Source organism: Trachypithecus francoisi, unplaced genomic scaffold (genome assembly GCF_009764315.1).
Source record: "Trachypithecus francoisi isolate TF-2019V2 unplaced genomic scaffold, Tfra_2.0 Lachesis_group11, whole genome shotgun sequence".
In the NCBI taxonomy this organism is placed as follows: domain Eukaryota; kingdom Metazoa; phylum Chordata; class Mammalia; order Primates; family Cercopithecidae; genus Trachypithecus; species Trachypithecus francoisi.
The window spans coordinates 86173278-86308119 of record NW_022681456.1 but is presented as its reverse complement, the minus strand read 5'-3'; the positions used below and the strand labels follow the sequence as shown (position 1 = coordinate 86308119).

Sequence of the window (134842 nt, the reverse complement as noted above, 5' to 3'; positions counted from 1 at the left end):
AAATAAATAGAAGAGGATAGTAAAGACCTTCTAGGATACCAGTCATATAACAATTATTGAAGAGCGGTGATTAAACATCAGATGGTTAAGGTGTTTTCTTAAACTATAATTACCATGCATTTTAGAGGTTGATATCCTCTACAGAGCTAGAAGTGGTAGCTGCTTTTAACATAGAATGTAAGTAAAAATCTCTCCATGTAATTATTATAACCCAGGTATGAAGAAAGGCTCACAGGATTTAAAAACCACTCCTGTAGCCAGGCACAGTGGCTCACACCTCTAATCCCAGTACTTTGAGAACCCAAGGCAGGTGGATCACTTGAGCTTGGGAATTCAAGACCAGCCCGGGCAACACGATGAAACCCCATCTCTACAAAAATTAAAAAAAAAAAAAAAAAAAATTAGCTGGACATGGGTGGCATGTGCCTGTAGTCTCAGCTACTTGAGGGAGCTGAGGTGGGAGGATCGCTTAAGCCCAGGAGGTCAAGGCTGCAGTCAGGCATGTTTACGCCACTGCACTCCAGCCTGGGTGACAAAAGTGAAGCCCTGTCTCAAAAAATAAATATAAAAACCACCTCTGCTTTGCTCACCTCCTCTCTTAATAAAACATGTATAGAAGACTTTGAGCTCAATGGATTACATATGCATCATACTTAGATATTTTACAAAGAACATGAGACTAGGGTTATTGAGAACATATTCCATGAAGAAAAATGTCAGATACACAAAGTGAAAGGGAGAAGGGAAGCGAAGCAAACATAGGGGAAATACATTTTAATGATCAAGTTAATGCAGTTAGCAAAATATAAAAACTCCCTGTGGCCGGGCGCGGTGGCTCAAGCCTGTAATCCCAGCACTTTGGGAGGCCGAGACGGGTGGATCACGAGGTCAGGAGATCGAGACCATCCTGGCTAACACAGTGAAACCCCGTCTCTACAAAAAATACAAAAAACTAGCCGGGCGAGGTGGCGGGCGCCTGTAGTCCCAGCTACTCCGGAGGCTGAGGCGGGAGAATGGCGTGAACCCGGGAGGCGGAGCTTGCAGTGAGCTGAGATCCGGCCACTGCACTCCAATCCAGCCTGGGTGACAGAGCAAGACTCCGTCTCAAAAAAAAAAAAAAACTCCCTGTGATCTTGGGTTGAGACAAAGCTGCAAATCTGTGATCCATGAGGATTTACAGAGCTTTCCCACTTCACATCGCAAGGACTCTCCTGTCAATACCAGCACACTCACCCCTCTGATGAGGTCCTCTACATTATCATGTGGGAAGGAACGGATGGCAGCAATTGTTCGGATTAAGCGCTCTGAGAGAGAGTATTTGCTCTGAATGCTTTGCATAATATACCACATACTGGAACTCATCAAGGCTCGAGGTGTTCACATGCTCCAAACTGCCTGAAACAAAGAAGTTTTTGGCATATACAATATCACTGAGCATGCCTGTCTTTAGGGTTAGGTGTTCTCTGAGGCCTTCCCTTCCCAATACTAAAAGCAGATTTCAAGGAATGATCAATACTATTTTCATAATCATAAGGAATTGGATAATAGTTGCCTAGGGAGTTCGATAAACTTGGACACAAGATTTCCCCAAGAGGTACTAAGCCCCCATGGAGCTCTGTGTGGTTTACAAACAAGACTAGGCAAGGAATAGGATTTTTAAAAGGCTGAGGAGGTCACAAAACATTATTTTCCTTCTTTGAATTTTTGTGGTTTTTATGATCAGCACCACCATTAAGTTATTTATAACACTGGGCCTTGCAATATAGTTATGTACATATTGTTTCTCCAACTATACTGTAATCAACTGGAAGGCAAGGACTTTGTCTTCTACTCTTTCATCCATGTAAGGCCAGCCACAGAATCTCACAAAAGGTAGGTATTTAACAAACTGGTTGGATACGACCAAACAGTATAGAAGTGATTGTCATCTGTGACAAGATAGGAAGAAGGCTATGGAGCAAATATATCTATCTTAATAATGAAAAGGTATCTGAAATATTTTCAAATGTCTTCAGAAGAGAAAAAAGAAATATTTGAGGTAATATTCTAAAATAAGAAAGGAAAGCACAAGTACCCTAGAGTCATTTACATAAAACTAGGAAAAAAAGTTCACAATAATAAAATATACTTTCAGTTTTAGGAAAATTTGAAGATTTTAAAATGAGTTAAAGGCGGAGCATGGTGGCTCACACCTGTAATCCCAGCACTTTGGAAGGCTGAGGTGGGTGGATCACCTGAGGTTTTAATCTCTCCAGTAGCCACAAAACTGCTCTGAGACAAGTGTCTGTATCTTATAACTTTTTTGTTTCAAGGAAAAAAAAAAAACAGAGGTGCCTTTGAGTTGGTAATTCCAAGAACAGCAGCAGAAGACAGAGCATCTAAAGCAGAAGGCTTGGACCAAAGTGGTTCTGTTGCCTGTAATCCCAGTACTCTGGGAGGCCAAGGCAGGAGGAGCTCTTGAACCCGGAAGTTCAAGACCAGCCTGGTCAACATGGCGAGACGACCCCAAAACCCAATCGTCTCTACAAAAAAATTCAAAAATTAAAATAAATAAATAAAGTGGTTTTGTTAACCATTTCTGGGCCATGATAATCTGATGAAACTAAACTCTGCACTCATTTTCCGGGCGCTCTTGGACTCCGGGCTAAGAACTCCTGAGAGTATGGTCAGCGGTCTGCTACTGCCTGGAAGCTCCCGGTAAAGGAATGAAACTTCAGGGCAGATTGACAGCATTCACTGTGAGGAAGGGTCAAGGAAATCTAAATTCAATTTCACCAGACAGCAGCCCGTGTACGGTTTGATTCCCTTGGAAGGCCCTTTCCTCTGCTAGAGCTGAAAGCCCTGTCTCCCTCGTTTTCTTTTGCTACGGGATCCAGAGAAAACACCAAAGGGCATTTACTGCGAAGCTGGAGAAAAAAAAAAAAAAAAAAAAAAAAGCAAAGTGGAAAAGAAGACACAATAGCTCTGATGCGAGGGAGGCCTCGGCCCCGCCCCCTCCCGCCCCGGGAAAACCTTGGCCGAGCCCGCACCGCCCCTAATCCCACCGCACCTGCTGCGGGAGGGGTCGCGGCAGCTGTCTAGCTGAGGCTAGGGGGCGGGGGGCAAGGGTACGAAATGCAAGGACGTGCGGTGTCACTTTCCGCACGGGCTCCCGGCAGATCGCAGCAATCCCGGCAGGTCTGGTACTGAAAGAGAATCACGCAAATTGGCGCTGGAGGTCCTCAGACGCGGACCAACCCCTCCTGGATCTGCCCCCTAAGGCCCGGAACTAAGTCTCAGCCTCGAGAGCTAGAGCACTTCGATCGGGGAGTAGAGGAAGCGTTATTGGGCGTGGTACCCTGGGTTAGGACACCTGGCTGTAGACCCGCACCAAGGACCGCACTCACCGAATTGCCGGGCTGAGATGGGTGTTGAAAGCCGCAGTCAAGGCGTGACCCGGAAGCAGAAGCTGTCGGGGGCAGGCCCATCTGTTTACATGACAAGACCAACTAAGATGGGCGCCTGCGTACTGATGAGTGTTCGTCACTGGGGTGCGCCTGCGCAGACTTGTGCAGCAGCTTCCGTCCTCACTAGGCCTAGTTACGGGGTTACTTTCTCCTTTTACACAGAGGCTTTGTGCGCAGTCTCAATGCAGCGTTCTCGGCCACAGCGGCAGGGTTCGAGTCTTGGTCCTGCAGTGGGGGAAAAAAAGCTCAGGAACCCTGGGCGTTGGGCCGATTCTATGGTTGCACCTGCGTGGACCAGGCCAGCAGGGGGTCCATCCACAATGGTTCAGTTACTTAGGAGACTAAACTCCTAATAAGAAGTGTCTGTGACAAATAAAAATTACTTCCAGCATTATTCATAATGGTGGAACGAATCTATGCTCCTTAGAACCCTCCTGTACATTGTCCACTCTCCTTCAAGTAAACCATATCAAAGACAAACTTAACCACCCAGGAGGTATAGTATTCTGAATGTAGAGGAATAAATGACCTTTATTTATAACTCTTATTAGGGTTAATGAACCTTCCTGTGCAAAGACATGATGACACCTCTGAGTGGCAGACTTTCTGTGCAAAGCATAAACATTTTAAAGTCAGCAGCACTTGGTGGTGGTGCATGGAAGGAGTGAAGCAGCCCATTCAGGCAGACTGCAAGAATTGTGGTCTGCCCAGCAGCCTGTTTAACCAGAGTGCCCCACACCTACTCCCCAAAGCTTGTTCTAAGCAACCAAATCTAACCAATTAAGAGATTTAAAGCAGGCCCAGACAGTTCATTGTACATCAGTGAGAGGATGGTGAACTGAAAGTTCATGACCTGGTCTGAGGAGTGAGCCTCCTTTGAGCTCCAGACTCAAAGGAATTTTGCCAGGTAGGAATATGCCCTCCACTTCCTGCCACTGCACCATGGTGAGATTGTCCATTTTTTCAAAAGAAGCTGAAATACAGATTTTTTTAAAAAGTGAATTCTTGCAAGTTGCAAATGTTGGCAGTGTTTTGTTTGTTTGTTTGTTTTAATTTTTGAGACGTAGTTTCACTCTTGTCACCCAGGCTGGAGTGCAATGGCGCGATCTCGGTTGGCTGCAACCTCAGCCTTCTGAGTTCAAGTGATTCTCCTGCCGAAGTAACTGAGACTATAGGCACCTGCCACCACATCCGACTAATTTTTTTTTTTTTTGTATTTTTAGTAGAGATGAGGTTTTACTATGTTGGCCAGGCTGGTCTCAAACTCCTGACCTCAGGTGATCCACCCTCCTCGGCCTCCCAAAGTGCTGGGATTACAGGCGTGAGTCACCATGCTAGACCACATCTCTCAAATTTCTTGGTTGGGAAATGCTGAAGTATATAAATTCTGGGAAACCATCAGCATCTTACAAATGTAAGAATGAGTGGAGTCTCCCAGGGAGTGATAAAATAGGCTCTCAATACAGGTTATTTTACTTATTTATTGAAACACTGAATACACTTTTATTTTACGTGGCGTGCAACTCAGTATATGCAGAAAAGTACTCTATGTCACACTCATGATCAATATCCTCTTATTTCCATTTGGCATGTCATTGAAAACCTAGCACATCACTTAACTAAAAATCACATGAAAGACCCCTAGAGAAATCAAACTAACTTTTTCCCCCCCGAACAATAGATCTCATCTTTATTAGTCAAATCAGCATCTGCTGATAGTGCAGTGGAGCAAAGCTGACAGTGATATTCATTAACAAAGAAGACAAAACTTAACGCTTTCAGGTATAAAGATCAACTCTGAATGGCAGAGAGCCTAATCTGACTATCATCAGCCACTAAGAACTCAGAAGAGCAAATAACTCAAGAAGAGAGAAGCCAAAGCACTATGAAAATTATTCTTTTCTGTGAAATTCAGTTCCACAGCCTGTATGAGCAAGGGTCGGAAACACTGGAGAGCCAACAAAGGTGCTGGGAGGGCCCATTCATAACGGGAGATGTACTGGCTGTGCCTCCCTATACCGTGTCCTTCCATGAGCTTCCTCCACTCTTTACTGACTTCATTTTGACTTGGTCCTCTGGTCTCACCACAGCTGCTTGGGAGACTTTGAGTTTTTTTTTTGTTTGTTTGTTTGTTTGTTTGTTTGTTTTTTGAGACGGAGTCTTGCTCTGCTGCCCAAACTGGAGTGCAGTGGCCAGATCTCAGCTGACTGCAAGCTCCGCCTTTCGGGATCACGCCATTCTCCTGCCTAGTAGCTGGGATTATAGGCACCCACCACCTCGCCCGGCTAGTTTTTTGTATTTTTTAGTAGAGACGGGGTTTCACCGGGTTAGCCAGGATGGTCTCGATCTCCTGACCTCGTGATCCGCGCGTCTCGGCCTCCCAAAGTGCTGGGATTACAGGCTTGAGCCACCGCGCCCGGCGACTTTGAGTTGTTATCTTACAGTTCCAAGAGTCTATTTTGACTGAACCCAAGAGTAACATGGCAATCCACAATAGAAGCGTTCTCATGGTACAATGGTACAAAGGTCATTCTGTAGGTTGCATATATATATATATATATATATATATATAATTCTGGCGTGATCTCGGCTCACTGCAACCTCCACCTCCCAGGTTCAAGCGATTCTGCTGCCTCGGCCTCCCGAGTAGCTGGGATTACAGGCGGGCACCACCACGCCTGGCTAATTTTTTTTTTTTTGAGACGGAGTCTCGCTCTGTCGCCCAGGCTGGAGTGCAGTGGCGCAATCTTGGCTCACTGCAAGCTCCGCCTCCCGGGTTCACGCCATTCTCCTGCCTCAGCCTCCCGAGGAGCTGGGACTACAGGCACCCGCCACCATGCCCAGCTTATTTTTTTGTATTTTTTAGTAGAGATGGGGTTTCACTGTGTTAGCCAGGATGGTCTTGATCTCCTGACTTCGTGATCCTCCCGCCTCGGCCTCCCAAAGTGCTGGGATTACAGGGGTGAGCCACCGCGCCCGGCCTCAATTTTTGTATGTTTGTAGAGACGGGGTTTCACCATGATGGCCAGGCTGGTCTCGATCTCCTGACCTCAGATGATCCACCCACCTCGGCCTCCGAAAGTGTTGGGATTACAGGCATGAGCTTCCTTCCTCTTTAACAAGAGAATGTTGCACCTAGCATCACTGCTTTGGCTAGCTCTTTTTTCCTGTGTGCCCTCATGTGTGCAGCAATTGAACTGGCTAACAATTTCTGCATTCTTCCTGGTCTAGCCAAAATAATCTGGAAACTCACCATCTAGCCCAATCAAAGACATTATTATTGTATGATTCACTAACATAGTCTTCATCTTCATCCTTGGGGCTAGAGCTATAATTACTCTGTATGCTCTGGCCACATGACTGATCTCTTCTTTTGTGCCAATCAAGCCAACTAGTTTGGGAGAAAATTCTTTCACATAATTTGCGATGGCCTTTTTTGTGTCCCTCTCTGGGTCAATGGTGATGAAAAGTTAAATTTGGCAGAGTTGGAATACTATCTCATCCACAACTTGAATCATTTTTTCTGGTTCTTCTGCAAAGATATCAGTAATGACTGAAACCAGAATAAATCAACAGCCACTGACCCAGGCAGTATTTGTCAGTTTTAGGCTCTCCAAATATGTTGTGAGGGAAAATGGTCCCCCAGTAAAGGCTTGTTGATGCTTCACTGCTGTTTCTTCTCTAGCTTCTGTCTTTTCTATTTTGAATACTTCACTCCAGCCAGTAAACCTCCTCCAATAGCAAATGTGAATGCTAAAGACTTCCAAGAAATAGACCTGGGCTTCAAGGGGCATGTGCAGTCTCTGCAGTCCTTCTGCTCAGGCCCTGACCACCTCAAGGGTGGTTGGTGGCATCACTGCCTGAGGGGCCGGCTTCCCAGGCAGCTACCAGCGAGCCCCCAGTCATGCCACACTTCCTCTTGCATGCAGAATTGCCTTGGCAACACTCTCACAGTCTACTTGGCTGGGCCCCAAAGCTCATATCAGCCAGGCAAGAGGTGCCAAAGTTGGCCCGTACTGGTTACTTTGAAGTGTCTCTGAGAAATCAGTGCACAATGAAAGTTAGTTTCAGATACATTCAACCATCCTTTCATCAAACATTTACTGAGCACCTACTTTGTTCCAGGCTTTGTGCTCAACTCTCCAGGGAAGACAGAAATGGAGAGAGACAGTCTCTTATTATCAAGGGTTGGGAGACAGATATGAACATCCTCAGTTGCAATTAAAGATGATTATTTCAACAACATTGTTATGTCCAAAGTTACTGTTGACAAATGGTTCTACCTTATGGTGAGCTCAAGAGAGTGAAGGAAGGGTTTGTGAAGAGACTTCTTGGGGAGAAATTTGTATGTGCTGAGTCCCCACTCTCCTCCTACCCAGAGGGAAAGGAAGTACTGATGTTGCCTGAAGAGGGGCTTCTATGGGACCAGAGAGCTTGAAGATTGTTCCCCATAATTGTAAAACAAAAACTGCACCAATGCTTACTTATAAATTAAAGAGGGCTATAGCCACAAAGTACAGGTGGCTGCATTGGGATCTGTCTGGACACCCAGATTCAGCAGGGATGACAAATGTATAAATGTTTACCTGGACCAGATGTGGGCCACATGAAGACAGCCAACTTGGGGTTGCCTTTGGTCCATCCAAATGGGCTGTCTAGAGGTATGGGGGGACCCAGTGGCCAGAAGCCAGAAATGAACACAGGGGTGCTACAATCCACAGTTTGTCACAGTCAACGTACTTGCACTGGTTTTGGCCAAAGAACTCAAGTAAGATATCTCTGGTGATGGGAATCTGCAAAGAACCTTTAAAAGCATGCTTTGAGAAAAAGAGTCAGCTTTAACCGTGTGCAAGACCCAGGTAGTACAGACCTACCCTACCAAGAAAGAAAAACCTGCCCTATCTCCTTAGCTGTTTTTGTTTTTTGTTTTTTGAGATGAAGTCTGACTCTGTCACTAGGCTAGAGTACAATGGCGTGATCTCGGCTCACTGTAACCTCCACTTCCCAGGTTCAAGTGATTCCCCTGCCTAAGCCCCCCAAGTAGCTGGGATTACAGGCAGGCACCACCATGCCTGCCTAATTTTTGTATTTTTAGTAGAGAAGAGGTTTCACCATGTTGGCCAGGATGACCTCAATCTCTTGACCTCATGATCCTCAAGGCCCACCTTGGCCTCCCAAAGTGCTGGGATTACAGGCCTGAGCCACCATGCCCGGCCGAGACTATTTGGTTTAAAGTGACTGTTACTTAAAGGATTGCCAGTTATCAAAGAGTTAACCAAAAAGTCAGGGAATCTTCCCAGTTTTCTATTCAGGAGCAGGAGAAGATTATTATCCTCCAATAAAAAATGTTTTTGTTTGTTTGTTTGAGATGGAGTCTGGCTCTGTCACCTAGGTTGGAGTGCAGTGGTGCCATCTTGGCTCACTGCAACCTCTACCTCTTAGGTTCAAGCAATTCTCGAGCCTCTGCCTCCTGAGAAGCTGGGATTACAGGTGACCGCCACCATGCCCAGCTAATTTTTTGTATTTTTAGTAGAGACAGGGTTTCACCATGTTGGCCAGGTTGGTCTTGAACTCCTGACCTCAAGTGATCCACCTGCCTTGGCCTCCCAAAGTGCTAAGGTTACAGGCATGAGCCACCATGCCTAGCCAGACAAAAACATTTTTAAAGTGGAAAAAGACAAAAAATAAACTTGTATTTTGATCACATCCCGTGAATCTTGCATTCACTATTCAGATTCCATCTCTGCATATTTTAGTTGATTATTTCTGTTCTTGATGTTTTGATTACAAGTGATTCCATGAATTTTGTGTTTTAGTGTGCTGTGTCTCCCATAAGACTTTTAGGTCATTATTTTTTTCTTCCCTTCCCTCCAGATTCCAATTCTGCTCTCAAGAAGTTCTCATTGGATAATGTTGATCAACAGTATGACTAATGTTCCTATTTTCAGACCTTGGCATAAACTTGATCTGGAAATTTGATAATGATGTTTTGCCTGTAATGATAGCTGCTATCACTGTTCAACGGTATTAGTACCCAGGCTCTGTGGGTACAGGGTATCCCAGGTTGCAGACCTGGGTATCTTGCCCTTTGAGTCTTGCCAGTACTAAATGGCCACAGGCTTTTGAGCAACTCCGAATTGGAGTACAAACTCCTTTATTCACTTGGCTGCCTCCATACCCTTTCCTGATTTTGAGTGGATCTTTCAGAGTGACAGTGTGCTGGGGGAGAGTAATTCTGCGTTACAAGCTTCTGAGTGGTAACATGAAGCCTTTCACAACAGCTTTTAAAATCTCTGGCCAGAAATTATCAAATACTCCCCTGTCTTAAAGGCCTCATCCTTCTCCATCAGGGGCTGCCTGGCTAATGATGGCAGCGTTTCCCTGACACCCTTCCTAGATAAAAGCAAGTTAAGGAAGAAGAAGGGACCCCTTTCAAATAAATTCTCCATCACCAAAGAAAAAGAAACAAACCGAAAGGGAGTTCAAGATACCCTAAGAGTGAAGGAAAGAGAGGGAATCAGTCAATGTTTACAAAATAGGGTAAAAAAATAAGATCCAAGTGTCAGACTAGTTGGCTAGTTGGGAAACAATAGCTTTCTCTCAATAATGGAATATTTTACTTTACTTTGAATTTGTTCGATTTTTAGGACTATCCCTTATAGTATATTCGTCATATTTAGAAATAATGTAATATTATGCAAACTTCATAAAGACCAAGATTCCAGTTCTGATAGTAGCTCTAGTTACTTTACTTGTAAAAGTAAGTACTTTTATAAGTAAAAGTAAAATTACTGACTAAAGTAAGTAGTACTTTACCTGAGTCTCAGTTGTACAATGGGATGAGAGTATTAACACCTACTCCAAAAGTTAATTTCATAAAACCTAGTCCACATTTGTGAAAAGTGGTTTTGTAAACTACATAAATGTTTACACATCATCTTTATAGGATTTTATATTTGTTCAAGGAGGTTACCAAATATCTCATCCTTCCAGTTACATTGTGGCACCTTTGAAAGAGCAGAGATTTAGATTTCTTATACTCATCTCTTTTGTCATAGCACGGTTCTAAACACACAATAGTTATTTAATAAATACAATGGAATTGAACTAAAGTGAACAGATCTCCCAAAAATGTGAATAGTGGAGTGCCTCTATGTCCTAGTCCCTGACATAGAAAAATTGAAAAGGAAGTTTTGGAACTAGAGCAAAGAAAAAGAAAATTCAGAGGAAACATAATGTAAGTCTCATTAAACCTTTCATATGCTTAAACCTTGTACTAGAGAAAGTAATTCAGCAAAGAAAAGAACAGTATTAATGTGCAGCAGGGATACTCTCCCAAGACATGCCATCAGGATTAAACAAGGATTTCTTTCAGAAACTGCTCAGAGGCTGACATGCGCTCAATAGCCAAACCCTACTCTCTCTTTTTTTTTTCCTTTTAACTTTCCCCAGGGCTTGGGACATTTTATGAATTTTCTATTTTTAGAAAATTAGCTTTTAATCAATATTTTATTATTATTTTTGGTCACATAGTTCTACCAATATTTTCCACTATCAGAGCAATTATAAAACATTTTTAGTCTTCATAGAGAAAAATTGCCTGAAGGATTTTGAAAAAAAAGTACAGTAAAAATACATATAACAATTTTAATAATACTGAAATTATATATACATGATACTATTTTTCCAAGAATGTAGGCATTTATAGCTAAATTACCTAGCAAACCAGACTGAAGTGGACAAACTCTGGCAGGACAGTTAACGTCGTCCAGGGGAGGGAAATTACAGAGGAAATGACTACTTGCTTGGTACAATTGGGTGGTCCAGACTAATCTGGAGAGTCCTACAAGCAAGACAAAGAGAAAGGAAAGGAAAAGAAAAAAGATCTGGTTCTCTGAATCCATTTGAGAAGCAAATTACAGTCGATGGCAGAATTTTCTGCTCACCTGGGCCTATGCTATTTCTAATGGGAGTGTGTCTCCCCCTGGAGGGCAAGTAGAGCATTTGCTCCTTCTTGCTTCTTGCCCAAAGTTGAATGATTCGTTTTTGGTTCATCCATTGAGTCTTTGATTATATCATTAATTGGTTGACTGATTCATTCATCCATTAATCCAACAAATACTTATTAAATTTTGTCACTGTGCTGTTTGTTGTGATAGACACTAAAGATCCAGCCAGCTGAGATCAACAGAAATATTGTCCTAATCACCAGAAAAATTACAGTTTGATGTGAGAAACAAATATTAGATAGTCACCTGAATGCCTAAATAGTCACAATAGTGATGACTTCTATAAAGGAAAAGTGCAATGAACTGGATATTTATGTCATCTCAAAATTCATATGTTGAGATCCTAACCCCCCCAACGTGATAGTATTAAGATGTGGGACCTTCAGGAGGTTATGAGGTCATAGGGGCACAGCCCTCGTGATGAGACTAGTGCCTTTCTAAAAGAGGGACCTTTGCCCCTTCCACCATATGAGGACACAGTAAGAAAGAGCAAATGGGGCCTCGTCAGACACCAACATCGGGATTTCTTGGACTTCCCAGCCTCCAGAGCTGTGAGAAATTAATTTCTGTTGTTCACAAGGCACCCAGTTTACAGAACTTTTATTATAGTACCCAAATAAACAAAGATAAATAGTAGGGAGGGTAATAGGACGATTCAATAGGGGACCTAATTCAGGCTGGGAGGTCAAGAAAAGCTTCCCTAAGCATAGACCTGGAAGATGGGTAGAAACAACCAGGTCAAAGGTGTGGAGGAAGTGTGGGGAGTGGGAGGGGGCTGGCCAATGGAGCAGGGTCAGGGTATTCAAAGACCCTGAGGAGGAAAGAGTTTAGGAAGCTGGAAGACAAGGAAGAGGCGAGAATGAGAAAGAGATAAGAAGCCAGAAAGGTAGGGAGGCTCAAGATCAGTTGTGGTCTTGGGGGACATGTTAAGGATTCTGAACTGTATCCCAAAAGAACAAGAAGTCTATCAACAGGTTTTATTCAAGTGACATGACCCCATGTGTGTTTTTAAAGGACCACTTTGACTTTTAGAAGAAGAATGGATTATAGTGGATCCATGGCAAGGATTAAAATAGAGAAAACAGCAGCCTAAGTGATCTGGACAAAAAGTCAAGCAGGCTTAGATTTGAGCGGTGGCCATAGAAAGGGAGAGAAGGGGGTGAATTTGAAATATTTTAATGTTAGAATTGATAGAACTTGGTGATTGGTTACAAGCTGGAGATGAGGGGTACTGTGGTCAAGAAAGACTCCTAGGCTGGGCATGGTGGCTCACACCTGTAATCCCACCACATTGTGAGGCTGAGGTGGGTGGATCATTTGAGGTCAGGAGTTCAAGACCAGCCTGGCCAATATGGTGAAACTCCACCTCTATTAAAAATACAAACATTAGCCAGAGGTGGTGATGGGTGCCTGTAATCCCAGCTACTCAGGAGGCTGAGGAAGGAGAATCACTTGTACCCAGGAGGCGGAGGTTGTAGTGAGCTGAGATGGTGCCACTGCACTTCAGCCTGGGTGACAGAGAGAGAGAAGAGAGACTCTGACTCAAAAAGCCAGCAAGCGAACAAACAAACAACCTATCTCTCTCTCTCTCTCCTTTTTTTTTTTTTTGTTTTGAGATGGAGTCTTGCTCTGTTACCCAGGCTGGAGTGCAGTGGCGCCATCTCAGTTTACTGCAATGTCTGCCTCCTGGGTTCAAGCAATTCTCCTGCCTCAGCCTCCCTAGTATCTGGGATTACAGGTGCATGCCATCTTGCCCTGCTAATTTTTGTAGTTTTAGTAGAGACAGGGTTTTGCCATGTTGGCCAGGCTGGTCTTGAACATCTGACCTCAGGTGATCCACCCACCTCAGCCTCCCAAAGTGCTGAAATTACAGGCATGAACCACCATGCCCAGCCTATATATATATATATATATGTATATCTTTCTAAAAGTATCCAAGATTGTTTAAAATTATGTTCTTTGAAGACCTCTTATCCCAACTCAAAAATTTTTAATGACATAAATATAACATTGAAACCAAAACCTGATACAGATTATACAAAAGAGATAATTACAAACCAATATCATTTATGAATATCATAGGCAGAAATGCTAAAAAATTAGCAGATTGAATCAGACAGCACAGTATGTCATGACAAAGTAGAAACTGTTTTGGGAATGTAAAGATTGAGGAAATTCATTAATATAACTAATATTATTATATCTAAGAAGGAAAATCATGTAATTTTCTTCCTAGGGTTGAAAAAGCATTTGAAAAATTAAAGTTCCATTTCCTATAAAAGTAAATTACAAAAGAGGGGTGGAAGATAATTTTCTTAACATCATAAACCATCTTGTTTATCATCACCTTACTATTTTCATAGGAAAACACTGGAGGCATTCCTGGTAATGTCTGAAACAAGGCAAGGATACCCACCATCACTATAACATTAACATAATGTTGGAGGTATTTGTCAATGCATTTTTACAAAAGAAACCTATTGGATGTGTGAAAACTGTAGATGATATAGCTATATCTAGATAACAAAAGCAAATCAATGAATAAACTACACAAACAAAAAATTGAATTTACATGGTAGCACAATATAAAAGCAATATACAGAAGACAACAGGCTTCATACATAAGATACAAGGACGAATCAGTTAGAAAATAATATGGAATCAAGAGCCAATTGGTAATAGCAACCATAATTACAAAACTCCTAGGTATAAAGGTAAAAAGAAATTGTAAAGCCTATGAGGAAAACTGTTAATATAATAGCTTCAAAGACATAAAATAGATTTGAAAAAATGAAAGACCTTCTAAGTGAATTTGTAAATATAACATCATTCCAACAAAAAAGTCAAGGATGTTTTTGTTTCACTTTGCTTTTTAGTTATACAAATTGATTCTTAAGTTCATATGGAAGAAATAAACAAGAATATCCAAGAAAGTCCTGAAAGGAAGAGCAATGAGGAGGGGCCAGTCTTATCAGACATTTGAGATATTATAAAACCTTCATAATCAAACTAGTATAAAGCTGGTGCATATAGACAGACACACTAATGGAACATAGTAGAAAGTCTAGGCATCAATCCAAGTACATATAAAAATTTAATGTATGTTAGACATTATCAAACAATGTGAAAAATGGACTTTAAAAATATATGCTGTTGAGACAACTGGGTACCATGTGGGAAAAGGTAACATTGGATGCATTGCTTATACTGCACATCCAAGAAAAACTTCACATGACTTGGTTAGCTAAACATGACTACATGGAAACTCTACAAGTTCTAGAAGAAGGCATGTGTAGATTTCTGTGTAATCTACCTATGCACCCCTGGGAATAGCGGGCAAAGCATTTCTATGTCTCAAAACTCAGAATCAATAAAAGACTAGTCAATTCTATTACATATACATGTATGTATTTTTTAAAGTTGTTTTACAAAATTTCGCAGTGATTTCTGGGATGGAGGGTGGCGGGGAAGGCGGTGTTAAGAATCATCAGGGCTGTGGCCCAGTTGGCCCGCGGAGGTGCAGGCAGGGTGAGCGGGCCCTCACTGGGGCAGCTGGAGGGGCACAGTCTGCTCCACCGGCAGGTAGATCATGCACGTTCCCAGAGCGTGAGAGCTGTTACGCTCCGCAGCTTCCAACTTGCGCAGCTCAGGCCGTCTCCTGCGGTGGCCAGTGAGTTGGCAATCAGCTCGGCTGTCTTGGAATCGCCCTCAGCAGAGATGATGGCTGCCTTTTTCTGCTGCTCGGCCTTTTCCACCACAAATCTGGTCCTCTCTGCTTCCTGCTGAGCCACCTGTTTGGCTTCCAACCCTTCTGTGAATTCCTTCCCGAAGGTCAGATGTGTCAAGGACACGTCGTCCAGGATGAGCCCAAAGGTGGCTGCTCGCTCTGTAAGGTAGTTACTCACCTGCCTGGAGACCAACTCTCTCTGGGTGATTACTTCTCCAGCATCAAAGCTAGCCACCACTGACTTGAGGATCTCTGTCGTGATGGACAGCAGCACACTCTCATCATAGTCCTCTTCCATGCTGGTGAAGATGCAGGAAGCTGGCTAGCGACGGGCCGGAAGAGGATATGCAATGTGATGTTGACATTCTGTAAATCTTTGCTACCAGTGATGTCTGGTACATGACGTGGTGGAGAAAGGCAGTCAAAGATAATTGGTTTCTGTACCCATGGGATGAGAAAGTGAGTCCCTTCCCCTACCACAATGTCCTGTACTCCACGGAATCAGTCAAAGATGACAGCTGTGTGTCCAGCATCCATATTATGTAAGGCAGAGTTCACTACACCTCCTGCAACAGCTAAGGCCAGGCCATACTTGCTGATGGACTCAAACACTTTGGCTGCCATGTTTTCTGCTGCTGGACCCTCTCATACCTGCTTCCACTCTGATCTACACATGAATTCCCCAGCCACCCAATTCTACTACATATTTTTTTTTTTAAATGTATGGCCCAAATACCATAAACAAAGCCAAAGACAAATGAGTCACTGGACAAAACAATTGCAATTTTTACCACAGAATAAAATGTAATCTCTCTAACATGCAAGAACTCTGAGAAATAAAATGACACAGATCCAGTAGAAAAATGAGCCCAAGACATGAACAGATAGAAATAATTTATGCAAGTGGCCCTTAAAATAGTAAAACATGCACAACTCACTCAAAAAAGAAAGGCAAATTACATTACATTGAAACAGCATTTCTTATTGTGTTGGCAAAAATTCAAAAACTTGAGAGTACATTTTATTGCTAGAGCTATAGGGAAAAGAGACACAGTGATATGCTACTGGTAGAAGTATAGAGTGATACAGTTCTTAAGGAGGGAAATTTAGTATGATCTAGCAAAATTACAAATGGATTAATTTGTCCTTTAACCCAGCAATGATATTTTTGGGGACTCTACACTAATGTACAAATTTGAAATATTATATACACAAGGTTAGTATTCATTGTGGTATTCTGAGTGACAAAAGTCTAGAAACTCCCCAAATATCCATCAATAGGGGAACAGTTGAGTATTTAACTATAGTATATAGTGGAGTATTACGAACCCATAAACATGAGGTATATCTGTATGTGTTGCTCTAGAATGATAGCCACAATATTTTATGAGAAGCTACTTTAGTGCAAAATGAAGCATTGGAAAGATAAAAGCAATAAAAGACTAGTGAATATAAAACTAATAAAAGTGGTTATCTACACAGAGTAGGGAAGGAAAATGGATGAAAATGGAAGGGAGAGGCCAGCACGGTGGCTCATGCCTGTAATCCCAACACTTTGGGAGGCCGAAGTGAGTGGATCACCTGAAGTCAGGAGTTCGAGACCAACCTGGCCAACGTGGTGAAATCCCACCTTTACTAAAAATACAAAATTAGCTGAACATGTTGGTGCACGCCTGTAATCCCGGATACTCGGGAGGCTGAGGCAGGAGAATCACTTGATCCTGGGAGGTGGAGGTTGCAGTGAGCTGAGATTGCACCACTGCACTGTAGCCTGGGCAACAAAGTGAGATTCCATCACAAAAAAAAAAAAAAAAAAAAAAAAAGGAATGGAAAGGAGATACGGCTGACTATACCTTTTTATGTAGTTTCAACTTTAGAATCATATAATCATTTAATATATTCAAAAATTAAGTTAAACCAAAAATAGAAAAAAGAACAATCCCTAAAACTGAAACAAGTGAAATAAAGCTGTTTACAAGGTTGATAACATAACCAAAAAGAAAGATTTATTTCAAATAACTTTTAAACACAAGACTTTGTCTTTTCTTAGTGAAATATATTCTAGGATCAAAACAAACTACAAAGAACTCTTAAGCTTCATTCTGTAATTTTATTGTTACTTCTAATAGTGGTATTGTAAAACTATTTTGTGTATTTTATAAGATAAAGCAAGTTTAGTGTAAGAAGCAATAAAAATGTGAAATCAAATAAGTAAACATCTAGTGTTTAAACTGTAAGCTACAAGTGTTCCGAAGATGCCAATAATCTCACTGAAGACTATGGACAAGCTGAACAACTTGGATCTGTGGATGAATCTCTGAGCTGGAAAACACAAAAGACTATTCTTCAGTGGACCAAGCAAGATGACTCCTCAGACAAAGTCTGTGAAGCTGATGTCATACGGCACACCCTGACGCTGAATATATAAGGCCTTAATTTTAATCTAAAATGCAACCACTCTCTGAGCATCCAGATGTTCAGCTATTCAAGATTCAGAAAATAAAAAGTTATTTCTGGAAATATTTTAGGAAGTCAAATAATTTCTTTTGTATTTTGATGGAATTCTTTTTTTTTTTTTTTCTTTTTTTGACATAGAGTCTCGCTTTGTTGCCCAGGCTAGAGTGCAGTGGCGTGATCTTGGCTCACTGCAAGCTCTGCCTCCCGGATTCATGCCATTCTCCTGCCTCAGCCTCCCGAGTAGCTGGGACTACAGGCACCCGCCACCACGCCCGGCTAATTTTTTGTATTTTTTAGTAGAGATGGTGTTTCACCATGTTAGTCAGGATAGTCTCGATCTCCTGACCTCGTGATCTGCCCGCCTTGGCCTCCCAAAGTGCTGGGATTACAGGCGTGAGCCGCCGTGCCCGGCCAATGGAATTCTTTTAAAAATATTTTTGGCTTGAGATGGAAAAAGCAGCAAAGTAACTAAAGACAGATTTTAGGCTGCATTACAGAAGTGTTTCAAAAAATAGGGATTGCATTGGTTGGTTTAAATGTCAACCGTGGGGAAAGCTTTAGGCTCAGGATTTGGCACTGCTCTCAAGATCTTGTTTTCAGAGAAATTGATAACACACGTGCCAGAAAGTGGGCCCAGTTAAGAATTCCATCTAACCAGACAAAAAGTAGTATTGCTTAATGCATTTGGAAGAATTTCCACAAGTGTGAAAGAATTGTAAAACATCAGGAACTTGTTGCAAATTATTAATTTAAATGTGATTTGAAATATGCCTGTTTCTGGAGAATGAAGGCCAAAGAGAGGAATTTCATCCAGCAATAAACAGCAATGACAGTTTGAAGCCAAACTCTTTATATAAAGCTACTTTTACTAAAGGAGAATTATATTATTTTAAGTAAATTGTTTTATTTTAAAATTATGTTTAGTTTAACTATACAATTCTTGTAGGTCAAAGTAAGTAATACTTCAATAATGTGGCACAAATTTTAAAGTTTAATATTGAATAAAATTAGGAGTATCCATTTTTTTTTAAATTTTTTGAGACAGAGTCTTGCTCTGTCGCCCAGGCTGGAGCTCACTGTGAGAGAAGGAAAAGCCAGAAAGAACTCCTCAAAGGATTTTTAACTCTGAGACAAACTAGCATTATTCCCACTTCCACTGTGAGGTCAACATGCAGGATGAGGCATTTAGGTTAGATTTCTTAAAAAGCTTGAGAGTGATGGATGTGTGAGAGAGGAAGGAGCCTGCATCTCCTCTCCAGGAAGCCTTAAAAACCAGAAGAGAGTCTTACTTGTCTGAGTTTAGCTTGGGAAGAAACAGATTTACATATCCCTGAGACCAGCTCAGTGCTATTTCAGCAATTCTACCACCCACATTTTACCTCCAAACCAAAAGTTGAATGAATCCTGAAATGATTGCATGTTTTTCACAATAGGAAGATTACCACAGTCTCTTAATACCCACAGATGCTTCTCTAATCCTTTTCTTTCTCCCTATTTCCCCAAGTAATGCCATACTCAGGCCCTTGCAATCTCCTGCCTGGAAGACTATTCCTCTGCTATCTGTGTCTAGAGGCTAGCAGATTGGACACTGCGGCTCTAGGAGTTACAATACACACCTGTAACATATCATAGTCTACTTTCAAATAGTGTAAAAATCTTATAGCAATTTACTTTCAGTTTCTCCCTTATGTTTTTTGTTGTTTTTGTCATACATACTGCTTCTATGTATGCTAAAACCCAACTGGATATTTATTATTTCTACTTTAAATAGTCATTTATTTTTTCAAGAGATTAAAAAGTGAGAGATTGCGTGCAGTGGCTTACGTCTGTAATCCCAGCACTTTGGGAGGCCAAGGTGGGAGAATCACTGGAGCCCAGGAGTTCAAGACCAGCCTGGGCAACATGGTGAAACCCCGTTCTTACAAAAAAAAAAAAATACAAAATTTAGCCGGGCATGGTGGCACACACCTGTAGTGCCAGCTACCAGGGAGGCTGAGGGAGGAGGATCGTTTGAGCCTGGGAGGTTGAGGCTGAAGTGAACCGTGATTGCACCATTGTACGTTAGCCTGGATGACAGAGCAAGACTCTTTTTTAAATAAATAAATAAATAAATAGTGAGAAAATGTTTTAACTATTTTGCTTATATTTATCACTTCTCACACTCTTTATCTTTTTATATTGGTCAAATTTTTGTTATTATTTTTCTTTCACCTGAAGAACTTCCTTTAACACTTCACCTTTGTTGGTATTTTTAAAAGTCTTTATTTCACCTTTATTTTTGAAAGACATTTTTGCGAGGTAGAAAAAATTCTGGCTCAATCTTGTCTTTCACTTTACATAGCTTTTATAAGAAATCTGCTGGCCTTATTTTTTTATTCCTCTACATCACGGATGACGCACTTTTCTGTAAACGTCCATACAGTAAATCTTTTAGGTTTTGCAAGCCGTATAGTCTCTGTTGCAACTACCAGCTCTGCCATTGTAACACAGAAACAGCCATAGCAAATACATAAATGAGTGTATATGGCTGTGTTCCACTAAAACTTCTTTTTGCAGAAATAAGAAGTGATCTAGATTTGACCCAGGGGTCATAGTTTGCCAACCCCTGCTGTGTATGTAATATGTCTCTCTCTCTCTCTTTCTCTCTCTTTTTCCCTCCCTTCCTCCCTTCCTTCCTTCCTTCCTTCCTTCCCTCCTTCCCTCCCTCCCTCCCTCTTTCTTTTCTTTTCTTCTTTTCTTTTCTTTCTTTTCTTTTCTTTTCTTTTCTTTTCTTTTCTTTCCTTTTCTTTGTGACAGAGTTTCGCTCTTGTTGCCCAGGCTGGAGTGCAATGGCATGATCTCGGCTCACTGCAACCTCTGCTTCCCAAGTTCAGGCAACTGTCCTGCCTCAGACTCCTGAGTAGCTGGAATTATAGGCATGCATCACCACGCCCACTAATTTTTTATTTTTAGTAGAGACAGGGTTTCTCCATGTGGGTCAGGCTGGTCTCACACTCCCGACCTCAGGTGATCCACCTGCCTCGGCCTCCCAAAGTGCCGGGATTATAGGCATAAGCAACCGCAACTAGCCTATAATGTATCTTTTTCATCTGGTTGCTTTTAGAATTTTTTTCTTTATCCTTGGTTTGCAGCAACTTGGTTATGATGTGCATGGGAATGGGTTTATTTGTTTATTCTGCCTGGATTTTATTGAGCTTTCAAATTTGGAAAAATGTTAGCTTTTTTTTATTATTATTATTATTTTTTGAGATGGAGCCTCACTCTCTCTCCCTGCCTGGAGTGCAGTGGCACAATCTTGGCTCACTGCAATCTCCACTTCCAGGTTTAAGCGATTCTCCTGACTCAGCCTCCTTAGTAGCTGAGATTACAGGCACCCACAACCATACCTGGCTAATTCTTGTATTTTTAGTAGACACTGGGTTTCACCATGTTGGCCAGGTCGGTCTCCAACTCCTGACCTCGTGATCCACCCATCTCAGCCTCCCACAGTGCTGGGGTTACAAGCATGAACCACCTTGCCCAGGCTTAGCCTTTATTTAAAAATATACTTTCTTTCTTTCTTTTGAGAAGGAGTTTTGGTCTTGTCGCCCAGGCTGGAGTGCAGTGGCCTTATCTCCGCTCACTGCAAGCTCTGCCTCCCAGGTTCACGCCATTCTCCTGCCTCAGCCTCCCAAGTAGCTAGGACTACAGGCGCCTGCCACCATGCCTGGCCAATTTTTTGTGTTTTTAGTAGAGACGGGGTTTCACCATGTTAGCCAGGATGGTCACAAACTCCTGACCTCAGGTGATCCACCCGACTCGGCCTCCCAAAGTGCTGGGATTACAGGCGTGAGCCACCGCACCCGGCCATATTTTTAAATATACATTCTTAGCCCATGGCTTTTCTGAAATGTCAGTTGCATTACATTAAAATACTTGATGTGCCGCCCAGGCTGGAGTTTGTTGACTATTTGCTTTCTTCCTTTAGGTCTTAGATCTCAAATTACAGCAGTAAGTTTCAAATTACATTATCTCCATCTCTTAGAATCTTTCTCCACAATCTCTCCTTTCTAGGAAGAGAATCTCCCCTAACACACTAGTTTTTTTTTTTTTTTTTTGAGACGGAGTCTCGCTCTGTCGCCCAGGCTGGAGTGCAGTGGCTGGATCTCAGCTCACTGCAAGCTCCACCTCCGGGGTTTACGCCATTCTCCTGCCTCAGCCTCCCTAGTAGCTGGGACTACAGGCGCCCGCCACCTCGCCCGGCTAGTTTTTTGTATTTTTTTTAGTAGAGACGGGGTTTCACCGTGTTCGCCAGGATGGTCTCGATCTCCTGACCTCGTGATCCGCCCGTCTCGGCCTCCCAAAGTGCTGGGATTACAGGCTTGAGCCACCGCGCCCGGCCTAACACACTAGTTTAAGTCCACAAGTATGAACCAGAGAAGCTTATGTCCCACAGATCTCCCTGCAATTTAAACATCAGTGATTTCAATGTGAATAATGTGAAATTGTGAACAGTTTATTATTTAATATACCTGGAGGTGTCTTGGATGATACTCATTGTTCTAATGAGGAGCAAAAGCTTCTAATGCCTTTGGTAAGAGGGAATTGGTTTTTAATAGTATAAGAAGCAGCTGGAAGCCAGTGTGTGATATGGCGATGGATGAACTGGGATGAATGGGAGATTGGATATGTGACTCGGGATCATCCTCTGAGGAGAATCTATCCCGGTTTAATTCATTTGATCCAGGCAATTACCAGTAAATCTCACATACTGTTCCCTTCTGTGTCTTAGAGACCCAGACAACACTGTGGAGAATAACAAGACCTTACTAAAAATGTCTCACTTAGGTTGTTTAGAGACTAACCTCAATTTCTGGAATATTATTTTTCTGATCCATGTTTGCTGTTTGGTTTTAATTTAGTTTTACTCTCCTGGGAAGGCTGATCTTTATATATCTTTTGTTATATATTTGATCAATGTGGGGAGTTTTTATTTGGTTTGGTTTTAGAACAGAAGCAAGGAAAGCAGGCAGCAAGGGACAAAAAGGACTCAATTTTATTACAGTAAAACGTGTAACTCGGTGCTAACACTACCCTAAATCACCATAGTCTACCAGTTTAGGAATATGAAGAGAAGAGGTACACTAGATTTAAAGCATAGTAATCTCTATGCTCATAATGTCCCTTTCTCAGTTGGCTACTACTCTTATAACCAGAAACAGGGTACTTTTTTTTGAGGCTGCCTCCAGCAGAATAAGAATATAAATCAGGAGTTCTCCTTAATATGCAGTATGAAGATACAGGCTTGACTTCATCCCATTCCCTGATAATGCTGAGGGGAGCAGAGAACGTGCATTTCTTTGACCCTGAGTTCTGACAAAACTTGGCCTGGTATCTTTGAGACTTTGATGGGGATAGTGGTGGAATATGCCAAGGGAGGTTAGAGGGGTGGGTAGGTGACAGCTGTCATTTCAAAGCTGCAAGCACTTTTCTATTTTGTAAGAAATGGAGACTTCCATTTGTCTCTGAAGTAAGCATTCCTTTGCTCAAGAAAGGCCACCAACAGGGCCACTTAATAGTGTGACCATAAGCCGTAGATTACCAAAGTAGATGGCTGCAACTGAAAAAGCTAAAATGTTCTTGAAGAAAAAGCAGAGTTGGAGATTCATCTATTCAACACATATTTATTGAGCATCTACCATGTGCCAGGCACTATTCAAGGTGCTAGACATGGCAGTGAAGAAAACAAATCTCGGCCGGACGCGGTGGCTCAAGCCTGTAATCCCAGCACTTTGGGAGGCCGAGACGGGCGGATCACGAGGTCAGGAGATCGAGACCATCCTGGCTAATACGGTGAAACCCTGTCTCTACTTAAAAATACAAAAAACTAGCCAGGCGACGAGGCGGGCGCCTGTAGTCCCAGCTACTCAGGAGGCTGAGGCAGGAGAATGGCGTAAAAAACCCGGGAGGCGGAGCTTGCAGTGAGCTGAGATCCGGCCACTGCACTCCAGCCTGGGTGGCAGAGCAAGACTCCGTCTCAAAAAAAAAAAAAAAAAGAGAAAACAAATCTCTTGCCCTAATGGATCTTACACCCTAGTTGGGAGTAAAATATAAATAAATAATACATAAAATAAATAAGCAAAAATACAGGATAACAGATATTGATAACTGGTGTGGAGAAGAATAAAGCAAAGAAAAGGATTAGAGATCCAGGATGAAAGTGATCCTGGTGCCTTAAAACAAACAAAAGAGCAGGCATTGTGCCTATGAACTGTGGTCAACCATAGAAGATGGAGCTATTTTCATGCAAGACTTCTTAAAATAGGGGCTCAGGGTTCTAGGTGGAAAAGTTGGGAGAAAGGGTCTTTCTCCTCACTTTTGCCTAAGATCTAGCACTTCTACAGTTCTTTGAAGACATGGATTACATTTTGGGGCCCCTGTCCATGGTATCTTCACAAATACTAGTATAGTCTCCATTTGTGTCTGGGCAATGGAAACAGAATGCACCCTTGTAGTGGTTGCTAAACTGTAACTGATAGTGCCTTGCTGACCCTTGAGAATATGTTAGAAATAACTTTTGACACTATTTGGGGGGCCTCTGAGAGAGATGGACTTACTATAACTAGATGTATTAGTAAGAGTGAGACCTACAAAGTTTTGTAGAATTACGTAGGATAGATAGCATGGGCTTCCTCAAGATATGACAGGCAAGGAAGGGCCTGAAAGTTTGCATAAGTCAGTTATGAGGGACATTAAATTCCTAAAAATACCTTTAATGACAGGGAAGTTTATGGCACACATACCATAGTCTCTAGCCTACCATAAATATTTGGACATGATTTCCTTCAAATTGGACTGATACTCTGGGAGAGGCAATTGATCAAACAAAATTGCCCCCATTGAACAGGAATTGCTTTTTTGGGTGGTGCAGCACTATCAGTGCCTGACTTGGGGCCAAACCAGGCTCTGAGCTGTTGCAAAAATGGCAACTTTCTAGGGGCAAAATAATTTATGGAGAAGATGGAAGGTGCTTGAGGCCATGCACCAGGGATCATTGGTGGCTCTGGAGTTCCAAATGCTTCTGTGTCCATGGCCAGTAACCTAGAGACTTGGGTTGGAACTGGTGACATCACAGTGACACTGAATACATGTTTGAATATGCACCGAGAGGGGGAAAAGCCTCTGCAAGTGTTGATCTAAGAGAAGCTGCTGCAGGGGGCAGTGCAGAAAGGGGAGATGGGATGACACCGGCAAAACAGGTTTAATTGGAATGGAGGGTTATTGTCAGTGGAGATTCATATTGCATGAGAAGTTGGAATGTCCCCTGGAATTCTTGCTCTGAGTAAAGTTAATATGGAAGAGAAATAAGGGGTTAGGGGTAGCCTTAAAGACTCCTAAAAACAGTTTGAGGTCACAGAGCAAGCAACTGGAAGTGTAGTTCAGACCTTACATGAGGTGTGAGTAGGTGGCTCACCACATGACCATGTCTATGACGCTAAATAATCTTGAGGTTGTGGACAGTTGGATCACCTCTCCAGTTAGAGGCTCATACAGGCCTAGGGTCTTTGCAAACCACCATGTCCATTTTGCTGTGCGAACGTCGGGGAGATAACAAAGCAGATTGGCTGTAATGCCAGGTAAACCACTCTCTGGTGCTGAGAAAAACTAGTCTATGTGACAGGCAAAACCCACAACAATGCGAATATTCTCAGCCTCTCCATCTTTTCTATGCTCTGAGAAGACCTCTGTAATTGATAGCTGGAGTTCTCAGTACTCATGCAGATTGGAGGAATAAAGGATAGAATCAAAAGAGCTAAAATAAGCTTGGCCTGATTTACGTGAGAAGGACAGGAAGCTGCTGCTTGGAGAAGAGAATAAGAATACATCCAAGAAGTGAGGAGAGCCAGGGAGTGAAAAAGCAAGGGTCAGGCTTGAGAGAAAGTTTGAGGGTGTTTGGGGAGAAAGGAGAGAGACCGGCAGCAACAGCTGTGCCATAATTTGTGGAACAAATAGAGAAGGAAGGAAGACAAGTTTCAGATGTTTTGCTGTGCACTAAGAATGTAAACACCTTTAGAGTTTGCCCAGAGACTGTAATAAAAATCTAAATTGCTTTTTAATGCTTTTGGCGATTGAATATGTTTCTTTTGAATGTGATATCACGCTGCCATGGGCCACAAAGCAGCTCAGCTTCATAAAAGTTATACTTGGGGGATATTGTCTGGGATTTGGGGCCTAAGGTACAGCAGTCAACTGTATCTTGTTTTAGATCATTGCTCTAGAACTGAGTCTAGCCAACATTATCGGATTTATAGTGCAAAAAATACACCAGCTATATAAAGTATAAACTAGAGATACACTAGATACTAGACAGAGGTAAATGGCAGAGCCTCTTCTGAATCCCAATTTTAGTGAGAATATGATGTTTGAAACTAGGTGTACCTGATGGAAACCTGTATGTAGGCAGCATGACGGTCTCTCCCCACCACAGATCGATGACAGTGGGATGAAGGAAGAGAACAGCTAAGGTGATTCCCAGAGGATAATAGAAAAGCAGGAAGCAGAAGCTGTGTAGGGGTTATATTCTCTTATTATGTGGCAGTTCCTCTGAATATTCTAGTAGGATAGCTGGGGTACACATCTGGCCCCCTTTTGCTTAGAAATGGACCCATGCAACTAACTATAGGGCACAGGGATCCAGAGGGCCCAGGCCTGTAACCCAGCTAGCTGACTGAGGCTCTGCCTCTGTTCTCCTTATTTTCCTGAGACTAGACCTTTCTACCTTGTCTCATTTTCACACAGAGTTCCTGAAATGATCTGGTTTTCTATCAGACGCACCAATGTCTCCTTCCTATATTTTCTTTTTCTTTTATCTTTCTTTTTTTTTCTTTTTTCTTTTCTTTTCTTTTTTTTTTGAGACGAAGTTTCGCTCTGTCACTCAGGCTGGAGTGCAATGGTGCAATCTTGGCTCACTGCAACCTCTGCCTCCCAGGTTTGAGCAATTCTCCTGCCTCAGCCGCTGGAGTAGCTGGGATTACAGGTGTCCACCACCATGCCCAGCTAATTTTCGTGTTTTTAGTAGAGACAGATTTCACCATGTTGACCAGGCTGGTCTCAAGCTACTGATCTCAAGTGATCTACCCACCTCAGCCTCCCACAATGCTGGGATTACAGGCATGAGCCACTGCACCTGGTCACCTTCCTAATTTTCAAATCCTGCTACTAGTCCACTCCCCCAGTTACCACCTACCCTTGGCTCTCAAATGTTTGACCTGGAACTTGACTGGACCAGCCACACTGCTTGATCTCTGCATATGTTTCCCATGGTCTTTTGTGCTTCTCCAATAATTTCCCCTCCCTCTGGGCTCAGATCCCTTGTACTCTCAGTGGACTTCACAGCCAGCACCTCTGGACAGCATGATGTAATCTTATGCTGAAAGCCTTGACATAAATGGTATCCTCAACAATTGTGGCAAAAGGCCTTATATGATGACATACCACAGCTCCTTCTGTATGGGGGCTATGCTTAATGTAAGCTTATGGGATTTCAAAGATGAGAGGTCCCCCACTGGGACAGAGTCACTCTTTGTAGGTAGAAGGCAGGGATATGCCTGAACTGGCAAGATGAAATCTTCCATGTGAAGTGCTTGTCAAGAGATGTAAAGTAACAGACCCAGACAGAAAGCCTGAAAGCCATGACAGTCTTTTCTGGCTATAGCAGAGCTCTCCTGGGAAGGATGAAAGCAGGGCTGAACCCATAAGCCCTGAGAACATGCTTGCTGTAGTATAATCAGAAACTAATGCTGTGTAAGCTCAGTTGTTTTCATGTGTCCTGTCTATTTCTAGCTTTCCTATAGTTGTTAATAAAGTCTCTCTGTAAATACCAGCCCACTTCAGCTGTGCCTATGGAAACCAAGGAAAAACATTTCTGTCCTCTCCTGAGCCAGAGTTTCAGGAGTAACTAAGGTGTCATTACCACTTATTGGGTATATAGCAGAGGTAGCAGTCCTAACCAAGATGAGAGTGCTAGAAATCTGTAGAATGAAGGAAGAAATGAGCAAGCAAATAGGACTGAATCATTAGTTTCAGAAAATACAACACCGTGTTTTTAAAATTTGTTCATGTATTTGTTTTGGGAAATCAAATTTCTAATGGCTGCATAATACTTTATATAGGAGCAATTTTGCCTTAGTTTATTTAAACATTCTGCTCCTGGTCATTTAGGATAGTCCCCACTTGTTTCTATTTTAATAGCAGTAAGATTGGTATAGGCCAAACAGTCCTCTAGTGTCACAAAAGTTTCCCTGGGCCAGTCTCACTCTTCATCACCAACCACATAATCAGGGAAACCCAAAGGTAACACATTTGCTGTAACTGAACCGCCAGTCTACAAACACCTTTCCCTAGTTCTTCTCTATCTTGAAGTGACATGGTTTGTTTCTCTTCCCCAGATTTATTCTTGTGAACTTCATTTTTGGTTTCTGATCACTTGGCTTCCCTAATTTCCTAGGGTCATTATTAATGTGCTCTGCCCAGGTGCTGATTCCTTCTCAATCTGGAATCATATACATATATTAAAGACAATGTTTTTCTTCCTCTGCCTTTCCTTCTCCACACCTTAAATAGGGAAAGGGGTTGTCACAAAGGTTGTGGATATTCAGTGTATGTCTGAACTTGGGCACTGAAAGAGAGAGCGGGAATTACTCTAACACACAGCCATCCCATCCATCCCCTCCATGCAACCGTCAACAGTTTACCTTTTCACCTGTGAGATGATGCAGAGTGTTATTCGGAATTAGAAATAATATTATAGACTATCCAGTTCAATTCCCTAACAGATGAGGAAAATGATGTGGCCAAGGTCTCTGAATGAATAAGAGGCAGAAACGAAACTGAATTCGGGTCTCCTAAAACCCACTACGTTTGGCTTGGAGAGTTCCGGATGAGAGCATGGGACTTGGTGGTTTTTGTTATTCATTCAATAACTATATTAAACGTCTACATACTAGGTGCCAGGCACTATTTTAGGAGCTGGGGATTCCGTGATGGAGGATGCAGGGGAGACAAAAATCTCTGCCCTTATGGAGCTTTCATTGTCAAAACTTAAGTACTTGGCCTGCCCATCCAGGACAAACTCCCAGGGACCTGGGTAGGAGCGGTACGGTCTCATAAAGGAGGGAGTCCCATCCTTTCCCAGCTCCGGTGATTTCTATAGAGAGAGGGCTGATTTACTGCAGAAACCTCCGTAGTGCCCTCCTCCTCCTGCCTCTGCACCGCCAGGCCCGGTGGGGCCGGCTCCAGAGCGCCACCGTGCCCCAGCTCAACTCTGGGATGATTAGCATCAGCCTCTCTACCCTCTCCACTTCCCTGCGCACCGCTGGAGGACAGGGAGGCAGGTCTCGACTTTAGCGCCATCCTCTGAGAAAGGAATGCGGGCTGGAAAAATCCTTCCAGGGCAGTCGCGCTGGGTCTCATACCCCGGCTAGCGGAGGGACGATCTCTCCCGGACTTGGAGGTTTATGCAGCAAACGGCTCTCTCATGCTTCCCTATTAAACATTGCAACCACACACTTTCCAGCCTCGGCCGAAGCCACTGCAGCGTCCCCTCTCCTCCCCCCACCTCGCTAGTCCAGACTCCACAGCCCCACTGCAGCTTCCAGCCATCCTCCCTTTTTCTTCTCCACTTCCTGGTTACCATGGAGACACACGTCATTTACGTGCCGTGCGTCGCCTTGGAAACAGAGGAGCAGCCGCCGCGCCGCCGGGAGACCAGCCCCAGCTGCTGCTGCCACACTCGCGGGCGCTGCCCGTTAATGGCCTGGGGGAGTCCCGAGCGCTACGCGCCGCTGGCCTCAGCCTGGACCCGGACCCCTCCGCGAGAGCGTCTGTGACCCAGGGAACCGGCAGGCGCTCTCTGCTTGTGGCGCCCAGAGGGCGGCGCTGACACGGGCGCAATCCGGGAGGTGAGGCAGGGCAGGGCACTTTCGTCCCGGGGCGAGCCCAAGAGACGCCGGCTCTGGGACCCTCTCCGGGTTCTCGTCCCGCCGCCTCTTCTCGGCCTCCCGCGACCCAGCCCGCGCCCTCTGCCCAGGACTAGTCTCTCACGTCCGCTCCCAGCCAGTCTCGGGAGCCTCCGCTTCCCTCCGCTCCTCCCCACCCCTCCCAAGACCTCCCCCCTCCACCCCCTCCCCCACCCCGAAGGCCGGGCTGGACGCGACCCAGAGCCGCCGCCACCCGCTTCTGCCACTCAATGGAGGACGGTCTGCTGGAGATCATGACCAAGGACGGCGGCGACATACCGGCGCCCCTGGAGGTGTCCACCGTGCCGGCCGTGGGGGACGTGATCTCCGGGGAGTACAACGGCGGCATGAAGGAACTGATGGAGCACCTGAAAGCCCAGCTGCAAGCCCTGTTTGAGGACGTGAGGGCCATGAGGGGGGCCCTGGACGAGCAGGCCTCGCACATCCAGGTGCTCTCGGACGACGTGTGCGCCAACCAGCGAGCCATCGTCTCCATGTGCCAGATTATGACCACTGCGCCCCGCCAGGGCGGCTTGGGCGTGGTCAGCGGCAAGGGGAGCTTCCCGAGCGACCCCCAAGAGCCGGAGACTCCTTCACCTGGAATTGGGGACAGCGGCTTACTGGGTCGCGATCCCGAGGACGAGGAGGACGAGGAAGAAGAGAAGGAGATGCCCAGCCCCGCCACACCCACCAGTCACTGTGAGCGCCCCGAAAGTCCCTGTGCTGGTCTCCTTGCGGGGGACGGGCCACCTATGGAGCCCCTCGACATGCCCGACATTACCCTGCTGCAACTGGAGGGCGAGGCCTCCCTGTGAGGGGACTCCGTGGGGCACTACCTTCTCGGGCTGTCTTTGGGTTTCCGAGTGCATGACGCGAGGGGACTGAACGGCGCGGTGCGGCATGCTTCCCTTGGACAGCTGCTCTTGTGGGTCAGGCAGAGAGAGAGACTCCCTCGAGGAAGGATTTGTAGGGTGAAGGACTTTGGGAGCATCAAGAATTCTTTCTGCCCAACTAAGCGAATTATAGCAAACTGCGGAAAGGTGAGGCTCCGGGAGAGGAAGCGCCCATCTCTGGACTCCCATCCAAACCTATCCTGTCCTTTCCCCCTCCCCAGACAACAGGAGAACCCCGGAAATGTGTAAATAAAATTCTGCTTTTTCTATTCTGAAAAAGGACTTATCTAGGACCATGGCAAATAATCTCTAACAATTTGCCTAGAAATTAAGGAATTGGGGGTATTCTGTTCTGGCAACAGGAAATTTACCCTTCTGCTGAAATCCAAGATATTCAGTGCTCTGCAGAAGCCTCTCCCCCTCACAGATCTCTGCGGCTGCTGATTGGTAAAGGAAGCTTGAGGAGGGAACTGCAGCCCTAGGAATCTGGGTGAATGGGGTTCCAAGGGCCCCTAGGCTGGGAGGAGCTGGCTATGAATGTGCATGAAGACATAATAGCTCAACCTCTAGGATTCTGCATGCAGAGCGGATCCGCCTTGTCACTGACTTCATCTGGGATTGCTTTTCCACTCACTGGGGCTTAGAGAACAAAGAGCCCAGTTCACAGGCAGAGACTCGGGGGTGCTCAGCAGCAGCCCAGATTTAGGGGACATTTGAGGGACTCTTGGGGCCGCAGCCAAAAACTGTCTCTCCTGGCTACACCTGCTTAACTTCAGTTCCTTTTTCTGTCAATATGTCCCTGCCCGCTGCCTCTCGGTGTTGCCTTCATAATGTCTTGTGTGTGTTATGTGTGTCTACTTGTGTAGTAGTGTGTGAGCCCTTAGGGGCAGGGCTTGTGGCTCTGATGTTAGGTTCAGGGGGCTTCAGACCCTTCTATGAGCTCCAAGCTATCATGGCGCTTTTCCCTCCCTCTTCTCCCAACCAGGGCATGGAGCATGTGGCTGTCCTGAGGTTCTTTTACTGATGTGCCGCCCTCCCACCTCCTCAAGTGGTGACTTTGTGTGCCCTCCCCCTCCTTTGTGTATTCCTTCTCAATACTTTCCTTGGTGTTAACCTTAATAAAAAGGCGTCATCTCCCCTCCTTGCTGACTGGTACTAGAGGGATATCAGGGTTGGGCTTAGTGGGAACTGCAGGGACCATACCTTCCCTCCTCTCTCCTTGCCTCCAGTTCAAGGAGTTGACTGTTCCTGTCCTGGTTGGGACAGACAGGCATTGCCAGCTCCGCCTGCTTTCCCTTCTGTCCTGGACCTTGACCTCAAGCTGCCCTGGGGAAGGAGGTGGTAAGTGTTGAGATTCCCTTGCTAACATGAGTTTTTAGTAGCCAGAACTCCAAATGTGCAGGAGACTTCTTTTTCAGTGAAGCATCTGGCCCCTGGGAGATGATTTCCAAATCTGCGTCCTGGAATGGCAGGTACTGCACCTGTTCCGTGGAGGAAGTGGGGTGGGGGTATTGTTCTGGAGGGATTACCTGGGATCTCTGGAAATACAGTGACACATCACAAAGGGAAACCACAATAACTGCCTCAGGCCTCTAGTGGAGAACCCGGGGAAGGTGTTCCCCAGAGGGCTTGACTGACAGCTCTAGTCTACTCCCTTGGGCAATGGAGACCCTGAACAAAATTTGAGAGCAGAATGAGCTAGGGTGCTGTGTGTGTGTGTGTGTGTGGTGTGTGTGTGTGTGTGTGTGTGTGTATGTGTGTGTGTGTTTTCTTGCTGCTGGTAGCTGCGGAGTGGTGGAAAGAGAGAGCACTAAAGACACAGATCTGGACTTAAATCTCAGTTCCAACACTGAATTGAGTGCTCAAGGCTTAGTTTCTGGATATGTAAAATGGGAACAAAAAGTTGTTGGGGAGAAAAATATACAGGACTCCTAAGAAGTCTTGTGCAAATGTTAGTTTCCTTATAGTTTTATTGGAGTAGGGGGGTGGTGGTGACTGGCTCCTCTGGGAAAACAAAGCTACCCAGGGAAGGCTCTAGAAACTTTCTTTTTATATAATCTTTTCCTATCTAAAGAATCCTTGAGGCTGGGCGCAGTGGCTCACAACTGTAATCCCAGCACTTTGGGAGGCCAAGGCGGGTGGATCACCTGTGGTCAGGAGTTCGAGACCAGCCTGACCAACATGGAGAAGCCACGTCTCTACTAAAAATACAAAATTAGTCAGGCGTGGTGGCACATGCCTGTAATCCCAGCTACTCGGGAGGCTAAGGCAGGAGAATCATTTGAACCGGGGAGGCGGAGGCTGTGGTGAGCCAAGATTGTGCCATTGCACTCCAGCCTGGGCATCAAGAGCCTTTGTCTCAAAAACAAAACAAAAAAAAAAAAACAAAAAAAAAACCCTTATCCTTCTTTAGAATTAGATATTAGGTATTCTATCTAATTCTACTTATCTGATTCTATCTACAGAATTCTAGTTATTTAGAATTAGATGGAGCTAAGGAAAGGGGAATGGTAAGATTCCTAAGCTAGCTTTTCATCATAAATGAAAGGGACATGATGAATGTCATGTAACTACGGGCCAAAAACGTCTTGGGGCAGTCAGCCCTAAACACAGAGGCTGGCCAGAGGAATCTTGAGTTATGCAGTGACTGGGGAATGTGTATTGGGGGCCCTAGAGAGAGCTGCTAAAGTATGTAAGTGGGAAAGTGTCTCTGAGGACTGGGAGATAGGTTCCTATTATAGTTCCAGCAGTAGGCACTAAGAAAAACAATAATAACTGTCATTTATTAAGCATCTACTATGTGCCAGAAACTGCACCCAATTTTATCTCCCAACAGCCCTATGAAATAGGTACTATTATTATTTTCTTTTTTTTTTTTTTTTTTTTTTGAGATGGAGTCTCGCTCTGTCGCCCAGGCTGGAGTGCAGTGGCCGGATCTCAGCTCACTGCAAGCTCCGCCTCCCGGGTTTACGCCATTCTCCTGCCTCAGCCTCCCGAGTAGCTGGGACTACAGGCGCCCGCCACCTCGCCCGGCTAGTTTTTTGTATTTTTTTTAGTAGAGACGGGGTTTCACCATGTTAGCCAGGATGGTCTCGATCTCCTGACCTCGTGATCCACCCGTCTCGGCCTCCCAAAGTGCTGGGATTACAGGCTTGAGCCACCGCACCCGGCCTATTATTTTCATATAACAGTTCAGAAACAGACTCTAAGACACTCAGGGTCACAGGCTAGTACTTGGCAGAGCCAGGACTTAAACCCAGGTCTGTCTGATCTAAAAAGCCCTAGATGGAACCACTTTGCTAATTGCTCTTTCATTTGGATCTTCAGAGAGGAATCTTCATATTGGAGAAATAAGGGTATTTCTCCAATCGAGCCTAAACGAATCCTGAAAAGGAAACAACCTTAGTTTTGGTTACTTTTCATCTTCTTAGTTGGAAAAAGAAATTGCAGTTCAGATTTTGGTTAGCGACCCTTCCCAGAGTCCAGTGGGTGGTAATATAATAATAGCACCAAGAAGACGGCCTCCTGGACCTGTTCCAGGAGGAAGAAGCTGATGCTCCCAAGTGTTCTCTCACACAGCTCCATTCTTGTGCCTCTTTCCCACTCCCTATATTTCAGATTCTCCAGAGTCTGACATGAATCCCAAGGGCAACTTAGGGTGGGCATGGTGGCTCACACCTGTCATCCCAGCTACTTGGGAGACTGACATAGGAGGATCACTTGAGCCTAGGAGATTGAGGTTGCAGTGAGCCATGATTGTGTCACTGCACTCCAGCCTGGGCAACAGAGTGAGACCATGTCTCAAAAAAAACCCAAGGGCAGTTTAGCTCGTTAGCCTCTGTAGAACATTCTGGCAGAGTCTTTTAGTCTTTGACTCCAGTTCCCCTTCTTATGCCCACTGTCCTCAGTCCCTTAAGGCCTCTTTGAAGTTCTTTAACCATTGCCCCTCAAGTCCCAGATGACAAAAATCTCTCCAGAAAAAGCGATCCTTCAACCTTATTCAGTCACCTGCACCCAGCATCTCACAAGGATCCAGCAGAGGTAGGAGGTCCTTGTTTCTTCCTATTCCCCACTCTTCTCTTGCATTTCTCCTTTGTAATGCCTCCCGGCCTCTTCTCTGATGAGTGAGTGTCAGCTGGGATTCCTAAGCGCAGACTCATGGGCAAGGGTCACAGTTGAACTGCAGAGGGCCACAACCCCTTGAAATTGAATGCAAAGTCATTTAAGTATGTACATTCTCTAGAGAAAGGTACATTGTTTCAACTTTATTCTTAAAAAATAAGAATTAAGTTAAAAAAAATAAGAATCACTGAGATAAAGGGTAATGAGACTTTTTAACTTGAGAAATACCCTAGGGGAAATGACTTTTCCTGAACCTGGTACCCTTGGCACCTTTTCCTAATTTTTACAGAAATCTGATTACTCACCATCTAATCAACACATTCAAATTTTGTTGACACCCATGGTGTGCTAAAAATCCTGTCTCCCAATACTTCCAAGTCTGCTAGTACTTGGAGTTTGCTGGAGCACTGCTGATGTGGAGGTGAGGAAATGGCCCTCGCCATGGCTTCATACCGTTTTATGTCTGGGGCCAACACATGCTGTGCTGCATGTAACTCATCACAACTCTTTCAGTTTCTGGCACTCCCGTCTCACACTGGTTTAAGGGGCTTCTCTGAGGGTTTAGCTCCTATTCTCAAGATGAAAACATGTATAGCTTCATAGAAGTAAGCTACAGTTTTATCCTGGTACGGCTAAAATCTGCTCTTAGAGAAACTGTTATTTCCCTAAGAGATGTAAGCTGACCTCCAACATGAACACTTAGTTTTACATGATCTCAGGATCACCATAAATGATAGTCTGTGTTTGATACGTATGATGAAATGGCTCACCTAGTAGTTTTCCCTGAACTAAGGAATAGTCCTTACCCAAATATATTTAGATGTATACTTCTTGCAGGACATAAAATTGCTTGCATCTTTGAAAAGGCAAGTTTTCAAAAGCATCTTCCTCATTTATATGCCTTGAAGAATAAATTCAGCCAGGATACTTTGCTATGGTAAGAAATGTTTTTGAACAAAAGACATGTTTTTGAATCCTTTATTCCAGCTACCATTTCCCCCTCACATTTAGACTGTCCCCAGAAAGTGAATTCTCTTTCTGCTTGGAAGCACTGTGCTTGCAGAAGGAATCCTGCTCTGTAAATAATGCTGTAATGGTGCCACCTGTCGGGGAATAGGGACATTACAAGGGGAGCCTCTAAGGGAATTTATGGCTTTCACTTCAGCAAGCACTTTCAGATACCTGCTAAAGGCCTGGTTCTCTGCCAAATGGTGGGTGGCGAGGAGAGAAGGGAAAGTAAATAAATAGAATGTATTTGAAGAATGTAAAAGAGCAACTGCAATAAACTCTTGACTGGTCTTCCCTGGCCTTGCTCACATACCATTCATCCGAAGGTTAATCTTCCTAAACCAGAGCTCTGACATTCATTCTTCTCAGAAATCTGTGTGTCCCTAGTGCTTCCTAAGCTAAGTTTAAAATCCAGTGGGCGTGGGAGTCAAGGTACTCCCTAATTAGGCCCGGAATATTTTTTAACCTGTATATTTCATTTCCCAACTACATCTTCTAGACACCATCCCACCAGGTGAGAAGCCCATATCATCCAAGTCAAAGCTGGAAATGATTCCCAAGGGTATCCCAGTTTCTTTAATCCCTGAGTGAGCTGTCTAAATGAGCATCCTCTGGCCTCAATTCCATATCTCTCAGTCATTCTTTCCAAGTGCAGTCGGATGCACATCTCCTCCAGAAAAAGGACTTCTGCAGCCTGGGCCACCTGCACCATCCTCTCAGAGGTGTTCCCCACCTCCCCTTGCCCCTTTTCCCTCTCCCGTGCTACCTGTGAATGGGAAAGCCACAGAAATAGCATGCAAACCTTTGACTATGAATTTGTGCATTTATTTCAAGGAGTAGGGTTCATAATTTTCATCAAATTATTAAAGAAGCCTGTAAAGTCAGAAAGGGTAACTCTAGTCAAAATGTGCTACTCACCATTTCCCAGAAATGCCCCTCATTTTCCTGCATCTGGTTCTCTGGTCATTCTCTTTACTTACCTGCTCCATCATGTCTGTTAGTTAGAATTCTATTGGTTCTCTAAAGCCCTTCTCTAATGCTACTTACCTCGTGGAGCCTTTCCTGATGTGCTCTCTTCCTCCTCAAAATGTCTAAATCTTTTTCTTTGTACCTATTTGGGGGATGGTAACTGCATTTTGCCTTACTTCTATTATTCCTTATGTGCTTTTACGTTCTCCCTTCTGGATTATCAGTTATCTTGAGAGCTGGAACTGCTTTCTCATTTTTATAGTCTCTGAAGTATCTACTTTATTGACTTTAAGGCACCATTGACTGTATGGCATCCTATTTTAGGTACCATTAAGAAAGGAAAAAATACTGTCAAACTATCACTATGATTTATCATTTATATTTTAAAGTTTCATTCTTATTTAAATAACTCTTTTAGAGTTGTTTAGGAATAGAACTTAAAAAAAATCACTACTATGCACTGAAATAACTAAGTCCTTATGGTATTATTTAATTTTTTTCACATTGAGTCTGACACTTGAATCACTTTTTGACTCAGAATTGTTGATGCATTTTCCCATGCATTTCTATTCTCTGGGCCATTTTGAATAATCATGAAGTGGCATTTCTTAAAGAAAAAAATAAAGTCCTCTACTACTGGCTATGGGAATTTCTTCCAGGCTACAATACCTAGTATGCAAGTTTTAATGCTGGCACATTTTTTGATCTTGCTAGAACATGTTCAGGGAAGGTGTTCAGACAACAACTAGGACTAGTATTCCTTCAAATGGTCATTAAATGGTTGATTAACCGAAACATCAAGGGATTATAGATTTGCAGTCATGCCACTTAGGATAACAACTAGGATCAGGCATGTATATGCAATGACAACTGTGTCATGACTGCTGCGTGGCCAACAGTAATTGAAGGCTGCCATCAATTATAAGACACATTCCATTTCAGAGATGTTACAATGTGGGGTCTGGGAAAGTCTGTCTGGAATTAGTAGTAAGGGACCTTTCTTATAATAGGCAGAAAATGTGTATAATTGAAACTTAAGTATATAACATCTAAAGAATTACAAGATTTTAGAGCTGGGCATAAAAAAACACACGTTACCACCCCTTAGAATCTTAGAAAATGTTATTGGTGAAATAAACTTTAGTGATGATCACACAGCAATTTTAGTTTTATTTATTTATTTATTTATTTTGGATACAGTCTTACTCTATTGCCCAGGATGGAGTGTAGTGGCACAATCTCAGTTCACTGCACCTCTGACTCCTGGGTTCAAGTAATTCTCCTGCCTCAGCTACCCGAGTAGCTGAGATTACAGGCATGTGTAACCACACCTGGCTAATTTTCGTATTTTTAGTAGAGATGGGGTTTCACCATGTTGCACAGGCTGGTTTCGAACTCCTGACCTCAAGCTATCTGCCCACCTTGGCCTCCCAAAGTGCTGGGATTATAAGTGTGAGCCACTGCGCCAGGCCTCACACAGCCATTTTGTATGTAACTCAGACGTCTGAAGGGAGTACCCATGTCTGTTAAGAATCTGATTAAATTTGACCCGAATTTCAGTTCCAAACCTGGGAAGTCCAAAGCATTCCATACAATTTCTGTAATGTCCCATAGTTTATTTTCCTCTTGATTCTCCACATGTCTCAGGCCTTACCTAATTGTAAAGCTAGGCAAGTTGTACAGTAAGAGTCATAGTGGCATTTTATGAAGGATTTAGGAGGTCTAACAACCTTTGAATTTTACAACTTTTCTTGCATAAATTCCCTTTCACAAGTCCTTTCATGACTTACACAGATCACCTACCACATGCTTGGACTATCTTACTTGCCCTAAACATCCCTCTTTTTAAACAACCAGTCATTTTGCTTTAGGATAATAATTTACCATACAAGATCATTTCTTATATAAAATCTCTTTTCTTTATAACCTTCTTTGCATAGCTAGGGGGCATGGCTAATTCCACATGTCCCCAGGCTTTATCTAGAATTTAATTGCTTCAAGGTAGGTAAATTGAACAATTTCCAAAAGTCAAAGAAGCAGTTTATGACCTTAAAACATTTAGAAAACCTAATATCTGACCTAATTTAGACCAAATATCTAAATTTTGAAGACATTTTTATTTTACCAATAGTCTTTAAAACTGTCTTTATTTTTGAAAGTTTACCATAGTCACATGAACTAAAAAGCATTAGTTTTAATTTTTCTGAGAAAATATTTAAGTGCTTTTCTTTAAGCCAATTAATAGAGCTCTTTTATATAAACATTACACACACAATACATATAAATACAAAGACAGAAGATCCTGTAGTTGTAAGGTTTCTCATTTGCCAGTTTTTAAGTTTCTTTTTAAGGCACGCAGTTTTTAATGGCTTAATAAGCAGACACAGATGGAAGGAAAAACAGATTTCCAGAAATTAAGGATCTCATTTTTATACCAGATCCTGGATTCCAAAAAGAGAGAATCAGCCCATCCCCAACCCCTCGCATCCACACCCCTGAGTCCATGCAGGCTGCCTCAGTTTCATTCCTTATCAACTGTAGGACTCATAAAAACCCTTTCATTGGTTTCAAGAAGAACTATTACATAATCCTGCTAGGCATTTAAAATATTTTACAGTAGATCGAATAGGAAAATGGAGGTGGGTGGGGTAGGGATGCTGGGGAAAGTCCCATGAAGAAGTTTAGGCCTTTAACAGGCTCCTCCACCCCACCCTTCCTTCCTTTCTTTCTGCTCCTGCCTACTTGCTCAGCATTACCAGCGCATTCTCATATTTTGAGAAAAATAGTTTCTTTCACACGTAGCCCCCCGGGTAGGGGAATTTTATCTTATTTTTACCCCAAGTACTTCATTAAAAAGTACAGCCTCCTTCTAAGAGAATTGCGGTGAGCAAATATTAATTATGTCATTGTACATAACTAAGGAAATGGGTGATATGCCCAAGGTTACACAGTTAATGACAGTGTTAGGAACAGAAGCCTGTTCACCTGAACTATAGAAGAATTTTTTTTTTTCCCATTAAATGGTACTACACTTTAATCTGCTATAAATGGTTACAATATGCTAAGGAAAGCTTATCGTGATTTGAATCCAGCTTTGAGAATAAAGAATCAAAAATTTTTTTACAGTGGGTGAATAATTGTTATCAGCATGATGGAAAAATACACCCAAAAAGAGAACCATGACTGAGTGAATTTGTCAGCAAGTGTTTACCAACTGCCTGCTATGTGTCATTGAAGGCCATGGGCACTGCAGCAGACTCCAGGAAGTCATGGTCCCTGCCTTTAAGGAGCTCACAGTCTAATTATAAGAGAATAATTGAATTGAGACGGAGTGTTCTTGAATCGGGACAGAGTGCTTCTCGGAAGATCAAAGGGAAAATCTGTTTTCTATAAGCATTGCCCACTAAATTGAAAGCACTTCAGTTTTAAAATGGGAATGGTGTGTGTGTGGGAGGGGCAGGTGTGTATGCAGGTGGGACAAGGTAAAATGGAGAAGAAATTTAAAAAAATGTGTGATGTTAACTGTGGGCTTGTAAAAATAATTTTTTTTTTAAAAAAGGAAGTTAAAAAATGCTCAGAAAAGCCACGACATTTTGTGCTACAGAGGACATCAAGTATGACACTGGAGGAAGAGCCATGGCAGAGGCAGCATCCTAGTAATTTTCTGGAAAAAGTAAGTACAATGGAGTTGGCAAAACAAAACAAAAAACCTACGTATGGTGTCCACACCAATGCACAAAATACAGGTAATAAAACAATAGAATTTTAGATTTTATATGATGAGGAAAATAAAATCTCATACAGAAACATGGTAGGATGGGATTCACACCTGGAACCTGGCAGGGAAAAAGGTACAGTATGTTGCTCCATAGAAACAGAACTAAGCTCTGATGCGCAGCTAAAAAAGGATTGCAGGTTATGGGACACACACCATGTGTTTGTGGGAAACCTGCTTCTGGGTAAGAAGCAGCTTCTTTGCTGTGATCTGCAGAAAATTAGCCCTTGCCCCGGCATTTGTAAAATTCAGGAAGAAAAGAGGGAAAAAAAGGGCAAGTAAGGGATGAAGGAAGGAAAGAAAGAGATAAAAGAAAATAAGTGCAAGGAATGAAATAAAAACAAAAGAAAATGATAGAAGAAAAGTCAGAGTAGCCCTTTACATCACGAAGGTAGAGTCTTGTGTGGGCTTTTTATATTATTGAGCATGGAAACAAGAAAGGAATCGTTTAGGTAAATATAAAGGAGAGGAAATAAGTCACGTTTTTAAAATGTGCCAAGGCTAACAAAACAGATACATAAATTGGATTACAGATCCCAGAAGCAAATAATGAAACCGGCACAAAACCAAGTTCCAGAATCGGAGGATATGTTATCTGACGTAAATGTCATTCCTCAGAAGGAAGAGGTGACATAGTACAGATTGCTATTCTGGATCTAATTCTGACCCACAAAGATGGAACTGATTAGTGAAATGGAAGTGAAGAAAAATCTTTGAGAGAAAGTAACCATGTCACTGAGTTTCTGGTAGCCAAGGAAATAAGGTGAAATATGTGTCCAAGGTTATGAAAAACTTGACTTCAAATAGTGAAAGGCTATGATTTTCATAGCTTGAGACTGTATGGGGGAAAAGGTTCAAAGAGGGTTAAATTCAGTCAGAACAGTGACTTTGGAGTTCAGTGACAATGGAATGCCTAGAGAGACCTCACCAGTGAATTCAGATTGAGAGATATCTGACAAAGAATAAGCACAACTAAGAAAGTGGTACCCATATTTCAACATTTTAAAAGTGCAAGTCATAAAGCAAAAGCTGGGGAGTTTTATTATGAAAAAATCAAGGATTTCTGTTCCATAAAGGGCATTATTAACCAAGTTAACAGGCAGATGGCAGGATGGAGAATACATTTGCTTTGTCTAAAACTGACAAGGGTGTAATATCACTCTAAAATATATAAGGAACTCCTGCAAATGAACAGGAAAAAGCAACCCAATTTTTTAAAAAAAGGAGCAAAGAATATGAACAGGCAGTTAATTGCAGAGGAGAAAGCTAATAAATATATGGAAATTTATATTAGTAATCAAATGCAAACTAAACAAATAATGAGCTATCACTTTATTCCTATCAAACCAGTGATTAGAAATCTAGAAGACAGCAAGTGTTGGCTGGGTGCAGTGGCTCTTGCCTGTAGTCCCAGTATTTTGGGAGGCCAATGCGGGAGAACTTCTTGACCCCAGGAGTTTGAGACCAGCCTGGGCAACACAGTGGGATCCCACTTCTACAAAAAAATTTTAAAAATTAGCTGAGCATGGTGGTATGCGCCTATAGTCCCAGCTACTCAGGAGGCTGAAGCAGGAGGATCGGTTGAGGCTGGGAGGCTGCAGTGAGCCATAATTATACCACTACACCCCAGCCTGGAGAGCAGAGTGAGACTCTGTCTCAAAAAAAAAAAAAGAAAAAAAGAAAAAAAGGAAAGAAAAAGAAAAATTGCAAGTGTTGTCAGATGTGGAAATACAGAATCTTGCACTGCTGCAAGATTGGTTCCACCACTTTTGGAAAGCAATATGGCATTACTCGGACACATTAAACAGATTCATACCCAGTAGCCCAGCAGCAATTCCTCCCCTAAGTAACATAAAGCAAATTATTTACGAGTTCACAAGGGGACCAATACAAGGATGTTCAGTGCAGGGTTATTTGTAGTAGCATGGAGTTGGAAGCAGCATGGGAGCTCATCAATGGAAGAGTGGACAGATGCATACCTCGGACTATTAGGCATCAATGTGAAATAACAGATTAAATATTAACATCTGGCAATGTGGATGGAGCTAAAAAACAGTGCTTAGGTTAAACAAATACATGTAATGAGACAAATATCTGAGTAGCTTTGGAGTACATTTAATAATGCATGCCCATGAAATAATAACTATGTTTAGAAAACACATAAATGGAAATATGCACATTAAGCACATTAGAAAATGCTTATTATAGGGGAAAGTGGGATTTGAAGGGTATAAATAAAAAATAAATCAAGAGGGCCTTACTGTCAGGGTCTGATGATAGTGTGCCATGAACTGAGGAGTACGACCAACTCAATCATTTCAGAACATAGCAAAAAAAAAAAAAAAGCAAACATAAATCACAACACCACCTGAAAGATGAAGGCTGGAATGAGGAAAAACTTGCAAAAAAGAAAACTGGCTGGGCACGATGGCTCACGCCTGTAATTCCAGCACTTTGGGAGGCCGAGGGGGGCGGATCATCTGAGATTGGGAGTTCCAGACCACCCTGACCAACATGGAGAAACCCCGTCTCTACTAAAAATACAAAATTAGCCGGGTGTTGGTGGCGCATGCCTGTAATCCCAGCTGCTTGGGAGGCTGAGGCAGGAAAATCGCTTGAACCTGGGACGTGGAGGTTGTGGTGCACTCCAGCCTGGGCAGCAAGAGCGAAACTCCGTCTCTGTCTCAAAAACTGGACTTGTTATTTTGATCATGTACAAAACACAGGTAAGTCTGATGCTCTGGGCACATGGGATGCTGTTAACAGTTGGAAGAGGGGAGAAACATTTCTTGAGGTGCTAATTGAAGTGCTTGAAATACTTTATGTTATTTAATCCTCATAACCACACTGAAGCATCGTTGTCCTAGTTAAAACTCTTTAGCTAAGACTCTTCAGTTGCAAGAAACAGAAATCCATTTCAGACAGCTTTAAGTCAAACAACAACAACAGAAAGCATTTGTTATATGGGCGTAAGGTTATTTCACAGAACACAAGAGTAAGAATGCAGCTGTGTCTTCAAGGCTGAACCAAACCAAGTGCTCCTTGAGGCTCTAAATCTATTTTTCATCTCCTAAACCATATTTCTATATGTTAAACTAAATATTTCAAAGGAAGTCGCCAATAATAGGTGCCTTGGGGGCTTCCGTGAGGGTTCAGGACTCTGGACATTACCTCTCCACTCCTATCAGAACAGCTATGTTTTCATTTGGTTAATACATCAGGATTCTGCTTAAGAGTTTATTGAGGAAATAGCACAACAGTACCTCCTCTGGCCAGATACTGTGCGAAGAATTACAAAATAAATCACAGACGAGTGAAGATAGGAAAGTAAATACACTCTAAAACAATAAGGGAGTACAGTGACAGAAAAACGCCCAGATTATTAAGGGAACTCAAAGAAAGTCTAGTAAACCCAGAAAGGGCTAGGGCTTATGGGAGGTTTCACGGAGTGGGTACCTGGAAAGGGGAGGTAAGGCAGCTCAAAGGACACTTGTTCAATGGAGGGAAGAGGATTCAACAATTATACAATTCACTGAGTCCGGGCTATCACTGCGAAAGAACTTGGCTTCGGATCCGCGGTCAAGGCTGGGAGCTATGGAGGCCGGATGTGATTGGCAGAGACCTCTGCTCAGGTCTGCGTCAAGTCTTGCTTCGCTCCCATCCCATCCTGCGCCAATGGGGCGCAGTATCTCAAGCATTCCACTAGGCTAGGAGGGCATCCTAAGCCTCAAGGTCCGCATCTCCCGCTGGAGGGACTGAGCAGCCGCACTGGTGTCCCAGAATAGATCGTGTTCCGCAGAGGTTGTCAGGTTACCGCAATTCGGCGCAAGCAAGGCAGCCAAAGAGAGGGCGCTCATTGGCTGCCACAGCCCCGGTCCGAGAGGCGGAGGAAGGTGTTTCGTCACAGGCTGTCTGCGCAGGCCGCTCCTATCTCCTCTCCAGGTTCTAATTAGGTCAGTGGCCCTACAGCCTCTTGGGTAGTTTGGAAGTGCGTCGCGGAGCCGGCCCTGGAAATATGGCGTCAACTTCAGGTTTTGGTGTGAGGGAGCCGAGGGCCCAGCCAAACCCTGCGGTGGGCAATTCCTGGGTACCCTTCCCTCATTTTCGGTCTTTGGGCTGCGCCGTGGTAACCCCAGAGCCGAGTTGCGTGCCCACTGGCGACAAGTGTCTTTCCATTAGGACATGAAAGGGGACTGGAAAGTGCCGTGCAGTTTCAGGGTAGTTTCTGGTTAATTACATTTGCATAGGTTTTCGCAGAGTCTGGGGGCAATTTGTGTCCTTCAGAGACCAGGGACCAGGGCCCAAGCTACGGCAGGGGAGACGCGGCCAAGGCTGTGGCTTCTCGTGCGAGCTCCGTTCGCGTCCGTTCCCACCTCGGGCCCGTCCCTCCGTCAGCCCAGGTCCTTGAATGAGACAGTGTTCGCCCTTGAAAAAGCAGTTCCAGGTCACTCAGCCTGCTTTTCCAGCATTCCAGGCCCCAGCTCGCCTTCTGCCATCCATGTTGACAGCACCAGTTCTACGACGAAGCGAGCGATTCCTCTTGCCTGGAATTTCACTCGTCCCTAGTATCGAACCCCCTGCCCCAATTTTCTACCTTACAACTCCAGCGTATTTTTAACTGCTCAGCCAATATCACCTCCTTGTTATAAAGCCTGCGCCCTCCTAGCTTAGGAACAGGAGCTATGCCGTTTTATTATTTTTCTTTATTTTAATTTTGTTTTTATTTTTTATTTTTTAGGGAGATGGGGTCTCGCTGTGTCGCCCAGGCTAGGGTGCAGTGGCGGGATCATAGCTTACTGCAGGCTGGGGTCAAGCAATCCTCCTGCCTCAGCCTATGGGATTATAGGCGCAGGCCTCTATGCCATTGTGAATGCTGTGGGTTTTGAGTATTTGACCTCTATGAGCCTCAGTTTTTGCATCTTAGCATTGAGATAATACTAATACCTCATAAGGTTATGTGAGGATTAAATGGAAAGCTCTTACAGCAAGTGCTTAATAAGTATGTTATCGTATGTGCTTCCAAAGTACTTTGGTGTAGGCCTTTTATAACTCTTGCCCTTTCTATTACCATTATTTGTTCTTGTCTGCCCTACTATACTGAGATTCTCAAAAGCTGGAACTGTCTCGTTTATAATCTCAGCGTGTATCAGTGCTGGGCAAATGTAAAGCTAAGAAATGATTTCTTAGAAAACTTTTATAAAAGCAGTCTTTCTTCTCCTTTGCCTTTCTTCCTTTCCTTCACTTTTTCCTCTTTGACATAGGAATTTTCAAACCTACAGAAGAAGCTGAGACCCTAGGGGGAAAGATTGGGACCTTTTGTTGTTTTTTTCCATGGTGACCAAAAGAGCCTTAACATTCACCCCAGTCTGACAACTTTAGACCGGTTTCTTCTGGACGTTAGGCCCCTGACCTCTCTTTTCTTTGAGTGTTAACTTTAGAAAACTTGTAATTGCAAATTCTTCTCTGCTCCTTTGAAATGTATATAAATCTCCTTAGAAGCTTATGCCAGTTTTACGACCCAGGGAATGTCTTTCTCAAGGACCTGGGAGCCATCCCTTTGAAATGTAATTATCAAGGAAGATAGCACCCCTATCTCTCAGTCTCTGTGGGAGGGTGGGGGCCTAACCTGTGGGTGCCTTGTTTGGAATTGTAAAACTACAGCTTGTTTTGAAGATACAAGAAAGTTTCCTTTTCCTTTGCAATTAGCAAACACAGATGTCATGTGATTTCCCCCACAGCAGCTCTTGAAAACTTCCCAGACCCTTGTTTCAGTAGCATTGAGTTTAATCTCGTATTGCAGTAGTATTAAGGTCTTTCTTGCCTGTTTAACTTTGATGCAAATTTTGACAATGGAAATTTTAGGTTCTGCATTTATTGTTTCTTCCCAATTACAGTGATTTCTCCTTTCTCCTTGTTAAGAAGAGCTTCTCACATCCTCTGATTTCTGGAGAAATCAATTTGGACTCAAAAGATTGGAGTTTTGTGGACTGAAGGTACTGTTTTTGTTTTGCTTTGTTTTTTGTTTTGTTTTGTTTTGTTTTGAGATGGAGTCGCACTCTCTCACCCAGGCTGGAGTGCAGTGGTGGAATCACGGCTCACTGTAGCTTCCGCCTCCTGGGTTCAAATGATCCTCCCGCCTCAGCCTCTCAAGTACCTGGAATTACAAGCATGCGCCACCACGCCCAGCTAGTTTTTGTATTTTTTTTTTTAATTTATTTATTTTTATTATACTTTAAGTTCTGGGGTACATGTGCATAACGTGCAGGTTTGTTACATATGTATACTTGTGCCATGTTGGTGTGCTGCACCCATCAACTCGTCAGCACCCATCAATTCATCATTTATATCATGTATAACTCCCCAATGCAATCCCTTCCCCCTCCCCCCTCCCCATGATAGGCCCCGGTGTGTGATGTTCCCCTTCCCGAGTCCAAGTGATCTCATTGTTCAGTTCCCACCTATGAGTGAGAACATGCGGTGTTTGGTTTTCTCTTCTTGTGAGAGTTTGCTAAGAATGATGGTTTCCAGCTGCATCCATGTCCCTACAAAGGACGCAAACTCATCCTTTTTATGGCTGCATAGTATTCCATGGTGTATATGTGCCACATTTTCTTAATCCAGTCTGTCACAGATGGACATTTGGGTTGATTCCAAGTCTTTGCTATTGTGAATAGTGCCGCAATAAACATACGTGTGCATGTGTCTTTGTAGTAGAATAATTTATAATCCTTTGGGTATATGCCCAGTAGTGGGATGGCTGGGTCATATGGTACATCTAGTTCTAGATCCTTGAGGAATTGCCATACTGTTGTCCATAATGGTTGAACTAGTTTACAATCCCACCAACAGTGTAAAAGTGTTCCTATTTCTCCACATCCTCTCCAACACCTGTTGTTTCCTGATTTTTTAATGATTGCCATTCTAACTGGTGTGAGATGGTATCTCATTGTGGTTTTGATTTGCATTTCTCTGATGGCCAGTGATGATGAGCATTTTTTCATGTGTCTGTTGGCTGTATGAATGTCTTCTTTTGAGAAATGTCTGTTCATATCCTTTGCCCACTTTTTAATGGGGTTGTTTGTTTTTTCTTGTATATTTGTTTGAGTTCTTTGTAGATTCTGGATATTAGCCCTTTGTCAGATGAATAGATTGCAAAAATTTTCTCCCATTCTGTAGGTTGCCTGTTCACTCTGATGGTAGTTTCTTTTGCTGTGCAGAAGCTCTTTAGTTTAATGAGATCCCATTTGTCAATTTTGGCTTTTGCTGCCGTTGCTTTTGGTGTTTTAGACATGAAGTCCTTGCCCATGCCTATGTCCTGAATGGTACTACCTAGATTTTCTTCTAGGGTTTTTATGGTATTAGGTCTAACATTTAAGTCTCTAATCCATCTTGAATTAATCTTCGTATAAGGAGTAAGGAAAGGATCCAGTTTCAGCTTTCTACTTATGGCTAGCCAATTTTCCCAGCACCATTTATTAAATAGGGAATCCTTTCCCCATTTCTTGTTTCTCTCGGGTTTGTCAAAGATCAGATGGCTGTAGATGTGTGGTATTATTTCTGAGGACTCTGTTCTGTTCCATTGGTCTATATCTCTGTTTTGGTACCAGTGCCATGCTGTTTTGGTTACTGTAGCCTTGTAGTATAGTTTGAAGTCAGGTAGCGTGACGCCTCCATCTTTGTCCTTTTGACTTAGGATTGTCTTGGCAATGCGGGCTCTTTTTTGGTTCCATATGAACTTGAAAGCAGTTTTTTCCAATTCTGTGAAGAAAGTCATTGGTAGCTTGATGGGGATGGCATTGAATCTATAAATAACCTTGGGCAGTATGGCCATTTTCACAATATTGATTCTTCCTATCCATGAGCATGGTATGTTCTTCCATTTATTTGTGTCCTCTTTGATTTCACTGAGCAGTGGTTTGTAGTTCTCCTTGAAGAGGTCCTTGACATCCCTTGTAAGTTGGATTCCTAGGTATTTTATTCTCTTTGAAGCAATTGTGAATGGAAGTTCATTCCTGATTTGGCTCTCTGCTTGTCTGATACTGGTGTATAAGAATGCTTGTGATTTTTGCACATTGATTTTGTATCCTGAGACTTTGCTGAAGTTGCTTATCAGCTTAAGGAGATTTTGGGCTGAGACGATGGGGTTTTCTAAGTATACAATCATGTCATCTGCAAACAGGGACAATTTGACTTCTTCTTTTCCTAACTGAATACCCTTGATTTCTTTCTCTTGCCTGATTGCCCTAGCCAGAACTTCCAACACTATGTTGAATAGGAGTGGTGAGAGAGGGCATCCCTGTCTTGTGCCAGTTTTCAAAGGGAATTTTTCCAGTTTTTGCCCATTCAGTATGATATTAGCTGTGAGTTTGTCATAAATAGCTCTTATTATTTTGAGGTACGTTCCATCAATACCGAATTTATTGAGCGTTTTTAGCATGAAAGGCTGTTGAATTTTGTCAAAAGCCTTTTCTGCGTCTATTGAGATAATCATGTGGTTCTTGTCTTTGGTTCTGTTTATATGCTGGATTACGTTTATTGATTTGTGAATGTTGAACCAGCCTTGCATCCCAGGGATGAAGCCCACTTGATCATGGTGGATAAGCTTTTTGATGTGCTGCTGAATCCAGTTTGCCAGTATTTTATTGAGGATTCTTGCATTGATGTTCATCAGGGATATTGGTCTAAAATTCTCTTTTATTGTTGTGTCTCTGCCAGGCTTTGGTATCAAGATGATGTTGGCCTCATAAAATGAGTTAGGGAGGATTCCCTCTTTTTCAATTGATTGGAATAGTTTCAGAAGGAATGGTAGCAGCTCCTCCTTGTACCTCTGGTAAATCAGCTGTGAATCCATCTGGTCCTGGACTTTTTTTGGTGGGTAGGCTATTAATTGTTGCCTCAATTTCAGAGCCTGCTATTGGTCTATTGAGGGATTCAACTTCTTCCTGGTTTAGTCTTGGAGAGTGTAAGTGTCCAGGAAATTATCCATTTCTTCTAGATTTTCTAGTTGATTTGCGTAGAGGTGTTTATAGTATTCTCTGATGGTAGTTTGTATTTCTGTGGGGTTGGTGGTGATATCCCCTTTATCATTTTTTATTGCGTCTATTTGATTCCTCTCTCTTTTCTTCTTTATTAGTCTTGCTAGCGGTCTGTCAATTTTGTTGATCTTTTCAAAAAACCAACTCCTGGATTCATTGATTTTTTGGAGGGTTTTTTGTGTCTCTATCTCCTTCAGTTCTGCTCTGATCTTAGTCATTTCTTGCCTTCTGCTAGCTTTTGAATGTGTTTGCTCTTGCCTCTCTAGTTCTTTCAATTGTGATGTTAGAGTGTCAATTTTAGATCTTTCCTGCTTTCTCTTGTGGGCATTTAGTGCTATAAATTTCCCTCTACACACTGCTTTAAATGTGTCCCAGAGATTCTGGTATGTTGTATCTTTGTTCTCATTGGTTTCAAAGAACATCTTTATTTCTGCTTTCATTTCGTTATGTACCCAGTAGTCATTCAGGAGCAGGTTGTTCAGTTTCCATGTAGTTGAGCGGTTTTGATTGAGTTTCTTAGTCCTGAGTTCTAGTTTGATTGCACTGTGGTCTGAGAGACAGTTTGTTATAATTTCTGTTCTTTGACATTTGCTGAGGAGTGCTTTACTTCCAATTATGTGGTCAATTTTGGAATAAGTGCGATGTGGTGCTGAGAAGAATGTATATCTGTTGATTTGGGGTGAGAGTTCTATAGATGTCTATTAGGTCCGCTTGGTGCAGAGATGAGTTCAATTCCTGGATATCCTTGTTAAGTTTCTGTCTCGTTGATCTGTCTAATGTTGACAGTGGAGTGTTGAAGTCTCCCATTATTATTGTATGGGAGTCTCAGTCTCTTCATAAGTCTCTAAGGACTTGCTTTATGAATCTGTGTGCTCCTGTATTGGGTGCATATATATTTAGGATAGTTAGCTCTTCCTGTTGAATTGATCCCTTTACCATTATGTAATGGCCTTCTTTGTCTCTTTTGATCTTTGATGGTTTAAAGTCTGTTTTATCAGAGACTAGGATTGCAACCCCTGCTTTTTTTTCTTCTCCATTTGCTTGGTAGATCTTCCTGCATCCCTTTATTTTGAGCCTATGTATGTCTCTGCATGTGAGATGGGTCTCCTGAATACAGCAGACTGATGGGTCTTGACTCTTTATCCAGTTTGCCAGTGTGTGTCTTTTAATTGGAGCATTTAGTCCATTTACATTTAAGGTTAATATTGTTATGTGTGAACTTGCTCCTGCCATTATGATATTAACTGGTTATTTTGCTCGTTAGTTGACGCAGTTTCTTCCTAGCCTTGATGGTCTTTACATTTTGGCATGTTTTTGCAATGGCTGGTACCGGTTGTTCCTTTCCATGTTTAGGGCTTCCTTCAGGGTCTCTTGTAAGGCAGGCCTGGTGGCGACAAAATCTCTAAGCATTTGCTTATCTGTAAAGGATTTTATTTCTCCTTCACTTATGAAACTTAGTTTGGCTGGATATGAAATTCTGGGTTTAAAATTCTTTTCTTTAAGAACGTTGAATATTGGCCCTCACTCTCTTCTGGCTTGTAGAGTTTCTGCCGAGAGATCTGCTGTTAGTCTGATGGGCTTCCCTTTGTGGGTAACCCGACCTTTCTCTCTGGCTGCCCTTAAGATTTTTTCCTTCATTTCAACTTTGCTGAACCTGGCAATTATGTGTCTTGGAGTTGCTCTTCTGGAGGAGTATCTTTGTGGCATTCTCTGTATTTCCTGAATTTGAACGTTGGCCTGCCCTACTAAGTTGGGGAAGTTCTCCTGGATGATATCCTGAAGAGTGTTTTCCAACTTGGTTCCATTTTCCCCCTCACTTTCAGGCACCCCAATCAGACGTAGATTTGGTCTTTTCACATAATCCCATACTTCTTGCAGGCTTTGTTCATTTCTTTTTCTTCTTTTTTCTTTTGGTTTCTCTTCTCGCTTCATTTCATTCATTTGATCCTCAATCGCTGATACTCTTTCTTCCAGTTGATCGAGTCAGTTACTGAAGCTTATGCATTTGTCACGTATTTCTCGTGTCATGGTTTTCATCTCTGTCATTTCGTTTATGACCTTCTCTGCATTAATTAGTCTAGCTGTCAATTCTTCCACTCTTTTTTCAAGATTTTTAGTTTCTTTGTGCTGGGTACATAATTCCTTCTTTAGCTCTGAGAAGTTTGATGGACTGAAGCCTTCTTCTCTCATCTCGTCAAAGTCATTCTCTGACCAGCTTTGATCCGTTGCTGGCGATGGCTGCGCTCCTTTGCAGGGGGAGATGCGCTCTTATTTTTTGAATTTCCAGCTTTTCTGCCCTGCTTTTTCCCCATCTTTGTGGTTTTATCTGTCTCTGGTCTTTGATGATGGTGACATACTGATGGGGTTTTGGTATAGCTATCCTTCCTGTTTGATAGTTTTCCTTCTGACAGTCAGGACCCTCAGCTATAGGTCTGTTGGAAATTGCTTGAGGTCCACTCCCGACCCTGTTTGCCTGGGTATCAGCAGCAGAGGTTGCAGAAGATAGAATATTGCTGAACAGCGAGTGTACCTGTCTGATTCTTCCTTTGGAAGCTTCCTCTCAGGGGTGTACTCCACCCTGTGAGGTGTGGGGTGTCAGACTGCCCCTAGTGGGGGATGTCTCCCAGTTAGGCTACTCATGGGTCAGGGGCCCACTTGAGCAGGCCGTCTGCCCGTTCTCAGATCTCAACCTCTGTGTTGGGAGATCTACTGCTCTCTTCAAAGCTGTCAGACAGAGTCGTTCGCGTCTGCACAGGCCTCTGCTGCTTCCCCTGTTGTTTTTTAGCTGTGCCCTGTCCCCAGAGGTGGAGTCTACAGAGACAGGCAGGTTTCCTTGAGCTGCTGTGAGCTCCACCCAGTTCGAGCTTCCCAGCGGCTTTGTTTACCTACTTAAGCCTCAGCAATGGCAGGCGCCCCTCCCCCAGCCTCGCTGCTGCCTTGCGGTTAGATCGTAGACTGCTGTGCTAGCAATGAGGGAGGCTCCGTGGCCGTGGGACCCTCCCAGCCAGGTGTGGGTATAATCTCCTGGTGTGCCCATTTGCTTAAAGCGCAGTATTGGGGTAGGAATTACCCGATTTTCCAGGTGTTGTGTGTCTCAGTTCCCCTGGCTAGGAAAAGGGATTCCCTTGACCCTTGCGCTTCCCAGGTGAGGCGATGCCTCGCCCTGCTTCAGCTCTCGCTGGTCAGGCTGCAGCAGCTGACCAGCACCGATTGTCCGGCACTCCCTAGTGAGATGACCCCAGTACCTCAGTTGAAAATGCAGAAATCACTGGTCTTCTGTGTCGCTCGCGCTGGGAGTTGGAGACTGGAGCTGTTCCTATTCGGCCATCTTCTAGTTTTTGTATTTTTATTAGAGACGGGGTTTCACCATGTTGACCAGGCTGGTCTTGAACTCCTGGCCTCAAGTAATCTGCCCACCTTGGCCTCCTACAATGCTGGAATTACAGGCATGAGCCACCACATCCTGCCAGAAGCTACTGTTTTTTTTTTTTTTTTTTTTTTTTTGAGACGGAGTTTCGCTTTGCCGCCCAGGCTGGAGTGCAGTGGCCGGATCTCAGTTCACTGCAAGCTCCGCCTCCTGGGTTCACGCCATTCTCCTGCCTCAGCCTCCCACGTAGCTGGGACTACAGGCGCCCGCCACATTGCCCGGCTAGTATTTTGTATTTTTTAGTAGAAACGGGGTTTCACCGTGTTAGCCAGGATGGACTCGATCTCCTGACCTCGTGATCCGCCCATCTCGGCCTCCCAAAGTGCTGGGATTACAGGCTTGAGCCACTGCGCCCGGCCAAAGCTACTGTTTTAAGTCATCATTGCAAAGGGTAGTGTGTAATGTGCATGAGTGGAAAGGGCAGTACATCTATTTGAGAACATCCCAAATGAGGTCCATTCATATTATGGAAGTGCACTGGGAAATAAAGAACAGGACTACCCCTTTGTTTATTTATTATGAAGAGGTATGAGAAAAATGCGATTTTCAAAGAAAGAGAACTGCTGAGAATGTAGTACCTTCTCAAAGAAAGCTGTATTTGGTTAAGGTGAGAAGCTAGAGGAAGCTACAGAGGGTAGGGTTACAAATCAAAAGACTTCTGCAATGGTGGAGGTAGTATGCAGAAGTGTTCCTTAAAATACAGGGATCCATGTGAGATGAGGAGGTAAGGTGGAGTAGGATTGAGGTGGAATGAAATGAAAGATGGAAGTGAAAAAGGAAGGCAGTAGGGGGAGAGGGGAGTTAATTTGGGGTATGGATAACAGGGAAGGAAATAGGTAACCTGAGAGGCTTGGTAGAGGCACTTACCACTTCCATGGGAAGGGAAATATCATGCAGACGGTCCTGTTGCTAAAGGAAGCTAGAGGATTTAGGAGAAGGGGTTTGGCACACTGGCGTGTGTCACCCATCCCTCCCTGACAACACACTACACAGACAAATTGAGTGCACTGTTGCCATTTAGTATCATTCTCCCCCCACGACTCGTGGAAGCTAAGAAGATGAAGTTCAGGGTGCTGATCTTTTTTTTTCTCTGACTTTTCTTGTGTGAATACTTATTCCTAGTTTCTTTTTTCTTCCCCTCCCTCCTTTGCTCCCTTCCTCCCTTCCTGTCTTCCTTCCTTCCTTTTTTTTTTCTTTTTAAATGAGACAGGGTCTTGCTGTGTTGCTCAGGCTGGAGTGCAGCAGTGCTATCACTGCTCACATAGCCTTAGCTTCCCAGGCCCAAGCAATCCTCCCACCTCAGCCTCCTCAGTAGCTGGGACTACAGGCATGTGCCACAACGCCCAGTTATTTTTAAACGTTTTTGTAGAGATAGGTCTCCCTGTGTTGCCCAGGCAGGTCTCAAACTCCCTCCTCAGCCTCCCAGAGTGCTGAGATTACAATCAGGAGCCACTGCACCCAGCCCTTTTCTTCTTGCGTCTTGACGTACTTTGCATAGGAATTGGGTAGATGAGGGTAGACCCAGGAAGTGAGAGTGGAATTTAAGAAAGAAAAACAGTAAAATGAAAAGCTGAAAAATAAAAAAGTTTACTTCTAAATGTATGTACGCAACTCAGGTTGGGGGACTAGCATGTAAATACCAATAAAACGGAGTTAAATACGCTTATTTACTGAATCCTGTTGTGGGAACTTAAGAGGAAAAGAAACTAAGGAAAATCTGAAATTCTCCTGAGGAAGGTCCGAGAAAAAACAACGTGGAAGTGAAGTCAGAGAGATAACATCAGGACATTGGACATCAGGAGGAACTTTCAGGTCTGATTCTAGTGCCAAGGAAGCCATGAATGCTCTTTCCTGGAGCCTTTTAGCATAGGAGAGTTACTCATCTGCCAGCGCTGGAGAAGGGGTAACTTTCCCATACCTCAGGTGAAGGAGCTTTCCTTTCAGGGCCTTCCTGCTAGACAGACTGTGCCGGGGCCAGCCTGGTTCTCCCAAGTGCCCTCACCATGGCCTCCTTCATTTCCTTGTAATGATGGGGTTGCACATGGGGGTAATGATGCTGTACAGGAGGGAGAAAGGTTTGTCTTTGTCAGGCCCATGTGTGCTGTGGGGGTTCATGTAAGAGAACATAGCTGAGGTGTAGAGAAAGATGACCAGTCAGGTGAGAGGCACAAGTAGATAAAGTCTTCCCTTGACCTGAGGAGGAGGCTCTGCTGAGGATGGTGGCAAGGATGCACACATAGGAAGTGACAATGAGCACCATGGGGCTGAGCAGCTCCACGATGGCATCGGCAAAGATTGCCCTCAGACTAAACTGAGGGTCCCCACAAGAGAGGCCGATCACCATGGGGGCCTCACAGAAGAAGTTTTCTATGTGGTTGTCTCTGCAGAAGGGCTCTCGGAATGAAACATACTCAAGAAAGATGCCATTGATCAGTCCAGAGAACCAGGCAGTTCCCACAAGCCTGACACAGACATTCTGGCTTATGATCTGGACATAGCTAAGTGGGTAGCAGATAGTAACGTAACGGTCATAGGCCATAAAAGCCGAGAGGATGCACTCGTCACACCAGCACAGAAGACAAAGTACATCTGGGTCATGCAAGATACAAAGGAGACAGCGTGGTTCCTGACCACGAGGTAAGTCAACATCTGTGGGATGGTAGTGGTGATGAAGCAGACATCCAGGAGAGACAGGTGGCTGAGGAAGAAGTACATGGGGCTTTTGAGCTTGGGGTCTGTTCAGGTGATAAAGATGTTGAGGCCATTCATGGCCATGGTGAGACTGTAGAGGGCCAAGAAGAGGGCAGAGAGCAATGCTCGTGTGGAAGTGGTGCTCTGCTGAAAGCCCAAGAGGATAAATTCTGTCACTGTGCTGCGGTTCCTTAGCATCTGGGGCCTGCTTGAGGAGGGAAGATGGGAAAAGCACAAGGATATAGCTGTGGGGTAACAGAAGGTACCAACTTGGTCCAAGAAGCCCAATTATAAAACAGAATAGATGAATGGTGGTCATCCTTTTGGAACTTAATAAACTCTAGTAATTTGGCAGTGTTATGGGGTGGCAAAAATGCCAGGGTCACCACAGGCTGCATACATAGAATCATAATATCAAAACATGAAGAAAGTGCTGGTTGTAATGTGCTCTACTCTGGTTTGATCAGGCATCAAGTGAAGTATTGCATCTGCTCCAGAGCCCTCAATATTGAAGGATTAGCCACTAACCAGGATGTGTTCAGAGGTGAAAAACTAAGATACTTGGGTCTGGGGCCCATGCCTAATGAGGAAAAGTTTTAGGAATTAAAGAATGGAGTGTGTGAGGGAAAGGGATGGTGGCTATCAGCTTATAGAAGATTGTATTTAGGAAATACTTGAGATATTTGAAGGTGTATTTTTCTAGAAGAAAAAAATGTTGAATCTCTGTGTGCCTAATTTAAAATGATGAATGGGTTGAAGTTTCAGGGAAAATAAAAACATACTAATCCTCAGGATTGTCCCTCAGCTAACAGTGATTTGCACCTTTTCTGGAGACATGTCAAGCTCTTCCCAGTCACCCACCTATTTCCAGACTCACTCGCCCAGCAGTTGCTGCTGCTACCGCAGCCACCCATGCTGTGCGTGCTGGAGCTGGGGACTCGGTGGGCGCCCATGCATGCCTTCCTAACAGGAGACAGTTTTCCTCCTGGGGTTGGAATTTACGGTTACACACAATTAGGTGGAAAGGATCCAACTATCCCTGTGTGAAAAGGGAAGCTATGAGCAGGGCATATATTTAACCTTTCTGGAATGGACCTTCAGAGAACTTTCAACTGTCCCTTTGTCTCTGGCAATAAATCTTGTTTTTTTTCCATTTTCAAAGAATGAGCAGTCACAATTCTTATGCTCTTATCTCTCTATTGTAACTTTTAGGAAGTTGTTATGTTCATATTAAGTCTGTCTTATGCTTTTCATCTTGTTTTGGAGTTAGGATGTATCAGATCCCTTCCACCTTCAGATGCTTTTACTTTTTTTTTTTTTAACTTAATTATAGAGACAGGTGCTCACTATGTTGCCTATGCTGGTCTTGAACTTGTGGCTTTAAGTGATTCTTCTGCCTTGGCCTCCCAAAGTGCTGGGATTACAAGTGTGAGCCACTGCACCCAGCCTCCTCACCTTCAGATGCTTATAGATGATAACTATATTCCTGCTTAACTTTCAGTTCTGCCAACCATTTCTCTTCATTTTCTCCTCTCCTACTCCCTTTTCTATACACTCTCACTCTACCTTCTGTTAGTCGTTTTTCCTTTTTCAATCTACTTCCAATCCTCATTCTTCTCCCTCTCCTTTTCCCATTTGTGGTGATGGTTGCCTGCCGTTTATCTTACTCTGGTCAAACTCCCCTGTCTTCTCCATGTCTCTCAATCTCACATATTCTCGATCTGGATTTAGAGCTACCTACCCTCTCACTGCCACTCCTTGCAGCTATAGATTCCCTCCAGTTGTGATTTGATGCTAGGTCAAGGTAGTGACTGGGCAGTAGGCTACTCCCATCATCTTTACTTTGGGATACTTTTCTTGTGCCTAGGACTTCTCTTCGGGGCCCAGAAAAGGAAGGGAAGGGCAGAGAGTACTGTTTTAAGATGTTTCTTGGAAGCCTGTGCTCAGTGGACATGTTTGGGCTTAGGTCACAGTCTGGGCAAAACAAGTCAGTGAGCTACACTCCAGAGAAGCCTGGGATTTGTCTAAGAAGAAACAGATTTGACCTGAGGAATGACTAGGCCCTACTGGAGGATAAATGCTTACCTGTGGTTTATTGTGCCAGAAAGAATTCTGTGATACCCAGCATTTAGCGCCTTGTTAGCTACCATTAGAGGTTAATTGGTGAAGGATTTGTCTAAATAAATGGGACAATATCATGGAAATCACATCTTACCTCATTCTGTTTCTTGGCTGATAATGATGTTTGTCACTGAATCAAGTAATGAGTAACAGAAAACATCTCATAGTGTTTGAAGAGAAGCTGGTCCAGGTAGGATCATCTGACCTGGCCGGCCACTCTGGAAGAGAAGGTGTGTCTGATGACTTTGTTCTTTTATACTGTTGGAGGTGAATGTCTACTTAAATGACATTGATAAGTTGCATGTGTATACACTTTATAGTATAGGTGTGAAAACTTACATGCCCCTTGAAGGAGTGAAAGATGTGCCATCCCCAAATATGCCAGACTGGTATATTATTATTATTTTGAGATGCAGTCTCTCCCTGTCACCCAGGCTGGAGTGCAATGGCATGATCTCGGCTCACTGCAACCTCCGCCTCCTGGGTTCAAGCAATTCTCCTGCCTCAGCCTCCCAAGTAGCTGGGATTACAGGCGCATGCCACCATGCCCAGCTAATTTTTTGTATCTTTAGTAGAGACGGTGTTTCACCCTGTTGGCCAGGCTTTCTCGAACTCCTGACCTCGTGATCTGCCTGCCTTGGCCTCCCAAATATTTATTATTTTGAGTTAAACACATTGAAGGCCAGGCGTGGTGGTTCACGCCTGTAATCCCAGCACTTTGGGAGGCCAAGGCAGGCAGATCACCTGAGGTCAGGAGTTCGAGACCAGCCTGACCAACACGGAGAAACCCCGTCTCTACTAAAAATTAGCTGGGTGTGGTGGTGCATGCCTGTAATCCCAGCTACTCAGGAGGTTGAGGCAGGAGAATCGCTTGAACCCAGGAGGTGGAGGTTGTGGTGAGCTGAGATCGCGCCACTGCGCTCCAGCCTGGATGACAGAGCGAGACTCTGTCTCAAAAAAAAAAAAAAAAAAAAATGGAAAAAGTTGTAGTCTCAGAGCTAACCTCTTACATCAAACCATAAAGATTCCGCTGGCAGGGGTACTTTCTTCATACCAGGGTGAAAAAATAGCCCTTATCACCAGAGACTTAAAGACTACAATAAACCTAAATAAACATACTGAACAAAGTAACCCCACCTTCCACCTGCTTCACACGCCCCCCCATATATCTCCTAGTGACTCTCCTAAAACATTTTACTGCCTCTAGCCAGATTTTCTTTGTCCTGTCATTTCTTCTCAAAATCATTGTTCTTTGTCTAAAACAATACAAAACGCCTTGCTTTGACCACTCTCATGTAAAGATCCTCATGTGTATGTAAAACTAATATAATTTGTACACTTTTATTAATCTGCTTGGTGTCAATTTGGTTTCTAAATCCGGCTAAATAGAGCCCACTAAGATCTAAAAGGAGAGTTAAAGGTGATCTCTGACTCCATGACACCCCATATACCGTTTGCTAAAAATCTTATTCTGCCCCATCTTTTTCAGATGGTATATTTGGACCTTCTCAGATTTTAAAAATTCTGTCTCGGTGCTAATGAATTGAATTCTAGCACCTTGACTTGAAAATGACATTCCCCCCATTAGTTGAAGAAATATCAGCAAGAAAATAAAAACACTCATGTCTTTATTCCTGTAACAGCAGATAAACACACGTCATTCTGTAACATAAAATTTGTCCTTGCACATATTATTATTTTTTGTCACCAGACTGGAGTGCAGTGGCATGATCTTGGCTCACTGCAACCTCCACCTCCCGGATTCAAGCAATTCTCCTGCCTCAGCCTCCCGAGTAGCTGGGACTACAGGTGTGTGTAACCACGCCCAGCTAATTTTTGTATTTTTAGTAGAGACAGGGTTTCACCATGTTGGCCAGAATGGTCTTGATTTCCTGACCTTGTGATCTGCCCGCCTTGGCCTCCCGAAGTGCTGGGATTACAGGCGTGAGCCACCACACCATTTCTAACAAAGAATCGTTGAAGAATGGACTTCAGACATTGTTGCTAGGTCTTCTACAACAAATCTTGAACTCTAAAATGTAATTTTTATCGGTTGTCTTAATTCATGGCCATAGTAATATTTAAAAAGATATCTCTGTTTTCTGAAAGATACACAGTATATACTTTTGAAATTTCTTTGTTAAACTGGAAGAGGCTCTTTTTTTTTTTTTTTTTTTTAAATCACAAGTGCGTAGAGATAAAATAAAAAGTCAACCATGACTCCTTGGGTTTCCTATTTAAAGAGTTGAGGGTCTGTAATCTTTCTTAAATTAACAGTAGTTTACAAAGTAGCTCATATACATAACAACATTTGAGTCTCCATTTTGTTATTGTATCTAAATGATGTGATTTAATCTCAGTGAAGAACCTCTGATAAGATATGTTGGACTATGTAGCTGAACACAGTGTGGCAAGGAGAAAAAAAGAGGGAATTAATTTTCAGCTGTGGATCTAGAGTGGTGTCATGTTTGATTTAATTAACCTATGGTTCTGACCGATATTAGAACCATCTGCAGGCAAAATCAAAATGGCCCAACAGTTCCAAGAGCCTCTCGAAACAGCGGTGATTGGTACTGGGGGAGCAGCGACGTGAGAATGGAATTAGAACTGTTTTAATTATGGCATTCCTGATTAGGCATAGACTTCATCGGCTAAGAGAATAAAATGCTGGATACTGTTAGGGGTGTGGTAGAGTGAGAAATAACTTCTTCCATACTCCTGATGTCTCCTTCTTTTTGAAGGAAATTGTAATAACATAATACTCATGACCTTTCTCTTCTCCACAGGAGGTGGAGTGGCTTACCTGATTGATGATTTTAGAAGGAGAAACTGAGTACATGTGTTCTATCCCTTTCTTCTCCCCTTCCTCTTGGAAGTGAGTGGACTTCTCCAGGGCAGGCTCTGCCCCTTGTTGGAAAGCCTCTATTGTTGGCCAGTGCTGCCAATGACAGGGGAATAAGTATGTCTGTCTGTCTGACTCTGTGCTTCTGTATTAGGAAGTCCATGTCTGCTTATTAATAAAGGTGATATGTTGACCTCCATCTGCAGACTCATTGTCTTATTTCTCAGTTGATTCAGAACCACATGGGAAGAGTAATATTGTTTACTGTATCCCCCTCAAGGTCCCAAACAATTATTTTAAGTGATATTATTATATGTGTGGAAATAAAATTGCAAACAAAGAAAACAATAGAGTTTTGGTTATAATTAAAATAAACTCAGTCATAATAATGTCTGGCAGGTCCTGGAAGGAAAGGATGCTGGTGATACACATATTTTGCATTCTCAAAGTACAGTGCGGGTGAATTAAGGGACACAAGTCTACATTCCATGATCACAGGAGCACAATGAACAAAGTATGCCATTGTAGACTAGACTGGTGGGAAAATGTCTTATTATAATGTAAGGCTCTGATTCTTGTCGTATTTACCTAAGAGGGGCAGGACAGTATTGAATACATTCAACAGCAACAGTGTTTCTGTTGTTCTCTTAGCATGCTATAAACACAGGAAATAAAATATAATACATATTTTATGGTGTATTCTATGGAATCTGTTTTAGGAATGGGGTTAGTGCACTTACATTGTAAATGAACTCATCAATCTTGCTTAAATCATGTAAGGTCTTCTCTTAGAAAACTTCAGCCTTTGTGAGGCTTGACTATCTTCTGTGGGTCTGCTTTAAATAAAACGTGCCTCTCATAATTTCAAACCTTACACCACTTAAAACCTGGTTTATCCAATGCATACTTAAATCTCTGACTTTTTGGATTAAATTAAATGCATCATTTCACGATGCAGAAAAACATTGTTTTTTCTGGGTGAATAAACTTTATAGTAGATACATTTAATGTGGTGTTCATGGACCCCCAGGGAATCAGCAGACATGTTTCAGAGTGTCCATGCATCTCTGAAATGTTATAGGAAAAGTTGTGAGCAATGGAGCATTTTTCTTGGTGAGTCCACAATTTATCAACTTCCCTAAGGCTGCTGGAGCCCATGAAGAGTTAAAAATTTCTGATTTGAAGTCACAAAGTTCCCACAAATTGATTTGGTCTGAAAATTAAAGTGTTCTTTTATCTTGCTGAATTGTTTGTTTCCTCAAAAGTATCTCCAATAGAGAGTGATTGAGAGAGAGTTGAGCAGCCATCCACCACCAGTAATCTCTAATAGGGCTTCAGTAAAGTACTGGTGTATCCCAACAGTAATGAGACAATAAAATAGGAAAAATATGCACAAATAAATTTTAAAAATAGGTATGAGAGAAAATTTCTGCTAATGACTGACACATTGAAAGAATCTTGTTCATGGAAAAAGACATTTTTGTAACAGCAACCAAAAAATGACCAATCTAAGTGAGAACAAGTATTAAGTCCAGAAAGTCTTCCATTTAGGTATAAACTTGAAATTGTACTTAAACTTTGAGGAATGCCTTAAGAGGCAGAAAGTAGCCACAAAAAATGTTCATTTGGTAATTGAATTGTTCGTGGATGTGTGATTATTGTGGTATAAAACATACACTCAATGAAGAAAAGCAGTTTCCCTTTCATCTTTATTAAGGAAGATAAACAATAGAGATTCCTGTCCCTGAATTTGATAATGAGTGGACTGATTGGAGGTAGTAAATTCTATAATGGCCAATGCTTAATCATTTTGAAATTGAATATATAGAAGATTTAAATTAGGACTTATTTGAAAATTGAATGGAGATTTTCTTTGCTACTCAAGGCAGAGAACTAGAGCCAGCACTTAGGATTTACAGGACTTTTCTTCCCTCTTCCCACTCTGAAAATTCCCTTGTCAAATAAGATTAAATCAACAGGCAGTCTACAGGAAGAAGGCAAAACCATCCACCCTCCTGATTCTAGCCCAGAGAGCACACAGTTTGCCCTAAAGTGGTAAGTCAATTTCTCTTTGTTAACTGAGAGAATGCATATGTTTTTATTAAATGGGGAAACTAATAGAATTTAGAAATCAGACTAATAAAAGCAAAGAAAAGACCTTTAGTCATTCTAAAATACAGGTAAGATGACTAGCTTTAGGAATCAATGAGGAATGAGCCCTGGAAGTAGCCCTGCTAAAATACAAGCACAACCAGGATCTTCCAGAGGTCCTTATTAGTGAGACCAGGGTTACCCAGAACCGGAGAGAGAAGGGGAGAATGCACAAGTTGCAGTGTCATTTGTAAGACTCAGCTGCCTATTTGTGCAAGGAGAGAACCAAGTAATTGCAACTGGTTGGGTAGGTGTTTTGCATCAGGAATGCTAGAAAGAGAGGAAACTACACTGAGACCCTTCACCAGGAGCAATAGCAAAAGTCCCTGTAAGATTAGAGCCCTTTGGCCAGGCATGGTGACTCACACCTGTAATCCCAGCACTTTGGGAGTCCAAGGTGGGCGGATCACGAGGTCAGGAGTTCAAGACCAGCCTGGCCAAGATGGTGAAACCCTGTCTCTACTAAAAATACAAAAAGATTAGCCGGGCATGGTGGCAGGCATCTGTAATCCAAGCTTCTGGGAAGGCTGAAGCAGAGAATTGCTTGAACCCAGGAGGCAGAGGTTGCAGTGAGCTGAGATCGCACCACTGCACTCCAGCCTGGGCGACAGAACAACACTCTTTAAAAAAAAAAAAAAAAAATCCGAGCCCTTGTTTGCCAGACCTCTCTGACCTAGCACCAGCCCCCATTAGAAACACAAGGTCAGGCCTTACTCTATCCTTAAAAGACCAGAAAAAAAATAGCTGTTTCTCCGTCTGATTTTACATACAACCCAGAAAGCCCTGTAATTATGGCATTTTTAAAGATTTAAAAATTTGAGAATTCGGAACTCTGTGATTTTCACTGAGACCTATCTGCTAGGAATAAAATCAGGAAACAACAAACAATAAACTTTTGCCATGTATTTCCTAATGAAGTTGTAGAGACAAAAGCATGTGGACCCACGTTTGGGGAGGCATTTGGAGGATAGATGTAAATGACTTTTAATGAAGGGCAACTAAGCCTTAGTGTGAGTTCCTGGAGGCCTCTGCTTACAATTCTGTTGCAATGTAGCAACTCATTCCAATGTCTCACAAACTCACTTCAGAAGTGCTTCTACAGGCCTGTCCATTTCCTTTCTTTTCTATTTTAAATTCATTCCCTTTTCCCTTTTCTTCAGCAAGATGGACAGTGAGTAGTTTGCCTTTCATGGTGCCACGCCTTGCAACAGATTTGTTAAGTTAAGTTGTAGAAGTGTTCTAAATTCTCTCGTTGCTTCCCTCCCAGTGTTTTCTGCCTTCCCTTTGCTTCATTCAGCTCTTTGCTGCCATATCCACTTCCATTTCTCCACATCCCTCGGAAAGTGAGGATCTCTGAAGTAACGGCAGCCCCTGAAGATGCCTGGCCAAGGCCAAGTATTATGAATGTATCCAGACTTGGCATGCCAGACGCCTGTGATGAGACAGATCCCTGTGATCTACAAAAGGTAAGTATAGGGCACAAACTCTCCTGGAAGGTCCTTCTTATTGGTTAAAGGGAGGTTACTTACTGCATTAAAGGGAGATGTTACTGGGAAGAAACAACTATCTGAGCTGATGGTGCAGGGGTAAAAGAATTTACCAAGCAAGTTGTAGGTACAGAAAGGCAGATTTACTAGAGAAAGTAAGAAAATATTTTGGCTCAGAGGCAACTGGCAGTATCAGCACGAGAGAAGCTGACTGCAAAGAAACAGGCTTGCTGGAGAGTTTATATTATAGAATAGAGTTTATGCTGTATGCTGAAGAGAGCTTTGTGTAGTGCTGATAATGTCAAGGTTGCGGTGAGCTAATTTCAGGGTGTCTGGTGATAGTTGGGTACAGGAAGATTGTGAGTTACTTGTGCAGGAGGGCTATATGTCCTGGACCATGAAGAAAGGCAGACTTACAGCTTACCTGCTTTCTTTTTTTGCTGTCCCTTGGTCCCGCCAGCCTGACTCCTTTTCCCTAATTAGGACTCCACAGAAGACATAATAAATAATGAAAATACCAAAAATAACCTCATCCTAATTTTATAGTGAAGGTTTTAATTCCGTATTGTGCCTCCCTCTATATCATAAGACATAATCACCTTCCATGATCCCTATCCCTTCCTTCTCCAGCTGAGCACTAAAGTGAATCTACTATTCCATTAGAAAAGCTATAACAGGCCGGGCGCGGTGGCTCAAGCCTGTAATCCCAGCACTTTGGGAGGCCGAGACGGGCGGATCACGAGGTCAGGAGATCGAGACCATCCTGGCTAACACGGTGAAACCCCGTCTCTACTAAAAATACAAAATCTAGCCGGGCGAGGTGGCGGGCGCCTGTAGTCCCAGCTACTCGGGAGGCTGAGGCAGGAGAATGGTGTGAACCCGGGAGGCGGAGCTTGCAGTGAGCTGAGATCCGGCCACTGCACTCCAGTCCGGGCGACAGAGCGAGACTCCGCCTCAAAAAAAAAAAAAAAAAAAAAGAAAAGCTATAACAAAACCAGATTAGACTTGCTGCTCCTCCCCCTTCTCACAGTCACCTTCAATATGGAGATTTAAACAAAGAGTAAAACAACCAGAAATCTAAGGGAAAGACAGAGAAAATGATATGCCAAGCTACCCATGATAATGCTCCTCTGTGTGTATGTTCAAAAGAACTTAGTAATCAAGAAGAACCATGATACATCAGTGGACTGGATAATAACTTCAGCTGTTCCATGGCATTGATTAATCTGAGCTATTTTGCTATTTTAAATGCCTGAAAAAAATTGGACTAACTCTAAATAGCTTAGAGAAGAAAGGGAAAGAATGAGAGCTATGAGAGAGAAAGAGGACACACACACACAGAAAGGGAAGGAGAGAGAGAGACAGAGAGAGAGACAGAATTCCTATCAGAGAGAATTAGTACTATCATCTATAGCTATAAGTTATAGAAGAGAAAAATGTGAACCACACTGAGAGTCCTGGACTACAAAATAGATGTTTTTTAAGAGGCGAATAGTTATGTATTTACGAGATTCAAAACCTCAAAACAGTTCAATAGCAAGAAAACAACTGAATTTAAAAATAGGCAAAGGACTTGAATAGACATTTCTTAAAAGAAGACAGACAAATGGCCAACAGGTATATGAAAAAAATGCTCAACATCACGAATCATCAGGGAAATGCAAATTAAAACCACAATGAGATACTGCCTCACACCTATTAGCAAAAAGATAAAAGATAAGTGTTGTGAGGCTGTGGAGAAAAGGGAATAAGTGCACACTGTTGGTGGGAATGTAAATTGGTATTGTCATTTGTTAAATATTATAGAGGTTCCTCAAAAAATTAAAATTAGAACTACCATATGATATATCCAAAGGATACGAAATCAGTATGTCAGAGAGACATCTGCACTCTCACAGTCATTGCAGCATTATTCACAGTAGCCAAGATAGAGAATCAACTTAAGTGCCCATCAATGGACAAATGAGTAAAGAAAATGTGGAATATATACACAATGGAACACTATTTAGCCTTAGAAAAAAAGCGAGAAATTCTGTTATTTGCAACAACATAGATGAACCTGGAGGATGTGATGTTAAATGAAACAAAGCAAGCACAGAAAGACAAATACCACATGATCTCACTTATATGTGGAATGTTACAAAGTCAGCCTCGGAAACAGAGAGTAGAACTGTGGTTACCCAGGGCTGGTGGGGAGTGAGGACTGGGGAGATGTTGGTCAAAAGATACAAACTTTTAGTTAGATGGGGGGAATAATTTCAAGAGCTCTATTGTACAACATGATGACTAGTTAATAACAAGGTATTATTAATATATTCTTGAAAATTGCTAAGAAAGTAGATTTTAAGTGTTCTCACCACAAAAATGATAAGTATGAGAAGTAATGTATATGTTAGTTAGCTTTATTTAGTCATTTCACAATGTATACATATATTAAAACATCATATTTTATACCATAAATTATACCATAAATATGTGTAATTCTTTTGCCGATTAAAAAAAGAATTCACAGTCTTACTTTGAGTCAGATTGGGGGTACAAGGTAAAATGGCTTTGTTATCTCAAGCTAAATGATTTGTAAAATAATTTTTTTCCTTTGCAGACTTAACTCTTTTTTCCCTCAGATGTAATAGTTTAAAAATGATTTGTAAAGCTGATCTATAAACGCATTAAAAATACACACACACTTGAAAGTGCATCATTTTACAGAGAAGCAGTAAGGCATGGCACAGGGTAAAGCAGAGGGACTTCAGAGGCCGGCATACCTGAAATTCAATGCCTTGGCATTGCCATTTGCTCAGTGGGAGTCAGCTAGCTGAGTCTCAAGTTTTTCTCCTATAAAATGAGGATTAACTAAAAGAATACATGATTAGTGACTTAAGCAGATAGACAACAAACATTAGTTCTGATCTCTGTTTCTTGTCTGTCTCCCTGTGGTTTCACTTCACATATGGAAAGAAGATTGTACAGACTTGGCCAGCCTTCCACTTGTAAGCCCAACTGCTTCTGCAGAAGCCCAGAGAAAGGAGAGGGTCTCACCTGCCCTTTCTAATCCATCTTCATGTTTCCAGCTTCTCACTGCCAGGAAATTATTTACATCTAACTTGGCCTTCACCTTTTCTTCTAACCTGGTTCCCAGAAACATTGCAAACAAAATGTGGAACTCATGCTCTGTATCACAGTCTCTAAGAGAGGACCATCCTTGAGTTACTTCTCAGACTCCCTTTCCCCTGAGAACAAGAAAGAAAAATCCCAGATAAATAGAAAATACTGACATGCACAAACATAAAGAGGAAGGTTCAAAAAAAAAAAAAAAAAAAAGGAAAGAAAAGAAATAAGAGAAGTAATCAGAGAGGAGAGATCTCTTCTCTCTAAAAAGGAAAGAAAAATGTTAAAGCCAAAGAAAGAGCTAGAGGGACTGAAATACAGGGAGATCGGGAAAGAGTGTGAAATATAATAGGTTTATACAGAGAAACACATCTAAAGACACAGTCACCATGAACACCAAACTAGAGACAGAAAAAAAAATGAGGGCACCAAAAGTCAAATATGGAAAAGTGAATGAGAGGCTGATCAGGCCTGCTGGGCATGTGCCTGGTAACATGGACTCAAAACCGAGGAACCAGGTGCCTCCCAAGTTCTAGGAACAAGAGGCTGACCCTCTGGTTTGTCTCCTTATCCCCAGCCATTAGAGACAGGCCTCTGCAAACCAGGCTCAGTGACATTCAAGCCGTCTTCCCTTAGCCAAGGCCAACAGGGCAGGTGGGCAGACTGACGTCCTGATGGAAACACGGAGGGGAGCTGCAGAGGAAGAAGTGACTACCTGGAGGAAGTTGGGACCACAGCAAGCTTAGAGAGGGAGAAACAGAGCAGAGAGGGATTAACGGAGTCAAGATTTGTGACAGCTCCCCAGTGCCTGCAGTGTGGAGAGTCCTGGTGTGATCTGAACATGGGCTGTTCCTGAGGAAGCCATGAGTGTTAATCTCCAGGGATGTCCAGAGGCAGGGGCAGCTGTCACGGCAGAAGTGAGTGAATTCACTGACTTTGTCCGTGGGCTTTGGCAGACGCTGGTGAGGACATTGGCTGTGCTGACCTCAGGCTAAGAGGGATCCAAAGGTGCAGAGTGAGGTGCGGTTTTGCTGCAAACCAGCTGCTCATTTATGAACAACTCCTTCCTCCACCCTCCTTCCCCATTCCTCTCACTTGTGCGCACACACACACACACAGAGAGAGAGAGAAAGAGAGAGAGAAGAGGGAGGACAGAGAGAGAGAGAGAGAGAGAGAGAGAGAGAGGAGAGAGAGAGAGAGAGAGAGAAAAGCAGGCATGAGCTTCTAACTGGTTACTGTAACAAGACCAACTGTCTATTCTTGAAGCCTGACCATTCCAACTGTATCCCTGGGGATAGTTTTGAACTGGTCCTTTCCAATGTTCCCTTATGAGGCCCTGTCCGTGGCACGTGGCCCAGGAAGGTCTAGAGCAGTTCCAGTTTTCCCCGGGAAATTTCTATTATCATTACCTGATGACTGGATAGATAAGGGAGCCTACCGTATATCATGATCCTTGTGCCCTCGACTTCAAATCTGGGAACACTTTAACATTTGTCCACTCATTTTCTAATTTGATTTTGAATTAATTTTCTAGCTAGAGTATGTGCTGACTTAGTTGCCATTTCTTGTGCCCTCAATTAAATATTTGTTATATCAGTATACTATGTTCAACACAACAGCAAATATTGACTGAGCCCCACTCAGTGCCAGGGACCTTATTAAGTACTGCTGATAAAGTGGTAAACAGACAGACAAAAGATCCGTCCAATGGAGCATATATTTGATGAGTTGCTCCCCTCCTAACCCCCATCCTCTCTACCTCTTCATTATCACAGTTTTCTTCTTCAGATCCGTATACCCTTCTTTCCCCTGACCTACCCACTGTTTTTCCAAAATTCGGCCCAGTACTAAATTATCTACCATTTATATTCTGCATAACCCAAAGAAGTCCCGTTATTCTCTCCCTCCCTCAATTCTCTGCAGTCCTTCCTTTCTACTCTTGAAATACTAGGGGCCACGTGCGGTGGTATACACCTACAACCCCAGCACTCTGGGAGGCCAAGGTGGGAGGATTATTGATATCAGGAGTTTGAGACTAGCCTGGGCAAGATAGCACAATCTTGTCTCTACTAAAAATTAAATTAAAAGAAAAGAAAAGAAAGCTGGGTGTGGTGGCAACTGCCTGCAGTCCCAGCTATGTGGGAGGCTGAGGCAGGGGGATTACTTGAGCCTGGGACTTTGAAGCTGCCATGAGCTATGATCAAGCCACTGCACTCCAGCCGGGGCAACAGAGTAAGACCCTGTTTCAGAAAAAAAAAAAAAGATAAATACTTGGACTGCTTTAAAACTGAATTTATAAATTTATGAGGCTTGTATCCTGATTAATTCTACATATTGGTGAGATGGCTTTTTCTTCCCATTCTACAATACAAGAATACCTTCGCCACCATTCCCAATTTGGATCTGACCAAATCTAATCTAATTGGGACATTTTGGTAGCATAATTCAGTTTGTCCTTAATAAGACACAAAAGGTAGGCATCAGGAAATTGACCTTTGCAGTACAAGATGTCTGATGATCCTTCATATATCCTCTCAAAAATGCCTGAGAAAAGCAAACTCCTCAAGCACTTTAAAAGCATCTATTTCTATACCACTAATTGGTATGCTAAGTAGGGAGCTTATTGGACTGCTCACTTCCATGAAATCTGTGGTCCACAGCATTTTATTGACAAAATTCCAACTCAACTATGATGTGCAATTCAAATTGTTCCAAATGATACTCTCTTCCTAGAGAGTACTGCATGAAGAAAATTAGTATGTTTTTAATCTGACACTGTAATGTTGATTATCACTATTACAGTGTATTTATTTAGTGTGTTTTGGGTGAAAAAATAATTATACCAAAAAATAGTTGTGCTAAAAGTGGTATAACTCTTGGAGCTATTAGGGTGAAGAACCGTTAGCTTTATGGATATTCCGTGAAGTATGTCTACATGTATTTCCATTTATTTAGATTTTCTCTAATGACATTCAAATAATTGGCCTTTTCTGGCTGGGCTTGGTGGTTCATGCCTATAATTCCAGCACTTTGGGAGGCTGAGGCGGGAGGATCACTTGAGGTCAGGAGTTCAAGACCAGCCTGGCTAACGTGGCAAAACCCTGTCTCTACTAAAAATACAAAAAAAAATAATAATAATAACTGGGCATGTTTGTGCATGCCTGTAATTCCAGCTACTTGGGAGGCTGAGGCAGGTGGATCTCTTGAACCTGGGAGGCGGAGGTTGCAGTGAGCCAGGATCGCACCGCTGCACTCCAGCCTGAGCAACAGAGCAAGGCTCCATCTCAAAAAAAAAAAACACAAACAAACAATAAAACAAAAACAAAAACAAAAGAATTGCCCTTTTCATTGGAATTATTCTTATGTACTTCATAGTTTTCATAGTATTATTTATTTACTTACTTATTTTTGTTTCCATTTTTATTTTAGATTTATGGTGCATAGGTGCAGGTTTGTTACCTGGGAATTTCGCATGGTGCTGAGGTTTAGGGTATGAGTGATCCCATCACCCAGGTACTGAGCATAGTACCCAGTGATTTTTCAACCCTTGCCCCCTTCCTCCATCCCCATCTAGTAGTCCCCAGTTTCTATTGTTGCCGTCTTTATGTACATAAACACCAAATGTTTAGCTCCCACTTATAAGTAAGCAAATGCAGTATTTGGTTTTCTGTTCCTGCATTAATTCACTTAAGATAATGGCCTCCAGCTGTGTCATGTTGCTGCAAAGGACATAACTCTGTTCTCTTTTATAGCTGCATAGTATTCCGTGGTGTATATATACCACATTTTCTTTATCCAGTCCACCGCTGATGGGCACGTAGGTTGATTCTGTGTCTTTGCTATCGTGAATAGTGCTGCAGTGAACACGTGAGTGCATGTGTCTTTTTAGTAGAATGATTTATTTTCTTTTGGATATATACCCAGTGATGGGATTGCTTGGTCAAATGGTAGTTCCGTTTTAAGTTCTTTAAAAAATCTCCAAATTGCTTTCCACAGTGGCTGCACTAATTTGCCTTCCCACCAACAGTTGTTGAGGTATCTCCACAACCTCAACAGCAACTGTTATTTTATGACTTTTTAGTAATAGCCATAGTGACTGGTGTGAGATGGTATCCCATTATCGTTTTGATTTGCATTTTCTGATGATTAGTGATGTGGAACATTTTAAAATATTTGTTGACTGCTTGTATGTGTTCTTTTAAGAAGTGCCTATTCATGTATTTTGCCTACTTTTTAATGAGGGTTTTTGTTTTTTTGTTTATTGGATTGCTTAAGTTCCTTATGTATTCTGGATATTAGATGTTTGTTGGATGCATAGTTTGTGAATATTTTCTCCCATTGTGAAGGTTGTCTGTTTATTCTGTTGATAGTTTCTTTTGCTATGCAGAAGCCCTTTAGTTTAATTAGGTCCCACTTGTCAGTTTTTGTTTTTGTTACAATTGCTTTTGAGGAATTAGTCATAAATTCCTTCCCAAGGTCAAGTCTAGGATAGTGTTTCCTAGATTTTCTTCTAGGGCTCTTATAGTTTGAAGTCTGTATATTTAAACCTTTAATCTATCTTGAGTTACTTTTTGTGTATGGTAAAAGGTAGGGGTCCAGTTTTACTGTTATGCATATGGCTAGCCAGTTATCCCAGCTTCATATATTGAATAGGTAGTCCTTTCCCCATTGCTTATTTTTGTCAACTTTGTCAAAGATCAATCAGATGGCTTAGGTGTGCAACTTTATTTCTGGGTTCTCTATTTTGTTCCATTGGTCTATGTGTCTGTTTTTGTACCAGTACCATGCTGTTTTGATTACTGTAGCCTTGTAGTTTAGCTGGAAGTTGGGTAGTATGATGCCTGTGGCTTTGTTCTTTTTGCTTAGGATTGCTTTGGCTACTTGGGCTTTTTTTGTTATTGTTGCTCCATATGAATTTTAGAATAGTTTTTTTCTAGTTCTATGAAAAATGACATTGGTAGTTTGATAGGAATAGCATTGAATCTATAGATTGCTTTGGCCAGTATGGCCATTTTAATGATATTGATTCTTCCAATCCATGAGGATGGAATGTTTTTCCATTTGTTTGTATCATCCACGATTTCTTTCAGTGGTGTTTTGTAGTTCTTCCTGTAGAGATGTTTCACCTCCTTGGTTAGATGCATTCCTAGGTATTTTATTTTTTTGCAGCTATTGTAAATGGGATTGCATTCTTGATTTGGCTTTCAGCTAGAATGTTATGGTGTGGAGTGGCGTTACTGAGATTTGTGCATTGATTTTGTATCCTGAAACTTTACTGAAGTTGTTTGTCAGTCTAGGAGCCTTTTGGTGAGTCTTTAGGGTTTTCTAGGTATAGAATCGTATCATTTGTGACGAAGGATAGTTTGACTTCTTCTTTTTTAATTTGGATACCCTTTATTTCTTTCTCTTGTCTGATTGCTCTGGCTAGCACTTCCAGTTCTGTTGAATAAGAGTGGTGAGAGTGGGCATCCTTGTCTTGTTCCGGTTCTCAAAGGGAATGCTTCCAGCTTTTGCCCGATCAGTACGATGTTGGCTGTCGGTTTGTCATAGATGGCTCTTGTTATTTTGAGATATGTTCCTTTGATGCCTAGTTTATTGAAGGTTTTCTTTTTAATAATAAAGAGATATTGGATTTTATCAAAAGCTTTTCTGCATCTATTGAGATGATCATATGGTTTTCATTTTTTATATATTTTGCATAGTATTTAAAATGGTATCTTAAAATTACATTTTCTATTTTGTTTGCTGGTAACACAAATGCAATTAGATTTTTGCATTTTGATTTTGTTTCCAGTAACTTTGTTTCCAGTAACTTTGTTAAATTCTATTAATTTTAATAATTTTTTCATGCATCCTTTTAGTTTTTACGAAGACATTTGTATCGTCTGTAAATAGAGTTTTGTTTTTCATTTCTAATTCTTATGCCATTTTTTTCTTTTCCTGCTTCACTGTACCACCTAAGATCCTTAATATAATCTTAAATAAAAGTAGGGATAATGGTTACCTAGGCTTGTTTATGATCTTATAGATAATGCTTTTAATGTTTCACTACTAAAGATGATGTTTGCTATGGGGTTTTTGTTTAAAATCACTTTAATAGCTTAAGGAAGTTCTTTTCTATTCCTGGTCTGCTGAGACTTTTTTTTTAAAAAATTACAAACATACATGAATTTTCAATAAAATAGATGGTCTTCCTGCATCTCTTAAGATGATTATGTGATTTTTCTTCATTTTCTGTTCCTGTGGTAATTTACATTAATTCATTTTTTAATGTTAAATCAATCAACTTCAAGGCTGGCACAGTGGCTTATGCCTCTAATCCCAGCACTTTGGAAGGGTGAAGTGGAAGGATCACTTGAAGACAGGAATTCGAGACCAGCCTGTGCAACATAGCGAGACCCCATCTCTAAAAAAATATTTTTTAAATTAGCCAGGCATGGTGATTCATGCCTGTAGTCCTAGCTACTAAGGAGACTGAGGCAGGAGGACCACTTGAGCCCAGGAGGTTGAGGCTGATTGCACCATCGCACTCCAGCCTGGGTGACAAAGAGAGACCCTGTCCTGTCTCTAAAAAAATTAAATTAAATTAAAAAATAAAAATAAAAAATCAACTTTGAATTAGTGGGATAAACTTTACTTTGGTCATAATATAAGGTATTATCTTTTAAATATATTGTAATATACAATTTGCTAAAATTTTGCTTGGGAATTTTGCAACTATGTCCAAGAGTGAAATTATATTTTTTTGGTTGAGGGGGCAAATTTTAGTATCAAAGTTATATTTGCATCACTAAAAAGGTTGAGGTGCTTCCTCGTTTTCTAGAGTATTCAAAATTAGCATTTTTTTCCTTAATTGTTTGGTAGTATCTGCCCTACAATCATGTCTGGCTTTTTATTTATAGAAATATTTTTAAACTATTCATTTAATCTTATGCTTATATGTGTGTTTATATTTTCTATTCTTCAACTTGGAGAATTATATTTTTCTATTAACTTTTCATTTATCTACAGTATCAGATTTAATGGCATGAAACTTTCCATAGTATTTTCTTAAAAATATTTAAAACATATATTAGTTTTCTATTGCAGTGTAACGTTACCACAAATTTAGTGGCTTATAGTAAAATGTACCTTATGGTTTTTTGCTTTATCTTATCATACAATATCTTAAAGTTTATCTTACAATTTTTCTCTACTATTACAAGTGAAAATTATCTCACCATTTCCATGGGTTGGGAGTGTGGATATGAACTAGCTGAGTCTTCTGCTCAGTCTCACTAGGTGGAAATCAAGGAGTCAGCTGGGGTTGCCATTCTCATCTGAGGCATTGGTCTTCTTCCAGGCTCACTGGTTGCTGGCAGAATCATTTCTTTGCAGTTGTATGACTTACTAGCTGTCATCTGGGGATTGGTCTCAGCTCCTAGAGTTCCTGGCAACACAGCCCCCACAGGGCAGTTCACAGCAAGGATGTTTGCTTTCTTTCACGCCAGCAGGAGCATATCACTGTGACTTACAACCCTTCTCTAGTCTGCTACAATGGAGTTTTAGACAAGAACATTTTATATTTTGACTCGAGAAAAACACTGTCAACCTGATTGTGTTCCTTTGAAGGTAATCTGCCTTTTTTTTTTTTCAGGCACCTCTTAAGTTTTTCTCTTTGCCTTTCATTTTCAGAAGTTCTAGTGATGTGTCAAGCTATGGCTTTCTTTTTATAAATAAAATATTTTGGAGATATTTAAGGCCTCTTTACTCTGTGGACTGATGTCTTTTTCAGTTTTGGAAAATTCCAAGCTATTTTCTCTTCAAATACTGCTTTTGCTCTACCCATTCTTTCTTTCATCTTCTTCATGACATACCTTCCACTTTACCAGTTCTTTTTTTTTTTTTTTTCTTGAGACAGGGTCTTGCTTTGTTGCCCAGGGTGGAGTACAGTGGCATGATCATGGCTCACTGTAGCCTTGACTTCCTGAGCTCAAGCTATCCTCCCATATCAGCCTCCTGTGTAGCTGGGACTACAGGCTTGCACCACCACACCCTGATAATTTTTTGTGTTTTTTGTAGAGACAGGGTTTTGCCATATTGCCTAGGCTGGTCTTGAACTCCTGGGCTGAAGCAATCCTCCCATCTCAGCCTCCCAAAATATCTGGATTACAGGCGTGTGTCACTTAATTTACCAGTTCTTTCATCAGCTACATCAGCTGTTTTCTTTCCTTCTTTCCTTCTTTCTTTCTTTCTTTCTTTCTTTTCTTTTTTCTTTCTTTTCTTTCTTTCTCTCTCTTTCTTTCTTCTTTCTCTTTCTTTCTTTCTTTCTTTCTTTCTTTCTTTCTTTCTTTCTTTCTTTCTCTTTCCCTCTTTCTTTCTTTCTCTTTCCCTCTTTCTCTCTTTCTCTTTCTCTCTTTCTTTCTTTGACAGAGTCTTGCTCTGTCGCCCAGGTAGGAGTGCAATGGGATGATCTTGGCTCACCACAACCTCTGCCTCCCGGGTTCAAGCAATTCTCCTGCCTCAGCCTCCCTAGTAGCTGGGTCCGCCACCACTCCCAGCTAATTTTTGTATTTTTAGCAGAGACAAGTTTCACTATGTTGGCCAGGCTGGTCTCGAACTCCTGACCTGAGGTGATCCACCTGCCTTGGCCTCCCAAAGTGCTGGGATTACAGGCATGAGCCACCATGCCTGGCCACATCAGCTATTTCTAATGTGCCTAAATACATAGTGAATGATCCTGGATCTTGGCCCTAAAATTCTTCACTGCATTTTTAGTTCTTTAATGACTTTATTGCAGATATTTTAAAATGTGTCGAGCTTTTGGTTGTTTTTATTGAGATGGTTGATCCAAATTACCTGGTCTATAAATATCAGAATCAGAAACCCCCCTTATAAATCAGTCTGCAACATCTGCACCCCTTTAATATTGTTTATTTAAGCCTGTTTTTTAAAACATAAGTCATGCCAGAGGACTGTCAAAGTATTAATTTCTTTGACCTTTATTAGTTTAATCAATCTTTGAATTTTGTTGAATCCATTTATCATGTGCATTTTTTCTTCCTTTCACTTTCCTTGCATAATGTATTTTATTCTGTGATTAAGCTGTTTGCTAATTTTTAAAATTTTAACTTCTTTTAACAGAAAGTTCTGCCCTAATGACTGCCCTAGCTATATTCCACAAAATTATGTGTAGTTTCATTGTTATTTTGGGGTTCACAAATTTTTCTAATTTTTATTATAGTTCTTTTGCTGAAAGCCAAACATGGATATTTACGGGTTTTCCATTTAGAAGACAGAATTTACTTTGACTGTGTAACCTCAATGAATAAGGCCGAAACCAAAGAGAAGAAATATAGGAGAAAAAATTAACTGATTTTTCTAATTAAAATGCACCAATTATACCTGACTCCAGTTTAGGGAATATACTACAAGCCCAGCAGGGAGAAAGGAAAGAAGATAGAAATCCATTTTTATTTGGATGAATCACTGGGGCCAGTTGCACTCCACCTACTCTACGACCAAAAAGAATTTATTCATTTAATAGGTGGGTGCCTGTTATGTTGTAAGTATTGTGGTACGTGGCAGGGATACAAAATGACACATGGAAACTCTTTCCCTTCCCTTATTGGGATTCTCTTACATCCCAAGTCATCCTTATATCAGGAAGATAAGTAAGAATATAGAGAATCCATGACATATGGACATTACTAACAGAAAAGGATATGTTTATCAGTAGAAATATTTTAAAGTCTATCATCTCCAAATAGGGAATACACCTTCTTGTGAAGGGTCATGGAACATTTACAAAATACTACTGTTGACATATTAGACTATAAAGAAAACTGAAATGAATTCCAAAAAACTAAAACAGTTCAGACCATATTCACTACACTAAAACTAGACATTAAAATTCTGTTTATTTCTTAAATTTTCTTAAACACTTCTTAAACTTCTGTTTATTTTCTCCCCTTGAGATATAAGGAAAGGAGAGCAGGTGTCAGCTTGTGTATGGGATTTTCCTTAAGAATATTCTTTCATGTTTTTCTTTTCACTGCAAGAAAAGAAATAAATTCATATGGAATATTTTAAATTTAGAATGTGTTGTTTTGATTAAGTAAATTATAGATAACATTTTTCTGGTCAGGCAGCAGTGTCATGCAGTCTGTGCACTGCATAGAGGCTCCTGAAGGGAAGAATAGATGCTGAAATCTGGCCTGCACTCAGCTGACCAAACTGTGTATCTTGGCGAGGGGCGATGTGAGTACAGAAAAAGCGGTACCTTCGTGTATGTTCATTGCAGCACTATTCACAATAGCAAAGATATGGAATCAACCTAAATGCCCATGAGTGAAAAACTGGATAAAGAAAATGTGGTACGTATACACCATGGAACACTATGCAGCCATAAAAAGGAGCAAGATCACGTCCTTTGTAGGGACATGGATGGAGTTGGAAGCCGTTATCCTCAGCAAACTAATTCAGGAACAGAAAACCAAACACTTCCTGTTCTCACTTATATTTGGGAACTGAATGATGAGAACACATAGACACATAGAGGGGAACAACACACACTGGGGCCCATTGGGGGCATGGCAGGAGGGAGAGCATCAGGAAGAGTAGCTAATGGATGCTGGGCTTAAATACCTAGGTGATGGGATGATCTGTGCAGAAAACCACCATGGCACACCTTTACCTATGTAACAAGCCTGCACATCCTGCACATGTACCCCTGAACTTAAAATAAAAGTTGAAGGAAAAAAAAGTTATGCCTTTTTTCTGATTCTTCCCTGAGTGGGAGTGACTTTTTGTAATTAGCCCAAAGTTTCCATATGTGTTAGAGAAGCCTTGCTGGCTAGGAAGTTCTGGACATGAGAATATTTAAATTTCAGCATTTAAAAGTTTTTGTCTCGTAAGATTGATGAAGTCTTTGAATAATAATAAAAACGCCTGTGTTACTCTACGTGGGTTTTAGGAACAAAAAGGCAATAAGGCATTTCCTCGCATGCAATGATACTCAAAAATGTGGCCTACAGACCACCAGGAGCCGCCTCACCTGGGAGCTTGATAGAGATGCAATCTGTTGAGATTCACCCCAGATCTAGGGAATCATGAACTCCAGGGATGGGGCTCAGCAATCAGGGTTTTAACAAACCCTCCATGGTATTCTGGTGCACATTAAATGTTGAAAAAAAAAAAAAAAAAAAACGCAGGGGTGGACAAACCATGGCCCTCAGGCCAAATATAGCCCACTGCCAATTTTTATAAAGTTTAACTGTAACACAGCCACACCCACTGATTCATGTATTGTCTGTCTATGGTTGCTTCCCACTACAACAGCAGGGCTAAGTCGTTGCCACAGAGACCATATGGCTTATAAGTAGGGCGACCAGATTTATCAAATAAAAATATAAGGCACCCAGTTGAATTTGAGTTTGAGATAAACATAAACTTTTATTTTATTATGAGTATGTCCCATATGCAATATTAGTAACCCAGCACACGAAATCTATAATACTTACTATCTGGCCTTTCATAGAACAAATTTGCTGACCCTTGTCTACCATAATGACCTTAGAGTGAACTTGCTTCTGACGGAGCATGGAAGGAAGCAATGAAAAAATCCTCACTCTTGGTTGTACATCTGGGATTCTGTACCTGACAGACACCATCCATCCTTTTAGCTGATGCATTGAGTCCTAACTACTCCCTTCCCAAGAAGGTTCAAGCCAGGAGATCAGTCTGCTTGGGATGGAAGTACATCTGGTGCCAGTTCTTCTTCTGCTTGTAAAACTCAATAGATCAGTTACTTTTCCTATTGTAAGTTTCTAGTGTTAAATATATTCAATTAAGTCTTACCAAGGACATGTTTTAGAAGGATTGTTCAACCAATTCAGAAGTGATTCCATGACAATAATAAAACTGACATGATTATGAAAACAACCCCACCTACTAGAAAACTGAAAAACTAAAAAGCCATTCAGAAATAACTCTTACATTAAACAGGAACTCAAAACAATTGTAAGCAATCTTTAAAAAATCAGATAAAAGTATCATATGTTAATGAATACTGTACACAGATGTTTATTGTAGGAAAACTTAATAGCCTGAAATACCTCTATTACTTAACGAAAATAATAAGGATAAATGAACTTAAATGAAACAAAACAAAATGAAATTGCTGAAGAGATTAGAAGCATATAAACAACATTAACAAAGGGAAGACCAGAAGCAGAAAATTTGTAAAGATCAAAGCAGAAATTGTTGAGTAAGAAAACAGAAAAAAGGTTGTATATTTTCAGTAATTTATCTGTCTCCCCTAGGTTTGCTAGTTTATGTGTGTAAAGGTGTTCATAGTAGCCTTGAACAATCTTTTTTATTTTTGTGGTGTCGGTTGTAATATTTCCCATTTTGTTTTTAATTGAGCTTATTTGGATCTTCTCTCTTTTCTTGGTTAATTTTGCTAATGGTCCATCCATTTTATTTATATTGTCAAACAGCTATTTGTTTCATTTATCTTTTGTATTTTTTTTGTTTCAATTTCACTTAGTTCTGCTCTGATTTTTGTCATTTCTTTTCTTCTGTTGGGTTTGGATTTGATTTGTTCTTGTTTCTTTAGTTCCTTGAGGTGCGACCTTAGATTATCTATTTGTACTTTTTCAGACTTTTTGATGTAGGCATTTAAGGCTATGAACTTTCCTCTCAGCACAGCCTTTGCTGTATCCCAGAGGTTTTGATAGGTTGTGTCACTATTACCATTCAGTTCAAAGAATTTTCAAATTTCTATTTTGATTTCATTGTTGACTCAATGATCATTCAGGAGCAGGTTATTTAATTTCCATGTATTTGCATGGTTTCAAAGGTTCCTTTGGAGTTGATTTCCAATTTTTTTCCACTGTGTTCTGAGAGAGTATTTGATATAATTTCAGTTTTCTTAAATTTATTGGGACTTGTTTTGTGACCTACCATATGGTCTGTCTTGGAGAAAGTTCCATGTGCTCATGAATAGAATGTGTTTTCTGTGACTGTTGGGTAGAATGTTCTGTAAATATCTGTTAAGTCCATTTGTTCTAGTGTATAGATTAAATCCACTGCTTCTTTGTTGACTTTCCAGCTTAAATCAAGAAGAATTAGAAACCCTGAACAGACCAATTACAAGCAGCAAGACTGAAATGGTAATACAAAAGTTACCAAGGAAAAAAAAGTCCAGGACCAGACGTATTCACGGCTGAATTCTATCAGACATTCAAAGAATTGGTAACAATTCAACTGACACTATTCCACAAGAAAGAGGAAACAGGGAATCCTACCTAAATAATTCCACGAAGCCACTATCACCCTAGTACTAAAACCAGGAAAGGACATAACAAAAAAGAAAATTACAGACCAATATCCCTGATGAACATAGATGCAAAAATTCTTAACAAAATATTAGCTAACTGAATCCAACAGCATATCAAAAAGATAATCCAGCATGATCGAGTGGGTTTCATGCCAGGGTTGCAGGGATGGTTTAACATACACAAGTCAATAAATGTGATATGCCACATAAAAAGAATTAAAAACAAAAATCACATGATCATCTCAATAGATGCAGAAAAAGCATTTGACAAAATCCAGCATCCCTTTATGATTAAAACCTTCAGCAAAATTGGCATACCAGGGACATACCTCAATGTAATAAAAGCCATCTATGACAAATTCACAGCCAACATAATACTGAATGGGGAAAAGTGGAAAGCATTCCCTCTGAGAACTGGAACAAGACAAGGATGCCCACTCTCACCACTTCTATTCAACATAATATTGGAAGTCCTAGCCAGAGCAATCAGACAAGAGAAGGAAATAAAGGGCATCCAAATTGGTAAAGAGTCAAACTGTCACTGTTTGCTGATGATATGATCATATACCTAGAAAACGCTAAAGACTCATCCAGAAAGCTCCTAGAACTTATAAATAAATTCAGCAAAGTTTTAGGATACAAAATTAATGTACACAAATCAGTAGCTCTGCTATACACATACAGCAACCAAACTGAGAATCAAATCAAGAACTCAACTCCTTTTACAATAGCCGCAAAACAAACAAAAAAACTTAGGAATATACCTAACCAAGGAGGTGAAAGACCTCTACAAGGAAAACTACAAAACACTGCTGAAAGAAATCACAGACATCACAAACAAATGGAACCACATCTCGTGCTCATGGATGGGTAGAATCAATATTGTGAAAATGACCATCCTGCCAAAAGCAATCTACAAATTCAATGAAATTCCCATCAAAATACCACCATCATTCTTCACAGAACTAGAAAAAAAAAATCCTAAAGTTCATATGGAACCAAATAAGAGCCTGAATAGCCAAAGCAAGCCTAAGCAAAAAGAACAAATCTGGAAGCATCACATTACTGATTTCAAACTATACTATAAGGCCATAGTCACCAAAACTGGTATAAAAATAGGCACATCAACCAATGGAACAGAATAGAGAACCCAGAAATAAACCCAAATACATACAGCCAACTGATCATCTACAAAGCAAACAAAAACATAAAATGGGGAGAGGACACCCTTTTCAACAAATGGTGCTTGGATAATTGGCTAGCCACATGTATGAGAATGAAACTGGATCTCCATCTCTAACCTTATACAAAAATCAACTCAAGATGAACCAAGGACTTAAATCTAAGACCTGAAACTTAGAAGTTCTAGAAGATAACTTTGGAAAAAACACTTCTAGAGATTAGTTTAGGCAAATACTTCATGACCAAGAACCCAAAAGCAAATGCAACAAAAACAAAGATGAATAGCTTAGACTTAACCAAACTAAAGAGCTGCACAGCAAAATGAAAAATCAGCAGAGTAAACAGACAATTCACAGAGTGAGAGAAAATCTTCGCAATCTATACATCTGACAAAGGGCTAATATCCAGAATCTATCAAGAACTCAAACAAATTAGCAAGAAAAAACCAAAGAGTCCCATAAAAAAGTTGGCTTAAAAGAAGATATACAAATGGCCAACAAATATATGAAAAACTGCTCAACATCACTAATGATCAGAAAAATGCAAATCAAAACCACAATGTGATACCTACTCCTGCAAGAATAGCCATAATCAAAAGATAAAAAAATTATACATGTTGGCATGGATGCTGTGAAAAGGGAACACTTCTACACTGCTGGTGGGAAAGTAAACTAGTACAACCACTATGGAAAACAGTGTGGAGATTCCTTAATGAACTAATAGTAGAACTACCATTTGATCCAGCAATCCCACTATTAGGTATCTACCCAGAGGAAAAGAAGTCATTATACAAAAAAGATACTTGCACACACATGTTTATAGCAGCACAATTCGTAATTGCAAGAATATGGAACCAGCCCAAAGGTCCATCATTCAATGAGTGGATGAAGAAGTTGTGATATATATGTGAGATATATATATGTGTGTATGTGTATATATATACATATATACACATATATATACATCAAATATCTATCTCACATATACATATTTCATATATCACATATGTATATCTCACATATATATCTCACTTTATATATATATATATATAAAATGGAATACTACTCAGTCAAAAAAAGGAATGAATTAATGGCATTCACAGCAACCTGGATGGAACTGGAGACTACTATTCTAAGTGAAGTAACTCAGGAATGGAAAACCACACATTGCATGTCCTGAGTCATAAATGGGAGCTAAGCTATGAGGATGCAAAGGCATAAGAATGATACAATGGACTTAGGGTACTCAGGGGAAAGAGTGGGCGGGGGTGAGGTATAAAAGACTACAAATAAGTGTGGTGTATCCTGCTCAGGTGATGAGTGCATCAAAATCTCACAAATCACTACTAAAGAACTTACTCATGTAACCAAATACCACCTCTTCCCCAAAATTTAAAAAAAAAAAAAAAACCGAAGTAGAATAGAATCAATAAATGAATTCAAGAATTGATCGTAGGAAAAAGCCAATAAACACCGGGCGCTGTGGCTCATGCCTGTAATCCCAGCATTTTGGGAGGCCAGGGTGGGCGGATCACCTGAGGTCAGGACTTTCAGACCAGCTTGACTAGCATGGAGAAACTCCATCTCTACTAAAAATACAAAATTAGCCAGGCGTGGTGGCACATGCCTGTAATCCCAGCTTCTCAGGAGGCTGAGGTAGGAGAATTGCTTGAACCTGGGAGGCGGAGTTTGCAATGAGCCGAGATCATGCCATTGCACTCCAGCCTGGGCAACAAGAGCAAAACTCCGTCTCAAAAAAAAAAAAAGCCAATAAAATAGACAGATTACTGTCTATCTAATAATTAAAAATGAAGTGGTAGAAAGAAAGCAAAAATACACAAATTTTATAAGGTGAAATAATCACAGCCACAGAGAAAATAAAAATAATTATGCAACAGTACTTTGTGAGACTCTATGGCAATCACTTTGAAAGCAAGAAGGAAATAGGTAATTTTCTGGGTTAATATGAGTCACTAAAATTCATTGAATAAAAGATAGAAACAAATTAAACAAATATATTGAGTGAAATGAATATAATACAGTAGTTCCGAACCTTGGCTTCACATTGTAGTCACTTGGAGAGCTTTTAAATATCCCCATCCCCAGGATGCATACCAGACCAATTAAAATAACATTGGAGCTAGGCATGGTGGCACATACCTGCAGACTCAGCTACTCAAGAGGCTGAAGGGAGAGGATCACTTGAGCCTGAGAGTTCACGTCTGCAGTGAGTTATGATTGCACCACTGCACTCCAGCCTGGGCAACAGAACAAGACCCTATCTGTTGAAAAAAAAAAAAAAAAAAAAAGGAAAGAAACACTCAGGTATTAATATTTGAAGAAAATCTAATTGACAAGTAATAATTATATATTTCTGGAAAACAATGTGATGTTTTCATATGTTAGCAAAATGACTAAATCAAGCTAATTAACGTATCTACTGCTCACATAGGTGACAGTATTTTTATTTATTTATTTGTTTATTTTTACTTTTTTAACTTTTATTTTAAGATCGGGGTACCTGTGCAGGTTTGTGACATTGGTAAACTTGCGTCATGGGGGTTTCTTGTACAGATTATTTCATTACCCAGGTATTAAGTCCAGTACCCATAAGTTATTTTTCCTGATCCTCTTCTTCCTCCCACCCTCTAATAGGCCCCAGTATGTGTTGTTCCCCTCTATATATCCATGAGTTCTCATATTTAGCTCCCACTTATAAGTGAGAACATGTGATATTTGTTTTTCTGTTCCTGTGTTACACGTTTTCTAAGGATGGTGGCTCCTAGCTCCATCCAAGTCCCTGCAAAGGACATGATCTCATTCTTTTTTATGGCTGCATAGTATTCCATGGTGTATATGTACCATATTTTCTTTATCCAGTCTGTCATTGATGGGCATTTATGTTGATTCCATGTCTTTGCTATTGTGAACAGTGTAATCCCAGCACTTTGGGAGGCCAAGGCAGGCAGATCACTCGGCCTCCCAAAGTGCTGGGATTACAGGCATGAGCCACTGCGCCTGGCCTTTGCTGATTTTAATGAGGGATTTGAAAGCATCAGAATGACTGAACAAAGGAGCAGTGAAAAATCTTTCCTGGGGTCTTTGGAAAAAAACAGATTCCAGTGTGTCAGATCTTTCAAGGCAAGATGGTCCAAGAGGAACGAATGGACCAGAGCCTTCATGTCCTTCTGTGTTTTCTGTCTTATTGAATGGTATCACGGTACATCCACTCATTTAAGTGGGAGCCTGAATGTCCTCTTCCACTTCTCCCTCACTCATCTCCATAGCCTTTCATGTTCTCATTTAAAACCTCCTTCACCCTTCCCATGCATCCTACAATCCAGTTACTATTTACCACACACAAATTCATCCATTTGTCTTTTTTTTCTATAACCCCATATTAGAAGTGATGATGCATTTGTTCATTCGGTTTTTATTTGGTGCTACTATGTGTTCTTCTCTCCCTGCCTCCGTGTTTTTACACATGCTTTTTCTATGGAATGTCCTTTGACTCTACGGGCACCTGGTGAATTCTTCCTCGTCTTTTGTGATGCAGATCATATGCTACCTTCTCAAGAAAGCCTTCCCCCACAACCTAGCATTTCTCCTTTTCTTTTAGAGAAAACAGCTTTATTTTTTTAGAGGCAATCTCTTTTATCTGCATATTTGCTCTTTGGGCCACAAGTGTCCTGGACAGTTTATACAAGGTCCAAAAAATAATCAGAAGAATTAAATTGGCCTTGTAACAGATGATTCTGGGCAAGAGACCAATACTGAGAGATTTAACAATTTTATCATGAATTAGCTGAGAAATAAATACTAACTATAACAAATAATTTTAAAAACTAGAAATAATATAAAATAATGAAACCACCTTTGCAAAAATTATAACAGTGAGAAAATTATGACAGTGAAAGAGATTTGACCTAACCCATTCCATCTTGCTGCTTTTTTTTTTTTTTGAGATTAAGTCTCACTCCGTGGCCCAGGCTGGAGTGCAGTGGCGCAATCTCGGCTCACTGCAAGCTCCGCCTCCCGGGTTCACGCTATTCTCTTGCCTCAGCCTCCCGAGTAGCTGGGACTACAGGTGCCTGCCACCACGCTCGGATAATTTTTTGTATTTTCAATAGAGATGGGGTTTCACCGTGTTAGCCAGGATGGTCATGATCTGTTGACCTTGTGATCCACCCGCCTTGGCTCTCAGAGTGCTGGGATTACAGACCTGAGCCACTGCGCCTGGCCTCCATCTTGCTTCTAACCTCCAACCTGTGCTCCTTCATTCCTGGGCATAGGCCAAACTAACTTTGGAAGAACTTAGTTTATAGTTTCAACTTTGAAACAAAGATGGTAACAGCCCTTTCCTAAAACAAACCCTCATCTTGCTTTGTAGGACTAACAAAGTAGCCACAAGTTTAGAAATTATAGTTCAGGAGTTATGCAGGTAGAGGCCACAGATTCCAAACCTCCCCATTTACAACAGGGATGACATCACTATTGTAAAAGCTAAGATTGGTGCTCAGAATATTTTTCAGACCCTGAACTTCATGGATCAGCTGCCACCACGCAGATGGATAAAGTCCCTTATCTGGTATTTATGGTGGCCCCCACCCAGGAAGTGACTCAGCACAAAGAAGACAGCTTCAACTCCCTATGATTTCATCTGCAATGGGACCAATCATCACTCCCCACTCTCTGGCCTCCTATGCACCAAATTATCCTTAAAAAACCCCAGTCTCTTAATTTTCAGTCTCTCCAGTCTCTGAATTTCCAGAAAGAGTTTAATTCATGCAGAGGCAGCTGAACTGATTTGAGTATGAATTAAACTCTTTCTCTACTGCAATTCCTCTGTCTTGATGAATCGGCTTTATCTGGGCAGGGGGCACAATGAATCCGTTGGGCAGTTAAAACAAAACTGAAAATAGGTAAAAACTGGATGTGGCAAAATGTAGATCTACCAATTTTCACCTTGGAAAATAGAACTCCATAAAAATAATGCCCCCAAAAGAAAACTCATAGTAGTAGAAGCTGTTATAGCAAAATTTGATTTGAACAAAAGACTGTTAAAACAGAACTGTGTTGATAAGTTACACGTAAATGAATTCATCTGGATCAAAATAATTTTAGTATTTTTACTCATGACATTTTATTCATGTTTATTTATGACAACATAAATAGTATTTTTATTCACATGACAAAATCGGAAATATTTGAAGTGTGCTATGTGGAAAACTGATCAAGGAATTAATTTGGGTTAATGAAATTAATTGTTGAAAGTAATTTCTTATCAACAACTTTTGGTGCTGGTATAATTGTTACAGGCCAGGTTCTGGTCTGTTCTACCTTCAAGCAGTAAATCAATCACTATGATTCAGGTTTTGCAAAAGAGAAAAGATTTATTCGAAAGGGCACCCAGCGAGGAGGAGGTGGGAGAACAGCTCTCAAATCTGCCTCCCCAAAGATAAAGCTTAAGGGTATTTATGGGTTAGGGAAGTGAGATGGTCTAAGGCGTGGGGAAAGGTGGTTGCTAGTGGGGAAAAATGAAGTAACAGGTTCATTCTGCAACAGCCTAGCTGGAGTTTGTGGCATTCCACAGCACTTATGTGCAGAAAATGGCAGCATTAGCATGGACTGAGGATGGAGTTTTTGACCCTCCAATATCAAAAGGCCGCCTCTCCAGCACTTGCGCAGACTCAGTTCAAAGGTCAGTGGTCCTAACCAATTTGAACTGGACGGAAGCGGATCCAGGTTTCTGAAAAACAACGGAAGCAACTGTTACCATGGTGACCTGTGAATGTTACCTATAAAGTAGCAGGTGAAGGTTATGTTTCAGCATTCAGTGGCATGCCCTTCAGCAATTGCAGACTTCAACTTCAAGGAGAGAGGAAAAAATAACAAGAAGCAAGCGACCAAAAGCAAGCAGGACAGGCAGACCTGATCAAACTAACCCCTCAGTTTTATAATTCTAATTTTAATGTTGTATTCATTAACAGAATCACAGTGCTCCCAGGACCAAAGTGAGAGTAAAAAAAACTACAAAATAGTAATAGCAGGACAAAAACATCTACTGTTGCTCCAGCACAGAGTAAGCTTTTGATTAATGATTTTTGAGAAGGTAAATGAATATTTAAACAGCGTGATGTTTGTTAATCACTTTCTAACTATAAGCCCAGTAACTAAAATCTGCCTGAAATTCACACTTATCAAATTTGCAATATTTAATGCAAGATTAGATTGATTGTTTTAATCCTGTGAAAGTTTTGCGTTACTTTGGATACTTTCCCCTTTCTATTAGTTTTCTTTTGAGCATTTCGAGGAGTTTTAAACTCCAATTTACCTATGGATACTTCTGCCTTAATTTCAAGCAAACAAGCAAATTATGTACTATTAATCAGGAAACGAGAGTGTTCAGTATAAGTCAATCATACAGAGAAAAAGAGACAACTTTTTCTTCAAAATTAGAGAAATCACTATAATAACATTTAATATTTCTCCATCATTTCATTGATCCTTCTGTTTTCTAAGAAGGAAAAAAGTTTGAGGACAAGGGAAGAGAATTGAGAAACATAAATCCATCTCTTTCCTTTTCTTGGTTTTATAGAAGCAACTAGATGCTTGCTTCACACCACAATACTAAGTACAAGTAGTATAAAAATTTGAATATATAAAAAACTCACTAAAAAAACTGGAAGGAAATATAATTAAATACTGATTTAAAATTTTGAATGAAGGAGAACTTCTGAGGCAAAAGGGATAAGTTATGAGCCCTCTGTCCCACCCCAATGTTTTATTAAGCCTGCAGTGTTTCCTTTGAAGGATGTTGTATGTAATAATCTGGATTCTGGAAAAATTCAGATCTTGCCACAATGGGCCTATTTTTATCAACAACGAATTGGAATTTAGTGGTGTTCCTCCTGTTTGGACAAGCTGCAAGTTCTTCCCAGTTTCAAGACTCCCTATTGTCTTGTATCAGGCCCACATCAGCCCATTGTATTATCTCTCTGACCACTGTAGGAGTCTGAGCTTGTGGACTTTGTCTACATCATAGAAGAAGTCATGAAAAGAAAGATGACGTATCTGACTAACCTCAAGTGGAAAACTTTGGTATATAAAAATAAGCCACTTCACATATTTTTAACAAGTAAAAGAAAAATGAGCAAATACAAGAGTCAACCATATATTAAATTTATGATATCAAGAGTTCATCAAAAACACCAATATCTTAAGGGACAAAAGGATAAGAACCGAATTGATAGAAGAGGAAACACCATCCAAAAGCATTCAAACTCATTAGTAATCAGACAGTCGTTTTAAAACAATTATATATAATTTCTGATCCATTAAATTAAAAAATTAAATTATAACATCAATGCTAATACTCTATTGTTGGCTGGAAAGTAGTTTGGCAATATGTACCAAAAGCTTTCAAAATGTTTATTCCCTTTAATGTGGAGTCCCTATACTAATACAGATCCCAGAGTCCAAGGGCCTGGATTCAAATCCCTACTCCTCCATTCATCGACTGTGTAAACGGGGTAATGTAAACTAGCACGTCTCGATCTCCTCATCTCTAAAATGAGAATAATCATAATAGTACTTACATTATTGGATTATTATGACGATTAAATGAATAACAGGACTTTTTGGAACAGTGCCTAGCAAAGAGTGGTGCAATATAAGTTTGCTAAATGAATAGATTTATCTATTTTAAAAATTTACTTGAAGAAGCTACCAGTTGAGAAAAGGATTTATGTACAAAATTGCATATTATAGCATTATCTAATAATAGCAAAAAATTAAGAGCTATAATAGAGAATGATTAGCTATTTCATAGAAAATGAAATTAATGAAATGGGATGCAATCATTAAAATTATGTTTATGAACTTTGTGTAATAATGCTGAAATCATAATTTTAAGTGAAATAAAAAGCAAAATATATACCAGTATATTTGGTACATTCATGATTACAATAATTGAAAAGAAATTCCCTTTGCTTTGGAAGGAAGATTAGATAAAGGATTAGAAGGAAGTCAGCCAAAATGTGAAGAGTAGCTGCTTACAGATAGTGGAGCTATAAATGATTTATTTTTTAATATTCTTCTCTCTTTTCTATTTGTTTTTAAATTCTTCATTCTTTGGTTTTGTATACTTTTTAATTCACGTTTTTAAGGTAGAAAGTGATATTACATGTAAGGACTTGGAAGGCTTAAACTCATGGTATAATTAACCAAAATACATCAAATTTAATAATTCTTAGATATAGAAACTTTGGAAGTCATATTCTGAGATGATTTCTTTAAATATTAAAAGTAAGAGAAATAAAGACAGGTTCTTAAGCAGATGCAAAAGTACCTATGTAACAAACCTGCATGTTCTGCACATGTATCCCAGAACTTAAAGTAAAATTTAAAAAAATAATAACTAAGATCATGCCAGTGGTTTTTAAACATACTTTATGTATTTAATTGAAAATCACATCTCCTTTACCTTCTTTCAGCATATATTGTACTTAAAGCTCTGAGCATTAGCCCTCAGGATAAGGAGATGAATAATAAAAAAAGCAAAAATAGAAAACTCTAAAATAACTGAAATAATCTAATCACATATAAGATGTAATGAATTTAATAAGTGTAATTTTATATTTATACACAAATTATATACATATTGAAAATTAATCACTTAGGCTTACAAGATGATTCATTTTAGGATACTTTGCTCCCTTTAGGCCTTGATGGAATTAATATCTAAATAGTTTTTGAGATTGTTATGGAAATTAAAAGGATACTGGTATCAAATATCTGACTAGGTCTAACCTACATTTCTTCTGGTCTTATTTATGTTGTCCTAGCCTCACCAAAGTTGATATTTATGTTTAACTTTTTGTTTACCATGTGATGGACAAATTTGGCAAGTTTGTCAATTTATAATAGTATTTTCAATTGTATCATCTATACCTTTTTTTGAGGTAAATATGTTTTCCTTCCCCTTTCTCCATCAGTTCTAGATTTTTCCCTTTTGTAGTTCCTTCCACTGCAGATTCTCCGTATCTCTGCCATTGAGGAGCCCTGAACTACATTTCACATTTAATGCTGATCTGACTGACACTTTGAGGGCTTTTGCTTGGCATGACACATTTTTACTACTATAGACAAGACAAAAGCACATGCTCTGTTCACAAGGAAACTTCTCTAGCATCCACATGAGTGGGAGACAGCAGATAAGCTTATGGATCTCATATCCACTTATTCTTTCCACCCAAATACTTGATAGTTGTTTATCATCTCCCTTCCAGAGTCCTAATCCAAATTACAAATAAATTAAAAACCAAACAAACCCCAAGATTCCTTTTCTTGACAATAGCCACCCCTAGAAGGTGCTTTAAATAATTTGAAAAAAAAAAAAAAATAGCCACTCTGTCACCAAAAAGAAAAAAACACCCTAAAACGTTTAGAGAAAACATAGTTGAAAGGTGACCAGTTAATCCACACATAGATTAGGACTTGTATATTAAGAGTGTGGTTATTTGTACAAGATGGGTTTGTAGGAAATTGTACAGAAAGACTTTGTCATTGATGATGGCAAGACTGAGCATTAGATGGGATCTTTTCAATAGTCTTAGCAGGACTATAGTTAATGTGAACTACAGTGCTATTGATGTTGTCTTGAAAAATTGTACTGATGGTAAAAATAAGAAACAAAGATAAGGGGATAAGATACTGTAATCATATGGGAAATCTTGAAAAGCATTGATTAAAGAGTTATCTGATCAACAACACAAATAGTATTAGGAAGTGAAATTGTTACAAGCATACCTTGTTTTTTGTGCTTTGCTTTATTGCACGTCACGGATATTGTGTTTTTTACAAATTAAAGGTTTGTGGCAACCCTGCATTAAGCAAGTCTATTGGCACCATTTTCCAACAGCATGTGCTCACTTTGTGTCTCTGTGTCACATTTTGGTAGGTCTCACAATATTTCAAACTTCTACTGCTATTATTGTTATCTGTTATGGTGATCTGCCTTCAGTATTTTTGATGTTACTCTTGTAATTGTTTGGGGGCACCATGGACCACAACCATTTAAGAAGACAAACTTAATAAATGTATTTGTTCTGACTGCTTCACTAACTGGCTGCTCACCGGCTCTACCTCTCCTTGGCTTCCTTAGTCCCTGTGATATGGCAATACTGAAGTTAGACCAATTAATAACCTTACAATGGCCTGTAAGTGTTCCAATGAAAGGAAGAGTCACACATCTCTTATTTTAAGTCAGTAATTAGAAATGATTAAGCTTAGTGAGGAAAGCGTGTTGAAAGCTGAGAAAGTCTGAAAGCTAGGCTTCCTGAACCAATTAGCCAAGTGGTGAATGCAAAGAAAAGGTTCTTGAAGGAAATTAAAAGTGCTACTCCAGTGGACAAATGATAAAAAGGTGAAACAGCCTTATTGCTAATAGGGAGAATGTTTTAATGGCCTGAATAGAAGAACAAACATAAAAGTGTAGGGGAAAGCAGCAAGTGTTGTCGGAGAAGTTGCAAGTTATCCAGAAGATGTAGCTAAGATCAATGATGAAGGTGGCTATGTTAAACAAAAGATTTTCAATATAGACAAAACATCCTTATATTGGAAGAAGAAGCCATCTAAGACCTTCATAGCTATACAGATGAAGTCAGCGCATTGTTTTAAACCTTCAAAGGACAGCTGACTCTTTCACAAGGGCTAATGCAGCTGGTAACTTTTAGTTGAAGCCAATGCTCATTTACCATTCTGAAAATCCTAGGGCTCTTAAGAATGACACTAAATCTGCTCTATCTGTGCTCTCTGTAAATGGAACTACAAAGCCTAAGTGACAGCACATCTGTTATAGCCTGGTTTACAGAATACTTTAAGTCCACTGTTGAGACCTACTGCTCAGAAAAAAAGATTCCTTTCAAAATATTACTACCCATTGACGATGCACCTGGTCATCCAGGAGCTCTGAGGGAGATGTACAAGGAGATGAATGTTGTTTTCATGCTGCTAACACAATATACATGCTGCTGCCCCTGGATCAAGGAGTCATTTAGACTTTCAAGTCTTATTATTTAAGAAATGTATTTCAGGAGCTTCCAGATAACTAAACACACAGAGGTCCTTCAAGGGTACTACCCCAAGAAAAGGTATGGAAGCTTCATGCCTCTTCCCACATACCTTACCCTATTCATCTCTTCATTTGGTGCTCACTGATATTGTTTGTAATATCCTTGATAGTAAGCTGGTAAAGTAAATTCACACCTAACAGTATAGCAAGTTCCAGAAGGATGGCTTCTGAAGACTACAAAGAAGCCTTAAACTTGAAATCACTCCAAGGATTCTCTGCTTCTCTTTCTCTTGGGGTGTTTATCTGATGCTGCCACAACCAGTAGAAAGAGTGGAGGAAGAAGAGAATCACCACATACCGTACTTAGAGTTCCTGCAGAAAGGACACAGCGAATTTCATGTTTGAGACTCAGTCTCTTTCCCCAATGGATGCATAGGCAAAGCATCGCACAGCTGCTCCATAGAAATGATAATGAGCCCTGTCTTTTCACATGCAATTCCAGGAATGACAGGAAACAAACCAATTCCACCCCAAGATACAAACAAAGAACAGCACCATCTCAAATGATGCTGCATGATAAGTGGCCACAGAGAGCATCACTGTAATCAATCAGAAAAGCAGGTGAGCTATTAGCTTAGCCAGGAATATCCTACCTAATGTAGAATCAGTGGTGTGGTTAACAGACCCTGGCTATGGTGACAAGCCTGGGACCTGATTGAGGAAATCTAAATGAAAAACAGCCAAGAGGAACAACAAGCTAGAAAAAGATGTTCCAGGCTGGGTGCGGTGGCTCACACCTGTAATCCCAACACTTTAGGGGGCCAAGGCAGACAGATTGCTTGAGATTAGGAGTTCAAAACCAGCCTGGGCAGTGTGGTGAAACCGTCTCTACAAAAAATACAAAAATTAGCTGGGCATGGTGGCATCTTAGTTGCTTGGGAAGCTGAGGTGGGAGGATGGCTTGAGCCCAGGAGGTGGAGGTTGCAGTATGCCGAGATTGCACCCCACTGCACTCCTGCTTGGGCAACAGAATCAGACCCTAATCAAAAAAAAGCCAAAAAAAAAAAAAGGAAAGAAAAGAAACATGTTCTAGCTAACAGGAGGTGCACACATTTCACCTGAATATGTAGTTTGGGTGGGATGGGAGCATTCATTTCTAAATATGTAAATTTTACCTCTTCCTCCATATAGATATTGTTAAGTTCAGTTGTAGCCACCCACATTAGTTTTGTCAAATTTTCAGCAATTTCTCTTTTTTTGTTTTGTTTTTCTTTTTTTTTTTTAATTATACTTTAAGTTCTAGGGTACATGAGCATAACGTGCAGGTTTGTTACATATGTATACTTGTGCCATGTTGGTGTGCTGCACCCATCAACTCGTCAGCATCCATCAACTCGTCATTTACATCAGATATAACTCCCAATGCAATCCCTCCCCCCTCCCACCTCCCCGTGATAGGCCCCGGTGTGTGATGTTCCCCTTCCCGAGTCCAAGTGATCTCATTGTTCAGTTCCCACCTATGAGTGAGAACATGCGGTGTTTGGTTTTCTGTTCTTGCGATAGTTTGCTGAGAATGATGGTTTCCAGCTGCATCCATGTCCCCACAAAGGACTCAAACTCATCCTTTTTTATGGCTGCATAGTATTCCTTGGTGTATAAGATTTCAAAATGATAACAGATATTAAGGGAATTCAGGGTATTTGATTTATCTATCCCGTTTTATTAAAACATTTCAGTTAAATCATCTGTTCTTCAACTTCAGTCTCATAGCAATTAAAAAGTATCTTAAAAATTGCCCACTCCCCAAAAGAAATACATTTCATAAGGCTATAGCTGGCATAGATAGTGATTCCTTGGATCGATATGGACAAAGTAAATTGAAAGCCTTCTGGAAAGGATTTACCATTCTAGATGCCATTAAGAACATTTGCAAATCATGGGAGGAGGTCAAAATAACAACATTAATGGGAATTTGGAAGAAATTGAGTCCAATCCTCATGGATAATTTGAGGAGCTCAAGACTTCAGTGGAAGAAGTAACTGCAGATGTGGTACAAACAGCAAGAGAATCAGAATTAGAAGTGGAGCCCGAATATGTGACTGAATTGCTGCAATCTTATGATCAAACTTGGATGGATGAGGAGTTGCTTCTTATGGATGAGCAAACAGGTTTTTTTGAGATAAACTCCACACCTGGTGAAGATGGTGTGAACATCGTTGAAATGACAACAAGTGATTTCAAATATTACATAAACTTAGTTGATAAAGTAGAGCAGGGTTTCGGAGGACTGACTTCAATTTTGAAAGAAGTTCTACTGTGGGTAAATTGCTATCAAATAGCATCATATGCTACAGAGAAATCTTTTGTGAATGAAAGAGTCAATCGATGCAGAAAACTTTGTTGTCTTCTTTTTTTTGAGAGACAGGGATCTCTCTATGTTGCCCAGGCCAGAGTGCAGTGGCTTTCACCTATGCTATCATAGGCACTACAGCCTCAAACTCCTGGGCTTGTGTGATCCTCCTGCCTCAGCCTCCTGAACAGATGGGACTCTACAGGCATGCATCACCATGCCCAACTACATTGTTGTCTTCTTTTAAGAAATTGCCACAGCCACACTAACCTTTGGGAACCACCACCTTGATTAGTCAGTAGCCATCAACAATGAGTCAAGACTTTGCATCAGCGTAAAGATTACTACTTGCTGAAGGCTCAGATGATCATTAGCACTTTTTAGCAATAAAATAGTAAACAAGGTATTTGCATTAATTTTTAATAATAATACCATTGCACACTTAAAAGACTACAATATAATGTAAGTATAACTTTTATATGTACTTGGAAACAAAAAATGTGTGTGATTCTCTCTTTATTGAGATCTTGGCTTTAGTGCAATAAGGTATGCCTATACTTTTTTGAGACTTAACATCTACATTTGAAACCCATATATATGTGGCAGATGTGTAGAAAAAGCTCAGGGTCTGGAATTAGATAAACCAGTACTGTCTCGGCTTTACCAGTTACTACTAGCACTTTGGGATAACCTCTTTCATCTGCCAATTTGTGTAAAGATGAACTGATAATGGAAATAATAGACTTAATGTGACTGACAAGCTGTAATTACTTGGTTCGTATTCATTACCTTCTCCTTTACCCCATTTCTCCTTTCTTTTCTTCTTTGCACCACACATGTTGGAAAAGCTCTTTTAAGGTCTTGACCAATATTCTACTTCATGAAAAATTACTGGGTAGAAACTATGATTTTAAAGAAATCACTTTTCCAGATCAGGAAATTCTTTTATGTAGCAGATTAAGTTCTTGTCCCTTCTCCGACTCCTCATCCTACTTCCTTTTAATTCTATTTATTCTTTAGATCTTATAGAAAATAGGAACAACTAGATCTTCATGTTATTTATCTTATTTTGTCACATATCCACAAACCTCTTTGAGACATCTCAGCCATCTTTTCTGAAAGGAGCAGGAAAGGAAAATGCATAAACAGGAAAACTATTCATGCAGGCAAATGGATTGAGAGAAAGGTACAGATGGGAAAGGAGAAAAAGACAAATACAAAATTTTTAAAATGAAAAAGAAAAAGAATTCTCAGGGAACTATAGTATCTTTATGGAGGGGTCTGACTTTTCTCACTTTCTCTTCTGGAGTCAAATAAAAAATACAAATTTAAAAAAGAAAGACAGAAAGAAGGAAAACAAAGAAACCATGAGGCAGATAAAAGGAAAAAAAAACAAAACAGGTGAGCAGAAAACAGAAGAAGTGTAAAAGATAAATAAGGTCAGAAAGTTAGAAATAAGAGGAGATCAAGGCTAGGTTGTGAAAAACATAATAATTGTGACAATCTTTCCCATTTCTGTGACTCTCCAAGGTTTATATCCTCCCATATGCGCCTCACGACAACCTGTGAAGGAGTTGGTGCTCTAAAAAGGTGCTACTAATGTGTCTTGGTGATAGGGAAATGGCACCTCAGGCAACTTGTCAAGTAACTAAAGGGGAACAGAGGCAAGACTCCAATTATGGCTTTTTAGTATCAAAACCTCTGTGGATCAAGGCCACTTAAGAATAAATTATTAAAACCAAAAGAAATTACCTGGCTCCTAGAACAGTGCCCTTTTTACTATTCCTGTTGAAAGAAGATGAAATGGTGGCGCGGGTGGGGTGTGTCTAGAGAGATGAGAGACATGGGAAAAGCAGACAGAGAGCTATAACAAGAGACAGAAAACAAAACAAAACAAAACAAAAAGCCAGAAAGGCAAAAGCCAAATAGGAAACAGATTGAGAGGCCCACATGAGCATAATGGCACATGTCCTTGGATCATGAGGAATCAGCTTCCCAATCCAGGAGTCGGGAATCCTCTCACCTCAGCCAGGTGGCTCTGAGAACACTTGGTCTTTTCAGGTTCTTTCTACCCTGTACATAGGTCAAAACCAGGCTGGCCCTCTCAGTCACACCCAAGCCATCTACCCTCAGCCAGAGCCAGGAGGGGAAGTGGTGAGACAGATCCTGATGGAAATCCAGAGGGGAGATAGAGAGGCAGAAGCAACTAACCGAGAGAGTTGGGACAGCAGAGAGGGAGAAACAGAGCAAGTCAGGAGGTCAACAGTGTCAAGATCTGTGACATCTCCCCCATGGTCACAGTGTTCAGAGTCCTGGTGTGATCTGAACACAGGTGGCTGCTGAGGGAGCCAGGGAGTGTTCATCACATGGGTTGCTCACAGATGCAGGATCAGCTTTCACTGCAGCAGTGAGCACATTCACTGACCTTGTTCATAACCTTTTGCACAGGCTGGTGATGGCATTGGTTGTGCTGATGTCAGACTCAGGGTGAAGGTGCAGTGAGTTCTGCTGCTCGTTTACAGTGGTGTGAGTGCCTGCACACACACAACACACACACACAGCAAGACATCCAATGTGCTTTTACCATCAGGGAGGTAGAAGATGCCTTTCATTGATCACTGATAGGAAAGTGACTAGAACAGATGAACAATCCTTTCTGAATGTCCATCTTAGTATGACCAGATCTCAGGGGTGCAAGCAGATTAGACCAACCCTAGGATCCTCAGGGAGACTTGTCCATTGGCAAAGGGCCTTGGAATTTCTGAGATAGTTTCAGATTTCCTAGGCAGAATCTTTTCCCAACCCAAGATTGCTGTTTGAAAGAACCGTGATTCAGGTTATTTCCATGTTCCCTGCCCCCATATGCTAGACAAAAAACTCCCATCTGCAGAATTAGAACCTACCTAGAACTGATTACCCTGATCCCCAACTCAAGGCATTTAGGGAGATGTAGTCTAACATGGGACTCCAGAAATTGCAAAGGATAGTAAATTTACTAATTCATTACCATGTAGTGCTTCTATCTCTCTGGGCATGAAAAAGTAGCAGAGGAACTTGGGAGGCTGTGTTGTCTGAATAATCCATACCAACTCTTTCATCTTCCCATTAGGTTGCTCCAGACAAACTTTTCTAGCTGTTTGGAACTACCAAAAGTCTTTGAAAAAATTATTGATTAAATCCTCTTTGTACCAGTTTCCTTACATATCTATTTTAATCTTCATACCAAGATTCAAAAAGATCAAGTAACTTGCCTAGTATCATACAGCTGAGTAAGAGGAGACATAGCAAGGCTTTGGACCCAGGTTGGCCATGGGTCATAATCTTTCAACTACATCTGGCTAATTTTCCCTTTCTTCCTTGTTCAGAGGTTGCCAGGAAAGATGCATTCACAACTTACTTTAGCATCTTCTAGGTAGCATTATTTTTCTGTGTGCTACTTGGATTATCTGCATCAGGATCCAACAATGACCCTTGTTGAAAAGGTAGATTCTCTGGTCCAGCTTCAGAACTCATGAATCAGAATCTCAGAGAATGTACCAGGCAGAATGTATCAGCAAATTCCCAAAACAGAAACCAAGCAGGGCACATCTGCTGATCACAATGCAATACAATTAAAACACAAAAATAAAAGGAGAATTAAAAATAAAAAACAGATGGATATGTTTTGGCATCAATTGTGGTTGGTTTTGTGGGTGTATACTTATCTCCAAAATTCATCAAGTTGTATATATTAAATACATACAGCTTTTTGTATGTCAGTCATAACTCAATAAAGTGGTTTAAAATAAACAATAACAAAAAATGAAGTTAATATTTTGCCCAAAAAAGGTAATAAAGTTTTCAAATATTCAGAAATGAATGACCAATGACAGCACTGCATATCAAAACCGGCGGGATGCAGACCCAGTACTTACATGAAAGCTTAATAAAATCTAAACTGAATACAAATTTTTCTAAGAAAAAGTAAATGATCTACATGAACTCAAGGATAATTTGAAAGTTTATATAGCCTGTTAATCACAGCAGAAATTGAAAAGGTAGTAAAATATTCCTAAAACAGATAACGGGCACAGATGGTTTTAGGAGAAAGTTCTAGAAAAGCTTTAAGAAATAGGAATTCACATATTAATACACTGTTACAAGCACCATAATAAGATGAAAAGTTATATGAGGCTACTATAATACAGTACAAGAACTGCACAAGAAATCTATTTTAAAAACCATATGAACATAGATGCAAAAATACATCACGATTTAGTAGATTTAATTCCATGAATTTAAAGATAATTAAACAGTAGTAATATTTCAGTGTAATTCATGGCACACACAAATATATACACATATGCCATTAATATGTATGTATACACATATATGTATACATATATATACAGAATAACTAGCATAGCTGATAAATGCCAATACATCATAAAATTCAATAGGCATGTGTGATAAAAGCTTTCAGCAGATCAGAAATAGAAAAACCAGTCCTTAAGTTGATAAAGAATACCTACTAGAAAAAAATAATAAAACCGTACTCTGGAAACAGAACAAATTTCATTAAAATTAGAAATAAGACGGCCAGGCGCGGTGGCTCAAGCCTGTAATCCCAGCACTTTGGGAGGCCGAGACGGGCAGATCACGAGGTCAGGAGATCGAGACCATCCTGGCTAACATGGTGAAACCCCATGTCTACTAAAAAACACAAAAAACTAGCCGGGCGAGGTGGCGGGCACCTGTAGTCCCAGCTACTTGGGAGGCTGAGGCAGGAGAATGGCGTGAACCCGGGAGGCGGAGCTTGCAGTGAGCTGAGATCGGGCCACTGCACTCCAGCCCGGGCAACAGAGCCAGACTCTGTCTCAAAATAAATAAATAAATAAATAAATAAGACAAGCAAGGCAAGTATGTCCATTATAACTGTTAATATTCAATATTATATTTGAGATCCTAAGCAACACAATAAGACAAGAAGAAAGAAATATGAGATACATGAATTAGGAAGCGTGAAAACTATTTGCCCTGCTAAAGCCTAGAAAATCAATTAAAAATGCCAAAACAGGAGAATTCAGTAGGACAGTCAGATAAAAAGATTTATATGACAATATCAAGAACTGTAATATGCAACAGAAATAAAGCAATTAGAATATAATAAAAAGGATCCCATTACAAAGGAGGAACATTAATTATAAAATAAGAATAATCTTAATGTAAAATATGTAAGACCCACAGGAAATAACCTATATATTTCACTGACGGTCATAAAGGACACGCATAAATAGAGCACTATACCATCTCCTTTTCAAATTGTAATAATGAATGCAATAAACACAATTAAAATATCACCAGAGTTTTTCTAGAACTTGGTAATCCAATTTCAAAATGGATTGGGAAAAGCATACATGCAAGGATAAAGAAGACATTTTTTTTAAAAAAAAGATCAGTTAGAAAGCATTTACCCTCCCTGGTACTAAAACACATAAAGCTTTAACAATAAAAACAGTGTAGCACTGGCAAAGAGATAGAACAACGAAACAGAATAGAGTGTACAGAAACAGATCTATGTACATATAGGAATTTGGCATATATGAATGTAGTGTTTCAAATCAATGGAGAAATAAACGATTAATTCAACAAATGATATCAAGGCAATTGGCTATTCAATTAGGAACAATTCCTACCATTTGCATTGTAGGTAGCATTTCTACCATTTGCAAGGCAAACTCCAAGTGAATTAAATAACCAAACATAAAATAGATTCTTAAAGTATTAGAGAAAATATATTTAACCCTGATGTCAGAAAGATCTTCTTAATTAAGTTATAAAATGCAAACACCATAAGGTTTAAGGCAATATATTAAGTCAAATGAAATGTCTTTTGTACCACAAAAGACATCATAATCAAAATACTAAACAAGATGTAGAGCTGGGAAAGTATTTGCAATATATGTAACTCGTGTAAGATTGATACAATGAATATCTATCAGTCAGTAAGAAGAAACAACTTAATATAAATAAGCAACAGAAATTAAATAGAGTATTCAATAAAAATGAAATATATAGAAGGCAAACATATCAAAAGATCCCCAACCCACAAGTAATCAGGGAAATGCAAACTAAAAAGAGAAACTATTTTCATCCATCAGATGTGAAAATATTATCAAGATTTATAATAAGGCCAGGTGCGGTGGCTCACACCTGTAATTCCAGCACTTTTTGGGGCCGAGGCAGGAGGATCACTTGAGGTCAGGAGTTCGAGACCAGCCTGGCCAACATGATGAAACCTCATCTCTACTAAAAATACAAAACATTAGCCAGGCGTGTTCGCAGACACCTGCGAACACCTGTAGTCCCAACTACTTGGGAGGCTGAGGCAGGAGAATCACTTGAACCCGGGAGGCGGGGGTTGTAGTGAGCTGAGATTGCGCCACTGTACTCCAGCCTGGGCGACAGAGGGAGACTCTGTCTTGAAAAAAGAGAAAAGATTGATAATAGCAATGGTAGGCAAAAGTCTACGTTGTTGGTAGGAGAGTAAATTAAAACAGCCTTTTTGGAGGGCAATTTGTCAATATCTACTAAAATTAAAGAAAGAACATGCCCTTCAACCCAGAATTTTACTTTGAGTATTTGCCCTAAAGAAATTCCTACACAAGTGTGTAAGAAAGTATTCACAAACATTTTTACTCAGCACTGTTTCTGAAGGCAAAACGTTGGAAACCACAGAAATCACCATTAATTGTTGAATGAATTACCCATTTATACCAAAGAATGTTCTATTAATTGTATGAAAAAGAATGACAGAGAAGATTCTCTTAAGACAGACTGCTAAGTGAAAAAGCATGTTGCAGAACAATACATATCAAATCATATCACGCGTATAAAAGAGAGCCCATGAACAATACAAAGCCATCTCTGTCTACCTTGTATGTGTATTTAAACACATGCAAAAGACCTGGAAGAACACACACCAGTGTTTTGTTAACAGTGGCTGGGTCTGGGAAAAGACTGCGATTGAGATGTTCAAGGGAAATGCTTGCTTCACCTGAGTTGAATTCTTCACAATAGTGAATCTCTTGAAAATTGGAAAAGGTCAATGAGAGATCAACTCTCACTACTCAACACACTCTTATAGCCCACCCCAAGTCTTTTCTTTTCAGTGCCTTTCCATACATCCTGTCTCCCTGATCATTTGTCATTTAGTTGTTCTTTTCCTGTCCTCTCCACACATTTTCCTCATCCCTAGGAAATTTTGGAATGATGACAGAACCCAAGATTATGGCTAGAGCATGGCTAGGGATAAAAGTAACTGAAATAAAATTTAAAAAGTCCAATACTCATTTTGTAAAATAAGAATTAAAAAGGAAAAATCTGTCATCATATTTTGATAAAATATTAAATATTTCTTCCAGCCCTTTCTTCTGTAGTCCCTCCTTCCATCTTCTTTACTAAAATGGAGATCTCTTTCACAGGAGTGTTACCCATGATGCCAGGTGCAGGTGAAAGAAATTGGCATTGACAGGAAGAGCAAAAAAAGTACTGCTTTTTAGCACATAAGATCATGAAAATATTGCACTGTTGGGGGAAAAGGTTGGTGTTCAGAGCTGGACTGTGTTGTCACCAAGAGAAGCACCAAGAAAGGGCGTGGATAACTTACAGTCTGCTCATTATAGTCATCTTAGCAAAGTATATTTTTCAAATAATTTTGCATAATCTTTCAATAGGCTTATTCTTGTCATATTTTTTCATTTCTCTCACCCACATCATCTTAACATTGAACCTTTATATTCCTCCAAATAACCTATATGTTATCTTTGAATTGAAATGAACTATTAGGGAGCTGCATATTAACAGCTGTGTTCCAGCTCTGCCTCTTTTTTTCTACAATAAGCATTTACTTATTCTTAATTTTTAAAAAAATTTTGTCCATCTCCTCTAGGATTTCTAGTTTATCCTCTTTACCAATAGGTTTTTGGGGAACCAAGTGGTATTTGGTTACATGAGTAAGTTCTTTAGTGGTGATTTGTGAGATTTTGGTGCACCCATCGCATGAGCAATATACACTGAATCCAATGTGTAGTCTTTTGTCCCTCATCACCTTCCCACCCTTTCCCCCTGTGTCCCCAAAGTCCATTGTATCATTCTGTTTTTTTTTTGAGACGGAGTCTCACTCTGTCACCCAGGCTGGAGTGCAGTGGCTGGGCTGGATCTCAGCTCACTGCAAGCTCCGCCTCCCGGGTTCACGCCATTCTCCTGCCTCAGCCTCCCGAGCAGCTGGGACTACAGGCGCCCGCCACCTCGCCCGGCTAGTTTTTTGTATTTTTTAGTAGAGACGGGGTTTCACTGTGTTAGCCAGGATGGTCTCGATCTCCTGACCTCGTGATCCGCCCGTCTCGGCCTCCCAAAGTGCTGGGATTACAGGCTTGAGCCACCGTGCCCAGCCCATTGTATCATTCTTATGCCTTTGCATCTTCATAGCTTAACTCCCACTTATGAGTGAGAATATATGATGCTTGGTTTTCCATTACTGAGTTACTTCACTTAGAACAATAGTCTCCAGTTCCATCCAGGCTGCTGCAAATGCCATTAATTCATTCCTTTTTATCGTGAGTAGTATTCCCCTCTCTCTATATATAACACAGTTTCTTTATCCACTCATTGGTTGATGGGCATTTGCGTTGGTTCCACATTTTTGCAACTGCAAATTGTGTTGCTACAAACATGCGTATGCAAGTATCTTTTGCATATAATGACTTCTTTTCCTCTGGCTAGGTACACACTAGTGGGACTGCTGGATCAAATGGTACTTCTACTTTTAGTTCTTTAAGGAATCTCTGTTTTCCACAGTGTTTTACTAGTTTACTTTCCCAACACTGTTTTCCATAGTGGTTGTACTAGTTTACATTCCCACCAGAAGTAGCAGTGTTCCCTTCTCACCACATCCAACCTAACATCAATTATTTTCTGATTTTCTGATTATAGCCATTCTTGAAGGAGTAAGGTGGTATTGCATTGCGGTTTTGATTTGCATTTCCCTAATCATTAGTGATGTTGAGCATTTTTTATATGGTTTTTGATAACTTGTATATATTCTTTTTTTATTATTATTATACATTAAGTTCTAGAGTGCATGTGCACAACATGCAGGTTTGTTCCATATGTACACATGTGCCATGTTGGTGTGCTGCACCCATTAACTCGTCATTTACATTGGGTATATATCCTAATGCTATCCCTCCCCCCTCCCCACAATAGGCCCCAGTGTGTGATGTTCCCTTTCCTGTGTCCAAGTGATCTCATTGTTCAATTCCCACCATTGAGTGAGAACAGGCAATGTTTGGTTTTCTGTTCTTGCGATAGTTTGCTGAGAATGATGGTTTCCAGCTGCATCCATGTCCCTACAAAGGACACGAACTCATCCTTTTTTATGGCTGCATAGTATTCCATGGGGTATATGTGTCACATTTTCTTAATCCAGTCTGTCACTGATGGACATTTGGGTTGATTCCAAGTCTTTGCTATTGTGAATAGTGCTGCAATAAACATACGTGTGCATGTGTCTTTATAGCAGCATGATTTATAATCCTTTGGGTATATACCCAGTAATGGGATGGCTGGGTCAAATGGTATTTCTAGTTCTAGATCCTTGAGGAATCGCCACACTGTTTTCAACACTGGTCGAACTAGTTTACAGTCCCAAAAACAGTGTAAAAGTGTTCCTGTTTCTCCACATCCTCTCCAGCACCTGTTGTTTCCTGACTTTTTAATGATTGCCATTCTAACTGGTATGAGATGGTATCTCACTGTGGTTTTGATTTGCATTTCTCTGATGGCGAGTGATGATGAGCATCTTTTCATGTGTCTGTTGGCTGTATGAATGTCTTCTTTTGAGAAGGGTCTGTTTATATCCTTTGCCCACTTTTTGATGGGGTTGTTTCTTTTTTTCTTGTAAATATGTTTGAGTGCTTTGTAGGTTCTGGATATTAGCCCTTTGTCAGATGAGTAGATTGCAAAAATTTTCTCCCATTCTGTAGGTTGCCTGTTCAATCTGAGGGTAGTTTCTTTTGCTGTGCAGAAGCTCTTTAGTTTAATTAAATCCCATTTGTCAATTTTGGCTTTTGTTGCCATTGCTTTTGGTGTTTTAGACATGAAGTCCTTGCCCATGCCTATGTCCTGAATGGTATTACCTAGGTTTTATTCTAGGGTTTTTATGGTTTTAGGTCTAACATTTAAATCTCTAATCCATCTTGAATTAATTTTCATATAAGGAGTAAGGAAAGGATCCAGTTTCAGCTTTCTACTTATGGCTAGGCAATTTTCCCAGCACCATTTATTAAATAGGGAATCCTTTCCCCATTTCTTGTTTTTGTCAGGTTTGCCATAGGCCGGGCACGGTGGCTCAAGCCTGTAATCCCAGCACTTTGGGAGGCCGAGATGGGCGGATCACGAGGTCAGGAGATCGAGACCATCCTGGCTAACACGGTGAAACCCCATCTCTACTAAAAATACAAAAATGAGCCAGGCGAGGTGGCGGGCGCCTGTAAGTTCCAGCTACTCAGGAGGCTGAGGCAGGAGAATGGCGTAAACCCGGGAGGCGGAGCTTGCAGTGAGCTGAGATCCGGCCACTGCACTCCAGTCCGGGCGACAGAGCGAGACTCCGCCTCAAAAAAAAAAAAAAAAAAAGATCAGATGGCTGTAGATGTGTGATATTATTTCTGAGGACTCTGTTCTGTTCCATTGGTCTATATCTCTGTTTTGGTACCAGTACCATGCTGTTTTGGTTACTGTAGCCTTGTAGTATAGTTGAAGTCAGGTAGCGTGATGCCTCCAGCTTTGTTCTTTCAACTTAGGATTGTCTTGGCAATGTGGGCTCTTTTTTGGTTCCATATGAACTTTAAAGCAGTTTTTGCCAATTCTGTGAAGAAAGTCATTGGTAGCTTAATGGGGATGGCATTGAATCTATAAATAACCTTGGGCAGTATGGCCATTTTCACAATACTGATTCTTCCTATCCATGAGCATGGTATGTTCTTCCATTTGTTTGTGTCCTCTTTATTTCACTGAGTAGTGGTTTGTAACTCTCCTTGAAGAGGTTCTCTACATCTCTTGTCAGTTGGATTCTTAGGTATTTTATTCTCCTTGAAGCTATTGTGAAAGGGAGTTCATTCATGATTTGGCTCTCTGTTTGTCTGTTACTGGTGTATAAGAATGCTTGTGATTTTTGCACATTGATTTTGTATCCTGAGACTTTGCTGAAGTTGCTTATCAGCTTAAGGAGATTTTGGGTTGAGACGAAGGGGTTTTCTAAATATACAGTCATGTCATGTGCAAACAGGGACAATTTGACTTCTTTTCCTAACTGAATACCCTTGATTTCTTTCTCTTGTCTGATTGCCCTAGCCAGAACTTCCAACACTATGTTGAATAGGAGTGGCGAGAGAGGGCATCCCTGTCTTGTGCCAGTTTTCAAAGGGAATACTTCCAGTTTTTGCCCATTCAGTATGATATTGGCTGTGGGTTTGTCATAAACAGCTCTTATTATTTTGAGATACGTTCCATCAATACCAAATTTATTGAGAGTTTTTAGCATGAAGGGCTGTTGAATTTTGTCAAAGGCCTTTTTTGCATCTATTGAGATAATCATGTGGTTTTTGTCTTTGGTTCTGTTTATATGCTGGATTACGTTTATTGATTTGCATATGTTGAACCAGCCTTGCATCCTAGGGATGAAGCCCACTTGATCTTGATGGATAAGCTTTTTGATGTGCTGCTGGATTCCGTTTGCCAGTATTTTATTGAGGATTTTTGCATCAATGTTCATCAGGGACATTGGTTTAAAATTCTGTTTTTTGGTTGTGTCTCTGCCAGGCTTTGGGTCAGGATGATGTTGGCCTCGTAAAATGAGTTAGGGAGGATTCCCTCTTTTTCTATTGATTGGAATAGTTTCAGAAGGAATGGTACCAGCTCCTCCTTGTACCTCTGGTAGAATTCAATTGTGAATCCATCTGGTCCTGGACTTTTATTGGTTGGTAGGCTATTAATTATTGCCTCAATTTCAGAGCCTGCTATTGGTCTATTCAGGGATTCAACTTCTTCCTGGTTTAGTCTTGGGAGAGTGTATGTGTCCAGAAATTTATCCATTTCTTCTAGGTTTTCTAGTTAATTTGCATAGAGGTGTTTATAGTATTCTCTGATGGTAGTTTGTATTTCTGTAGGGTCGGTGGTGATATCCCCTTTATCATTTTTTATTGCATCTATTTGATTCTTCTCTCTTTTCTTCTTTATTAGTCTTGCTAGTGGTCTATCAATTTGTTGATCTTTTCAAAAAAACCAACTCCTGGATTCAGTGATTTTATGGAGGGTTTTTGTGTCTCTATCTCCTTCAGTTCTGCTCTGATCTTAGTTATTTCTTGCCTTCTGCTAGCTTTTGGATGTGTTTGCTCTTGTTTCTCAAGTTCTTTTAATTGTGATGTTAGGGTGTCAATTTTAGGTCTTTCCTGCTTTCTCTTGTGGGCATTTAGTGCTATAAATTTCCCTCTACACACTGCTTTAAATGTGTCCCAGAGATTCTGGTATGTTGTATCTTTTTCTCATTGGTTTCAAAGAACATCTTTATTTCTGCCTTCATTTCGTTATGTACCCAGTAGTCATTCAGGAGCAGGTTGTTCAGTTTCCTTGTAGTTGAGTGGTTTTGATTGAGTTTCTTAGTCCTGAGTTCTAGTTTGATTGCAGTGTGGTCTGAGAGACAGTTTGTTATAATTTCTGTTCTTTTATATTTGCTGAGGAGTGGTTTACTTCCAACTATGTGGTCAATTTTGGAATAAGTGCAATGTGGTGCTAAGAAGAATGTATATTCTGTTGATTTGGGGTGGAGAGTTCTGTAGATGTCTATTAGGTCCGCTTAGTGCAGAGTTGAGTTCAATTCCTGGATATCCTTGTAAACTTTCTGTCTCATTGATCTGTCTAATGTTGACAGTGGAGTGTTGAAGTCTCCCATTATTATTGTATGGGAGTCTAAGTCTCTTTGTAAGTCTCTAAGGACTTGCTTTATGTATCTGGGTGCTCCTGTATTATGCATGCATAAATATATATGAGTGCATATATATTTAGGATAGTTAGCACTTCCTGTTGAATTGATCCCTTTACCATTATGTAGTGGTCTTGTCTCTTTTGATCTTTGATGGTTTAAAGTCTGTTTTATCAGAGACGAGGATTGCAACCCCTGGCTTTTTTTGTTTTCCATTTGCTCAGTAGACCTTCCTGCATCCCTTTATTTTGAGCTTATGTGTGTCTCTGCATGTGAGATGGGTCTCCTGAATACAGCAAACTGATGGGTCTTGACTCTTTATCCAATTTGCCAGTCTGTGTCTTTTAATTGGACTATTTAGTCCATTTACATTTAAGGTTAATATTGTTATGTGTGAACTTGATCCTGTCATTATGATATTAGCTGGTTTTTTGTTCATTAGTTGATGCAGTTTCTTCCTAGCATCAATGGACTTTACATTTTGGCATGTTTTTGCAATAGCTGGTACCGGTTGTTCCTTTCCATGTTTAGTGCTTCCTTCAGGATCTGTTGTAGGGCAGGCCTGGTGGTGACAAAATCTCTATGATTTTGCTTGTCTGTATTTTATTTCTCCTTCACTTATGAAACTTAGTTTGGTTGGATATGAAATTCTGGGTTGAAAATTCTTTCCTTTAAGAATGTTGAATATTGGCCCCTACTCTCTTCTGGCTTGTAGAGTTTCTGCCCAGAGATCTCCTGTTAGTCTGATGGGCTTCCCTTTGTGGGTAACCCGAACTTTCTCTCTGGTTGCCCTTAACATTGTTTCCTTCATTTCAACTTTGGTGAATCTGACAATTATGTGTCTTGGAGTTGCTCTTCTCGAGGAGTATCTTTGTGGCATTCTCTGTATTTCCTGAATTTGAATGTTGGCTTTCCTTGCTAGGTTGGGGAAGTTCTCCCGGATAATATCCTGCAGAGTATTTTCCAACTTGGTTCCATTCTCCCTGTCACTTTGAGGCACACCAATCAGACGTAGATTTGGTCTTTTCACATAATCCCATATTTCTTGGAGGTTTTGTTCATTTCTTTTTACTCTTTTTTCTCTAACCTTCTCTTCTTGCTTCATTTCATTCCTTTGATCTTCAATCACTGATACTCTTTCTTCCAGTTGATCGAGTCGGTTACTGAAGCTTTTGCATTTGTCACGTAGTTCTTGTGTCATGGTTTTCATCTCTATCAGTTCGTTTATAGACTTCTCTGCATTGGTTATTCTAGTTATCCATTCTTCCATTCTTTTTTCAAGGTTTTTAGTTTCTTTGCGCTGGTTACATAGTTCCTCGTTTAGCTCTGAGATGTGTGATCGACTGAAGCCTTCTTCTCTCAACTTGTCAAAGTCATTCTCCGTCCAGCTTTGTTCCATTGCTGGCGATGAGCTGTGTTCCTTTGGAGGGGAAGATGCACTCCGATATTTTGGATTTCCAGCTTTTCTGCACTGCTTTTTCCCCATCTTTGTTGTTTTATCTGCCTTTGGTCTTTGACGATGGTGACGTACTGATGGGGTTTTGGTGTGGGTGTCCTTTGTGTTTGTTAGTTTCCATTCTATCAGTCAGGACCCTCAGCTGCAGGTCTGTTGGGGTTTGCTGGAGGTCCACTCCAGACCCTGTTTGCCTGGTTATCAGCAGCAGAGGCTGTAGAAGATAGAATACTGCTGAACAGCGACTGTTGCTGTCTGATTCTTGCTCTGGAAGCTTCGGATCAGAAGTGTACCCAGCTGTGTCAGGTGTGAGGTGTCAGTTTGCACCTAGTGGGGGATGTCTCCCAGTTAGGCTACTCAGTGGTCAGGGACCCACTTGAGCAGGCAGTCTGTCCATTCTCAGATGGCAACCTCTGTGCTGGGAGAACCACTGCTGTCTTCAAAGCTGTCAGACAGGGACTTTTACATCTGCAGAGGTTTCTGCTGCTTTTTGTTTAGCTATGCCCTGTCTCCAGAGGTGGAGTCTACAGAGGCAGGCAGGCCTCCTTGAGCTGCAGTGGGCTCCACCCAATTCGAGCTTCCCGAAGGCTTTGTTTACCTACTTAAGCCTCAGCAATGGCAGGCGCCCCTCCCCCAGCCTCGCTGCCGCCTTGCAGTTAGATCTCAGACTGCTGTGCTAGCAATGAGGGAGGCTCTGTGGGTATGGGACCCTCCAGGCAGGCATGGGATATAATCTCCTGGTGTGCCATTTGCTAAGACCCTTGGTAAAGCGCAGTATTAGGGTGAGAGTTATCCAATTTTCCAGGTGTTGTGTGTCTCAGTTTCCCTTGGCTAGGAAAAGGAATTCCCTTCCCCCTTGTACTTCCCAAGTGAGGCAATGCGTCGCCCTGCTTTAGCTCTTGCTGGTTGGGCTGCACCCACTGACCAGCACCAACTGTCCGACACACCCCAGTGATATGAACCTGGTACCTCAGTTGAAAATGCAGAAATCACCCATCTTCTTTGTCACTCACACTGGGAGCTGTATGCTGGAGCTGGACTCCGCCATCTTGGGCGCCCTGATACTTTCTTTTTTTGAGATGGGGCCTCGCTCTATCACCCAGACTGGAGTGCAGTGGCATGATCTCGGCTCACTGTAACTTCTGCCTCCAGATTCAAGCTATTCTCCTGCCTCGGTCTCCCGAGTAGCTGGGATTACAGCTGCATGCCACCATGCCCAGCTAATTTTTGTATTTTTAGTAGAGATGGGATTTCACCATGTTGGCCAGGCTGGTCTCAAATTCCTGACCTCAGGTATTCCGCCTGCTTCAGCCTCCCAAAGTGCTGGGATTACAGGCACGAGACACAGCACGTGGCCAAAAGACACATTCTAAAAAATGAAAAGGGAAATCACAGACCAGTTGAAAATATTTGCAATCTGTTTGTCACATAACAGAATTGTATCCTGAACATTGATAGAAGTCCTACAATGACAACTATTTCAAAACATGGGCAGAGGACTTGAATAGACACTTCACAAAAGATCTAGAGGTGGCTAAAAAAACATATAAAATGGTTCTCAATTTTAGTTGCCAGCAAAATGCAAATTAAAATCATAATGAAACACCACTTCTCACCCACTCTGATATGTTACTAGTGGGAATATGAAATGGTACACTGACTTTGGAAAACTGACAGTTTTCTGTAAAGTTAAACATACACCCACTATATGATCCAGCAAGTCTACTTTTAGGTATTTACCCAAGAGAAACAAAATTTTACATCCACAAATGTTTACAGAACTTTAAATCACTATAGTGAAAAGCTGGAAACTACCCAAATGTCTATCAACAGCAGAATAAATGAACAGTTGTGATATATTCATTTCATGGAATACTATTCAAAAATAAAATAAAAAAAATACACATAACAAAATTAGCCGGGCATGGGGGCACAGGCCTGTAATCCCAGCTACTTGGGAGGCTAAGGCAGGAGAATCACTTGAACCCAGGAGAGGGAGGCTGCAGTGAGTCGAGACTGCATTACTGAACTCCAGCCTGGGCAATGGAGTCAGACTCCATCTCAAAAATAAATAAATAAATAAGAGTATACATATAACAGTATGAATGAATCTAAATAACAGTATGTTCAGTGAAGGAAGCCAGACACAAGAGAGTACTTAACTATGTAATTATATTTACATGAAATTCAAGAAAAGTGGTTGCCTCTGAGCTTTAGAGAAATGAATTAGAATATGACACAAAGAAAATTTCTGGGATGATGGAAATGTTCTACATATTCATTGGTATAGTTGGTTATACAACTACATACATTTTGTCAAAAATTCACTAATTCAGGCCGGGCGGGGTGGCTCAAGCCTGTAATCCCAGCACTTTGGGAGGCCGAGATGGGCGGATCACAAGGTCAGGAGATCGAGACCATCCTGGCTAACATGGTGAAACCCCATCTCTACTAAAAACTACAAAAAACTAGCCGGGCAAGGTGGCGGCGCCTGTAGTCCCAGCTACCCGGGAGGCTGAGGCAGGAGAACGGTGTAAACCCGGGAGGCGGAGCTTGCAGTGAGCTGAGATCCAGCCACAGCACTCCAGCCTGGGCGACAGAGTGAGACTCCATCTCAAAAAAATAAAAAATAAAAAAAAAATTCACTAATTCAGCCATCTTTATGCAGTTTTTTTTTTTTTGGGACAGAATCTCGCTCTGTCGCCCAGGCTGGAGTGCAGTGGCGCAATCTCCGCTCACCGCAAGCTCCGCCTCCCAGGCTCACGCCATTCTCCTGCCTCAGCCTCCCAAGTAGCTGGGACTACAGGTGCCCACCACCACGCCCAGCTAATTTTTTGTATTTTTAGTAGAGAGGCGGTTTAACAGTGTTAGCCAGGATGGTCTCGATCTCCTAACCTCGTGATCTGCCCGCCTTGGCCTCCCAAAGTGCTGGGATTACAGCCGTGAGCCACTGTGCCTGGTCTGTGCATGTATATTTTATCTCAATTTAAAAAGAGAAATCTTAAAAAGGTTTTTAAAAAGATAAAATGAAAAATAATGAGTTTCAAATACAAAAAAGAAGATCTAACACAAATATAAGGATTCTTACCTGAGAGGCCACAAATTCTGAAGGGATACCTACTTAGAAAAAACGGGGTCTGTGAACTTGGATGAAGATTACATCTTCATTTGCACTTAATCTAACTGAAATTTATCATTTTATTTAATTACGACCTTAGCTAATAAGCCACAGTAATATTAGCAGAACCTCTGACTTTGTCACCAGATATTTTTACATCACATTGCCAATGCTGCAGATGGTTTAAAATATTGTTTAGACTCATCACTACTTCAAAATTCTGGTAATTATGAGACTTGCCACTAAATCACATGTTACTGTAGATACCTGTGTGTAATCTTGTTATTAATACATGTAAAGTCTTTTTATGTAATACATATAAAGAAGCATACATGTTACGTATACAAATGTGTTTTCTATTTTTTTAAATTGTGGTAAAATATACATAGCATAAAATTTACCATTTTAATCATTTTAAGTGTCTGTGGCACTAAGTACAACCTGTGTGCAAACATCGATCCAGCTCCAGAACTTCCTTATCTTTCCCAACTGAAACTCTGTACCCATTAAATAATAATTCTCCATTTCATCTCCTGACAGCCCCTGGCAACCAACCATCACTCTACTTTCTATCTCTGTGAATTTGACTACTATCGACTATTTGACTATCATATCATACCACATATAAGTGAAATCATACAATATTCGTCCTTTTGTGATTGGCTTCTTTCACTAAGCACAATGTCTTCAAGTTTCATACATGTTGTAGCAGAATTTCTTTCCTTTTTAAGGCTGAATAATATTCCATTGTATGCTTATACCACATTTTGTTTATCCATTTATCTACTGATGGCCACCTGGGTTACTTCCCGCCTTTTGGCTATTGTGAATAAGGCTGCTGTTGAACATGGATATGCAAATATCTTTTTGACCTGTTTTAATAAAACTACATTGCAGCATATAATTGCTTTCCTTTCTAAACCTATGTATTGTGTTTTGTGAATTTTTTTTTTTTTTTTTTTTTTAGATGGAGTCTCACTCTGTCACCAGGCTGGAGTGCAATGGTGCAATCTAGGCTCACTGCAACCTCTGCCTCCTGGGTTCAAGTGATACTCCTGCCTCAGCCTCCCAAGTAGCTGGGATTACAGGCATGTGCCACCACGCCCAGCTAAGTTTTGTATTTTTAGTAGAGATGGGGTTTCACCAGGTTGGCCAGGCTGATCTCAAACTCCTGACCTCAGGTGATCCACCCACCTCGGCCTCCCAAAGTGCTGGAATTACAGGCATGAGCCACCGGCCCGGCCTGTGTTTTATGAATTTTAAAACACTATTTTTTATTTTTTATTATTGCTATTCTTAGAGACAGGCTCTCACCCTGTCACCCCGGCTGGAGGCAGTGGCATGATCACATGGTATAAACATATTCCATGCAGTGTCAAACTCCTGGGCTCAAGCAATCCTCCCACCACCATGACTGGCACCTTTTTTTTTTTTTTTTTTTTTTTCTGTAGAGATGGGTGTGTTGCCCATGCTGGTCTCAAACTCCTGGCCTCAAGTTATCCTCCCACCTCAGCCTCCAAAAGTGCTGGGATTACAGGAGAGACTCACCACAACCCATCCCTAAAAACATCATTCTAAGAAGGATTACAATCTTCAAAGGAGGTTCAAAAACTCCCTGGCATAACAGGAATCCCCAAAGTAGAAAATTAAAGCAATGGAACATAAGAAATCCTAAAAACTATAACAACAATAAAAAAAGTTTCCTAAAATAAAAAAATTACTTCAATTTCCATATAAGAAGAAAATACTGTGTACCTGAGAAAATGGATTCAGAATGGTCACTATCAAGACATAGTCTGTAAAATAATAAGATTTTAAACAAAAATGTTTTAAAACCCTCTGGGCATCCATACAAATAGACAAAGTCACTTATAAGGGGGAAAAAAAAACAGATTGTCATCACATTGTCAGTAATAATGCTGTATACCAGAAAACAATAGATTAATGTATTTTAGGCAGTCAAGATAGAAAAGGTGAACCATGAATTTTTTATCTAGCCAAACTGACCTTTAACTATAAAGATAACACACAAGCTCGTATGCATGCAAGAACCAAGATAATTTTTGCTGAGGAATCTATGACAGAATAAGCTTCAGACAATCAAAGTAATTGGAGAGGTATTGATGTAAGGACTGGTAGGTAATCAAATAATTGATGAAAGGAAGTTTCTCTCCAAATTCAAAGCTGAAATAATGTACTTTGTGTGGAGGACTTTATTTTTTTGAGTTTGTAAGCTGCAATGCCTTTCTTCTGAGTCTCCTTATACTGATTGTGTATTACACTCCATTTTATGAGAGTTGATACCACAAAAGTAAAATCATCATATTTTTATATTACTTTGGGAACAGGGTGTGTGTTTTTGTTGGCATCCAAGATTTTTGTTTCCACACATGACAGGACTTCAGCTGAAATTGCTGCAGTTGTGTTTGGATTTATAGCAAGTTTTATGTTCCTGCTTGACTTTGTCACTATGCTGTATGAAAAACGACAGGAGTCCCGGCTGAGAAGACCTGAAAATACGACTAGGGCTGAAGCTCTCACTGAACCACTTAATGCCTAAAGACTCTGGGGAGCAGATGTTAACTACGGTAGTGACTCTGCACTGTGGTGCCTGAGCCCTGGCAGTAGCTCTTGTAAAATTTGTGTAATTGTTTAAACCACTTCTTTTGGAGAGCAAGAGGAAGGTCAAGAAGGCAGTTTTATCAATATTGTGTCAATCACCACAAATTAGGCCAGATAAGTTTTAAAAATTAAAAAAAAAATGATTGAAACATCTCAAATGGAGATTTTGGTGGGAGGAGGAGAGAACAATTGTTTTTTAAATCGCACAGCTCAACGGTTCATAAATGATTCTGTCATTCTGTTACAAGTCATTCTTTCACTAGGCTTAGCTTCCAAATTATGCTTTATAGCTGTATAAACATCATGATTATATTCATCTACTTAGAAATTGTTTTATTTTAAAATTAATTTGCTTAGCTGTTCGTTTTGATGCTTAGATTATGTTCTGTTAATGGGTATTTAACGTATTTAAGAAACCAATATTTAAAATGTTGGTCTAGGTTTTTTTCCTTAACATATATTACCAGGCTTTACTGTATTTCACTTAGCCTTAAATGTTACAATATTTTTGGATAACTGTTATTAATTCTTTCTGAGACCTTGGTTATAGCCTAAAAACATATGGAGATGTTGGTATTTTGTGTGTATAAAAGCAACAATATCAGCAACTTCGTGTTTATACTGCACCTTGGTTGTTGATGTCAAATGAGAAAGAGATTGTTTTGTAACACATACAAAAATGGAAGAAACTGATACCACACCTAAGTACCAAAGATAAGAAAGACTTTTTGCCCAAGACAGTGAAAGTAATTATAAAAACAAGCTTTGGCCACTTACCAAGTATCTGAAGAGATGAGTTCATACTATGAATTAGAAAGTGGTTCAATTCTCGAGTTGGCATATGATTTTTACTAAAATTAATACAGCTCTGTGGGTCTTCCTTAGTGTTTTCTTTGAAGCTCGTCTGTTTTTTTTAGGACCCCAGCCTTTCGTTTTTCATCGTTCAAGATGCCTCTTTCTGTCGCCTTATCAGATAGAAATGGAGCTATGTGCTGCTGCTTCATCTAGCAGAGGTTGGCCTCTGGCTCTGACGCTTACTTTTTGTCAGTTGTCTTTAGGTGGTCCTGAATCTTGGGCTCTATTAATTGTGAATACTGTGTAGCAGGATCTTGAGAGTCCTTGTTCTTACATGGGCATTGCTCTAGTTTGTCTTTGGCAAGGAACATCTTAAGAAAGTAAATATCCAGGGAACCCTGCCCAGACTAATCCTGTTGGTGACATAAGGGAGAATCAAGCCATTCTCAAGAGATAACTTCGTAACCAGAACTGTCTGTTGGCTGGCAGCTATTACAGATAGGCAGGGCACTTGGGATACAACCTTTCTGTTCAGGTGTTTCACAGACTAGACCTTTCTTATCCTCCTCCTCCTGGGACTCTAATGTTAAGATGATGAGCCCATACATCAGGTCCTTTTGCACTTTGGTAGAAGTCTCCCAGGGTAGGTTTCCTATTTGAAACACTGGAATCATGTTTCCAGGAAAAAAGTTTAATGACCTCATCCTTTTTTTTTTTTTTCTTTCTCATCTGGCATGTGTGTGTCATAGATGGGTTTTAGTTTCATGAATGTGGCTAATGTGGTTCTCAGAAATTGGTCAATATGGCCTGACATAGCTTCTGCTCTGTCTTACTGACTCAATACCTTTAGGATTTGTGTCAGAGTTTGGATACTAGTGTTAGTGGTGATGTCACCACTACTTAATTCGGAGATAATGAAACCAATCATGGCTGCTGTTTTTATTGGGCATGTCATCTAAGAAAGGAGAAATAGCTGGGTCTTGGGTCTAAGAATAAGGACTGATTCAGAAAACTAGTTTATGATAGGTAGACTAGAGTTTCACATCAAACTGTACCGTTGTGATTTTTAATGTCAACTAGATCTATCTAAAATTCAGAGCATATCATCTGGGCTACCTCAGGGTCACCACCCATGCATTGGGCTTAGTCAAGATTGACAGATACATTCTCAGCGAGCCTGTCATATAAAACATCTTGTCATTGAGCTTAAGCTCTGCTTGTTCTGAGGTTTCAACTCCATGTGTTTCATTGGTGCAAAAATGGATCTCTTAGTCGGTCACTTAATTCTTTCTTTTTCAGAAAGATAGTATGTTCACTGGTATATTTGGTCACTCTTAGAGACTTCCTTCACATTGTTTTTTATGGGACCCATGAATGGGCCTTTCTTTTCTATTGTAGAAGGAAATAGGAGTAAAATGACCATTGTAGTAAATACGTTCAAGGGGAACTTGGGACCAGAAACCACTGTTATGTACAAAAAATGGCAAACTCAATAAGCTCAAATTTAAAATAATTTTTACATTAATAGTTATGATACATTTAATTTTATATTTTATACAAACAGATTGCTTAGAATGGTTCTCAAGAATTATATGGGAAATGAACTCACAGTACAAAAATTTTATAATTACTATACTTAAATTATGTTTTGTTTGGAAGCTGGGAAATGTATTCTTACATTGTTTGTAGCCAATCATTTTTATATTTGTCAATTTAAATTTTATAGGTCTTTTTTTAATCTCTCTTGATGCCAAATTTTATAGTCTTTTTAAATAAATCCATTTAATTAAAATGTTAAAAAATAAATGGTATGATATTTGGAATTTGTTTCAAAATAATTTAGTGGAGATTAGGGAGTGAGTGAGGGTACAGATGAAACAAGATTGAAGATGTGTTGTTGATCACTGTTGAAGCTGAATGATAGGAACATTAAAATTTATTCTATTCTATTTTTTGAATATTTGAACACTTCCATTGAGCATTATTTAAAATAAAATTAAAACATCAAGATAAAAAAGTTTTCTTGGAGAGATTGGGAATAAGTTAAAAATAGATATGTAGAAAACTAACCAAATGAGAAAATTTTGAAAGTATACCACCCTGGACAACAAGGTGAAATACGTCTCTAGACAAAAAATAAAAATAAAAAATATAAAAAATAAAAAATAAAATTAACCAGGTGCAGTGGCAGGCACCTGTATTCCCAGCTACTCAGGAGGCTTAGCAGGGAGGATCACTTGGGTTCAGGAGTTCAAGGGTGCAGTGAGCTATGTTCACACCACTGCCATCCAGCCTGGGTGAAAGAGCAAGACCCCGCCTTTAAAAAGGAAAAGAAAAAGGGATTTACTCCAGGAAAAACAAAAAGCTTTACAACTAGAGAATGTCCTATTCTATTTGGCTCAATTAGGATATACATTAACATAAAAACTAAATATTACTTAATGTAAAAGAAAAATATTACTAATATGTATAAGTACAAATTTTGTTATATTATTTTCCACAAAAAAGAAAAAATAGATAATTTGGTCTTTACCGTAGTTAATTGAAATCCATTTTTTATTATCAACAATTTAAAAAAGATTTTTCAGCTTCATGGATCCAGTTATTATATCCAGTAATGTCATGTAAAATTTTTAAATGGATGTCAAATTTGAAAAAAACTCTCAATTTTTATGATGTGTTGCACTATGAAACGTAAAGGCTTTGCAAGTTTTCTTGTGTAGTGACTAATATTTAACACTCTTTTACTGACATTGTCATTAATGTTCTTATTGTGGTGGTATAATGAGTTTAAAATTATCTCCATTGATTCTAATTTTTAAAATACTCTTTTAATATACTTAGAACATTAAAATACTTTTTTAATATATTAAAATATTGCTAATACTTTTAATGACATTGTCACTAATATTCTAATTGGTGTCATGAGTTTAACCTTATCTCCATGGATGTCAATATTTCTCGTCAAATTAGCAATATATTTCAATTATTTCCAGTTTGCTCGTATGATTTGTTATTGTGTTATCAAATAATCTAAAAGTCTAATCATTTCTTCTATTTGAAATTTGTCTCCTGTTAATTCATGCTATTGTATGATCAGAATTTTTGTTACAGTTAGCATCTTGATGTCAAGATAATTTCTATTGATTTCATCTTTCATCTTTCTCTCTTGTGTTTCATGGTCTGTTAATTTTTTACTGAATTTCCCCTTGGTTCTTTAATTTAAAAATTTTAAGTTAACAGAATAAGAAGTCCTTCATAAATTTCCATATCAGGAGTCTGTAATATTTCACCTTGCATTTTTGGAAATATTCCAAATTACAGTTAATTTGCTTTATTTTTTTAATTTTTAATTTTTGTGGGTATATAGTAGGTATATATATTTATGGGATAAAGGAGATATTTTGATACAGGCTTCAATTTGTAATAATCACATCATGGAAAATGGGGTATCCATCTGCTCAAGCATTTATCCTTTGTGTTACAAACAATTCAATTATACTCTTTTGGCTATTTTTCTTTCTTTCTTTTTTTTTTTTTTGAGACGGAGTCTTGCTCTGTCACCCAGGCTGGAGTGCAGTGGCACAATCTCGGCTCACTGCAAGCTCTGCTTCCCGGGTTCACGCCATTCTCTGGCCTCAGCCTCCCGAGTAGCTGGGACTACAAGCGCCTGCCACCACGCCCTGCTAATTTTTTGTATTTTTAGTAGAGATGGGGTTTCACCGTGGTCTGGATCTCCTGACCTTGTGATCTGCCTGCCTTGGCCTCCCAAAGTGCTGGTACAGGTGTGAGCCACCGTGCCTGGCCTCTTTTGGCTATTTTTAAATGTACAATTAAATTGACTATAGTCTCTCTGTTATGCTATCAAATACTAAGTCTTATTTATTCTTTCTGTTTGTTTGTTTGTTTGTTTGTTTTGGTAACCATTAGCCACCCTGACTTCCCCCATGTACCCTCCCCCCACTACCCTTCCTAGCCTCTGGTAACCATCTTTCTATTCTCTATCTCCATAAGTTCAATTGTTTTAATTTTTAGATCCCACAAATAAGGAAGAATATGTGATGTTTGTCTTTCTGTGCCTGGCTTATTTTACTTAACACAATAACCTTCACTTCCATCCATGTTATTGCAAATGACAGGATCTCATTTTTTTCACTGACTGAATGGTACTCCATTGTGTACAAGTACTACTTGTTCTTTATTCATTCATTTGTTGATGGACACTTAGGTTACCTCCACATCTTGGCTATTGTAAATAGAGCTGCAACAAGGACACTTAAGTTACCTCCACATCTTGGCTATTGTAAATAGAGCTGCAACAAACATGGGAGTGCAGATACCTCTTCGATATACTGATCTCCTTTATTTGGGGTATATACCCAGCAGTGGGATTGCTGGATCGTATGGTAGCTCTATTTTTAGTTTTTCTGAGGAAACTCCAAACTCTTTTCCACAGTGGTTGTACTAATTTACATTCCTACCAACAGCGTACATCTTTCCTCCATATCCTCTCCAGCATTTGTTATTACCTATCTTTCGGATAAACACCATTTTAATTGGAATGAGATGATATCTCATTGTAGTTTTAATGTCCATTTGTCTGTAATCAGTGCTGTTGAGCATCTTTTCTTATGCCTGTTTGCCATTTGTGTGTCTTCTGTTGAGAAGTGTCTATTGAGAAATTCAGATCTTTTGCCCATTTTAAAATCAAATTAGATTTTTTTCTATAGAATTGTTTGAACTCCTTATATATTCAGGTTATTAATCCCTCAGCGGATGAGTAGTTTGCGAATATCTTCTCCCATTCTGTGGGTTCTCTCTTCAGTTTTTTAATTGTTTCCTTTGCTGTGCAGAAGCTTTTTAACTTGATTTTTGCTTTGGTTTCCTGTGCTTATGGGCTATTACTCAAGAAATTTTTGCCCAGGCCAATGTCCTGGAAAGTTTCCCCAACGTTTTCTTTTTGAGGTCTTAGACTTAAGTCTTTAATCCACTTTTATTTCATTTTTTCGTATAGTGAAAGATAGGAGTCTAGTTTCATTCTTCTGCATATGAATAGCCAGTTTTTCCAGCACCATTTATTGAAGAGACTGTCTTTTCCCCAGTGTATGCACTAGGCATCTTTCTTGAAAATTAGTTCACTGTAAATTTTTTTTCTGGGTTGTCCATTCTGTTCCATCAGTCTCTGTGCTTGTTTTTGTGCTGTTTTGGTCACTATAGAACTGTAGTATAATTTGAAGTCAGGTAATGTGATTTCTCCAGTTTTGTTGTTTTTCCTCAAGATACCTTTGGCTATTTTGAATGTTTTGTGGTTCTGTATAAATTTTAGAGTTTTAGAAACAATTCTGTGAAGGATATCATTCGTATTTTGATAGGAATTGCATTGAATCTGCATATTGTTTTCAGTAGTATAGACATTTTAAGAATATTGATTCTTCCAATCCATGAACATGGAATATCTTTCCATTTTTAAAATGTCCTCTCAATTTCTTTTATCTCTGTTTTACAGTTTTCATTATAGAGATCTTTTATTTCTTTGGTTAAGTTAGTTTCTAGGCATTTAATTTTATTTGTGGCTGTTATAAATAGGATTACTTTTTTGATTTCTTCTTCAGATTATTCACTGTTGGCATATAGAAATGCTACTGATTTTTGTACATTGATTTTGTATCCTGCAACTTTACTAAATTTATCAGTTCTGATCATTTTTTGGCAGAGTCTTTAGGTTGTTCTAATTTTAAGATTATATCATCTGCAAACAAGAATGACTTCTTCCTTTCCAATTTGAATGACCTTTATTTCTTTCTCTTGTCTAATTGTTCTAGCTAGGCCTTCCAGTACTATGTTGAAAAACAGTGGTGAAAGTGGGCATCCTTATTGTGTTTCAGATCTTAGAGGAAAGACCTTCAGTTTTTCCCTATTCAGTATGATACTAGCTGTGGGTCTGTCATATATGGCTTTTATTATGTTGAGGTATATTCCTTCTATTCCCAGTATTTGTAGGGTTTTTATCATGAAGAGATGCTAAATTTTATCAAATGCTTTTTCAGTGTCAATTAAAATGATCATTTTTTTTTTGTCCTTAATTCTATTGATATCGTGTATCACATTGATGTTTGTATGGTGAGCCATCCTTGCATCTCTGGGATAAATCCACTTGGTGATGATGAATGATCTTTGTACTGTATTGTTGAGTTTGGTTTGCTAGTATTTTGTTAAGGATTTTTATATCAATATTCATCAGATATACTGGCATGTAGTTTACTTTTTTAATGTGTCTTTGTCTGGTTTTGGTATCAGGGTAATACTGGCCTTGTAGAGTGAGTTTAGAAGTATTCCTTCCTCCTCTACTTTTCAGAATAGTTTGAGTAGGATTGCCATTAGTTCCTCTTTAAATGTTTGGTAGTATTCAGCAGTGAAGCCATCAAGTCCCAGGCTTTTCATTACTGAGGATAATATTTATTATGACTTTGATCTCATTACTTGTTATTGGTCTGTTAAGGTTTTGGATTTCTTCATGGTTCAATCTTGGTAGTGGTATATGTCTAGAAATTTATCCATTTCTTCTAGATTTTCCAACTTATTGGCATATTGTTCTTCATAGTAGCCACTAATGATCCTTTGGATTTCTGCAGTATCAGTTGTAATGACTCCTTTGTCATCTCTGATTTTATTTATTTGAGTCTTCTCTTTTTTTTCTTCACTAGCCTGGCTAAAGGTTTGCTTATTTTATTTATCTTTTCAAAAAAAACCAATTTTTTGTTTTGTTGATCTTTTGTGTTGTTTTCTTCATTTTGAATTCATTGATTTCTGCTTTGATCTCTAACATTTCTTTTCTTCTAGTAATTTTGGGTTTAGTTCTTGCTTTTATAGTTCTTTAAGATGCAGTGTTAGGTTCTTTATTTGAAGTTTTTTTTTCTTTTTTGTTGTAGGCACTTAGAGCTACAAATTTCCTTCTTAGTACTGCTCTCACTGTTGTATCCCATAGGTTTTGGTCTGTTGTGTTTTCATTATCATTTCGTTCAAGAAAATTTTCAATTTCTTTCTTAATTTCTTCATTGACCCACTGGTCACTCAGCAGCATATTACTTAGTTTCAGTTTTCCATTTATTTATTTTCAAAAATTCTTTGTAGAGAGGGGGTTCTGTCACGTTACCCTGGTTGGTTTTTGGAGTTTTGTTTTGTTTAGGACAGGGTCTCACTTGCTTAGACTGGCATGATCATGGTTCACTACAGCCTCAAACTCCTGGGCTCAAGCAATCCTCCTTCCTCAGTTTCCCAAGTAGCTGGGACTTAGATTCACACAACCATGCATGGCTAATTAAAAAAAAAAAACTTTTTGAGATAGTGTCTGGCTTTGTTGTCCAGGCTGGAGTGAAATGGCACAGTCATGGCTCACTGCAACCTCCACCTCCCAGGCTCAAGTCATCCTTCCACCTCAGTCTTCCACGCATTTAGGACTATGGGCATGCACCACCATGCCAAGCTAACTTTTTTGTATTTTTAGTAGAGATGGGGTTTCACCATGTTGCCCAAGCTGGTCTTGAATGCATGAGCTCAAAGCAATCCAACTGCCTCGGCCTCCCAAAGTGCTGGGATTACAGGCATGAGCCACCATGGCTGGCCCATATTGTTGAGTTTTCATGTGTTTGTATAGTTTCCAAGATTCCTCTGGTTGATTTCTAGTTTTATTCCATTGTGGTCAGAGAAGATTATTGACATTATTTCAAATGTTTTAATGTTTTAGGACTTGTTTTGTGACCCAAAATATGGTTTATTCTTGAGAATAATCCATGTGCTGAGGTGAAGAATGTGTATTCTGCAGCCTTTGGATGAAATGTTCTATAAATATCTATTAGATCCATTTGTTTTATAGTGTGGAGTGAGTCTGATGTTTCTTTGTTGAGTTTCTGTCTGGGAGATCTGTCCAGTGCTGAAAGTGGGGTGTTGAAGTCTCTAGCTATTATTGTATTGGGATTTATCTCTCTCTTTAGCTCTAATAATACTTGTTTTATATATCTGGATCCTCCAGAGTTGGGTGCATATATACTTACAATCATAATATCCTGCTGCTGGATTGATCTCTTTATTGTTATATACTAACTTTCTTTGTTTCTTCTTATAGTTTTTGTCTTGAAACCTATTTTTGTTTCATATAAATATAGCTACTCCTGCTCTTTTTTGGTTTCTGTTGGTATGGAATATTTTCTTCCATCCTTTTATTTTCAGTCTGTGTGTATCTTTCTAGGTGTAGTGTGTTTCTTGTAGGCAACAGATCACTAGGTCTTGTTTTTTCATCCATTCAGCCTCTTTGTATCTTTTGATTGAAGAGTTTAGTTCATTTACATTCAGTGTTATTATTGGTAAATAGGGACTTACTCCTTCCATTTGATTATTTGTTTTCTAATTGCTTTGCAGCCTTCTCTTCCTTATTTCCTTCCTTCCTGTCTTCCTTTTGGTGAAGATGATTTTCTCTGGTGGTGTGATTTAATTTCTTGCTTTTTATTTTTGTGTATCCATTGTATGTTTTTTGATTTGAAGTTACTGTGTGACTTGCAGATACTGTCTTATAACCTATTATTTTAAACTTATGACAACACTGATTGCATAAACAAACATGCAAAAAGAAAACTAGTCAAATCTTTACATTTTAACTTAATCCCCCTACTTTTAACATTTTGTTGTTTCTCTTCATGTCTTATTGTACTGTCTATGTCATGAAAATTTGTTGCATTTTTCAATCATTTTTGATTGCCTCATCATTTAGTCATCTTTTACCTAAGATAAAAGTAGTTAACACACCACAATTACAGTGTTATTCTATTCTGTGTTTTTCTGTATGCTTACTATTACCAGTGAGTTTGATGCCTTCAGATGACTTCTTCTTGCTCGTTAACAACCTTTTCTTTCAGATTGAAGATCTCCCTTTAGCATTTCTCGTAGGACAGATTTGGTGTTGATGAAATCCCTCAGCTTTTGTTTGTTTGTGAAGGTCTTTATTTCTCCTTCAGGCTTGAAGGATATTTTCACTGGATATACTATTCTATGGTGAAAGTCTTTTTCCTGCAGCACTCTAAATATGTCATGTCACTCTCTCCTGGCCTGTAAGGTTTCCACTGAAAACTCATTTAATCTTCAGAACAGCCCTATGAGGTAGGTTCAATTATGCCTTCCATTTTATAGATATACAGGGGTACTAAGAGGGGTAGTTACTTGTCACACAACTATTAAGAGGCAGAGCTTTGATAGTTGAGGATCATGGCAGATGGGAGGCAGGACTAGATTGCAGCTCCCACACAGGCAGACAGAGTAGTGTGTGGAGATTCGCGTAATGAACTTTTGCTCCAGAACTACTGCAGGAATAAACCAGGAAAGCCGAGAGAACCCACAGACCCTCTAAAGGAAGTGGATTGCTCCTGCAGGACCTGGGAGACACTTCAAATACTGGGAATGCTCAAGCTGTGGAAGTGAGAAAGGGGTATTGTTCACCCTCGAACACACACCCTCATTGGGGAACCTGAAGACCTAGATCATGGGAGAAAATTCTGACCTTACACAGAGCTGAGTCAATTTAGAGAACTGAATGAACTACAAGTGTAGAGGAACCAGCAGGAAAATCCCTGTGGGCTCTGTGGGTCCCCTGGGAAGCCATTTCGGTCTTCTCTCACCAGGGTTCTTGGGGAGGGCTGCCAGAGGTACTGGGAAAAGACCACAGGGAGAAGGAAACCTCCAGCTGAACTTTGTAACAATTCCAACCAAACGTGAAGTCTCCTGGTCAGAAATCAGAGAAAGGCATGAAACTGACATGCCAAGGAGGCATGAAAGCCCTGCCTTCTTTCACAGCTGGAGGCTGGTTGCCTGGGGCAAGTTCTCAGCCCTGTTTGCCCGGTGCCTGGAAACAGACTCCGTGCTGTTGGGAGGTGGGCACAATGGGAGTGAGACTGGCCTTTTGGGTTGTGAGGCCTGTGATTGCCTGCTTTCTCCCACTTCCCTGACAACCTGCATGATGCAGCAGAGGCGGCCATAATCCTTCTGGGAAAATAACTTTATTAACCTAACAACCAGACCCCCATCCCCCACAACAGCCACAGCAAGACCCGCCTAATGAGAGTCTGAGCTCAGACACATCTAGCCCTGCTCCCACCTGATGGTCCTTCCCTACCCACCCTGGTAGCTGAAGACAAAGGGCACATGCTCTTGGGATTTCTAGGGCCCTACTGACCATCTGATCCTCACTATATTATCACAGCTGATGCTCTCTTGAAAGTGCCACCTCCTGGCAGGAGGCCAACCAGCACAAAAAGAGTATTAAACAACCAAAACTAAGTACCTTCACAGAGTCCATTTCATCTCCCTGCCACCTCCACTGGAGCAGGTGCTGGTAGCCACAGCTGAGAGACCTGCGGATGGTTCACATCACAGGACTTTGTGCAGAGAGCCCCTAGCACCAGCCTGGAGCCTGGTAGGCATGCTGGGTGGCTAGATCCAGAAGAGAGATGACAACCACTACAGCTTGGCTCTCAGGAAGCCACATCCCTAGGAAAAGGGGGAGAGTACCACATCAAGGGAACATCCTATGGGACAAAATAATCTGAACAGCAGCCTTGAGCCCTAGACTTTCCCTCTGACATAGCCTACCCAAATGAGAAGGAAGAAGGAACCCGAAAAACAATTCTGTTAATATGACAAACCAAGGTTCTTTAACATCCCCCCAAAAAAATCACACTAGCTCACCGGCAATAGATCCAAACCAAGATGAAATCTCTGATTTATCTAAAAAGAAATTCAGATCAGTTACTAAGCTAATCAAAGAGGCACCAGAAGGCCGGGCGCGGTGGCTCAAGCCTGTAATCCCAGCACTTTGGGAGGCCGAGACGGGCAGATCACGAGGTCAGGAGATCGAGACCATCCTGGCTAACACGGTGAAACCCCGTCTCTACTAAAAATACAAAAACTAGCCGGGCGAGGTGGCGGGTGCCTGTAGTCCCAGCTACTCGGGAGGCTGAGGCAGGAGAATGGCGTAAACCTGGGAGGCGGAGCTTGCAGTGAGCTGAGATCTGGCCACTGCACTCCAGTCCGGGCGACAGAGTGAGACTCCGCCTCAAAAAAAAAAAAAAAAAAGAGGCACCAGAGAAAGGTGAAGTCCAATTTGAAGAAATTTTTAAAAAATGATACAAGAAATGAGAGAAGAAATCTTCAGTGAAATAGCATAAATAAAAAACAATGGAAACTTTGGGAAATAATGGATGCACTTAGAGAAATACAAAATGTCCTGGAAAACCCCAGCAAAAGAATCAAACAAGCAGAAGAAAGAACTTCAGAGCTCAAAGACAAGGTTTTCAAATTAACCCAATTCAACAAAGACAAAGAAAAAATGAACAAAGCCTCCAAAAAATTGGGATTATGTTAAATGACCAAACCTAAGAATAATTGGCATTCTTGAGGAAGAAGAGAATCTGAAAGTTTGGAAAACATATTTCAGGGAATAATCAAGGAAAACTCCCCTGACCTTGCAAGAGACCTAGACATCCAAATGCAAGAAACTCAAAGAACACGTGGGAAATACAGTGCAAAAAGATTATTGCCTAGGCACATTGTCATCAGGCTATCTAAATTTAAGATGAAGGAAAGAATCTTAAGAGCTGTGAGACAAAAGCACCAGGTAACCTACAAAGGAACACCGATCAGAGTAACAGCAGATTTCTCAGCAGAAACCCTACAGGCTAACAGGAATTGGGACCCTATCTTCAGCCTCCTTAAAACAATTATCAGACAAGATTTTTGTATCCAGTAAAACAAAGCTTCATAAATGAAGGAAAGGTACACTCTTTTTCAGACAAACAAATGCTGAGGGAATTAGCCAGTATTAAGCTAGCACTACAAGAACTGCTAAAAGAAGCTCTAACTCTTGAAACAAATCCTAGAAATGTATCAAAACAGAACCTCTTTAAAGCATAAATCTCACAGGACCTATAAAACAAAAATACAATTTAAAAAACTCAGAATGTGCAGGCAACAAATAGCACAATGAATAATATAGTACCTCACATCTCAATACTAACATTGAATGTAAATGGCCTAAATGCTCTACTTAAAAGGTACAGAATTGCAGAATAAATAAGAATTCACCAAGCATCTGCTGCCTTCAAGGGACTCACCTAACACATAAGGACTCACATAAACTTAAGGTAAAGGAGTGGAAAAATACATTCCATGCAAATGGACACCAAAAGTTAGAAGGAATAGCTGTTCTTATATCATACAAAACAAACTTTAAAGCATCAGCAGTTAAAAAAGATAAAGAGAGACATTATATGATGATAAAAGGCCTTGTCCAACAGGAAAATATCACATTTCTAAATATATATGCACCTAATACTGGAGCTCCCAAATTTATAAAATAATTACTACTAGACCTAAGAAATTATATAGATGACAACACAATAATAGTGGGGACTTCAATACTCCACTGACAGCACCAGACAGGTCATCAAGACAGAAAATCAACAAAGAAATAATGGATTGAAACTATACCCTGAAACAAATGGACTTAACAGATACTTACAGAACATTCTACCCAACAACTGCAGAATATACATTCCATTCATCAGCCATGAAAGTTTCCCCAAGATAGACCATATGATAGGCCACAAAACAAGTCTCAGTAAATTTAAGAAAATTGAAATTATATCAAGTACTCTCTCAGAACAGTGGAATAAAACTGGAAATCAACTCCAAAAGGAACCTTCAAAGCTGTGCAAATACATGGAAATTAAATAACCTGCTCCTGAGTGATCACTGGGTCTAAAACAAAACCAAGATGGAAATTTAAAAATTCTTTGAACTGAACAACAATAGTGACACCACCTATTGAAACCTTTGGGATGTGGCAAAGGTGGTCCTAAGAAGAAAGTTCATAGCCCTAAATGCTAACATCAAAAAGACTGAAAGAGCACAAACTGCCGTTCTAAGATCACACTTCAAGGAACTAGAGAAACAAGAACAAACCAAACCCAAACCCAGCAGAAGAAAGGAAATAACCAAGATCAGAGCAGAACTAAATGAAATTGAAAAATATATATATATATATATATAAATAAAACAAAAAGCTGATTCTTTGAAAAGATAAATAAAATTGAAAGACGATTAGCAAGATTAAGATTAACCAAGAAAAAAAGAAAGAAAATCCAAATAAGCTCAATTAGAATCAAAATGGGAGATATTAAAACAGACACAACAGAAATACAAAATATCATTCAAGACTACCATGAACACTTTTACATGCATAAAGTAGAAAACCTAGAGGACATGGATAAATTCCTGGAAAGATACAACTCTCCTACCTGAAATCAGGGAGATATCCTGAACAGATCAATAACAAGCAGTGAGACTGAAAGGGTAATAAAAAAAATTACCAACAAAAAAAAAGTCCAGGACCAGATGGATTCACAGCTGAATTCTACCAGTCAAAGAAGAATTGGTACCAATCCTATTGACGCTGTTCCACAAGATAGAGAAAGAAGGAATCCACCCTAAATAATTCTATGAAGCCAGTATTACCCTAATACCAAAACCAGGAAAGGACATAACAAAAAAAAAGAAAACTACAAACCAATATCCCTGATGCACATAGATGCAAAAATCTTTAAAATACTAGCTAACTGAATCCAACAACATGTCAAAAAGGTAATCCACCATGATTAAGTGGACTTCATACCAGGGATGCAGGGATGGTTTAACATACACAAGTCAATAAATGTGATATACCACATACACAGAATTAAAAACAAAAATCACAAGATCATCTCAATAGATGCAGAAAAAACATTTGATCAAATCCAGCATCCCTTTGTGATTAAAATTATCAGAAAAATCTGCATACAAGGGACATACCTCATTGTAATAAAAGCCATCTATGACAAACCCATAGCCAACATAATACTGAATGGGGAAAAGTAGAAAGCATTCCCTCTGAGAACTGGAACAAGACAAGGATGCCCACTCTCGCCACTTCTATTCAACATAGTACTGGAAATGCTATCCAGAGCAATTAGACAAGAGAAAGAAACAAAAAGCATCCAAATCAGTAAAGAGTAAGTAAAACTGTCGCTTTTTGCTGATGACATGATTGTATACCTAGAAAACCCTGAATACTCCTCCAAAAAGCTCCTAGAACTGATAAATGAATTCAACAAAGTTTTAGGATACAAAATTAATGTACAGAAATCAGTAGCTTCCCTATATACCAAGAGTGACCAAGCTGAGAATCAAATCAAGAACTCAACCTCTTTTACAATAGTTGCAAAAAGCAAAACAAAACAAAAATAAACAAACAAAAAAACTTAGAAATACACCTAACCAAGGAGGTGAAAGATCTCTACAAGGAAAACTACAAAACACTGCTGAAAGAAATCAAGATTAGTCAAGGACTTAAATCTAAGACCTAAAACTATAAAAGTTCTGGAAGATAACATCAGAAAAGCCCTTCTAGATATTGGCTTAGGCAAGGATTTCATGACCAATAACCCAAAAGCAAATGCAATATAAACAAAGATAAATAGGTGGGACTTGATTAAACTAAAGGGCTCATGCATGGCAAAAGGAATAATCAGCAGAGTAAACAGGCAATCCTCAGAATGGGAGAAAATCTTCACAATCTATACATCTGAGAGAGGATTAATATTCAGAATTAATATTAATCTACAAGGAACTCAAATCAGTAAGAAAAAAACAAATAATCCCATCAGAAAGTGGGCTCAAGACATGAATAGACAACTCTCAACGGAAGACATACAAGTGAGGCAGCACCCAAGATGGCCAAATAGGAACAGCTCCAGCCTCCAGCTCCCAGCGTGAGCAACACAGAAGATGGGTGATTTCTGCATTTTCAACTGTGGTACCAGGTTCATATCACTGGGGTGTGTCGGACAGTTGGTGCTGGTCTGCGAGTGCAGCCCAACCAGTGGGAGCTGAAGCAGGGCAAGGCATTGCCTCACATGGGAAGCACAAGGGGGAAGGGAATTCCTTTTCCTAGCCAAGGGAAACTGAGACACACAACACCTGGAAAACTGGATAACTCCCACCCTAATACTGCGCTTTACCAAGGGTCTTAACAAATGGCACACCAGGAGATCATATCCCATACCTGCCTGGAGGGTCCCATACCCACAGAGCCTCCCTCATTGCTAGCACAGCAGTCTGAGATCTAACAGCAACGTGGCAGCGAGGCTGGGGGAGGGGCGCCTGCCATTGCTAAGGCTTAGGTAGGTAAATGAAGCCTTCAGGAAGCTCGAATTGGGTGGAGTCCACTGCAGCTCAAGGAGGCCTGCCTGCCTCTGTAGACTCCACCTCTGGAGACAGGGCATAGCTAAACAAAAAGCAGCAGAAACCTCTGCAGATGTAAAAGTCCCTGTCTGACAGCTTTGAAGACAGCAGTGGTTCTCCCAGCACAGAGGTTGCCATCTGAGAAGGGACAGACTGCCTGCTCAAGTGGGTCCCTGACCACTGAGTAGCCTAACTGGGAGACATCCCCTACTAGGTGCAAACTGACACCTCACACCTGACACAGCTGGGTACACTTCTGATCCGAAGCTTCCAGAGCAAGAATCAGACAGCAACAGTCGCTGTTCAGCAATATTCTATCTTCTACAGCCTCTGCTGCTGATAACCAGGCAAACAGGGTCTGGAGTGGACCTCCAGCAAACCCCAACAGACCTGCAGCTGAGGGTCCTGACTGATAGAATGGAAACTAACAAACACAAAGGACACCCACACCAAAACCCCATCAGTACGTCACCATCGTCAAAGACCAAAGGCAGATAAAACAACAAAGATGGGGAAAAAGCAGTGCAGAAAAGCTGGAAATCCAAAATATCGGAGTGCATCTTCCCCTCCAAAGGAACACAGCTCATCGCCAGCAATGGAACAAAGCTGGACGGAGAATGACTTTGACAAGTTGAGAGAAGAAGGCTTCAGTCGATCACACTTCTCAGAGCTAAACGAGGAACTATGTAACCAGCACAAAGAAACTAAAAACCTTGAAAAAAGAATGGAAGAATGGATAACTAGAATAACCAATGCAGGGAAGTCCATAAAAGAACTGATAGAGATGAAAAGCCATGACACAAGAACTAGGTGACAAATGCAAAACCTTCAGTAACCGACTCGATCAACTGGAAGAAAGAGTATCAGTGATTGAAGATCAAAGGAATGAAATGAAGCAAGAAGAGAAGTTTAGAGAAAAAAGAGTAAAAGGAAATGAAAAAAGCCTCCAAAAAATACAGGATTATGTGAAAAGACCAAATCTAAGTCTGATTGGTGTGCCTGAAAGTGACGGGGAGAATGGAACCAAGTTGGAAAACACTCTGCAGGATATTATTCGGGAGAACTTCCCCAACCTAGCAAGGAAAGCCAACATTCAAGTTCAGGAAATACAGAGAATGCCACAAAGATACTCCTCCAGAAGAACAACTCCAAGACACATAATTGTCAGATTCACCAAAGTTGAAATGAAGGAAAAAAATCTTAAGGGCAGCCAGAGAGAAAGTTCGGGTTACCCACAAAGGGAAGCCCATCAGATTAACAGGAGATCTCTGGGCAGAAACTCTACAAGCCAGAAGAGAGTGGGGGCCGATATTCAACATTCTTTAAAAAAAGAATTTTCAACCCAGAATTTCATATCCAGCCAAACTAAGTTTCGTAAGTGAAGGAGAAATAAAATCTTTACAGACAAGCAAAAGCATAGAGATTTTGTCACCACCAGGCCTGCCCTACAACAGATCCTAAAGGAAGCAGTAAACACGGAAAAGAACAACCGGTACCAGCCATTGCAAAAACATGCCAAAAGTCCATCGATGCTAGGAAGAAATGGCATCAACTAACGAGCAAAATAACCAACTAATATCATAATGACAGGATTAAGTTCACACATAAAAACATTAACCTTAAATGTAAATGGACTAAATGGTCCAATTAAAAGACATAGACTGGCAAATTGGATAAAGAGTCAAGACCCATCAGTTTGCTGTATTCAGGACACCCATCTCACATGCAGAGACACACATAGGCTCAAAATAAGGGGATGGAGGAAGATCTACCGAGCAAATGGAAAACAAAAAAGGCAGGGGTTGCAATCCTCGTCTCTGGTAAAACAGACTTTAAACCATCAAAGATCAAAAGAGACAAAGAAGGCCACTACATAATGGTAAAGGGATCAATTCAACAAGAAGTGCTAACTATCCTAAATATATATGCACCCATATATATTTATGCACCCATAATACAGGAGCACCCAGATACATAAAGCAAGTCCTTAGAGACTTACAAAGAGACTTAGATTCCCATACAATAATAATGGGAGACCTTAACACTCACTGTCAACATTAGACAGACCAATGAGACAGAAAGTTACAAGGATATCCAGGAACTGAACTCAACTCTGCACTAAGCGGACCTAATAGACATCTATGGAACACTCCACCCCAAATCAACAGATTATACATTATTGTTAGCACCACATTGCACTTATTCCAAAATTGACCATGTAGTTGGAAGTAAACCACTCCTAAGCAAATATAAAAGAACAGAAATGATAACAAACTGTCTGTCAGACCACACTGCAATCAAACTAGAACTCAGGACTAAGAAACTCAATCAAAACCACTCAACTACAAGGAAACTGAACAACCTGCTCCTGAATAACTACTGGGTACATAACGAAATGAAGGCAGAAATAAAGACGTTCTTTGAAACTAATGAGAACAAAGATACAACATACCAGAATCTCTGGGACACATTTAAAGCAGTGTGTAGAGGGAAACTTATAGCACTAAATGCCCACAGGAGAAAGCAGGAAAGATCTAAAATTGACACCCTAACATCACAATTAAAAGAACTCGAAAAGCAAGAGCTAACACATTCAAAAGCTAGCAGAAGATGAGAAATAACTAAGATCAAGCAGAACTGAAGGAGACAGAGACACAAAAAGCCTCCAAAAAATCAATGCATCCAGGAGCTGGTTTTTTGAAAAGATCAACAAAATTGATAGACTGTTAGCAAGACTAATAAAGAAGAAAAGAGAGAAGAATCAAATAGATGCAATAACAAATGATAAAGGGGATATCACCACCGACCCCACAGAAATACAAACTACCATCAGAGAATACTATAAACACTTCTACGCAAATAAACTAGAAAACCTAGAAGAAATGGATAAATTTCTGGGCACACACACTCTCCCTAGACTAAACCAGGAAGAAGTTGAATCCCTCAATAGACCAATAGCAGGCTCTGAAATTGAGGCAATAATTAATAGCCTACCATCCAAAAAAACTCCAGGACCAGATGGATTCACAGCTGAATTATACCACAAGTACAAGGAGGAGCTGGTACCATTCCTTCTGAAACTCTTCCAATCAATAGAAAAAGAGGGAACCCTCCCTAACTCATTTTATGAGGCCCACATCATCCTGATACCAATGCCTGGCAGAGACACAACAAAAAAAGAGAATTTTAGGTCAGTATCCCTGATGAACATCAATGCAAAAATCCTCAATAAAATACTGGCAAATCGAATCCAGCAGCACATCGAAAAGCTTATCCACCATGATCAAGTGGGCTTCATCCCACTTGATGGGATGCCAGGCTGTTT

General features: G+C 40.5%; 3 protein-coding genes, 1 long non-coding RNA gene and 1 pseudogene across 7 annotated transcripts in view; 2 read left to right on the top strand and 3 right to left on the bottom strand.

Annotated features, from left to right (window-relative positions):
- ASB8 (ankyrin repeat and SOCS box containing 8) overlaps positions 1–3539 on the bottom strand; it is an 8211-nt gene extending 4672 nt beyond the window's left edge. Inside the window, exons 1-2 of one of the 4 annotated variants that reach the window (XM_033222275.1) lie at positions 3387–3539; positions 1234–1395 (exon numbers count right to left, since the gene is read on the bottom strand). In XM_033222275.1, the coding sequence (XP_033078166.1) occupies positions 1234–1362 (129 nt within the window). In that variant the 5' untranslated portion in view covers positions 1363–1395; positions 3387–3539. Of the gene's footprint in view, positions 1–1233; positions 1396–3049; positions 3358–3386 lie in introns of those variants that run through there. The other 3 variants (XM_033222276.1, XM_033222277.1, XM_033222278.1) reach the window with 3 other exon arrangements.
- Positions 3540–14995: 11456 nt separating this feature from the next.
- On the bottom strand, positions 14996–15806 carry LOC117091077 (annotated as a pseudogene).
- Positions 15807–29332: 13526 nt separating this feature from the next.
- CCDC184 (coiled-coil domain containing 184) lies at positions 29333–31669 on the top strand. Its single transcript, XM_033222259.1, has one exon. It carries the CDS (start codon positions 29866–29868, stop codon positions 30448–30450), a length of 585 nt encoding a protein of 194 aa, XP_033078150.1. The 5' UTR covers positions 29333–29865; the 3' UTR covers positions 30451–31669.
- A 12689-nt stretch (positions 31670–44358) lies between these two features.
- On the top strand, positions 44359–60717 carry LOC117090209. Its single transcript, XR_004439932.1, has 3 exons — positions 44359–44474; positions 46297–46395; positions 60463–60717. It is a non-coding gene; the product is annotated as an uncharacterized LOC117090209 (long non-coding RNA).
- Positions 54819–55753, bottom strand: LOC117090208 (olfactory receptor 10AD1). The gene is given in 4 exon segments (XM_033222258.1): positions 54819–54889; positions 54892–55016; positions 55018–55426; positions 55429–55753. Coding segments are annotated over 4 exon segments (930 nt in total).
- Positions 60718–134842: the final 74125 nt, after the last annotated feature.

Coding starts and splice junctions, on each gene's coding strand:
- CCDC184 (XM_033222259.1), top strand. CDS start 29,866: ATGGAGGACGGTCTGCTGGAGATCATGACCAAGGACGGCGGCGACATA.